Genomic DNA, 144179 nt, shown 5'->3' on the forward strand with positions numbered 1-144179 from the left:
AAGGTACCTGCCAGTTGGGTTATGCTAAATAACCTGCATGGGTATTACCATAAAAATATGAGCTGCAGATATTGGCTTCACACAGTCTGCAGTGAAGACAGACAAAAATAATTCATTCAGCTTCTCCATAATCTCTTATCTTTCTTCTGTATTCCCCGAACTCTGTTGCAACAATCCAGCTACCTCCCAAGCAGATCTTTTGTTTCTCATGTACATAAAGAATTCTGTATCATCCTCTTGATATTATTAACTATATATTCTTCAAAATCCTAGACAGTCCTTATTGTCAGCTTGCATTTACTTTGTCTAAGTTCATGTTCCCTTTTGTTTTTCACATTTGGGTAGGACTTCCATTTCCTGAAGGAAGTTTCTTTTGCTCTAATATCTACCTTGACACTACTTATTAACCATCATGGGATTTTGTGGTACCTTTCCTTAACTGAGGTATGCGCTCAGCTGAGCTACTTCTACTCTGATTTTAAAGAACTCCCAAGCTTTCTTGAATGATTTGATACTGTTGATTCTTTCTTTTAACTTTCTTTTTACTAATCCTCTCATTTTAAAGAATTCATATTGTGAAGTCAAACATGGCTGTGTTTGGACTTTCTTTGCCAGCTTTCTCTTACATATAAATTAAATTTTATAGTACAGGGGCCAGTGTTTCCAGTCAGTTCAGTGGCACTAACATTTGCACTACGTTCTGGATCCCACTGAGGACTATCTCCAGACTGCCTCTTCTTTTGTTAGCTCTCTGACCAGTTGTTCTGCACAGTAATTTAGGCTACCTAGACGTTCTACCACTTGGCTGGAAAATGCATTTATTCTTGAGCTTGGAGATTTTACTTTTTTGGTCTACAATTCCCAGAATCCCCTAGCCACTGGCTAGGGGTTTCTGGGAATTGTCATCAAAATAGCTTTTCTAACACCTACACCCATTATTACAACACTTTGTCCTTTCTGATTTCATTCTCCCTCTGAAGATCTTCTGAACATTTGAGTCAGAGATAAGGCAATATGCCTTCATTGTTGTGGTGCCTAGTACTGTTACCCACAGTTTGCCGCTTTTGAAAATTCTAGTTCATTTGATAGTATGTCCTGTTTGATGCCCTTAGTATGCCCTCCCTCATCTTTCCTATAGAGTTGTACCTAGAGATAATCTTCTCTGTGTTCCACTCCATTCTATCAGGTTCCATTGTGCCCATTGTATCTATGGCCTGTTACAGACAGCCAAAATAAAGCTGCTTCGAGTCACAGTGGAGGTATGGTGTTTCAATGATACATGTGTCCTAAGAGTCCAAAAGCCACGCTCCAGTCCTTAGGGCTGGAGCGTGGCTTTGGGGCGACTTCTGGACTCTTAGGACGCATGCATCATTGAAACACCATATCTCCACTGTGACTCAAAGCAGCTTTATTTTGGCTGTCTGTAACAGGCCTATGTTTTATTTTAAGTCCAAACACTCCAAATCTCCCATCTTGGTTCAGAAGCTTCTAGCATTAATATATAAACACCTCTTCAAAAGCCTCTCACATCTCCATATTTGCCCTGTGGCCCATCAGCCTTTTTGGCAATCAGTCATGTTTTCTTTCAACCTAGCTCTACTGTGGCCAAACAAACAAAAACCCAAAAAACAAAACAAGACCCCTGTATTCCCCCAGGGTGATTTTTCCTCACCAGAAGTTCCCCAGTTCCTGAAAACTTTCACCCACCCTTAGCAAAAGTATAAAAATGGAGTATAAAAAGATGTCTTGAAGTGTAGAGGAAGGCCTGAAGCAGACGGGCGGCTTGGAGCAGTCCCTGGCCACTCCAGCTAGGAGTGCACCCTGAGCAGCATGGGACTGCAGCAACCAAAACTGACCGCTGGCAAGAAGTGCCTTTTTGCTCTCCTTTTGTGGCTGGCTTTGGGCCACCTTAGGCGGCCACAGCACCACCCAATCTGGGGGCATGCATCATCTGAAGACCACATCCCCAGATCAGCCGGAAGCCAGCACTTTCGGCCTGTCTGTTTCGGGCCTGCGTTCAGGACAAATTTAAACATTATTAGAGGTGTTTAAGTGCACATAAACTTGTATTGCACAAATGACACAAAACTGTTGTTAAAAACATACATGTATGATACAGGCACACAGCTCTCTGTCAAGTTTGACTAAGTGTTTTATTTAAATTAGCAGTTTGTGTGATACAAATATTTTAATTAAACATGTAAAACTTCAGTTGCACACACCATGCACTGAATCATAACTAATACTGAGCCTGGAAAAAGTACTTAGAATCATAGAATCGTAGAGTTGGAAGAGACCACATACTTATTTCTTTACAGAACTGCTTATACACCAGAAATGGGATTCAAAACATGTGTCTCTCACCTGGTTTAAATGTATACAAAATTAATTTTGTCATCCTTCCACCCAGCCCTAAGAAACTGAGTAAGTGATTGTTTTTAGGAACAAACTTTGTTTCTGCTTTATTTTTGCTCTATAAATGCAACAATCAAATCAGAAACCCATAAAACTGTATTTGCCTAATGACATTGCCCAAAGATCTAATCTTGTTGCCCTCCTCAGTTTATATTATCAAGTTTTAAAATGATATCTAAAACTTACATTTTTCTTGAGGAGGGGTACATTCCAGCCAAATATCTTGCTCCACCATTTTCTCCTCAGTGGTAGTTCCTGTGGTTTCATCAAAGACATTCACCTCTGTATTTAGTCCAAGTCACTTACACAAACCTAGGACCTGATCTTACACAGTTGGCCCCCGCCTTGTCCTAATTACAATAGTTGTTGTCTTACTGTTTCCCCTCCAGAAAAACCTGTAAAACTGGTCCAGTAACACTTCTAGTATATGTGTCAGAATATGCAATTAAGTAGTAGCTAGTTACATATCCACTCTGTGTACAATCATGCTAGGGAGTAAGGAACTAGTGTTTTACTTGGTCTCTCTCTCTCTCTTTTTGCACATTTTCTATACATTTATCAACAGCACATCAGGCAAGCATTCAAAGGGTGTGACAATTTCCACATCACTGTGTCCTTGGGAGAGTCAGAGCTGTATTGTGATTGATGTATTGGGCTAGGAATGGACAGAGGATTTGAATCCCCATTCAGCCATGCTGCCAGAGAGCCCATATGGTGTAATGGTTTGAGTGTTCGACTACAACTCTGGGAGACCAGTGTTTGTATCCTCACTCGGCCATGGAAACCTTTAGGCAAGTCATATTCTTTCACCCTCAGAAGAAGTCAGCAGCAATCCCCCTCTGAACTAATGTCAAGAAAATGCCATTATAAGGTTGCCTTAGGGCACGTTCCCACTGCGAAAAAAAATTGAATTGCTGATCAGTTTAAATGACCCTCGTTCTCATTTGAAACCGGTTCCTGTCGCAATGTGGTTGATCCCTGTCGCGATAAAGCGAGGCAAACACAACCCCCCACCCCGATTTTTCCAGACACTAGTTTCTGAGCAGTTCATATGAAAAAAATCGATTCTGAAGTATGTTCAATAAGTGAGAATGACAGATTGGAATTGCATCACTCTGAAGGGGAGGGACTAATGGCAGAGGGGTGTTTACCATCCCTCCTCAGTTTTTGGAAGATTTCACACACACACACCAGTGCTGCCTTTTGGTTTGTGGTGTGACCAATGGGAGCTTGTTTTTAAATAAATAAATAAATAAATAAAGAGAAGAATCAATTCATTGATTTTGCAACTACTTGCAAAGGCAAGTAGTTGCTGAAACAACAAATTGATTCTTCAACCAATTTATTTAAAAAAAATCAACATGCTGTGCCTTACTTTACTCTTCCTCCTCTTCCTCCTCCTTGAAATGTGCCGCACAGCGTCTTCCTCGTCCTCCTCTTCCCCCCATGTCTTCCTTGCCTTCTTCCTCCCCTTCATGCCGTCCTCATCCTCCTCTTCCCCCCACCTCCCCTCGCACCATCCTCATCTTCCTCTTCCCCATGCCTTCATTGCCTTCCTTTACCTCCCCCTCGTGCCATCCTCATCCTCCTCTTTCCCCCATGCCATGCCATGCCTTCCTCTTCCTCCCCCTCGTGCTGTCCTCATCTTCCTCTTCCTCATGCCTTCCTTGCCTTCCTCTACCTCCCCCTCATGCCATCCTCCCCCTCCTCTTCCCCCATGCCTTGCCTTCCTCCCCCTCATCCCATCCTCATCCTCTTCTTCCCCCATGCCTTGCCATGCCATGCCTTCCTTGCCTTCCTCTTCCTCCCCTTCATGCCATCCTCAATCTCCTCTTCCTCCCCATGCCATGTCATGCCTTGCCTTGCCTTCCTCTTCCTTCCCCTCGCTGCACTGCCCCGTCCTCGTCCTCCTCTTCCTCCTCCTCCTCCGCCCCCCTGCACAGGCTTGTCAAAAGGCCCAGTGCCTGCCAGTACCCTCCCCCCCACCCAGAGTCCGGGCTGCCACTTATGTCACAATGATTGACATGCATTTTGAAGTGGCACAACTAGTGGGGACCATGCCAAAAAAGAGGCAATTACATGGGGCTAATGAAAAGATCTGCTTTCATAGTAGGAATGGCAAACCTTTTGGAATTGATTACCAACATTGAGCGAAGGCAAATCACAAATCAGTTTAAAGTGGGAATGAGCCCTTAGAGTTGCCATAAGCCAGAAATAACTTAAAGGCAAACTTTTTTCCCCTTCAGTTTGATGATGATAGGAGGAAAATGTAGACACATAAACTTTCAGAAACTGCAGAGGTGTAACTTTGTTTGGTCTCCTGCCAGTCTCCCCAGAGAAGATTATCACACCAGGGCCAATTCAGCAATAATAGCGGTAATGAAAACAAAAAGCAACAGTAGCACAATAGCTCTCAATAATTTCACACACTTTTGCTTTCGTGTGATTCAGAAAACTTAAAAGCCAAAGAATAGCGCGATTGCTTTTTGCACATACCCATGAATGAATCATTAGTACATTGGCACTTATCATTTTGCACATGCGTCCTTGCCTCCTGCAGTCCCTTTAAACCTTGCTTCCTGCACTCCCTTTGAAGTTTAAAGATCCTGGGTTGCTTGCTTATGACAGTTCTTTTTAAAATGTTCTAAACGTATTGTAAACGTGCTGCCTCTCAAAAATCAGCTTCACAAAAATTGTGTTTTTCTTTTACCTTAACAACCTCCACCTTCATTCCCCCCACCTTTATTCCTCCCCCCAGCCAAATGGGAGGGAAGGGACAGGAATCAAGGCAGTGACAGAAAATAAATAAAAGGAAAGACTGCAACTAAAAGGGACATTGGAGTTTATCACACGGGAGGAATTTCTCTTAATTTCAAATGAAAAGAAAGTGGGGCTAGTTCAGCGAATTTACGTGAACTTGAATTGCATTTGACCTGACTTCCCATTGCCCGAAAATAGCTTGCCATTGCCCGAAATTGCATGTGGTATCTATCACGCAATAATGTGAAACCCCATGATTGTGCTCAGACTGACTTCCCATTGCCCGAAATTGCGTGTGGTAATCTATCACTCAATAACGTTAAACCTCATGATTGCGTTCGGATTGCCATTGGATTATAATAATAATAATAATTTGTTTTATTTATATACCGCTATTCCAAAGATCATAGCGGTGAACAGCAAGTAAGCTAATTAGCAAGTAAGCTAATATACTTTCAATTATACTTTCAATTTCCCTTGTCTGATAAAACTCAAAAGTAACAAATTGTAACACTGCAACAACGATGATGTATAAAAGTCAAAGTGAACAGTCCCTTTAAAGCCTAAAGATCCCGGCTTGCTTCCCACAGTCCCTTTAAATTTTAAAGATCCCAGGTTGCTTCCCCAATAGTGTGAATGAAACACGATTAGCTTTCATACACTGCCAATTGTGTTTCAATCATGCTATTGAAAAGCCATTCATGGGAATTCACTGTGAACGGTTTGTTGCTTGAGCACTGCTGGTTATTCCAGAAGTCCTGACTGAGTGTCACATCATCTGATTCCATGTGGTCACATTCCCCCAGTGATAATCTGAGTTTTCCACAAAGCCAGTTTCTGGATTGTCAGGTTTCTCCCTTAAAAATATGGTTCTATTAGTGTGTTGGATAGACTGGAAACCTATGTGTATTTCAAAGTACACAGACAGATGCACATCCAGCTAAGGAGAAAAGGTTGGGAGCGATTTCCTTGAGTGCTCCAATTGAGAGTCTACCTCCTGGACTTTGCACTGTTCTGCAAGACAGCCTCCCTGGGCCAGCAGGCAGCTCAGATGAATGAAGCTTGTTCTGATCAAATGATGTTATTTCCCCACATTTTAGAACATATGGACATCCAAAAAAGCAATGATAATATCGACCCAGGGGGATATAAGTTTGCCAAAATGACATGGGTTTTTGTCATGGCTTTGATCATAATGATCTTGCCTGAAGTAGATTCCAAAGTTTCCTTACTATAGTATATTCCTATTTCTAGAATCTAGAAACAGCAGGAGACAGCTTGCAGCATTTTAGACACCATGTTTATTGAACATCTTTTATCATAGCAGTCATAGGCATCCAGAAACGGGCAGAGAGAAGCAATCCTTATTTGATATGCCATAATCTTTGTACTTTGCCCATCAGTTTACTAGGGCGGGATACATACCGCCATATAGTACGTATAGGATACGTACTAGGGTTAGGAAGGGGCGGTGCTTCCGCACCCCCCTAACCCTAGTACGTATCCTATACGTACAAGATGGCGGCGCCCCTTCCACATGGGCCCCGCCATCTTTACGTATCGGACGCTGAGCGTCCGTACGTGTCGCAGCCTTTATGACGTAGCGAGTGCGCCCCTGGCGCCTCGCTACGTCACAAACGCGACTGAAAAAGAAGCTCCATTTTGGAGCTTCTTTTTCGGTCCGCGCGGGAGCCGCGCCGTCTGAAGGCTCTGGCTCCCCCACGGACCTACCGGCGGCGGCGGCAGACCGCCGCAAAGCGGCGGTTTGTACCCCGCCTAGCTTTCATGTAGAAACCAAAATATGAGGTAAAATGTGGAGCCAAACATTAATCTGGACCTTTGTTTTTTAATCAAGTAGATGCCTTCCACAAAATGTCAGTAGATTTTTAAAAAGACTCTTTTATGACAACCCCACGGTACACTCCAATCTTGTTCAGTTTCTAGCTTGGTATTTCTAGTACTCAAAGTAAAAATCAAATCTGTTCTCTAACTATCAAGACTTTTTTCTATATGCAGCATGTACGTTTGGATGCCTATGACTGCTATGATAAAAGATGTTCAATAAACATGGTGTTAACATAAAAATTATTTTATGTTAGCGGATGTGAAAAGTGGCTGAAAACAGCATGAAAAGTACAATGAAAATTTTACATACCTATAGAATCTCCAGTTGTGATCACACAAGACAATTTCTGCTCTGTGTTTGAAAGACCCACACTGTTACTCTTCTACAGAGTGTTTGCTTCTGTTTGCAGAATGAGGGAAATCGTTCCAGAACTTGCCTGGCAAGTCTTGTGAAGTTGTCGATATTATAAGGATGGTGATGCAGGAAATACCCAAAACATTCTTATGTGCTGTGCTCATCTCTGTTTTCCACTTTCTTCCTTTTATTTTTTAAAGAAACCTTCCACATGCCACATAAACCTTAACTGAAGTTTCTGCGATTACTTCATTACTGGTGTCAAATTCCAAGTTCTAAGGATTCTCCACTTGTCTGTAGCTTCTGAATGTGACACTAAGGCCCCATTCATACTGGTCTAAAAGACCTGGAAGGAACTGGGCTGATCCGGATGCCCCTCCCCTGAATCGCTCCGTTAGCAAGTGCCCACTACAAATTTGAAATCGAATGCATTTTGACCTGCAAATTAGAAATCGAATGCATTCTGTGTCTGCAGGCGAGGTGGCTGCTGCCAATCAAGCTATCGTCATGGTGACGTTTGCAGGGCATCGGGGAAAGTGTCCTCCCTTTTTAAAGAGCCAGGCACAGGGGTTTCAGCGGCTGAAGCAGGGAGAGAGATGCCTCTCTCTCTCTCTCTCTCTCTCTTTTTATAAACCTGTGGGCTTTGGGGTCAGATCTGCCCCTGTCCCAGGCAAAGGATGGGATTGCCATGCATTTTTTTTATGCTTTTAAAAGCAACATTAGCTTTCCCTTTGCTTCCCTTGCTGTATCTGCTCAAGAAGACAAACCATGCGCATATTTGCTCCAAAAAGATTGTTAAAAATGTAACATTGATTGTTTGCAACATTTGTAGCTTCCCCCTCTGCAGAAGGCAAGGAGATCCAAGGATATAAAGTGCAAGCCCAGCTCCATCTGCCTCTGGAATACAAACATAATGTATTCAATGCGCATATTTGCTCCCAAAAAATGGTTAAAAATGTAACATTGATTGTTTGCAACATTTGTAGCTTCCCCCTCTGCAGAAGGCAAGGAGATCCAAGGATATAAAGTGCAAGCCCAGCTCCATCTGCCTCTGGAATACAAACATAATGTATTCAATGCGCATATTTGCTCCCAAAAAATTGTTAAAAATGTAACATTGATTGTTTGCAACATTTGTAGCTTCCCCCTCTGCAGAAGGCAAGGAGATCCAAGGATATAAACTGCAAGCCCAGCTCCATCTGCCTCTGGAATACAAACATAATGTATTCAATGCGCATATTTGCTCCAAAAAAATTGTTTGAATTTGAAAAGGGGGGGGGGTTTGCCTGACATGAGCTCCGTTCGTGACCTGAATTTTTTCCTCCTGCAAGGGAAGGAATGCCCAGCGACAGAGGGCTTTGGGCAGGGGATGCAGGAAAAAGAGGCTCCTAAAGAATGCCTTCCCTTGCTCTCTTCTTCCCAGGGCTCGTTCCTCCTCCCCCTCCCCTCCGATGAGGGGAGGAAATGCCTTGCCCTTTGCCCACCCTCTGACCTAAATCCCTCCCTCAATTTGCCTCGATCGTGATCGAGGCCAAGTTCTCATTCCCAGGACCCGGGGTTTTCCAAAAGAAACGGTATTTGCGCCGATTTCAAAAACACCGCGCTAGGGGCCATTTACCACGGAACGGGTGTGCAAGCCCCGGATTCGCTTGTGTGAGATTCGGGGTGAGTAGGAACTTCACGTGATTGAATCGGTTTCAGAACCGATTTTTTTTGTAATGTGAATGGGCCCTAAGGATCATGTGAGCACACACAAACAAGCAAAACACAGAGGTGTTTTGTAATAGCACAGTTATGCGTGTGAATTAAATTAACATGAAACGCTACAGCTTTACCCCTTCACCCACAACCATAAAAATTCCTGTGGATATCCTCAAGTGTGCACCATCATTCATTTAACAAAATCATTAGAATAATCTCATTCATGATCTCTCTAGATATCTGAATGTAGGGCCCTTATATAGGGCCCTTTCACACTGGACAGTTTAACACTTTGACAGCACTATGACTTCAAAATCATGAGATTTGTAGTTGGTTAAGGGTACTTAGAATTTTTTTGTCTTATCTGACTACAAACCCAGGGTTCCATAGGAGGCACTCTGACTACTTGAAACATCTGAAAAGAGAATTCTTACAGAGGACTCCCTCAAAATGAAATGGTGTATATTAGTGTACAATATAAGAGAACTGTTATAGTCATAGGGCCCAAACAGACAGGCCAAAATAAAGCTGCTTTGGGTCACTTTGGAGGTATGATGTTTAAATGATGCATGCATCCTAAGAAGCTGGAAGCTGCGCCAAAGTCACACTCCAGTCCTAAGAATTGGAGTGCTGCTTCGGCGCAGCTTCTGGTCTCTTAAGATGGGTGTGTCCTTTAAACAGCATACCTCCAAAGTGACTTGAAGCAGCTTTATTTTGGCCTCTGTGTTTGGGCCCATAGTTAAAAGTGTTGGATGAGGAACAAGGAGATCCAGATCCAGTTCTTTACACAGCTATGAAACCTATTGGGTGAGCTTTAGCCTGTTACCATCTATCCTCCCTCAATCTACAAAGGATAAAGTGAAGCCAGCCAGCTCCGGTCTGAAAACAAAACACAGAATCCCTGATCAGCGATAACACTGGAATTTCCCTTGAAAATTCTGGGGATGTGTATCTCATCAGATATAGCCAGGAATCTGTATTCTGCTCTCAGCTATCGCTTCTAGGAGCCAAATGAGTCCCAATAGGGATTCCATCAACCCATATCAGTGAGTGCTTTGGAGAATGAAGCTGGAATGCCAGCTGAGAATACTTCCATCTCACCGTGGGAAAGTAGCAAAAAGACCAAAACTGAGTTCTCAGCGAAAGTACCAGATGAAAAATCTCTACCTGGAACCCAGTAACATTGAGGGACATAGTGCCACTTTGTCTGTAGAAGACTGTGAGTAGAGGGAGACCAATTCCCTACCCCAATTTTAGTTTCTCGCCCTTGCACCTCAGACACTTAGCTGGATGAAGGGGCTAGAATCATTTTTTCTCACCTCGGTCCAGCAAGGTTCTTCTTGAGAATTAGTAGGTGATACAAAAATGGGGATTCTCTTAACATTCTGACTGGGTTCATCGCCATATAGTTCATCCCTGCCTTAATTTTCCTTCTAAGTTCATAGACTGGATTTTAGTAATACGTGGAGCACCTTTAATCCAACTCCTAGCAAATAATTTCTGTTTAAAGCTTAATTCAGCTTTGATGTGGCACACAGCAGGGATATCTGTTGACCTCAATGCTCTTTGCATAGCCTCGGAATTACTGGTGTGTGCAAATGGGGTTAGCACTGTTGCAGAGAAAGCTGAATGGTACTGAAGGCATGAAATCTAAAGTTAGTCATAGTCTGAAGACTGAATATGGGAGGAAGTTGAACACATTAAAATTAAATTCTTCTAGGATTAAGTGGTGTGGTGGCTTCATGTTGAACCTAGGGCATTCCCTAGGGCTGCTACAATTCAGAAGTACATTTATGAATAGTAACCCATTTTTTTCCTTGATCCCAACATGTCTACCATTATCAACCAGACATGGTTGAAACAGCTGAAGACATACTAATGCCTACATTACAAAGACACCCACGTTTTATATATTACCCAAATTTTGCAGCTTTCCCAGGCAAGATCAATATTTTTATTGATCTCTTCTTTCAGGGTCTGTTAATGAAATTACTCTTAAGGTAGTCAAATTTTGTATTCTAGCTGGGAGATTTGTAATTCAATCAGTGATAGCAGGCTCCACTAGGTTCTTATGGGAGACATTTATATTTCTGTTATTGCATGTTTGAATTTTCCTTGACTTGTAATCTGTACCTGTTTTTTGTTTTGTGCTTGCTTGTTTCCTAACTATGAGGGCTAGTCCATTGACCTAATAAAGTAATATAAGTAATACCCCATTTAAAAAAAATCATTGGTTACCAGATTTCACTTAATTTTTAAATCAAAACCACCAGAGCATGAAAAACAATTTCTTTGTGTTACAGCTCCTAGGTAGAAAAGAGAAGCACACGCAAATTATTTTGAATAACCACCAAGCTGAAAGATAATTGCAAAAAAGTAAACAGCATCCATGCTTTACATGCAGCTAACCTAGAAGGGGGGTTACCTCTGGGAATAAACTCCCAACCTCAGTATAAAATCTTCCTACAGTATTTGTAGCAGTCCATTGTTAAATTGCTAAATTTGATATTCTGCAAGTGTGACAAAAAGCAAAGAAAGAGAGGCGGGTTACAGACCGCCAAAAAATACGTAGTGACTACGTATTAGGGTTAGGAAGGTGCAGTGCTTCCGCACCCCCCTAACCCTAATACGTAGTCACTACGTATTTTTTGGCGACGGCCGTTCCAGACGGCCGCTGCCATGTTTACGTCTTGGACGCATAGCGTCCAGACGTGTCGCGGCACCTATGACGTCGCGAGTGCGCCAGCTGCGTCATGGCTGTGCCGCAGAAAGAAGCTCTATTTTGGAGCTTCTTTTTTGCTCCGTAACGGAGCTGCGCGGTTTGGCTGCAGCGGCTCCCTTACGGAGCAAACAGCGGCGGCGGCAGATCGCCGCAAAGCGGCGGTTTATAACCCGCCTAAAAAGCTTCCATGATCTAAAACTGTTATTTCTTCAAACCATTGCCTATTTCTTTATTTTGTTTTACCCCAGGAGTCCTTGGGACAATCTGAGGGTAAACTATGAACCATCACAGCACCTTCAGAACCCTAGTTTGAATACCTCCTTTGCTGTTTTTATTATATAAAGTGATAAAGAGTTGTCCCACTCTAAACTTGGAACACTATTTTGTAACCTCTATGTTGTCCTAAAAATGGAATTTGATTTTTTCCTTATAAAAATTCAAATTTATTTTCTTCTCCTAGGTTTAAGAGAAGAAATAGTACAAAAATAGCTTTTGTATGCACCATACAAATAGTGTAAAAATAGCTTTTTGTATGCACCTTTTTTTGTATGCACTTTTTGTATCACTCCTTTGCACCAAGGAGTGATATTTCAGAGGAAAGATCTGGAAAAACTGTCTCTGAATATTCTTTGCCCAAGAAAACCCTATGGTATTCATGGGGTCACTATAAGTCAACAGGTGACTTGAAGGCACACACAAGGAGCAAGAAGAAGTTCTCTTTATAGAGAACGTTTGCCATCTAGTGGCACAATGAGGCATGTCTCTCCTTTAAGAGAAAACATTGGTCTCCACTGTCTCTAGAAGTTGTGGTATTTGTTGTTGTCCTTGTTTTCTAACTAACCATGTGATGTTTGTTGTCTCTATTTTCTAGCAATTCTACACACCATCTGCAACACTGCATTCCCATTTTTGAGTGGGTTTCTTTCCAATTCCATGATAGGGCAAAAGAAAAAAAGTCTCATTTTCTCTTTTCCTCCACACCGCCTCAACGTTATAGTGCATAAGGAAAGTATATGAAGAAGAAAGATCTTGGTTCAGTTTGCCCAGTTAATACAATGGCTTAGCAGCTCTTAAGAGCTGGCAGAAGTTCAGGTGAGAAAGACAACTAGAGAGTCAGTAATGTAGTTGTTTTAGTGTTGGGCCCTTATCACATGTGGGGGTTTGCAGCTCAGATCTGCAGTCACTCCTGTTCTAGCAAAGCGAAGCATGATGTTTTTTCACACCAGATCCGGAGTCACTCCTGTCTAGCAATGCGAATTCATGTTAAAACGTGATGTTTTACCACACATGGTTGCCTTACCGCTGCCCTTCCAAATCGAGGGGGAAGCGGAGTCAGTTCTATTCCAAGCAAGTCACGTAATGCGGATCAAGCAAAGCGGGGTGAGTGCACATTGTATTACCACACTGGAGGGTTCAACGATTTGAATCGGCACCCTTGCGCATGCTCAGTGGGGCTCTGGACGCTGTCCTCCTTCCCTGCCCCCTCCTTAGCTGTTATCCTTCATTGAGGTGTAGGAGCACTCAGGGGATGATGGGACGGGTGGCAGGGGTCACTGGGGCCAGGATCGGGATGCAGAAGCACTCGGGGAATGATGGGATTTGTGGCAGGGGGTCACTGGGGCCAGGATTGGGATGCAGGCGCACTCAGGGGATGATGGGATTTGTGGCAGGGGCTCACCGGGGCCAGGATCAGGATGCAGGAGCACTCAGGGGATGATGGGATAGGTTGCAGGGTGGCAGAGATGATGAAATGGCATGAAGGAGGAGGAGAGGAATGAAGGAGCAGGACGCAGGTGGAGCCAGGGTTCAGATGCAGGAGAAGGCAGGGGATGATGGGATAGGTCACAAGGGGTCACTGGAGCCAGGGTTCGGATGCAGGAGATGGCAGAGGATGATGAGATAAGTCACAGGGGGTCACTGGAGTCAGGGTTCGGATGCAGAAGAAGGCAGGGGATGATGGGATAGGTCGCAGGGGGTCACTGGAGCCAGGGTTTGGATGCAGGAGAAGGCAGAGGATGATGGGATAAGTCACAGGGGGTCACTGGAGTCAGGGTTCGGATGCAGGAGAAGGCAGGGGATGATGGGATAGGTCGCAGGGGGTCACTGGAGCCAGGGTTTGGATGCAGGAGAAGGCAGAGGATGATGGGATAGGTCCCAGGGGGGTCACTGGAGCTAGGGTTCGGATGCAGGAGAAGGCAGGGAATGATGGGATGGGTGGCAAGATGGCAGAGAGGTCGAGATGACATGAAGGAGGAGGAGGGGGATGGAGGAGCAGGACGCAGGGGGCCAAGGGGGGTGACATCGGAGTGATCTTCCACACCAGACCAATTCAGAGTGAAATGAAAGTGAGCTTGAAAGCAAATTCCCTTTTTTCCCGATTTTACCAAAATGAGGGGTCACTTTGGAATCACTGCGGAAGCGCCACAGAAGGGGCGCCCATAGAAAGGAACACATTCACGTTATGATCTGAGCTGCAAAAATCCCCAAAAAACTCAGTGTGATAAATCTCTTGGATGACTCTAGAGTGGGGATTTGAACCCTGGGTTCAAATCCCCACTCATCTATGGAAAGCCACTGGGTGACTTTGGGCAAGTCACTCTCTCTCAGCCTCAGAAGAGGCAAAACAACCTTTCTCTAAACAAATCTTCCCAAGAAAATCCTGTGATAGGTTTGTCCTGGTGCTGCCATAAATTGGAACAACTTGAAGGCACACACAAAAAAACAAGGCAGCTGCAACATACCAGTGGCTACTCTATTGCCCATTCTAGCTTGTGAGGAGGGCAGTGGCACTGTGCCTGCACACTAATCAGCCTTGAAGCTGGCCAGTTGCTGTGTGAGAAAATGGGGAAGCATTCGCATAAGGGACTACTGGAGATCTAATAAAACACTCTGCAAAGTACATCATCTGATGTTTTCAGGAAGTGCAGCAGTATAATACCAAGACAATTCCTGTATTTATTTAGAATATTCTAAGGCATACCAGCCTACACATAGGGAAAAAAATGAATTTGGAGGTATGTATTTCCTGGGAATTGAAGGATAGAACCAAAATATGATCCCAAGTGTGGTAAACTCTTTTCTTTTGAAAGTTAGGCTAATACTTGCTTTTTATATGATTGTCCAGTTATCAACCAAATTAAAGGAAGTTAGTTATTTAACATTTATGATGAGAGAGATACGGCTTTTCCTATCCTGGTTCTGTGCTTTCAAGTAATTTCAGACTTATGGCCTCCTTGAGGGTTTTTATACTAACTGGATAAATGCATGTTCTGGTCACATAGCCCTATGTGACCAATGCAACAAAGTTTTTGCAGCCTCAAGAACCTGGCTCCTATGATACTATCTGTTCAGTGGCAAAGTGTTAAAATTCCTTTCAGACAGACAAAAAATGCTTGCTTAAAGGGATATTGCGTGTGGCAATGAATTATTTTCTTCCGATTTCTAAAGATGTTCTTTTGATGGGATTTCGCTACTCTAGGAAACAGGTATGACCCTCCCAGTGTTGCGGGACTGCAACTCTCTGCATTTTTTACCAGCTAGGCCTTCTGGAAGTTGCAGCCTAGGAATATCTGGAAGGCAGGACATTGCCCACCAGTGCCCAAATGTGCTTGGTACGTGTATGGTTTAAGTGCTTTTATCTTTTTAATTGCAATCTATTTTAAATTATCTATTTTAATATATATGATCTATTTTAATATTGCAATTGTTTAATTCCATATTAATTGTCACTTTTGTATGTTTTTAATTATACTGTGGTTTTAGACTGTAAGCTGATTTGGGTCCAAATTCTGGGAGAAAAGTGGGATACAAATCATCATCATCATTGGTATGAACTTTAACCACAAGCTTCTTCCACTTCAGTTTCCTCGTTCTTGTACACCCCAAGGCCAAACAATGGAATTGCTGGTGCTTCAGCATGAACTGAAACGTGCTGAAAGTTCTGTGGAAGACTGAAAGATAACAGCATCACAACAGAATGTGCTGTAATACAGCTCATCATCCCTGGTGATGATTACATCAAGGTAGGCAGAGAATATGAGTTCATATTAATCAAGGAGGTCCTGCAGGAGTTATGTACATTACACAAAGAGTTTTGAATGGCACTATTGCATCAGGAATTGACACTGCAGACAATCAGAGGTAATGTGTTTAGTTTGGTTTTCTGGTCTAAGATGGGATAGGAAACTACAACTCTGATTTGTGGATTTGGTTGATTTTATGGAGAAAATCCTTTAAAAAACAACATCACAACATTGAGAATTTGAAGCTAAGGTGGTATATGCAGTTAGGAGAGGCTGAATTTTCAGCCGAATGAATTCATTTTCATGTTAATAGTGTATAAGCCATTTAGACCTATGATTTTAACATGCAAATATAGTTCTATACTTCTGTCTTTCTGAGAAACTGAACTGCTTTTGCTTCAGCTTCATAGAAGTATGGCTGGTGAAAACATGAGTCAGGGCCTTCTTATTCACTGCGCCTAGACTTTGGAACTTCCTCCCTAGGGAGGCTAAAATGGTCCCTTCCTCTTGTTCTTCTGTTGGCAGATGAGGCTTTTTTTATTTAGACTGTTAGAAGTGAAGACTTTTAAGGAAAGAACTTGTAAAAGAGTGCTGTATTGTTTAACAAGCTGTGTGACATTTTTTCAGGTGTACATTTTAAATTATTTTAATATTGTAAATAGTTTAATTCTATTAATAAATACAAGTAAATATTTTAATATTTACTTTTGTTATGCTTTTATACTATAAACATTTGAATTTGTAAAATACCTTGAGTCCCAATCTGGTGGAAGAGTTGATTATTAAATACATCAATTGATGATGGTGAGGGTGATGATAATTAAGCCTCTTGCATTCTGCTACTACAGTATACCCATGCCACTGTCTTTCCTAACCTTGTACCACCCAAGTCACCTTTGCTTCCCCAGCAACTCCATATGAAAACCAGTGTTTGGCATTTAATGTGATGTGGTCTTCAATACTACCATCCTGCAGTGCAATAGTTTTAGTCCTATATTGAAGAAATTACCTGTAAAGAGTCACAGGAGGTGATCCAACTGGAATTGATATGGCATACGATTACAGATTGTTCACTAACATTTAATATTTTACTAGCAATATTGCACAAGGCTTTCAGTGTTTACAGGTGTGCAAGATGAACTGTGTGAAGTGGAAACAATATGCTGATATGTCATCCTGACTTTTGTTCTTTTGCAGATGTTGAAGATATGATACTGTCCTTCATCACTGCAAGTAGCTGAGATCCCACTGACAAGGTATCTGGAAGGGAGGACTGTTTTGTCGGGTGATTCATGAGATATATTCCAAAGTTAGTCTGAAAAATAAACAAAGAGCAATTTGTAAGTCTATAAGAACAAGTACTGAATAGATTTTTCACCAGTAACTTGGAATGCCTCTGGTTAGTAATGCAGAGGTTAGCAATAACTTAGTGATAACTTAGAGCCAGCATGGTGTAGTGGTTTTAGCATTGCACTACGACTCTGGAGAACAGGTATCAAATCCCAATTTGGTCATAGAAACCCACTGCGTGACCTTGGGAAAGTCACATGCTCTCAGCCTCAGGGAAAGGCAATGTCAAACCTCCTCTGAACAAATCTTGCCAAGAAAATCCCATGACGGTTTTGCCTTAAGGTCAGTATAAGTCGGAAATGACTCAAAGACACACAACAACAACAAAGTAATAGCTTGCAATGTTCCCAACTGCTCTAGTTTAAACCAACAGCCATACTCTGTTAGCTTGCTTCTCATTTTCTCGGCTGTTTAAAAAAAAAAATAGTCTCATTCTGCCCTCTTTATTTGGCATGGATTCCACGTTTTATTTTTATTTTATTTTTTAAAAAGCAGCCAGCTTAGACCAATGAGACACTGGGCCTGAACGGGCAGGCCAAAATAAAGCTGCTTCGGGTTACTTTGGAGGTATGCTGTTTAAACAACATACACATTTTAAGAAGCCAGAAGGACTGGAGCGTGGCTTTGGCATGGCTTCCGGCATTTTAGGACGTGTGTGTCATTTAAACAGCACACTTCCAAAGTGACTCAAGGCAGTTTTATTTTGGTCTGTTTGTTCAGGCCCATAATCTTCCATTCAGTCAGTTCTTCAGACTGAAATAAAACATAGGTGTGGTACACACGGCGCTAAAGCGCCGTGCTGGCACCGTACTAGGGTTAAGGGACCGCGCAACAACCACACGGTCCCTAAACCTAGTATGGTGCGGTGCCGTAACAATGGCGGCACCCCATGTATGCAGGCGCCGTCATTGTGACGTGAGGGACGCATAGTGTCTGCATATCACACCACGTCTGTGATGTCACGAGTATGCCATTGGCGCACTTGCGATGTCTACCCGCTTTTTGCGGGTTCTTTTTCCTCTGTGGAGAAGCTGCGCGGTTTGGCGGCTGCGGCTTTCCTGCAGAGGAAAAACAGGCGCTGGCAGGCCTCCCTTTTTGGGAGGTCTGTACCACGCCATAAAGAGGAATTTAAGCTGGAGTCTGATTTATTGTCTAAGTAATTGAGAGTAATGTGATGTTTAGTGGATATGTTAAAGCAGCTGACAAACCTCATGTGGAACTGTTACAAAAAATAATAGAGATTCCAAACTAACCATCTACACTGAGCTCTTACATTTAACTATATTACTAAAGGTATATAGAAATTTATAAATAGACACTGGTATATAATAGAGAATATACCAGGTTGCAAGGAGAAACCATTGATTTTATAGAAAAGAACAAGAAATATCAAGGATATAATCATGCATGCTGAGTTCAATAATTTGAATCAATCAATAGACAATAAGGTAATGGATATGTCAAAATTGATAAGTCAGTACTACTATAATGTAATATCGCTTAACATGGTTTACTGTGTAATAATATGCTATGTATATTTTTTCTTCTTTTTCTGTTAAAACTAATAAAAATAATTTAAAAAAATTGATAAGTCACCATTATTGTGGGCATTGTTTATATTGTACGTATACCATTAAAATGACAGAATTTGTAAATTGTAAAGTCCAACAATGATATAAACTAATCCTTTACTACATGTAATAGTAAAAGTCAATCAGTGATACCTTTATTGGCCAACGGAAATTCACAATATACTTGTTGCAAGCTTTTGAAGCTCCATGGGCTTCTTCATCAGGCAAGAAGTTACAAACCAAACAGGAGAAAAAAAACCAATTGGAAATGTTAATCAAATGCTGCATGTTGTTTCAGTCCTTTGAAAATCTCCCTATTGCCACATGGCCAGAAGATATCCTCCCCAGCATACCATTTTTACTAAGGATTGAAACAACATGCAGGCATCTGACTAACATCTTCAGTTGTTGTTTTTCCCCCTCCTGTTTGGTTTGTAGCATCTTGCCTGATGAAGAAGCCCATGGAGCTTCAAAAGCTTGCAACAAGTATATTGTGAATTTCAGTTGGTCAATAAAGGTATCACTGATGGATTTTTTAACATTTGTTAAATGGCCAGCACAGCTACCTCTGCATGTTTGATTCCCTCGGGAAAAGGCGGAATATAAATAAATTATACTATATGTGGGTAGGACATCAAGACCTCTTAAATGAACAATAGGGGCACATCTCTCTAGTTGGAAAAACAGAAGACTGAGGGCCCCTCTAGTTTCTCATTTTGAAGAAATAGATCATTTTGTATTAGGTTTTCATTTCTGGGTAACAGAAAAGGTTTCATTTCTGGGTAACTGGAAAAAAGAGTTGGAATGGCTTCTATAACTGAAATCTCTGGTTCCATTAAGTCTTAATGAGGATCTGGATTTGCAATCCCTAACATAAAATCATTGTAGAATAATTATACTATCATAATGGGCTGAGAAATTGCTCCAACAGATTGTTTCAGGTGTCCTTGTGACTGATTTCAGCAGATATCATTGGTTCTGCCTTGCAATGGTTTGCTGGCAGATTAGCTACTCTGCTGCTCCTGTTTTCTTTCATCAGATAGGAATAATAGAAGAAGCAATGTTTGTGTGTATGTGTGTGTATGAGGAGGGGGGGCACCTAAAGCTATGTGGGCAAGACATCTCTTTAGTGAAGGAGAGGATGGAGTATCTGGGGTCAATTCTTGGAAAGACTCTTTTGCCTTGGAGCAGCTCTTGTAGTTACAATCTCTCCATTTCCCCATCCGTGCCAGTCTCCAGTCTAGGGTATGTGGCCTTCCTTACACACACACCACCTATAGCCCTCTCCTCCCCAATGAAGAAGGATTGAGAATCCTTCCTTGCCAAAGAGAAGCTTCTCCCTTTGCACCTGGTCACCTTGGGAGAAACAAGCAAGTATCTGGCTGAGCAGCAACCAAGAGGCTTCTCAGTGAGAGGCTTCTCATTTGTGGTTCAGTCAGCTTCTGGGTTGCTGCTCCCAGGATGAGCAGGTGCAAAATGATTGAGATTGGTTATTTTAATTTTGTAGTAGAACAGTAGACCTAATATCAAGAAACACACACACACACACACACACACACACACACACACACACACACATATATATATATAGAGAGAGAGGAGACACAGATTTAGGGGGGGGGGGGAGAAACTAGGGTAGTAGCCAGAAAAAGTTTGGGACCACTGCCTTAAGGTCACCATAAGTCGGGAAGGACTTGAAGACACACAACAACAACGTAGCAGCTAAAATGCAGTATCTTCACATCCAAGAAACATATTCAGGAAACATACTTATACCCCTGAATATATTTCCTGGATGTAGAGATACCACATTTTAGTCACTACAGGGAATCCTTAAGAGAGAGTCAATAGAGTGGGATTTTACTATTTACTGTTTTGAGTTTCTACCTTTAACAAAGATAAAACATTTAAAAAAACATAATGGGACTACATTTGCATGTTTTACCAAAATAGCACTTAATTTTTTTCCTGTTTTGTGGATTTTGCATATTATCTGTTTTGCTATATGACCAACATGGCTACCTCTGAATATGCAATTTGCTACCAGAAAATCAAATGACCATTCCAGCTTCCTCACTTGCATAGTACATTTGAAAGCAATTCTGAGAAACAAAAGTGAGTATTCAGTGATGCATTTAAAGAAAAGGAGGTTGGAGTTCATGTTCTGAATCATAAATAATTCAAAAGAAACTAGTAAAAGCTCTGCTTAAACCTTTCTTTTAAAACTGCATACCTCAGGATATTGTGCAGAAGAAAACCTGCAGTGCTTTATTAGCAAAGCTAATGATATCACAGATTGCTGCTTAATGAGCTTGCAGGGAAGGATGAAGTGATGTTATAGGTTTCCCATAAGTGCAATGAAGAGACTCTAGATTTGTTCTTGCAGAGAGTTGTGGGTGACTCAGCCCAGGAAAACCTTAATCATGGCCATTGCTCATCTAATTCAAATAATATTAATGACAGCCAACAATGTCTGAATATAAATTGTACTGCTCCAGTTTTCAGTCTACTGTTCATTGCTGCTGGGAGACAAGAGTTCATTTCCTTCAGTTTCTTCCTCTTTTTTCTTGTTGGCTTGGCAACTTGAGAAATGATCAGTGAGTTAAGAAACAAATAACCTTTCCAGATTATTACATTTTTCAAATGAATGATGTAGGGAAGGTTCAGTAGAACTCAGGACTTCTTCTGAACCAGACTCAAGTGTAGCTGGAAACCAGTGCAAGGTAGTATAGATTAACTCTCTGGGGCTGGATCGGTGTTAAATTGTGGCTTGTGTCTTCTTCAAATTTTAAAAAATATATAGGGGACCATCTTGACCATGGGACATGAAGCATGTCTATTAAAAAACTAATCATGCCCACATGGAAAGGAAAGAACATTTTTATTTCTTTCATACACTTTCCAAAACATTCTAAAACCAAAGCAGAATGTTGTGCTGTGAACCTGGTACCTTTGTCCATTGTCTTTGGTTGTTAGCATTTAAAAATTAGTTAAAAGAAAAGATATAAAGAGAGGAAAACTACACACCATTAAAAGCTCATTGCAAATTCCTGAAAGCATCTTGGAAATTAAAATTTCTCTTGGCAGTGGAAAGCAAGCAAGAAGGAACCCATCCTAGCTTCCTTGGGATAAAGGGAGTTCCAGACTGTGAGAGCAAGCACTGAGAATGTCTTCTCCTTTGTCAAATGAGACAGGAACGTAGTGGGACTGACAGAAGTGCCTCCCACCAAGATTATAGAGCTGCAACAGGTTCATATAACGACATACAGTCCATCAGATATGATGGACCCAAGCCATATAGGTCAAATTAGGAGGGGTAGCTAATACCCCAGAGGACAGGATCAAAATTCAAAATGACCCTAATAGGATAGAAAGCTGAGTCTAAACTAACAAAATGACATCCCTTGTGAAAGAGAGCTAGGTGTTCCTAGTAGACCATAAGTTAAACATGAGCCAACAGTGTGATGCTGCAGCTAAAAGACCCAATAAAATTCTAGGCTGCATCAATAGAAGTGTAGTGACTAGATCAAGGAAATAATAATGCCACTTTATTGTGCTTTGGTTAGACTTCACCTGGAATACTATGTCCAGTTCTGGGCACCACAGTTCAAAAAGGATGTCGACAAGCTGGAGCATGTCTGGAGGAGGGTGAAAGGTCTGGAAACCATGCCCTATGAGAAGAGGTTTAGGGAGCTGGGCATATTTAGCCTGGAGGTGATATGATAGCCCTGATTAAGGATGTTGTACTGAAGATGAAGCAAATTTGTTTTCTACTGCTCAGGAGAATAGGACCTGGAGCAACGGATTCAAACTACAGGAAAAGAAATGCCATCTCAACACTAAAAAGAAATTACAGACAATAAGAGGTGTTCGACAGTGGAATATTCTGCTTTGGAGTATGTGCAACCTGCCTCTTCGGAAGTTTTTAAACAGAGGCTAGATGGCTACCCGTTAGAGGTGATTTCACTGGGAGTTCCTGCATGGCAGGGGTTGGACTAGATGGCTCTTGAGGTCTTTTCCAACTCTATGATTCTAACCAGCACTATGAAGGTTGTGTCTTGCAACCTAACCCTTGCAATTCTGCAATCTGCAGGTCTAACAAAAATCAAGAAGCAAAAATACAAGAGAACTGAATGTTTACTAAAGAACCAACTGTACTATGTAAAATTTATTGGCTCTTTATTATTGTCACTTATTCAATTAATTAATTGCTTAATTCTAATGAAATATTTATGTCGAAATTCTAACAAAAGTCAATAACTTAAGTCTACAAGTAAATTAAGGAGCCACTTTTCATAATGCAATTTCCAAATTTATTTATAACATAATTGATTTCAGTTGCATTGAGCCACAAGTATTTAACAAGGGGTATTTTTATACACACACACACACACACACAGAGAGCCCAGTATGACACAGTGGTTTAAGTGTTGGACTGCAACCCCGGAGACTGGGGTTTGATTCCTTGCTAAACTATGAAAGTCACTAGGCAAGTCAAATCCTTTCAGCCTCAATGGAAAGGCAATGGCAAACTTCCTCAGAATAAATCTTTCCAAGAAAACCCCATGATATGTTCACCTTTGGGTTGCCATAAGTAAAAAAAAAATGAAGATACAACAACATTTTTAAACAATAATTTTTATACTGACCTTTCTATCTCTAGTTGCAGCAAGGCCCTGAAGAAATTCCTTGTTTCGTTCTCCAGTTTGTTGATCAATGCAGATAACCAAACATCTGTGACATGGACCCATAACCTGAAATTTGCACAGAAAAGCCTCTGGAATCATTACATAGCAAGAAGTACAGACCTACTTTCTCTCCTGTCATCCCATTCTGATTTCTTTCACTCATCTTTGTCTCATCAGTTTATCTGTCTGCCTTCCTTGTTCTTTCTTGCTTGCTATCATTCTAGGTTGTTCACTGAACCTGCCAATTTCCCCACTGTTTGGGACACCCTCACCCAATGGGTAACAGCATTTCTAAAAGGGAGAGACTTAGCTTCCATCTTCAGAAGGTAGCTGCCATCTTATCTGAGATAGGGCCATCTACCATGGATGGAAGCAGTGAGCAGCTCTATAAAAAAAGTACTACTGCTGCCTGCACAGGTGTGATGTGTTAGAGGGCCTGGGAGGCTGTAGTTACTAGCATCCACCCACCCCACAACAATCCTGAGGCCAAGGATGAGATAAATAGTTGTCAGTTGGAGAATGCGTATCATATCCTTGAATGGCTGTGCCATACCATGTCAATTCCACCACTTGAATGGTTAGTTTGTACACAACAGTAATACAAATTTATGATTGGTACACTGCCCCTTAACAATTTTTCTGTAGGATCAGCTATCCTTCCCCTTCCCCTTCTCCTCCTCCTCCTACTTCATCTTTCTCTGTCTCGACCCTTTCAGGAAATGGACTTTTAATTGTCCCAGCATGTTTTACAACATTAAACGATAGTCATTTTGTACCTTGTAATGAAGAGAACCAATGGTAATCTCTTCCCATAGGTCTTCTTCAAATGGCTCATTTGTGCTGATAACAATATTTGCACGGAAGCGATGGATGAGTTCCTGCAGGATAGGTGATTCACCTAGCCTGTTCCACAGAAGTAAAGAAGAAAATATTATGAACTAACATTAACCAACATGACTTATTTACTTGTGATTTCAAGCTTCTCAGTGCAGTCTAGACAGAATTAAATTATATTTAAAAGGCCATTCTATCATTCAGCTGAGGAATGTATTTGGGCATTAGCTATTGCTTGATTCTAGAGATGTGCTGCTTACTTGGATGAGGTTTGAAGTCCAAGAGAATAGGGTCCTTTCTAGCTGGTTTAGGTGCTTCCCAAGGTGAAATATCTTTCTTGCTAAAATGGTGAAAGGTCTGGAAACCATGCCCTAATGAGGAACGACTTAGGGGGCTGGGGATGTTTAGCCTGGAGAAGAGAAGGTTAAGAGGTGATATGACAGCCCTGTTTAAATATTTGAAGGGATGTCATATTGATGAGGGTACAAGCTTGTTTTCTGCGGCTCCAGAGACTAGGACCCGGAGCAATGGATGCAAGCTCCAGGAAAAGAGATTCCACCTCAACATTAGGAGGAACTTCCTGACAGTAAGGGCTGTTCGACAGTGGAACAAACTCCCTTGGAGTGTAGTGTAGTCACCCTCCTTGGAGGTCTTTAAACAGAGGCTAGATGGCCATCTGTTGGGGATGCTTTGATTTAGATTTCCTGCATGGCAGGGGGTTGGACTGTATGGCCCTTGCAGTCTCTTCCAATTCTACGATTCTATGATTCTATGATAGAATCCCAGTTGGACAAGGAAAGGGGGAAATGGAGAGGGAGTAGAGATGATGCCTGACAGATCAACCATCTAATTCTAAGGATGTTTTATGACCATCTCTCCAACCATTGGTGGGGGAGCTTAACTTTTGAAGAGCATTTCCTTCTTTCTAATGCTGTCATAGATCGCTGTTTTTCAAGTCGCATTAAATTAATTTTTAAACTCATTCCATAGTCCCTCTATATATTCTTCCAATGGGGTGGTGGTGGTGGTGGTGGTGGTGGTGGTAGTGGATTGTGGACACTTCTGCCATGTGTGCCATTTTCATACAAATGGCATCAAAAGCATGGAAGAGAAGGGTAAGCAATTAATTCTGGAAGTCTTCAAAAAGCAGCTAGACAGCTACCTGCTGGGGATGCTCTAGCTGGATTTCCTGCACTGAGTGGGTGGATGGACATCATGGCTTCAGGATGGTTTCCAACTTGATGACTCTATTATTCCAGTTCTTCCCTCTCCTGCCAAAGATACTGGAGTGCTATATTTCTAAATAAGTCATTGCATCTATCCTTGTAAATTTTGCAAGTTTATTACATGCTGCCTGTCATTTTCAGGATAATAACCCACAATAAACCTACAGATACTCTTGATGGTAGGCTGCAGACTGTTCAGAGACCAATTGACACCTCATTCCAGGTGTGTGCATGTGTATGTGTGCGTGTGTGCATTTGTCTGATGACCTCAGCGGCTTGAGAATGTTAACATTGGTCCAAAACACACTGCAGAAATAATCCAGTTTGAGACCACTTTAATTGCCCTGGATCAGTGCTATGGAATCCTAGGAATTGTGGTTTATTGTGGCACCAGAGTTCTCTGACAGAAAAGGCTAAATATCTCACAAAACTACAGTTCCCAGAATTCCCTAGCAGTGAGCCACAGCAGTTAAAGTGCAGTCAATCTGGATTATTTCTGCAGTGTGTTTTGAACCCTTATTTCATTTTCTACATCATGTAGTTTCCTGAAAATACTCTGTATCCTAGTCAATCCTGACCATTCTTTGAGGAAATCATGACCTGTTGAATTATTTATTATTTTATTTCTTCATTTATTTAATTTATGCACATCCTTACAACAACAGTTTGCAACAAGGTTAAACAAGATACAGTGGTACCCCGGGATACGAATGCGCCGCCTTACGAAATTTCCTGGTTACGAAAAAAATCCATTGAAAAAAACAGTTCCGGGTTACGAAGGTTATTCCGGGTTACGAAGAAAATTTTTGGTGCTTTTCGGCGCGATTTCGCACGAAATCGCGGCTTTCGCTATTAGCGCCTATGGGCTTTTCGGCTAGCGAAAGTTTCCGGGTTACGAAAGCGGCGGCGGAACGAATTAATTTCGTAACCCGGGGTACCACTGTATAGCTAAAACCCCAATGATAAAAAGTGTTAAAACAAATAAATTAGTTATCCTATTAAAATCACTAATTTAATGCAGTATAAAATTATTCAAAAGCATAAAATAAGCATAGAAGGACAGCAAACATATACACACTGTTAACAGATCCTTCTGCACAACCAGTCAATCACCTAATCCTCGTTTAAACAGAAAGTTCTTTACCTGCTGATGGAAGGAGAGAAGAGAAGGGGCAGCCTAGCCTGTCTGGGGGGGGGGAATTTCATAGATGTACACTGTATATATGCATGTATAAATCTAGAAATTTTAGTCAAAAAATTGACCCCAAAAACCTGAGTTGACATATCCATGGGTCAATGTATATATGTACATGTATACAAATATATATGTAGGTAAGTACTGTACATTAACTCTTTTTTTTAAAAAAAGAGCCATCCTATCCTCTGAGTAGAGAGGCAAAAGGCGCGAACTTAACCTGTCCAGGGAGTACCTAAAAGAAGCATTGAAACCCTCCCCCCCTACTATCTCATTCATCCAGCCTTTATGGTGAAGAAAAACAATTATGCCTTCCAGAATTTTGCAAGTTCTTTGGCATCATTTCTCTTTGTTTTATTGTTTACTTCCTTTGCCCCTATGTTTTACTCTCGACTTATCCATGGGTCATATCAAAATCCATAATTTTGACTTCAAAACCTGCCCTCAACTCATAAGTGATGTCGACTTATAGTCGAGTATATATGGTACTTTCTATAAATCAGATTTTATTCTCTTTTCTCAGAGGCATTCTAAAATAATAGTTTATGTTAGAAGATTTGATGAATGGACAATAACATTCTGCTATGAAGATCTGAATGACTTAATTCCTAAAGCTTGTCCAAACCAGACAGTAATATTCAAAACAATTTAGTTCCCCTATAGGAAAAAAATACAACAAAAACAGTATGTATAATATGCTTGCGTGTACATATATCTAACAGTCTTTTATATTTATTAGTGAACAATTTAATAACAATAATAAAATATGACAATGGATTAGCTTAATAGGACCAAGTCACAAATAAGGATTAAGTAGTTAAATATGAATAAGTCACCAAGTCTGTTAAATAAATTGAATTTATAGAAATAGAAATAAATGCTTATATGTTAGAAAAACAAATTTGCTATCCATCAGGAAAATTTATATAAATACAGTTTATTTTATTAACAACTATCATAGAAGAAAGAAATAGAAAAATAATGAACAAAAACTACAATAAGTACTACTAATAATAAGTCCATTATTTTAAGAAAACCATCTAAAATAAATTCTTGTTAGCAATTATTATTTATTTTAATTTTTATTTAGTGGGAAGATGACAATTACTGAAACAATCTATTCCACCCACCCCACTCTTTTCCAGCACTTCAAAATTAAAATACTTAATGAGATCAGGAGACAAGTAATAAAAGCATTTTTTTGCAGTGTAACATCTATTTAGTGAAACAGAGATGAATCACAAATAAGAATTAATGCATTTAACTGATTTAATAGGAATATTAACTAGAGAGAAGTCACCAGTTCTATTAAATAATAAAATATGGAAGTTATTTATTAGTCAGTGTTTATGGATTAAGAATGAAAATCTATTTTCCAAAACAACATTCAAACAGAAGATTTGGTCTTATTAATAACTATCAGTAAAAATAAAAATAGGATTTATATAATAAAGGTCCAAAACACAAAGCAGAAATAATCCAGGTTGAGACTGCTTTAACTGCTCAGGCTCAATCTTAGGGAAATCTGGAAACAATAGTTTTGTGAGACTAAAGGAGTTTATCGCATTCAGCTTAGAACGGCCCCTGAGCGTTCTTAAAGGGACCATTCTGGGGACGGGAGGTGGTGATGAACGCTGTATATCGCACAGCGAGAACGCCGCTGCCGAGTGTTCCCCTTCCGTTCCAGGAGCGTTCCCCAGGGCCAATTTTCAGGAACGCTTTCTCATGCGTTCTCAAAAATCGTCCCTCTAGAGCTCCGGTGGCACAATAAACTAAAGTTCCCAGGATTCCATAATCAGGTCCAGAAGGATTTTTAAACATCACTTTATGTTGAAAAAACCTTGACAGGCTTTTTAATTATGGCAGTGATTTTCATTTGTTAATCTGGAAGACAGGAAGAGCAGTTTTAGTTCATAGTATATTTAAGATCTATTAATAATAGCTTGATAACTGTCATGGCTCAATACTATGGAATTCTGGGATTTGTAGTTTTGTGAGATATGTAGCCTACTCTGTCGAAGATCATAACACACTACAAATCCCAGGAGTCTATAGCATTGATCCATGGCAGTTAAAGTGGTGTTAAACTGCATTATTTCTGCAATGCAGATTCGACCTCAGTTATAAATGCATGCAATTTGTCTCCTAGGTAGTTTAAAACAGAAACTATTAAACTTCCTTGTATACTATATTTTCGCATTGATGCTTGATAACATTTGTGATCAGGAAGAAAAGAAAAAGTGTGGGTCTGGAAAATAAGATCACAGCAGTAACAGGATATTTGGACAGAATTTGGACAGGGAGGTGGAAATTGTGTGACTGAGAATCAGAGGTTTATTTCTGGAAAGACTTATTGCATAGTTTGGAAAAGCAACACTAATCTGGAGGCTTGCAAGAGGGGTCTCTCCCTATCCTCCTCCTAGAGCATATACCACAGACTCCAAAAAGGAACCTTGATTATTTGTAACCCCAGATGGAGAACTGAACTAAAGACACAGTTGAATATTTATAGGACTTTTCCTATGAAACCAACAGGGTGGCACATTCTCCTTTAGGGTATCAGGCAGGGATGAAAGAAAGGCTGATCATGTACAACACTTATGCCCAGGGGAAATTGATGCAGGCTATATATAAGAGACCATATGTAAAACAAAGTTGTTACACACTTTTGGATATTTACAGTTTAACTGGTTGCATCCCCAACTGCACAAGAACAATAAAGAAGGTTATCAGTACAGAGATAGGAAAAAGCAATAACAAAATATGGTTTATTTTAAAAAGGGATGTGGTATGATCATTTGATATTTGCAGCCAACACAGTAGCACAAGACTACTTTCTGCAACTGCCAGTTGAATTTCAGCTAGGAAGGAGTCTAAGGGCCAGAACCGACTGCTGCAAAAGGGCGGATTGGAATGGCCCTGAAGCTGGTCGCTCCAGAGCTGCGGCAAACACACATCATGGCCCCAATCTGCCCTAGAGCCGACCCAAATAGTGGAAAAGATCCACTCCTATTTGGGCTTGTAAATGGCTGCCTTAGGGCAACCCCGATGAAGCCCCAAGCTGGTTTCCGCATGCTCTGGTGGCATGTGATGTCTAAACGCCATGCCCCTGGAGCAGCTGGAAGCCACCCACATCTGGTTGACCAGGGCAGCTTCTGGACATCTTTGAGGGGGGGGGGTGCAGCATCTAAAGGCCATGCCCCCAAGCCACACAGAAGCCAGATTTTCAGGCTGGTTTGTTCTGGCCCTAAAGGGGGGGTGGCATTTAACTCACATGGCCAGTCATGTAACCTGGGTGTGTTTTCTGGGGTAGAGGATTTGTGTCTGGAAAACCAGACTAACACTTGCTCTTTTAGCTATTTTTACTACAATTGATCTTTGACTGCAATTTTTGCAGTCAAAATCCATCCATCAGAATCCCTGTGTTTTCTCCCCATGGTTGGGAAAGTAAGGAATCATTTACTCCCCATCCACCAGAGACAATTTCACAGTTCTCCCCAACAGCATGTCTCCAAAACACCAACTGGATTATAAACTAATCTCTGCCAGGCATCCAGCCAGCAATATTGACTCTTTTCCAAGGTCTGATATACAGTAAATGACACTCAATGTTTGAACACTCCTCCTCTTACAGAATGCATATCCATAACTGCAGGATTGACAGGATAACATTTCTTACTTCTTACAAACTAAGAAGTAAGTGTTCATGTGCATGTGAGCAAATGAATGAAATTAAATCTGAACAGAAAGCGCATGAGCTCTCCTCTTGCCTGATAGCTTTCAATTTCCCACCCATCACAACTGGAATGCTAACCACAAGACTTTGATTTGCTAGATCCAAAGACCTCTTTGCCTCTGACATGCCATTTTATGTATACATATGTACTTTATATAAGCCTCACTGGATTCAGGCCATGTCTACATAGGCCAAATGAACCAGTTCCCTTCTGTTCTCATGACATCCTTTTCACACAATGCAGGGCCAAAGCCCAAATTGTATAGGCAATGTCTTCATGACTTGACACCAGTTCTGCACTGACTCAGTGCCGTCCCTCCCATAAACCAGTTTTAAAAGACTGCTGGTTCAAGTCACTCCGTCTGAGGTCAGAACAAGGTGCCCAGCCAAGTGATTGACACTAAACACCCTGTTTTTGACCTGAGAGGGAGTGATTTGTGCTAGCAGTGGCATCCCCAGGTGGCACGATGGGATGCACATGTAGACAGCCACCTGGTGCCCAGGTAACAGAGAATTGAGGCAGCTTCAGGGCCAGAATATTCCAGGAGCAGCTCACTCTATTTTAGCCAGTGTAGACCCACCCTTAGTGGTACTTACTTCTGAGTAGACATGTTTGGGATTAAGATACAGAACCTGTGAAAAGGTATCATTTCAACATCAGGAGAGCTTTTCTCTGAATAATGAATGTGGCACTCTACATTTTAAATTTCACATAGCACTCTTCCTGTAAATGTTAGTCATAACCCTGACTTTATTCAGTAGCCAGAAACAACAAAAAGTGCTTGTTTTCTACCAAAAAAAGTGTACAATAATGCCTTCATTTGTACCTTATAACTCTGGTTCCACATGTTTGAAGCAAAGAGACTTCAATGCTTGTATAAAGTGATTAGTGAGAAAGAACTCTAGACAGCATGCCCGCTCTTTTGCTTCACCCCTCTGTTTCTTTCTTTGATCAATGTACTTAGCCTTTTTGCCTGCAGATGTCACTTCCCCCAAAAAGTTAGTTAGTCTTTTGTCTCCCACAAATGACAGCCAGCTTTAGGGATTCTTCTACTGAAATCCAGGTTTGCTGCCACACTACAGAAATAAAGCAGTTTGACTACATTGTAACTTCCATGGCTCAATGCTATGGAATTCTGGGGGTTGTAGTTTGGTGGGGCATCAGAGCAATCTGACAGGAAAGGCTAAAGAACTCACACATTACAAATCCCAGAATTCCATAGCATTGGGTCATGGCAGTTAAAGTGCATGTAATATTTATTATTACTATTTTATTTATTTATATTCCACCTTTCCCCTGGTATAGGGATCAAGATGGCTAAAATTTTTTAAAACAGTACAAGTTAAAAACAATATAAATCATTAACATGTAGATACAAGATTTAAAACACTGCTTTGTTCCTGCAGTGTAGACACACACACACACACACACACACACACAATCTTCTGTTTTGTATCTCCTTTCCTATCCCTGTACCCTCTCATACTTACACATGTGCTGCCTAGGGATGTAAATTTTCAACTATTTCATTCTGTGAGGACGAATAATTGATTTCCTGAATCAATAATGTTTCAGGAAATTATTGTTTCATTGATATCCTGAAACAATAAATGTAATTTTCCTCTTTTTAAAAACCTTACCTGCATATTTTCTCCTGTTTTCAACCACAAGCTCATATTTCAATGGCTATGTTGCACTCTACCAGGACTAGAGCAGTAGTCCCCAAACTTTCTTCTTGGGCAACAACACTAGCCCTCCCTGGTCTACTGTTAAAAAACAACCAATCTTGGTCGCTGCTTCCTGTGCACCCAGTCACTTGGGGAGCAGCAGCTGAGCAGCAACCAAGAAGCTTTGCACTTGTGCCAGCCTTGTGGGAAAGGATGGTACAAGAAAGAGACTTCTTGGTCAGTGCTTGACTGGCTGCTTGGTCACTGCTACCTCTACACCCATTCAACCTGGGTGCAGCAACCGAGCAGCTGGCTGAGAAGCCTGTCACTTGTGCCAGCCTTGCAGCAAAGGCCAGTAGATGTAAGAGGCCTCTCAGTCACTGTTCAGTCAGCTGCTCAGTTGCTGCTCCCAAGGTGACCAAGTCAAAGGGGGAATCGAGGAATGACTCTTGATCCTTCTTCCTCAAGGGTGGATTGGGGTGTAGTTGGTGTGTGTATTTACAGCTTCAGTTTGCCAACCAAGTCCCAGCAAAGCTCACAAAGCTTAAGCAGGGTCTCAGATTTTGAACGCTGCTTTTGCTGCCATTTCTCCCCTGCCGTGCTCTAACACCTCATTCTGTCCCAAATGGTTCCACTTTGAGCCACAGTGTGTCTGTCCCAGAATGGTTCCACTTCGAGCCACAGAAGCAATGCCCTGTGCCTAAGCCTCATGAGAGTTTCCCAACTCCCACTACTACCAAAAGCTGCAGCTAAGAGGGTGAGCTCATGCAGGGAGGGGAAGAGTAAGGGACATCACCACACAAAGCGATCAATGAGGCTTTGTAGTGCTTTTATGGGATGATGAAAAGAAGTTTCATGCAACCCTCAGCCCCACCATGTTCTAAAAGCTGCTAGTTCCCCTTTGCACACCAATAGTTTAACTGAAGGCCTCCTGCTGCCCCCTTTGTCCCTCACTGCCCCCCTGCATCTTTCCACCACTCCCAGGAGAGGCATACCTCCTACTTGGGGAATCACTGGGCTAGAGGTTTGCATTTTCAAGCATGAAAGCTGGGAATAAACTAGTTAAATAGGCACCAGGTGAGAGGGCTTCCGTCTAAGTAACAGCCTAGATATATATCAACCCTACTTAAAAATGGTACAGCATGCCCACATCAGCCACAGGTTTGCCATCCACGGTTTGAGCTCCTATGAACAGTAAGCCCTGTTTTTTTCAATGGGCGCATATGGTGGTGCAAGCAGGAGCATGCACCCATTGAAAAGAACAGGACTTAAGATACTACATTTTTTGTTATCTGTGGGGGGTGGGGTCCGGAACGGCTCCCCCGCAGATAGCAAGGGTGCACTGTAGTTGCCAAAATTGTACATAAATGGCACTGGTAAATTTGCTTTCTGCCTTAGAGTGACAGGTTTCAGCTTTCTCAATTTCAGTGTCATGGTTGGTCATGAAAAAGACAAAAATACATAACCGGAACATTCAGTTACATAAGAGGAAGCACTCACCTTTCAACAACATGATCTCTCAGTGTTAAAACACTTGTTTTGTTTATCAGGAGGTACTGTGCTTCATTTACTAAGGAGAGTGAGGTAGCCACAGTAGATGCTTCTCCTGAAACATATGCAGTATAAGGTGACAGTAATTAGAAGCAGTGACCATAGCATAAATAATGTTTCCAAATACTTCCTGTGGACAAGATAATGCAGGCCAACAATAACCTGCAAGAGACAGCTAAGAGGTGATATGATAGCCCTGTTTAAGTGTTTGAAGGGGTTTCACATTGAGGATGGAGCAAGCTTGTTTTTTGATGCTCCAGAGACTAGATAATGGAACAACTAAAGGAAAAGAGATTCCACCTCAACATTAGGAGGAACTTCTTGACAGTAAGGGCTATTGGACAGTGGAACACACTCACTGAGAGTGTGGTGGAATCTCCTTCTTTGGAGGTCTTTAAACAGAGGCTGGATGGCCATCTGTCGGGGATGCTTTAATTGTGATTTCCTGCATGGCAGGGGGTTGGATCGGATGGCCCTTGTGGTCCCTTCCAACTCTATGATTTTATAATTCTATGAATTGCTCTGGAGTAGTTCCAAAAACAAGGTCTTTTCCTGCACATGTAGTCTGTTCTAGGATAAATGGCATAGAAATTAATAATACACATACATGCAAAAAACTACAATAAACAGCAGCACGAAAATCCTCATTTTCAACCTTGCAACGTCAGTGAGAATCATCATCAGCAAGAGCTGTACAACAGACTGCCTTGGAAGATGATGGATTGCTCTTTGTCTGAGGCTTTCAAATAGAGATTGGATGACTAGCTTTCAAGGATGTTTTAGCAGAGGATTCCTGCACTGGCATGTGGCTAGAGTAAATGGCCTCTGTGGCTCCTTCCAACTTTGAGTCTATAGTCCCATGCATTTTAATTCAAGCAATAAACAAAATATTGATGATAACAGTGTGAGTAGACGTGATAGGGTAAGAAGCAGCAGCAGCAAACTATATCTTCAGCACTGGGCCTCTAGCCAGGGAAATATGTAGCAACTACATCAATTGAACCATTGATAATCTAAACTATTGTGTATTTATTTTGCAATTTTAGTGCCTCCCTTATAACTGTAGCAGTTTTGATTTTTATTGGACACTGAGCATGTCAGCTGTGTTTAAGTCTACAAATTGACAGCACTAGAGTAGCATCCATTCTCTAGCATCCATGCAAGATATATACCCTTTTCATCTTTCTTATTAGCATTTCTTTTGAAGTCTGTATTCTGCCTGATGAGACGGCATTGCCGGCCAAGAAATTCAGAAAACCAGTCAGCCACTATTCTTCCACAGTCATATGTCTGTACTCTGTAAGGAAAAAAGAAAACAACACTCTGTTTAATTTTGAAAAGTAATGTCAGGTTTGTGGCAAAGGATCAGATATCTGTCATGCCTGCTAATCTGGATCTATTACATCAGCTTTAAACTACAAGTTTGGCGATAATAACAGTGTCCCTGACAGCATTTGAAAGAACTGTTTTGTTAATTACTGATATTATTCAGTACTGTTTAAGTTGTACACATGTGCACAGCCCAAAGCCAGTGGGCCACAAGACCTGCTGTGTGCCTCCTTCCCCATGGGATCTAGCCACTGCAAAGAAAACCACAACACTGTTGTAAAATAATCTGTAGTGCTCTCCTTTGTGCTGCAGCCCCCACCACTTCTATCAGTGATTCCTGTCTTTCCTTTTGCACTCCTGCTGCCTTTCCGGTGCTATTTTTGAATTAGTTTAGGAAACAACAGCAAGTGAACAGCTATGCAAAAGACTTTTTAGTCTAACATTTTGTTTACACAGCGACAACCAGCTATCTATAGGAAGCTAATCAGAAGGGCATAAGAAAACCAGCCTCTATATCCTCTTTTTACATTCTTGGATGATTGGTCTGACTGAGAATATTTGGTTCATGAACATCTGATCTGATAAGAACACAGAAGCATTAGAAGCCCTTGCATGACAAAAGGTTGTTGTTGTTATTTGCAGACCAGGAATGCACATGGCCACTGTACATAGTTCTTCTGTTATTAATCAGCACAACAATCCTGTGAGGTAGATTTGCTGAGATGTTATGGTAGCAATGGCCTACGGCAACATGGTAAATTCCATGATCCAAAAGGGATTTAAACTTGGTTACCTCTGTTCCAATATAATTAATAATTAACTTAATTAATTTGGCAAATTAGATGCATATATTTGAGGGGCTTGAATATTGCAACCTGTCTAGAGAGAGAATGGAAAGGTGATTTAAGTTAAATATATTTCCTACTGCTATATTTTGAAAACTGAGCATTCATTGTCCTTTGCTTTTAGATAGCAGCTATTGATACAAGTTTGGATTTTGGTCTAAAAAATAAGATTATGTTTTTATGGTCATGTTAAAGATTGTTTTGTGCTCTTTCTATAATCCTGAAAGACTAAAGGCACTAACAGAGGAATTTCACTGAAATATATTCTGGCCTTTAATTTTTGAATTCTTGTGCATTCATTTTGGCTTTATCATTTGCTTTTCCAAATAAATTTTAATTTCTAAAATCTCTGTTAAGGTTACTGTTCCAATTAAAAATGAGGAAACAGATTTATGGTAACTAATAGAACTGTGGAATTTTTTCCTACTTGGCATCAGGGATGAAGTTTGTTGAACAGAAGTTTACAATTCTCACATTTCAACAGGAACAAGGTAGACCCAATTAAGAGAAAAGATAAATAAATAAAACTTTGTTCTAACAGTCAAACAATATAGAACAAGTCTTTAACTGGGATAAACTCTTAACAGAAGTAGTAAGAGAGAACCAGTGAAAGAGATTTAATTGAAAGAGAAAGTTGAATGAAATTAAGACCATGAATATTGGGAAAGAACCCCCAAAAGGAGCATTCTTCTCTTCTAGCTTTCCTTGCTTACAGACCTTTGGATGAAGGTAAGGTTGACATGTGCTGGAGGTCTCTCAGAACAGACACAGAAGGACATCTTTTGCCATTGTTTGGTTAGGCACTTTTCTGAATTTCTTTTATTATTTTAAGAAGTAACTTAATAGAACTTTGAGAAAATTATTGGTCTTTATTTTCCTTTCCTATATTTCTGTTTTACATTTTTGCTGTATCTGTTTCTCTTTTGAGATAACTTTTCTTAAATGTTCTTTACAATTTGATGGTGCAACATTTCTTGCTGAACTGTTTCAGAAGAACCTTTACACCGCAAGCTTAGTAGATATTATTATTATTATTAACCTTTATTTATAAAGCGCTGGATATATGTAATATATATAGATGTTTTATATTTTGTTTTAAATACCTTTAGTTTGTTATCCTGCATGTGCTTGTCTCTGAGTACGCTTATGTAGGGTTGGCAGATAAAAGAGATATTAGAACTGAGTTGGGCTAAGCAAATTTATAGAAGGTGTGTTTTGTCAATGATGCTTATCTTTATAAATTGTCCTATCCCTGTAGCTTTCAATTTAAGATATACCTATCAAATATTTCACATATTTGATACACTTTATTTATCTGTTAGTATTCAACAATGTATGTCCAAAACTTTTGCTCTTATGGTCCTGTGGCTGGAACATGTGTTAGGAGATTTTATAGTTTCTTTGCATACATTTAATAGTACCGTACTTTATATTTTTCCCTTTGTTAATATTTTATTTAGTATTTTAATCTTGTTTTATGTTAGTCACCAAACTCCTCAATATCTGACACTTCTGCCAAATACTTTTACTTGTGATAAACCTATATGGGGAAGAGTTTGAAGTCCACATTATTCAGGACTATCTGAAAGTATATCCCAGTTTGAATGTAAAAAATAAAATGTGGTTAATTGAAAACAGAATGAAATGCTTCTAACCATCTTCTTGTGGTTGAACCAGCAAAAAGGGGATAAGAGAGAAAGCACGTGCTCATTCACATAGCTGTAAATAATAGTTTAGTATTACAGTTGAATGAAATTATTGTTTTGCTTCACTCTCTACTCATAAGCACTTCCTTTAGTTTTCACAGACATCAGGTCTGTAGTTGCCTAATACCTGTCCCTTTTCACCTGTGTGAGCAGATTTTGCTCTGACAGACTTCAGTTAGGCTTCCACTCTTTTCTTCTAAGGATACCGAGATAGGATCCATCCCTGTATGGAGAAGCACAGAGAAACATTATTCATGCCCTCATTGCAAAGAATAATCCAACTGTGGAAGACAAGTGTCTGCAAACAAATTCCCACAACGTGCATTGTCCATCCAGCACCACGGGATGCATGTGCACTGCTCCTTGCTGGATTGGGAGTGCAAGATCACTGAATAGATGCACAGTGTTGTTTATACAGAAATCAGCAATCACCTCTTCCAGCAGCTTCAGAAGGAAATAATATCCCTACAAAGAACAGTACCTGTATACTTACATTCCACTTCTGTGAATAAGAATTTTTGCACTGCAGCTTCTATAGTGGTCCCTTGGTATCCAGTAGGGTTTAGTTCCAGGACCCCCCATGGGTACTGAAATCATTCATTCATTCATTCTTCCCTTCCTTAGGTTACCCCCCCATCTTCAACTGGCTGCCTGAGTTTGCATCTGCTTCTTTGCAACATACACTCTTCATCAGCTTGCAAGATCACAAAGCCTTTTTTTTTTATTTTGAGTTTCCTATTGTTCTTATTCTTCTAAACTTCCTTCCTTTACTTAAATTCTAATTCCCCATTCCTATGTGTGATTTACATTCATTTTAATTTTCCTTCTTAATTATCATTTCAATTATCCATTGATAATTGCTATCAAAGATATTGTCTATAGTTTGAGACTCAGACTCTCTCAGCTTTGGAATACGAGGTTTCCCAGAGTTCAGAGCCAAAAGAGCCAAGTATGTGCTCAGTTGTTTGCATACATGCAATGACTATACATTTATGTAATCAGAGACATAATCCATAACATCATGTTTTGCAAAGTGCCTTCAACTCATGGTTTACAAGAAAACCAGATGTAGCTTCAGTGGAACATAACATAAAAACATTGCTAATTATGGAAAAGGAAGGACTAATTATCTCAAGAGGGAGATTGCTGGAGAAGGATGAATGTGTTTCTGGGCATAACTCTAGCCCAAATCCAATTGCTAGTTCCAGCTGTAACTCAGTAATCATCACTTATGTAAATTTCATCAATTCAGTGCACTTACAATAGTAGGGATGACTAACTAGGTCAGGGGTAGGCAACCTTTTTGAGCCGTGGGCCGGGTTGCTGTCCCTCAGGCAACTGGGGGGCCGAAGCCGGGGGTGGAGCTTCAACCCTCCGGGGTGGGGCCACGTGCCAGGGGGTGGAGCTTCCACCCTCTGGGGCGGGGCCACATGCTGGGGGTGGAGCTTCCACCCTCCAGGGCGGGGTCGCGTGCCGGGGGTAGAGCTTCCACCCTCCGGGGCGGGGCCGCATGCCGGGGGTGGAGCTTCCACCCTCCGGGGCGGGGCCGCATGCCGGGGGGTGGAGCTTCCATCCTCCAGGGGCGGGGCCGCGCGCCGGGGATGGGGCTTCCACCCTCCGGGGGCCAGGCCTCCCCATCTTTGCTGGCCCCTGATGGGGTCCCAGGCCCCGTCAGAGACTGGCAAAAAAGCTGGTGGGGGCCGCCAGCGCTGGAGGGCCCCCTGGAGGGCCCCAGCGACGGCACCGGGCCTTCCAGAGGCCCCCTGCTGCCGTCGGAGCCCTCCTGGAGGGCTGCAGCGACTGCAAAGGGCCCCTCAGAGGCCCCCTGCCACTGTCGGAGCCCTCCTGGAGGGCCCCAGTGACGGCAGCGGGCCTCCTAGAGGGCAGCCACCACGGACGCCCGTCGCGGCTTTTCGCCACTCTGGGCGCCGCCATTTTGGGCGGCAAAATGGCGGTGAAGTCTCGCGCAACCTTCCCCGAGGTCGTGCGAGACTTCGCTGCCATTTTCGCGAAAAAATGGCGGCGCCCATAGCCCCAGAGGTTGCTATGGGTGCCGCCATTTTGCCGCCCAAAATGGTGGCGCCCAGAGCGGCGAAAAGCTGTGACGGGCGGTTGCGGCGGCGGCAACAGCAGCCAGGGGCCGGTCGGCAGGCCTCCACGGGCCGCATCCGGGCCGCGGGCCAGAGGTTGCCGACCCCTGAACTAGGTGAATCTTAGGAAGTTGGTATTACAATTATGCCAAGTCAAAAAATAATAGTTTCTGTAGAGCATTACATTTTAGGGCCTGCAGGGGGCCTCCAAATGATATTTAAATAAGGATTTGACAGTGGTTTGTGTAGCCTTGATTCCCAAAGCATATTCACCAATATCCAATTTCAGCTTTTAGTAAGGTTATACCCTCTATTTTTCATATGTTGGGACTAGCACAAATTTTCTGTAGCCACCAAAACTACTGCCTATTAAAAAGACAGCCTTATTACACCTCTGCAATCTGTAATAAAAGGAAAATGTGGACTTTTAAAAACACACTGCTAAGAAGGGAAAATACTGTAATAAAAACATATTGAAAGGAAAAATACAAATGCCTGACTTTAAAAAAATAGATCTTTTAAGAAAATATTCATTGGGTAAGCTCAGTTGCTTGAAATATAAGAAAAGTACTGTAAAATATATTTACAGGCATACACACACTCCCTAAGGTTTAAACATAATGGGAAACAAATCAGCAATAACTGTCCCAGTTATAATTTCCCACCTAAGTATAAAATGATCTGAGGGAATACAAAAGCTCATTTATAGAATAAGAGAAAAATATGATGTTATTGGACATAGTTAATTGAAAATAATCTTACATAGCAAAACAAATTATTTTTGCCATCTGGGTATATATACTTGATTGAAATTTATTTGAGTTTATCAAATAATTTTATATGAATGCTTCAGTAATTAAGAAGAAATTGAGTGAAAGGCACAGCTGGGCAAATTCTCCAAACACACCATGTTTTGCCTTTATGGTTTAACATAACATTTGGCAAAATATTGTTTATCATAGATCCGATCTTGATAAAGCAATGGACAAACTGAGTGGAGAAGCAGATGGGCAAAAATCTGTGCCCAGGGGCCACTCCAGCCCCAATCACTCTGGGACCACAGTGACTGGTTGGCCCACTGCTGAAGTGGGTGGCTGGCAGAATTGGCTTTTGGCAGCTCTTTTTCCAGGCAGCTTCAGGCCACCTTAGCCGGTTTCAGAGCAGCTTCCAGCCACTTCAAGCTAGTTCCAGGTAGCGTGGAATGCTGATGCAGTGCCCAGAGATGATGTCAGTGAAGGACACTGTATGAACAGCTGGTTGCCCAGCAATGTCAGGACCCTACTAATGTGGTAGCAGAGGCTGTTCAAATGGGCAGCCATAAGAAGAGGAGAGGGAAGGGAAGGGGGGCATGATGGAGCAGAGAAGCAAAGAGAAACCTCCAGGGAATGGATTTTATGGGCCTCCATGCACCAAACTCTTTGTTATCCCACAGCTGGCTCTTTCAACTCTATGGGGCAGAAAAAAGCAATCTAGAGAGCCTTTTAACTTGCTTGGTGTTCCAGAGAAGTGAACTGAAATCTGTAGTTTGTGGACAGAAAGTTCAACCACCTAGACATGAAAAAGGCCCAATCCAGACAGGCCTTTGCGGCCCCCCCGTCATATGCTGAGGGTTGGCCGAGGGTGCACCGCCCATACTGGCCTCACCCCTAGCACGTGATGAGGGTGTCAAAATGGAGGCACCCTATACACACAGGCACCGCCATTTTGACATGACAGACGCTTAGTGTCCGCATGTCATGCCACCATAAGGACGTCACGAGTGCGCCATTGGCGCACTGCGATGTGCTCATGACGCCGCAGAAAGAACCTGCTTTTTGTGGGTTCTTTTTGCTGCGCGAGAGAGCTGCGTGGTTTGTCCGCTATGGCTCCCTCGCGCAACAAAACAAGGCACCCACAGACTGCCCTTTTTTGGTGGTCTGTATAGCGCCAAAGAGAAGATTTAGGGTAGCCAGAGTGGAGAAGTCCCACTTCAAACTCCCAAGCCCAATGATCCTGAAAAATTCAGATGCTTCTGAGGCTGATCTCTTGTGTCACCTCGGTTATGCTCTGGCACATGTAACATAAGCTAGGGCCTAATTCTGATACATTGCTCATGCTCTTGCAGGACCTGACCCACCACCACTCTGATGGACCTTGAGCCTTCCAACCCACTGTGGCTTGATTCATCAGTCAGCCTCCAAACCTGGATGGAAGTTATCAACCACAAGGATAAGAAGGAGATCCTAGAGTGGATGTCCCTAATGAAGGATCTTTTGGTCCTCTATGTGTAGCAAATTTCTCGTGTGAAACTGGTCTTGAAGCTGATTGAGCTAGCAGTTGTAACTGGGTGTGTAATATAGCCCTAATCTCATTTTCCAAAAGCCTTTATTTTGGAGAAAAGAATATGGAGAAAGAGTTGATTTACCCATGGAAAAGTTACCTTCTACCACAGCAACTGAAATTCTAAGAAGCATTCTGTCAATATTAGCAATTTGTGATATTATACATGTTACTACAGCCAACCCACAGTAAAAGAATGAAGACTCTTGCTTACCAACCTTCTGCCTTGATGATCATTACATTTTGTTCCAGATTAATCAGTGGTTGTACAAGGCACAATCTTGGCTCTTGCTTTTGAGTAATACAAACACCATTCTGATTTGCAACCATCCAGTTACGGTCATACAACAAGCCTTGATTGCCAACAGGCCACTGTGTAACCTGAAGGGGGAAAAACATGCTACCACACTTAGCCAACAGATGCTGGATATTTAAAACAAACAAAATACCCTGACAAATGTATGTAGTTTTCTACTTGTTACCAGACTAATATACAATACAGTCTTTTATGTTATTCATATGGCAAAATGCTAAAGCCAGAAAAGCTCAAATCACATAAGTAATGGTTCCATTAAAAACCCAGGGATTACAATTTTACAGTGAGTAAACCAGATAATTCTGAAAGATTTTCTATATATGTTTAATCTGAAATCATTTTGCCCATTTTTAAAATCCAAAGCAGCTACTGGTCACTTCAGACTGACTAGAAGGTACAGATTGAGTATCCCTTATCAAAAATGCTTAGGATCAGAAGTGTTCTGGATTTCAGATTTATTTATTTTGGATTTTGGAATACCTGTATTTGCATTTACAAAATAAGACATAATGAAGCTGGAGTGACTGAGGATCTGTGAAATGGCAGGAATCCCAACAGCACTTGGCACAAATCCATGCCTCCTGCCATTTCACAGATCCTTGCGTTTCTCTCTAGCCTTGCAAATATAATACAGTACGTAGCTCAAAAAGTTTTGGATTTTGGAATTCCAGATAAGAGATACTCAACCTCTATTAAACTTTGCCCTGCCTGAGGAGAATAGCAGCATAAGCAGGATCAAATCTGAATGAATTTTAGTGTAATGAGTAAATATTGAAAGGATGGCCCTCATTTACGCTCAAAGCATCTATAGCTGTTTTGGTGAGAACAGTAGAGAGCAAAACATAGCATAGACTTTGTCAGAGAGAGCTGGGGGGTGGGGGAACCCTTCCTAATCATTGTGGTCTGAAAGGAAAATATGGAATCAGAGATAGTGACAGATACTGCCCTTCAGAATCCCTAAACTTGTAAATAGACAGACATCAGTTTTACATACATTACGCCCTATCCATATGGGGATCAGTTCCGGACACCACCACCCCACCCCACCTGCAAACAGCGAAAAGCGCAGGACTTTAAGTCCCGTTCTTTTCAATGGGCATGTGCGGCTGCTTTTGGTGCCATGTACATGCATGCTCATTAAAAAAGCCGGGGTTTGCCGTCTGTGGAAGCTTAAACCGCAGATGGCAAGCCTACGGTTGGTGCTGGTGTGCTGTCTTCATTCATCCCTCATTCTTTACACAAACCACCACCATCTATATTTCAGATGCACACACTAATAACTTTTTCAATATGCCAGTTCCCTGCCATGTGTAGTAACTGTTTCTATCAGAAATAACATAATTGGTGGTTGTGTGTGTGTAATATGGATTTACTAGCTGGGTTTATGTAGTACTATTTTTCTTGTTAATTGTTAATTTTTGGAAGCTAAATTTTGAGGAAAACCCTCTCATCAAATTAGGCCATTTGCTTACTTTTTAGTTTACTTTAAAAAAAAGGGTCTAGAAAGCAACAAGCAATGTAACAAGTAAACCAATGCACCTTGTAACATTCGTGGCAAGATATTGCTTTGGGACAGGGTGCTTTACAATAGGGGACATTATTGACTTTTTAAAAATAACTGGAAAAACCTTCTCCCTCTTCCTTGCAATTTGAACAGAATCTTGTCTTTCCAAGAACTGATTTATATATGTACGGCTGGTGCAGCGTATGTTGGGAAGTTTCCCTTTCTAGTCCTTTTCCTCCTGCACATATTCAAAAATATAATCTGGGAAGTTTTATGCAATTTTTAATGGAATTAATGTACTATGTATCATCTAATATTTTATAGGTTTTTTAAAAGCATGCTGCCATGAGTTTATATTTATAGGTAGAAATGGGATATAAATTATTCAAATAAAAAACAAAGAGGTGGATCCAATTTAAGCTGTACTCAAAACAGAGAAACTGAAATCAATGGTACTTCAGCTTGTTTAATGATTAATGTAAGTGCCAGTGAATTTAACTGGTTTTAAGTATGACTTGACTTTGACCAACTCAGTACTAATACCAATTAGAAAATTCATAGGGAGGATTGTATGCAATTTACTATGTATGTAATCCTCCCATAATTAATTCCGTATATAAGCATGTTTTATGTTTATTTTGTGAAAAATAACACAGACACACACACTAATACCAATACTAATAATAATTTTATAAATAAATAATAATAAAATTTCTTTTCCACCTCTTCTCAAGTGTCAAGGCGGGGTACAACATGTTATAATACAAAACACAATTAAAAACACATAAACCCACAGTTAAAATACAATACTATAAAACCATTGAAATACACTCATAAGAGCCACATAAACAAATTAAAAAGTCACAATTTAACATTTACTGCCCTGCCGGAAGAGATATGTCTTTAATGCTGTTTTAAATGCAGCCAGCATTTTCAGCTGTCATCTCTTCCATCAGGTCATTCCACAGTTCCATAGTGGCAAGCAGACAAAAAGGTCTTCTGGGAAACCATTGCCAGTTTAATCCTGGCCATTTAGAGAAACATTTCCCAGAGGACCTCAGTACAGGAGAAGGTCAGCCTGTAGCTAACCTGGACCCAAACCATGTAGGGCTTTAAAGGTAATAACCAACACTTTTTACTTTGCCTGGAAACTAATTGGCAGGCAATGGAGGGCTTTTAAGACTGGTGTAATCTGATCATTCCTGGATGTCTGAATGCCATATTCTAAACCAATTTGAGTTTATGGATTTGGCACAAAGGTAGCCTAATGTACAGCACACTGCCGAAGTCCAGCCCTGAGGTTACCAGCATGTGCACTACCATCTTTAGGCATTCAGATCCTAGGAAGGGGCACAGTTGGCATATCAGCCTAAGCTGATAACAGGCATCCTGACCTTCGCATCTATCTGAGCTGCCATTTGGAGGAACGGATCAAGGAGCACTCCCAAACTGTGCACACAGAACAGTTCAGAACAGGCACACTTCCAGGCTCAGATTAGGACCCTTGATAGTTAGCATCTCTATCTTAGCATCCAGTGAGATTTGTGAGTGTCTTCAAAGGCAAACACATTTATTATGGCAGGAGGTTCTATGAACCTGTGACAGTTTATGATAAAATAGATTCATTAATTTATAAATTCCTCACAAACCTCTTTCTTGTTTTTGCTACAAGAGATTGCCATGGTTTCCAATTTACCTCTGCTTTTCTCGGTGCTTTGAAAATATCATAAGAACACCCCTTGGCAATGAGGCTACAAGTTCATGTGCTACTGTTCATAAGGGCATTCCCATGTGGAAATACATTTCCTCTCAGAATGGCACTGTGTGGATATCACTTGAAGGGAAAGTCTGCTTTCTCACCCTAAATCAAATTCAACTTTATTTCAGCCAACAGCAAAATGTATATAAAACATGTAAAACATTTAAAACACGTGAACTTGTTAAAATAAAACTATAAAATAGATGTTCATAACATGCTCATGGTATGTGCATTTATGTATATACAAAAACACTCTTAGATATATTGAATGATACTAAACCATAAAACACAAGCCCAAGGTGGATATTTGTTTGGCTATACAAAATGCAAAAAACAAGACTGTTCATTTAGTTTGACACATGATCTTACGTATTTTAACAGCAGAAAAAAGAAACTTAGTCACTGTTTCCGTTTTGCTTTTCTTAGAATCATTTAACAGGTACTCCATGTACCAGCTGTTTGGTCTACCCGGGAATTTGAGCAGGAGGGGAAAAATTAATCTTGACCTCTCATCTTTATAGAAAGTACAAAAGAATAGAACGTGTTCTAAAGACTCAACAGAGCCTTCACCACAAGGGCAAACCCGTTCATGATAGGGGATTCCCTTGAAGCGACCCTCTAGCACCGCTGAGGGAATTACATTAAATCTAGCTTTAGAGAACATGGCTCGATACTTTGAAATAGTCAGATTTTGCAAATAAAATGCCTCCCTCTCAGAATTGAACTGTAGCCCTAAACTAATGGGAGAGCAGGTAGTACGGGCAGAGGATAAGGAATATTGAATATCCATGTCTTTTAAACGACGTGTCATAATCTGCTGGGCTCTCGATAGATCTTGTGTAATAAGAAAGTTACTTGAGAAGCCCACTCTCAGCAATTTCTCCTGGATACTTTTAGACCAGAGGGTAGTATAGCTATCTTTTCTTACAAGTTGCAAAAATCCTGAATCAGGGCCCGCATAAAAAAGTTTCAACCAGTACTTTAGGGCCCACGTCCAAGCAGTGCATTCCACTGAATGACAACCCGCTTCGAGAACTTTCTCACCCTAAACATTATAATGTAAGTACAGAGTCCCTGGCACAGTGCAGCAATGAGATTTTTCCATTTAAAGTGTGTGCTCCCTAATGTGTTCCCTGATTTTATGGTGCCATGGCATTTGATGAAGGGATTGCTTCATGGAAAACTCATGCAGATTGCAGAATTCAATTTTTCATACTTTTAAAACAAAATGTTGTTACAATACATACATATTGTCTGAAAGTGTTTGATTCAACAGTGGCCTTGCTACTGCATGCAATTTTGAATGGGAAATATGCCACTTCCCAAGGTTGTAAATTCAGGACTGAACTTATTATATTTATAATCAAGAAAATAATGTCACAGTCTTGCTCATCTTTCTCATTAGTTTTACTTTCAACTACAAACAACTAAAAAACCTGTATTAAACAGAAAATATTCTAAAATCAGGTGACGTATCAATGCTGTTGACTACAATTTTCAATGAAATGCAAGGACTGTGCTCCAGACTCGGTTTTCATAAAAGAAAGTTTAATACTGTAATGTCAACAGTCATAAACACTGGACAGAAAAATTAGTTCTACTTCAGTGTGTAGCCCACCCATGTATTTCATCATACCTCATTCAAAAAAAGAAAAAATATATATAGACAAGGTAACTTATTAACTTTGAAAAAGAAAAGCAATTAAAATCTTCAAAGCATGAACTTTCAAAAAATGCCACAACAAATGTCATATTTTTGTTGCAAATGTATTTTTAATTATAACATTTCTTTGTAATGCAAATATGCTTCCTTTCAATTATAGCATATTCAAGGTTTTCTTCCACTGCTGCATGCCCATCACTGCCTGCAGCCCACATCATGCAAAAGTGTACAAGCATGCTAATTAGTGATTTAATATTTAGAGTACATAAACTTATACAAGGTGGAGGAGTGGTTGGAATATGTGGCTTTAAAGAGGGACATAGATGTAGAAAGACATAAAGAAAGCCTGCAGTTTACTGAAGTCACCTTGCCCTTTGACCTTCCCACATTTTGTTGTGTTACAACCTGGAATTGAAATGGATTTAAAACAAGAGGCTCACCATTGGAGAGGTACAAAGTATTTTCATACTAAAGAGAAATTTGCTACTACTATTTCGACTGGGGCAATATCCTGTCAAAAGGGGCAGAAGTGCTCTAATAAGGAGTTTGGTAAAATATAAGCTTGCAAAGTGGTAAAAGAACTTTTGCCTACATCTTTAGTTATGTTTTATGTTTTACGTGTTTAGTGTATTTTGTTTGGTTTGTGTGTATTTTATTATATATGCAATAAAATTGGATTTAAAATGATGAAAAAGCCAGTGGAGCTTTGAAAGCTTGAATGATATATTTTGTTTGAACGCATACATTGAAAACGACATCTTCCATGTTTCTTCCACTTCAATGGCCAGATCATACGTCAAAGGCGTTTTTCTTCTTTTTATTGGCTGGTTCCAAGCCAAAAGAAATTGATTTAGACTGTGGTCCAGAAATGTGTAACATGGGTCCTACATAGTCCACAGGTGGGGTTTATAGGAACTGAATGCAATAAATAAATAAATAAATAAATAAATAAAGTTGTTTTCTCCCTTTGATATATCTTTTTTTTTTATTTCTTTTTTTGCATGTTACAGTGAATTTTAAGGGAAAATGCCAACCTTTTCAAGTGTTCCTTTTTTCATTCCATTAATTAGATTCTCAGACGGCTAACTGACTCACAGAAGGGTAAGATCCATTGCTTTAGCCTATATTTGGAGTTAGTCTACATGTAAGAGTACTATGTGATAGTTAATTGTATTCTCTTTCCTGCACAAATTTCACCCTCCCTCTATCAAAAATGTTTAGCCATCTGAATGCATGTGAAGGAGACCGATTGCCACACATGTGATAATCTACATTTCTGCAAATTTCTGCAATACACTGGTAAAAACCGCAAAGCCTTTTCCCATTGAGTTTAATTAGTTTTTCGAGGGAGCTGGATGCAAAAAGTCCAACCTCCTGAAAAATTGCGTGAGGCCAGATAAAATTCTATACAACTGAATGGAGGAGTATTTTAAATGTGTAGAGTAGCCCCTGGTTAATTTTATTTTGTCTAGCATAATAATCTGATATTAGAAGCATTATTTCTTCATCTAAATAAAGGTCAAATATATTTTAAAAAATTAAAAATGAAGTAATATCCCCTCCTTGCATAGCCATACAAGAATATAATATGCCAAATCACCAGCTGTATGGTGCCTTCTAACCCATAATGATATGTTTCTTCCCCCAAAATGACGCCTCAATTCCCTTTCTGTAATTCGTTAATATTTCACTAATTCATTCAGTAACTATCAGTAAGCTATTCACTTCATTATCAGTGTAATGCCCTGAAACTATTAAAATACCTATCAAAGACATGATAACAATTAATAACAGGCAACATATTTTAATGAGAACTAGGACGGTCCAAGAAATAATCCAGTTTGACACCACTTTAACTGCCATGGCTCAATGCTGTGGAATTCTGGGAACTGTAGTTGTGGCAGAGAAGGCTAAATGTCTCACAAAATGACAGTTAACAGAACTCCATAACATTGATCCATGGCATTTAAAGCAATGTCAAACTGGATTATTTCAGCACCCAATGATAATATGGACTTTTCTTCCCAGTGCTGAACAAAGGGAGGGGATAAATCAAGTCTCTATGTATTCAGGAACTAAGCTGACTTTGACCTTGACAGAAACTTGTGTTCCACTATAGGGTTTTCTTAGGACTCCTAACCACTTGGAAGTGGGCTACGTGCGGTCAACAACATCAACAAAATGACAATATTATTTTTTAAAGTATCATTAAAAACATTTACCTCAAATGCAGCACATGATTTGATGGGGTAGAGATAAATGTTGGTCACAATAATTGGCCTTCTACCACTTGGCAGTGCTTCTATGGAATTCTCCAAAACTTCAGGCATGCTCCTTTCTGGATGTCCCTTAGCAGGCTGTAGACTGACTGGCAAAACCTCTGATGCAGAATTGACACTAAAAAGAGAATCTCCAGGGATCCTTTCACAAGGCAGCTTGTTAGTCCTGTTATCACAAGTGTGGCCATTCTCATTGGGAGATGCTACAAATTCTGAAATGATTTCTCTTGAAGATGTAACTCTAACCATCCGGCAGCCAGCAAGTCTGGTGGTTATAATGAATTTTAGAAAAGCTTGTGCATCTTCAAATGTAGACATATAACCAAAGGAGATTCTCACAGAGCCAGTAGGACATCCATCAATTACATCAATGTCATCTCCACACACATGACCAGCCTGGTTAAATACAAAAATAAAGATATTTATGGTACTACAGCACTTTTAAAATATGACATAGTTTACTGTTTTACAACAATAAGATTCTGGGGTTGTTTGTTTTGTTTTTAAACCTGATAGAATGACTCAAAGATAGAGATGGCAAAGCAATCCTTTCACTTGTTTCAAAAAAAGCCCTATTGTTCTCACCCTCCCACAACTTTAATTGGTCTTTTTTCTTTTCTTTTAGTGTTTTCATTTCTTGGAGCCTACTTATCAGAATGCATCTCTGGAATATATAATATATATTATATTGTTTTTGAGTGTGTATCAGATTTTTAGTGTTAAAAATAAACAAACATTTTTTAAATTTTAAATTCTGTGCTCTGCTTTGAAACAATTAAAATAATAACAAAAGCTTCAAGCAGGTGGGCAACGTGGAGTTGCCTATGGCTGCTCCAGCGGCTCCAGCCACAGTCCCGAGGCTAGCTGCCACCATGGTCCACAATGGACTGCCACCAAGGTGCACTATCTTTGCGCTCCTTTTGCAGCTGGGTTTGGGTCGCCTTAGACAGCTGTGACACACTTTCAACCTGATCTGGGAGTGGACATCATATGAATGCTATGCCTCTGGATTGGCTTGAAGCTGGAGCTTTTGGCCCATCTGTTTACGTCCATAACACAAGTCCTGTTTTACAGAAATAATCACTGGAGAAATTATGGCTACATATGGGGCAGCTGATGCAACCAATGTCAGTGGGATGGTAAAATTGCTCCATGTTTTACCTCTTTCTCCACAGGAACCATCTAAAGTCTGAACCATCTCCTTTCAAGTCTTAGGGGCTCTCCAGACCGCCCCGAAAGGGTGGGCTAGAGGTGCCCAGTTTTCCTCTGGAGGGACGCCACAGCAGCCAAACCACACAGCATCCCTCCGCCCCCAAAAGAACCTGGAAAAAAATGGGTTCTTTGTGGCCTGGACGGACGACGTCATCAGTGCACCATTGGTGCACTATGTCATGTCCACAATGCAAGCGCAGTACCTGGATGTGTGGATGTGGTGCTGCGCTTGCGTCATGGACGTGCACCCCATGTGGGTGGGACCATGCAGTCATGGCGCTGCTGGCATGAACTAGGGTTCCGGAACGTGCAGTTGCTGCATGCTCCAGAACCCTAGAACTGGCACCAGCACGCTGCTTCACAAAGGCATGTACCAGGCCTTAAATCCTTAAAATTTACAGCAGGTTCACCGCTCTAACGACATTGTAGCCACCATTGGCTCTACAGCTTTTAATTTTCTTTGAAGGCAAGGTCCTGTCTGCCAGAATATAACCCTCTCATGTATATGTGATCCAGTCATATGTCTATACAGGAATGCTGTCAGTATCCAGTCCAACTCACAGCTCCTTCACTGTATAATCCTATATGGACATAAATTGGGAGCAAACTGAATTTATAGTGTGATTCAATATCAGGTATGCATGCAGGGTGGACAAAAATTATATTCCATTTTTTTAAAAAAAATTAAAATTTGATTTAAAAAAAGAATCACATTTATTTAATGTATAAACACATGGTTTCTCTTAAAGAGTAATAAAGGTAATATTTAATAATCTGAATAGCAGTATTTTAGCGCTACATTCAATCTCCAGACTCAATCACTGCTTCTAGCAGATACATTGATATTGAGTTAAATCAGCTTTTTCTGTGTGAATACAGCAGCAGTAATTTCTCAAATATAATCATTTGCATTCTTCCCACCGGAGAGAAACATTTCATTTTCAATTGATAAAAATAAACAACTGTAATCTGCCCAGAAAAACCATATCTTACTTCAACCTGCCAGTCACAGGTGTTTCATTTCTTGTTTGTTGCTGTGGTTTTTGCTGGGCTGGGGCAGTCTGGACTAAGGCAAAATGAACCAAAAATTCGTACAACTGGAGCGTTACTGAGCTGTTCGAAAGAGTTCATGTGGGTTCAAAGTGGCAAAGGCTCCAGAGTCATGCATATCATGGCCACCCCAATGTTGCTGCTTTCAGTTTACCTCACTGTGGCAAGATCTGAGGTGGAATTCCACTATTCAGTTGAACATGAGGATATGCCATTGAGTGTTCTACTCATATTTAACCAAACACAAGTAGAACGCCTGTTCTAATCTCAGTTGTCAATGCAGGATAGTCTGTAACTAAGGTTTTGGGCCCAGGTGTGCATGGGGATCTTGGGGAAGCACTCACCCAAATCCAGTCCCTTTTGGAGTGGGTGAATAAAGCTTTGCAAAATGACAAAACTCTCCAGCAGTCATATTGTGATACTTTCTGGTTCAGAAATTATCTTTGCTAGTGGTCCTAAGAAATATTAATTTTTAGAATGATTCACTCTATGAGGGATGTCAGAAAACTTGCAAATTACACACAGTTTGGCACTGAGATACAAGGCTCCTTCTAAAGAATGAACCAATGTAAATAATAATAGGTCATTCAATGGGAGCAAGTGAAATGTGGTTCACATAGGGGCAGAAAATCCTAACTCCAAATATGCACTGATGGGTTCTGGGCTGTCAGTGACTGACCAAGAAAGAGACCTTGGGCCTATGATAGGGTAGTTTAAAATGTTGACCCAGTGCACAGCTGCTGTGAAGAAGGCAAATTCCATGTTGAGCATAATTCGAAAAGTAACAGAAAATATATTTGCCATTATTGTAAAACCTTTGTACAAGTCTGTGGTGCAATCACATTTCAAATGCTGTGTACATTTCTGGTAACCACATCTGAAAAAGTATATTGTAGACCTGGAAAAAGGGCAGAAAAGGACTGCCAAAATTACCAAGGTGCTGGAGCAGCTTTCATATGAGAAAAGGTTACAAAATTGGAGATGTTTACCTTGAAAACTGCGAGTAAGGGCAACATGATAGAAGGATATAAAATTGCAAACAGTGTGGAGATACAGAAAGATTTCTCCCCCTCTTACATAATACTAAAGCCTATGATCATCTATTTAAAGAGAACGGTGAGGAACTTAGGATAGATTAAAGGAAGTACCTTCACAGAGCACATAAACTACAGAATTTGCTACCAAAGATGGAGTAATGGCCAATGAAAGACAAATTAATGGACAATAAAACTATCAATGACTACCAGTCTAAACAACTATACAGTACCATTACTTTCAACATCAGAAGCTGTATGTCTTTCAATACTATTTGTTTGGAAACATAAGCAAGAGGTTGCTGTTTTGCCCATACTCTCTTTGTGGGTTACCCATGGGCCTGGGCTTGGGCCTGGGCCTGTGGGAAAGGAATGCTGAACTAGATTGACCTTTGGTCTGATCTGGCATTGCTCTTGTTCATCTTCACCTATATACCCAATTGAAAATTAGCATGGTTTAGCAGTCATATAAGACCCACTGTTTAGCAAATACATGAAGTAGTGTAAATAGGAAAATTGCTGTAAATCAATAATTTAACTTGGCTCTTTTCTCTAGCCAATTTAAATCACGTCTTTCCTACTATCAATTTAAATAACCACTACAAATCAGCTTGATTTAAATTAAGCCACACAGCATGCATAAAATTGTACTGAACAAAAAATAGCAGACAGCAATACCTTTTGGGTTAAAACATGACTGGAAATATGAAGTCGGGAGAGAACATATCCAATAAAACCGTTATGTTCCTGAGATAGTTAGTAAAACGAAGATGAAGTTGTACCTTAAGCATGCTAGCTTGGAGGACTGACAGATCCAATACATACTGACCTGAAGGTTCTTTTTGATGTCATCAGAGCTGATCCCCAAATGCTGCTGACAAGCGCCAGTATTACAAAAACAACCAGTGCGCATGTGGATGTTGTACAGCCCAGCCAACTTGTCTACCTTGTGGATTCAAAAGGGCCAAAGAAAGAAACATTCTCAATGCTGGTTGTATTATCCTCAAACTAGGAATCAAACATTCATTAAGGACTTGCTCTGCTCACACAAAATAAGTAAACCATTTATCAGTTGCATTTTTTTAAAAAGTCCATCCTATGAAATTTAAGCAAAACTCAACTATCACAGTGGCCTGAATCCTACTTTGCTCAGTTAGAGGGGATCCATTAAATCAACAGTTGAATGGTGACTCAACAAGTACATAAATTCCATTGTTTTAATGGGTCTACTCCAGTTGGGATTATTCATGCCAATATTTTAGTATCAGATCATATATCCTAAGGGGATATTTTGACCCTAGGCAATCATTGTGTAGCTGTGATTCTATAACTTTATCACTTAGCCCAAAGCAGTCATCATACTGTAATGGCAAGAGTGATTAGTTCCAATACTGCAGTTTTAATTTTAAAATCCAGTTGTTTTGATAGCGGTGCTTGCTTCAACACTGAAAATAAAAACAGCATTCATTTATTAACAGAAATAAATATAATCATTATTGGATATAAAAATAATCATGTTATTTAAATGATCAGAAAGAATGATACTTTGGCTGGCATACTGTTAGCAACATTAACAGGCATTAACCAAAATATCAGGGATCCCAAATTTTCAATACTTAGGGGAAAAGTAGCACAGTTTAGTGGTTTGAGCATTGAACTAGAACTCTAGAGAACACGGCTATGGAAACCCACTGGATGGCCTTGAGCAAGTCACAATCTCTTAGCCTTAGATGAAGGCAAAGGCAAGGAACAAATCTTCCCAAGAAAACTGCATGATCCGTTCACCTTAAGAGTAGCCATAAGTTGGAAATAACTTGAAGGCACACAACAACAGAATTATAATAATATAATCAGGGCTCTTTGAGTGTTACACTTCCCTTAGCAAGGTCCAATACATCTAAAAGATAAACTACAAATAATTGTTAAAGAAATTACTAAACTATAAAATCACATAATAAAGAACTATAAAATCAATACAAAACCAGCAAGAAAAAACTATTTTTAAAAAATCTGCAGCACAGAACAACCAAAGTAAAACTAGCGACAAAATACAATGCTATGTTCTAAATCACTGTTCTTAAAATGGATAGGAGAACAAGGGGGGGTTTCATCTGGTGTCAAAAATAGAATAATGTACATGGCACTTAAGTATATTACAGAGATGGTGGACACAACTTAAAAGGCTCCCCTTTAGAAGGGAAGCCTAGTGTAATGGGCTCCAACTCCATCTTCTGCTCTTCAGAGCGACGGGCAGGGGCTGAATTCTACCACTAATTCTCTGCATCTGACTCAGTAACCTAGGGGAGGCTACTAAGAGATTTAACTTTTTAAACTTTTAACTTTTTTATTTTCTGATTCTGTAGAGACTTTCATCCTCCTCCTGTGGGAGATAAAAATCCTAAACGTTTATGCATACACACACTGAGCAAATGCACATGACGTGTGTGTGGAAAAGAGGAGAGCTTTTAAGGAAAGCTTTTATTTTAAGCAAATAATCTTGCATTAGCAAAAGGTTATTTCATTACTTTGGCCTGCGTGGCATAATAATTTGAGTGCTGGATTACAATTCCGGAGACCAGGGTTCAATTTACTGCTCAGTCATGAAACCCACTGGGTAATCTTGGGCAAGTCACATGCTCTCAGAGTCAAGAGAAGGCAATGGTCAGAAAGAGCAGAATGATCAGAAACCTCCTCTGAACAGAGGAGGCAAACCTCTTCTGAACAAACCTTGCCAACAAATTCCCATGACAGAGTTGCCTTAGGGTGTCATAAGTCAGAAACCATAAGCCAGAAACCAACAACAACTCCATTACTTAGGAGTAGTGGCAAAGTTATAAAACAGCCTAAGCCATATTTAGCCAAGGTTAGAAAAAAACATAAGCCCTAATGTGACTAGGACCCGGTACATACCTCCCTTTACGGCACCCTTGTCATGTGTGAGGGTTGCCTGGAGGGCGGAGCGCCCACACGCCCCGCAATCCTCGCACCTGACAAGGGCGTAACAATGGCAGCGACCTGTTTACATGGGTGCTGCCATTGTTACGTAAGTGCCACGCAGCATCCGCATGGTGCCGTGTGGCAATTACGTAAAGAGTGCGCACTTGTTACGCCATTGCCTCGGCATCAAAAGAACCCGCTTTCTGTGGGTTCTTTTTCCGCCAGAGGGAAACCACACCATTTGGCAGCTGAGGCTTCCCTCCAGCAGAAAAATATGCACCTCCCTCAGATGTGTTGCCCAGATAATGGGAGAACCCATTATCACACCTAATGAAGGACTTCAGATGATGACCGTAGGGTACAAGTAGGAAGGTGTTAGAGGGAAAGGACCCTTTTCTTATAGCTCAGAAACAGACTGGCATCCAATGCATATTTCAGTGCACTGTCACATTTTGTCATCAGTCCATTATTTTGTGACATACTCACAGAACCACATTTTTGAACAATCTTGGAGGGTGAGGGCCAGAGAACTGGAGAAGATAAAAACTGTCCCTCTGTTCAAAATGGGAGAAAAGAAGATCCAGGAAACTACAAATCAGTCAGCCTGACCTCAATACCAGCAAAACAATATTAGAATGGATTATACAGGAGTCTGTCTGCAAGAATCTTGATGACAATACAGTGATTAGTAGGAGCCAGCATGGGTTTGTCAAAAAGAGCATTCCAAACTAATCTTATATCTTTTTTTAATCAGGCTACTTGTGTAGTAGATGGTGGGAATACTGTGTGTGTCATTTATCTGGATTTCAGCTAAGCATTTGATAAGGTCCCCTATGATATTATTATTAGCAAACTGAGAAAATATGGAATAGATGGAAACACCATCAGAGGGATCCATAATTGGTTGAAAATTCATGCTCAAAGAGTTGTCATCAGTGGCTGTGCTTTAAAATAGAAGGTCTCAAGTGGGGTGCCACAGGAATCTGCCCTGGAGCTGATGCACTTTAATGTTTTCATCAATGATTCCTTACCAGATTTGCAGATGATACAAAACTGGAAGGGATAGCTAATACACTGGAAGAAAGGAACAGAATTCAAAAGGACCAAGATAAACGAGAAAATTGGGCTGGAATGAATAAAACTGAGAGGTTGAAGGAGCTGGACATGTTCGGCTTGGTGAAAAGAAGATTATGGGGTGACAATTGTACTCTTTAAATATCTCAAGGGTTCCCCATCAATGAGGAGGTTCTTTGCTGCCTCAGAAGGTAGAACTAGGTCTAATGGCAGGAAGGTAGATTTTGCTTGAACACTAGAAGGAAGCTTTTGACAGTGAGAATGGTTCGCTAATAGAACCAACTGTCTAGTGAGGTGGTGGGAAAGACATCTCCTTCTCTGGGTGTCTTCTAAAACATGCTGTACACTTGCTGGTAATGCTGTACCTAGAAATCCTGCTCAAGCAAGGGATTGGACATGATGGCCCATAGGGCTCCTTCCAATTCTGTAACTCTATGATTGCAAATTAGCAGTTTAGCTACCTTGATTTGGGCCAAGTGACATTTGCTGACATATTTTCAATTGCAAATCCATGTTGAAATAAATTTGAAGCAACAATGTGTGAGCTCACTGTAATGAATGGTTTCCCTGAGGATGTTACAGCACTGATGCAGGAGACATTAACTGCACACATATTCTTTTGGAACTGCACCCCCCCTCTCAATAAATGCATATTTTATATTTCACAGTACATTTTAAAAGCTTTAAAAGGTTTTGCTGCAAGCATGTGATAACAAAACAACATTCCAATGTTAGCTCTCTTGTAGTTATATAAAACACGATCCAATGCTTTAACCATGGGCACTTGTGCTATGTCATTCCCTGCACAATAGTAAAAATGATCCAAAGTGAAATAATTACTAGAATTTGAACAGAATGCATTGGCAAAATCTCTTTTCTCTTAATCTGGTTTGTATTTCGTAGCCCTAGCCCATCAACTTCTTCCAGTCTCCTAGAGTCTTAATGACTAGATCAATGTTAAAAAATCAATAGTGAGCAATCAGCACAGTAGTTTTGAGACAGCTTTTGGGAACACAGCCAAAAACCCCATTAGGCCCACTATGAATATTTGTCTTAGCCGGAGTCATCACACTTAATGTAATGAATGAACATGTTCTTAAAAGCATTGAAATGGCTAATTCATATTCTTTGACAATCACTGAACAGTATATTCTTCATCAGAAATAAAAAAGTGGGAGAATTAGTCTTGGCTCTTTTCAATATCACCTGAAAGACTCCGGTGATGTAACTCATAAAAGGACAAAAGGATAATTTTTCATAATAGTATTAAAAAGAATATGCCGGCCATGCTAAACACTATTCACAGTGGCCATGTTCAAATTCCAGGAGAACCTTTGCATAGCTGACTTCTGGGGCAGAACTACACTGCAAATCAGACAGCCACTAGAAAAAATTGTTCCATCAAGCATTCTCCTTACAATTTTCTGCAAAGTTTAAGGGCACTCCCCCAGGTTGTCTGCTTGCCCTCTCCTCATATCATTTGCTGATGGGTTTATAGAAACAAGTCTGACAGTTTTGTGGGGAAAGGGGGGAAAGGATGCAATTTTCCTGGCACAGTCCTTCTCAGCCCATGCTATAGGAACCAGTGGCTGTATAACAGGGCAACAGCCTTTTAAGAATTCAGACAATACCTTAGAATGGGATGGAATTAACAGCAGATGGCCTTTACTTTGCCTCAAAGTGCTGGCGCCTTGCTGAGACAACAACCCATAAGCATGTGCCAGATCTCTAGGCAGCATTGCTCTGCCTGGAATGCTGACAGTTTGCCTCTGCCTTTCTTGTCATGACTCATGAATCAGCCCTGGTAATGGATTCCTCTACTTTGGTTAGCTTCCTTTCAGTCACGACAGGACAATTCTTTCTTTTTTGCTTTCCTTTTAACTCCCCTCAGACCTACTGTTTCGCCAATATTTCTGTAAGGGAGGCTGAGAAGAAAAGGCATAATTGCAACGGCCACAAATAGGTGCATGGAAGCGGAAAGTTCCAGGGAGCAAGACATGAGCTTACACAACATGAGAAATGATGCTCTCTCAGCTCTGCAGAAAAAACTATGCCTGTCTCTAGCCTATGTACATTTCACTTTCACAGCCTGTTGCTGGATTATTGCCAAGGCTGTGGCTAAAAGGACAGACAGAAACAATAATAGATGTTTGTCATTAACCAATGGAAATAAGATGTTCAGAAATGCAATAGTAATAGCAAGTGCATTTCTTTACCGCTTATCAGTGCACTTCAGTACTCCCTAAGCAGTTTACAAAGGGTAAGCTAATTGCCCCCAACAAGCTGGATACTCATTTTAGCGACCTCAGAAGGATGCAAACCTGAGTCAAGCTTAAGCCCCCTTGGCTGGGATTGAACTCACAACCTTATGGTTTGTGAGTGAGTGGCTGCAGTACAGGTATTTAACCACTGCGCCACCAGGGCTCCTTCTGCATTGTTTCCTTCATGCAGAAGAAAAACTTAAAATAGTCCAGAGTGCTATTATGTACAGCTATTTAGATGGAAAGCAGTCAAACAATCAGCAAAATGAATGAAACACAAAAGATGAATTGTTAAAATGTACCTGTGAATAACCGATTATCTCTCCATTTTCATCCAATACATTAAAATTAATGATTGGACCCTGGATATCTGGGCTACTGAAATCCGTATCACTGTATATGTGCACAACAGGTGCCCCATTAGCATATCTTAAGGTAGAGAGGACAGTATAGGTGTAGTGAGCCAAAGCAAATGTATGTTGCTTTATGTTCTCCATTCCACCTAAAAAGGGAGAGGAGAATACAATAGTCAGTGTATTGTTTTGTTCTGAAGATGTTCCATGGGAACATAATAAGGATTCATTAAAATCGATTTACTTCATAAACCTTTTGAAGCAGCATTTTTTTTTTAAAAAGATACAGTAATGATTTACCCAACATGTTATCTGGGTATTATTGAAAACTCCATATCACTTGATAAATTCCATTGGTGATAATGCTGAATCTAGGACAGATGTTGCTGGACTGCAAATTCCAGCAGTCTGAACGAGGCTAGCCAACTGTGAAGAATGATGAGATTTGCAGTTCAACACCTAGAGGGCCAAACAGTTCTCACTCCTGATTTAGGAGCACCCTGAAGGTGTTCTTTCACAAGTGGAATCCTATGTAGTACAATGTGAGTACCATTTCTTTCAGAAGCGTAATTCCATGTAGTACAATGTGAACACTGCTTCTTCAGACTCAAGAGCCACTTATCCACCAGCATCTCCATCTTGACAGTTTTCAGCTTCAGTTTATTGACCCTCATCCAGCTCACCACTCAAATCCATGCACTGGTTCAACATCTGTCTCAACTAACTTAGGGGACAAAGAAAATAGAGAATACTGGTGTCCCTGTACTTCACACCTGGAACAAATGTCCCAGTTGCTCTCATAAAATTTAACATCTTCTTAAGATGAGCAGAAAGCTAGACCAAGTAATGCAGCCTTTTGGAACCCAATCTGTATGTTGGACCAGAACTATACTAGGAATGAAAACAATGTTTTAAACTGTTTTTTGAAACATTCAAAAAAAAAATTGGCTCCTCAAATCTGGAAGAATCTTTGCAGTTTGGGCAAAAATCTTTTGCAATTTGGGACTTATTCTGTGTGGAAAATGCACATGTTTCATTGTGCAGTGTCACTTTCTATATAGAGAATGTCACTTTTTGTACAAAAAGAGTCACATGATTGTTTTTGTACAGAGTAAGGGGCTGTACAAACAGCCTGTTCAGGGGTGGTTCTGTGCCACCCCTAGCAGCTACACACCATGTCCCCAACCCGGTGCAAATAGAAGCCACGAAATGTGGCTATTTGTGCCCCAGAAGGGGCGGCATAAGGGCTGCAATGCAACGTTATGATGCCCTTCATGCGCAGTGCTGTTTGGATGCTACACACAATGGATGTCATCATGGTGTGCGCCATCTGGATGGGCACATGCCAAGATGGCACCCAGGGTGTGTGGTAGGGTTTGAGAACATGTGAATGCTCCACCCTACCGCAGCCCTAGTTCACGGTCAGGCTGGTACAAAGTGCTGTTCTGTACCGCCCCTAAGTCCTGAAGCAAAAGAAATTCAATCTCAACATGAAAGAATAGATTTCTTTTAGCAGATTTGCAAATGACACCAAATTAGGAGGGCTAGCTAATATGCCAGTGGACAGGATAGGAATTCAAAATGATCTTAACAGATTAGAAAGCTGGGCCAAAACAAAAGCTAATGCAATTCTAGGCTGCATCAACAGTAGTGTCTAGATCAAGGGAAGTAATAGTACCACTTTATCTTGCTTTGGTCAGGCCTCACCTAGAATATTGCATCAAGTTCGGGGCACCTCAATTCAAAAAGGATGTTGACAAGCTGGAGTGTATCCAGAGAAGGGCAACTAAAATGATGCAAGGTCTGGAAAGAACACCCTATGAGGAGAGGCTTAGGGAGCTGGATATGTTTAGCCTGAAGAAGAGAAGATGATATGATAGCCCTGCTTAAATATTTGAAGGGATGTCATACTGAAGATGGTGTAAGTTTATTTTCAGCAAGTCCAGAGCGGAGTGACCAAACATCCTCCTTTTCCAGGACCCATCCTGCATTTCAATCTTCTGTCCAGCAGGAATTTCAAAATATTCTCTGTTCTGAGTATAACTAAGAAGTGTGAATTTTATCTATATTATTATTGTTAGCTTTTATTTTGCAATGTCCTACATTTTTCTTGAATGTCCTACATTTTGCAATGTCCTGCTCCAGAGAATAGGACTTGGAGCAATAGATCCAAACTAGATCCTGACACTAAGAGCTGTTTGACAGTGGAACACGCTTCCTCAGAGTGTGATGGACTCTCCTTCTTTAGAGGTTTTTAAACAGAGGCTGGATGGCCATCTGTCAGGGGTGCTTTGATTCTGTGCTCCAGCATGACATGGGATTGAACTCGTTGGTCCCCGTGGTCTCTTTCAACTCTATGATTCTATGATCCTATGGCGGGGTACAGACCGCCGCTTTGCGGCGGTCTGCCACCGCCGCCAGTAGGTCCGCGGGGGAGCCGGAGCCTTCAGACGGCCCGACTCCTGCGCGGACCGAAAAAGAAGCTCCAAAATGGAGCTTCTTTTACCGTCGCGTTTGCGACGTAGCGAGGCGCCAGGGGCGCGCTCGCTACGTCACAAGCGGCGCGACGCATACGGACGCTCAGCGTCCGATACGCAAAGATGGCGGCGCCCATGTGGAAGGGGCGCCGCCATCTTGTACGTATAGGATACGTACTAGGGTTAGGGGGGTGCGGAAGCACCGCCCCTTCCTAACCCTAGTACGTATTCTATACGTACTAAATGGCGGTATGTATCCCGCCTATGATTCTGCACTGCAAATAGTTTTTGAGAACTGTACAGTTTTCCTTATCTTTCTCACAGTGAGGCGAAATATGTTAAAACTGTTTATTCCCCCTTGCAAGAATAAGATGTATGAAATCAGCACCTTTACATCTTACCCATCTGATAGAGATAGTCCAGCAAGATACCAATCAATGGCATCAAACACTACTGAGGGACAAAGAATCAACAAGGCACTGTTCAGTCTCTAAACTCAAATTAAAATAAAGTCAGTTTAATTGGTTCTATCCAAGTGTGCCTGGAGTTCCTCAGCATGTGAGGAAACTGACTCAGTGGACATTAACTAGATGATATGGAGAGGGTATGTTCCTTTTTTCAAAATTAACACTGTGACCTCACAGTAACTCTCCTTGCTGCCTTACCATAAAGACAAATTACATTTGGAATTACAAATTTATAGTAAGATCCTCTGGGGATCATTGCAATCAAAAGACGGTGAATAAAGCTTCAAAACATATATATAAAAACATGCAGAATCTGCCTCTCTAGAACCATAATAAGTTTTTCACAGGAAGAAACAAAGTGGGACTTCTTTATTACAACACATACTCTTTTCTCTATAAGATGCTGGCCACTTCCAATGTTGGCATGGAAACAATACTCTTTGGAATTGGCCTCTACTTATTGCCTGATGAAATGAGCAGCTGTGGATGGGAAGAGAAGCATATCATTCCGTTGTTTTTAACAGCTATTTGTCTCCAAAGGCCTGGCATTCTTCTCTAGAACATTTCATCTTCCAAAAGATAGTCAGGGTCTTCATTCACTACAGATGCATGTAGAACACCAAACCCAACACATAACATAAGCTTTGTTTCTTCATTCACGCCTGTATCTGTGATAACACAGTTTAGGAACAGAAGTTGAGGTAGGTCACTAGACATTACTCTCCTGCCATTTTTAAAAAGTATAGCATTTTCTTTGGATCTTAATATATTTCTGACTTAGAAATGAAACATTTAAAAGTTTTTCAGGTGTGCGTATGTGTGTATGTTTAGAAAAGAAATGCTTCATGTTCACCAGTTCTAATAAGGCATGCAATTCTTTTTTTTTAAATCTCTTTTCTTTTTGTGTATCTTCAGCTCAAAACTACAGAAAGAAGAAGCTGAATCCTCTCATTGAGGACTGTATGCCGAGACCGCATGTTAAATGTTTCCAGCATTTATCTTAATGATAAATAATAACTATCTTAACTTTTGGAAGTTCCCCGTCTCATTTCATTGAATAGCCAATTAGCACCCATTTCCTTGTGGTCAAGGCTGTAAAGAATCTTTATTCTCAGTCAACTATAAAGAAGCTTCAAAGGAGATATGTTATTAGTTTTCCTTGCTCGACCACTTGATTTTTGAGACAATCCAGTCCAGATCAAGTGAAGCATTATTATTTGGTTCTATCCCAATGCAACTGGACTGAAAGAGCAATCAGTATACAAAGCCTATGATGAATCAAAGTTACATGATTGTTCAGCTGGAAGGGATAATCACCTTCTAACATACTAAGAAGCACTGTTTCCTTTGTATTAACAAAAGCACAGTTTTTTCACTGCTAACGACAGCTCCAGAACAGATGGGAAAAGACAACCTTCTAATTTTAGAATCCAGAAATTTCAAACTTTCCCTAAAGTCAAATCTTCTTCCTCTTTCAATCCAAGTTATTTCTTCTACTGAAGAAAGCCTGCATGGATGCTTGTGGCTTTTTTAATGTTCAACACAGCACTCTGGAGTTTATCACACGGGAGGAATTTCTCTTAATTTCTAATGAAAAGAAAGTGGGGCCAGAACGCATTCACGTGAATTCGCTACTTCAGCAAATGTACATGAATTCGAATTATGTTCAAACTGACTTCCCATTGCCCGAAAATAGCTTGCCATTGCCCAAAATTGCGTGTGATCACCTCTCACGCAATAACGTGAAACCCCATGATTGCGTTCGGACTGACTTCCCATTGCCCAAAATTGCGTGTGGCAGTCTTCAGCTTTGTGCCATTTGAGTGCTATGCACGGCATGCGTCATCATGGCGTGCGGCATGTGGACAGGCATGCGCCAAGATGGGTGCAGTGAGGGCTCAGCCCTCACTGCATGTACAGGCCAGCACAAAGTCTTCAAGAGCAGTGCAACAGCACTGATATAAGAGGACTGAAAGGGCTTTTCTGTATATTTCTGTATCCTTTAGAAACAAAGGTATTTGGAGCATGAGGCTGTCTTTTACTTTTGCCATCAGATTGTTGACTATCAACAATCTGATGGCAAAAGTAAAAGACACATGGCCTTGTTGGGTCAACTCTCTTCCATTCCCCTAAAAGATATTTTATCTTGTTGTTGTCTGTATCATTCTGGCCTGCCAGGGAGTTCAAAAAGGAACAGTAGTTTTACAGAGACACTTTGCACAAAACAAAAACTCAGTTAAATACAATTAAATGTACGCCTTGCTCTTCTGCTTCAGATGAGAAAACCTAAAAGGTTTAGCAAATTCGTAAGGGGCTGTCTAAACATGTTAAAATTCTAAATCTCAAAGAGAGAAAACCAATTAATAATTTTTTCCACATTCCCAACAGATAGTAACAATGTGCAAAGGATGATCTCTGAGGAGAAACCTTTCCCACCATAATTCAGCTCTCAATAATGGGAACATACTCCTGAGATTCTCTGAGTATCTGTTATCTCAAGAGTATATATTTTTAAGACAGAGAAAGATGGCTCTATCCAGATGGATTCATCAGCACATTCCTGCATTCTCAGCAGTCCTGGGTTCAAGACTGAGTCCCGCAACTGCTTTTGATTTTTAAAAATGGGGGAAATTCAGTTGATCAACCATTGCTGTTCTCGTGTGCCTTCCAGCCATTTCTGACTTATGGTGACCCTAAGATGAAATTATCACAGGGTTTTCATGGCAAAATTTGTTCAGAAAGGGTTTGCATTTGCTTTTGTCTGAGGCTGAGAGAGTGTGACTTGCCTAAGATCACCCAGTGGGATTCAAACTCTGATCTCCCAGTGTTTGAGTCCAACACTCAAACAACTCGGAATTTGAGTCTAACAACTGGGTCACAACTTCCTCATCCTTTATTTAGGGTTTATAATACTTGGGCATTTATTTAGTTTTATTTAAGTTTAAAACAAATTGTTTTAAAAATGTACAACAATATACTCATTTCACAAAAATGACAACAATAAACAATAAACACATTCGTTGAAACATCATTTGTTACTTCCTTGTCTACAACTTTAGGAATTTTATCTTTTCCAATTTTTCTATCAAGGGCTATCTCTCAGTGAAACTATAGTATTTTCTTTAAGGTTACTATGTCAAAACATATTTATATGTAAACTTATATACACATATCACTCTAAGATTGTTTCTGTATACCTTTTCTATTCTTTTCTTTAATCCAAGCTTAATCCCATGGTTTCTATTTCTTCCTATTTCTGGGTTAAGTAGTCTAGAACTTTTTTACAGTCTTTGAGGTATTTTTAGAATGTTCATTTTGTAAGCTTCTGGTCAATTTCTCCATTTCAATTATATGTAGTAACTTCAATACTCAATACTCAATTAATTGATTTTTTTCTTGTTTCCACATTTGGGCATAGACTATTCTGGTGGCTAATACCATATAAAATAAAACTCTTCCCCTTTTTTCCCCACATTTTTCGTCAATCATATTTAACAAAAAAGTTTCCCGTTTAAGTTTTATGTCTACTTGCAAAATTGCATATGTTATATGGCATATTTGTGGCCAAAATTTATTTGCTTTTACACATGCCCTCCACGTGTGGAAAAGTATTCCTTTTTCTTTAGAACATTTCCAACATTAATTATTACAATTTCCATATATCTTACATAATTTTTTCAGGTGCTAAATACCATCTAAAATACATCTTGTAATTCTCTTTTAAGCCTTGACACAAAGTATGTTTTAACCTCTTTTTCTAAGTTAATTCCCATTGACATAAATCGACTGTGTAACCAAAGTTTTGGGACCATTTTAGCATGCTGTCTTTTATGATTTCTTATTCTGTAGATTATTTTCAGAAGGCATTTATATATTTTGGACAATATAGCATTTTTGTTTGATAGTAATATTTCTTATATTTCTCTGTTACCTTTCACTACTTCTCCTTGCTTATTGTCCATTATATATCTTTCTTTGATTTATCTGTATAAGAACCAGTTACACACAAATACTTGGTTTTTTATGAGTATTTTTATACAAGACACTATTTTGAATCTCTTGTGCTGACTTGTGAATATTGATAATGTAAGAAAAAAAGCAGGGAAAGAACCACTTTACATTCCCCCACCTTTCTGTCCCATCTACTTCAACATTTTAAATCTTTGAAATGAAGATGGTTTAATACATTGAAAGAAGCTTTGCATACAAAATGAACTGAAGTGTTTAAGCTTATGACATATGCTTCCATTTAAAGAAACTGCCATCAGCAGGAAAGAAAAATATTGCTCTTTTTGTCTGCAGCACCAGTATTTATTTTCATGTACTGTTTGTGTGAGTGCATCCACCAAGGATTCTAAAACACTTAGCATTTAGGTTCCAAAATTCCATCAGAGACTAAAGGAACATGTGCAAATACACAATCTGTGTTGATTGTCTCCCAATTAATTCAACACGCTCTTCCAACAGTGTTACTTTCCTTTGTATTTCAAGGGCAGAAGTGGTTGCCCTTCATTTCTTGTAATCCTTTCTGTCACACAGTTGGGGTACATCTCTTCCTTCAGAGGTTGTGGGATTTCTGTTCCCATCAGTCCTAGCCAATATAAGGCTTAACAGACAGGCCAAAATAAAGCTGCTTCAGGTCACTTTTGAGGTATGCTGTTTAAATGATGCATGGTAAGAGGCCGGAAGCCACACCAAAGCCACAGTCCAGTCCTAAAGATTGGAGTGCAACTTTGGCACAGCTTCCAGCCTCTTAGGACTCATGCGTCATTTAAACAGCATAGCTCCAAAGTGACCCGAAACAGCTTTATTTTGACCTGTCTTTTGGGGCCAATAGTCAATGTTGAGAATAGGAACACTGCCTGTTACACCACATACACACAGAAACACAGAGAAAAGAACTGTTGCGCTCAGAGACCTATAGTTCTTGGATACAAAAGAGTGCATTCATGTTATACTTCAGCTTCAGTTTATTATTTTATTGCTCCTTCCTTGTCTATAGCTACAAACAGACGGCCTTTGCACTGACAGTGTAATATGAGTAATTGGGTAGCCATGAATGCTTAGCCATGAATATCCTGCAAACCTAACCTGGGTCAAGGGTTAAATTTGCTACAAACTTTACAACAACCTTCCTACAGAAATCACTTTGAATGTTAAGTCTATAACCACCAAAAACTGAGAAAATTACTTCTCTAAATTTGTTCCCTGTAAATGTTGTGGGAAATTTGATATTTGTCACAGTGACTTAAAAATTCATTTTTAGACTTCATAGTCAGAATACCATCTTTAACTCAAAGGCGTTAACATATATTTACGTTTTGACAACTCTCACTCTAGGTGACATAGATACAAGCTAACATATGGGGATCTTTAAAAACTGAAATGAAACCCTTCAGGTAAAAGTGATTAAAAAAAAAAGTAGTCTGTACCAACTGTTGGTTAAAGAGTATCCACAGTGACCCAAAATCTGTTTAAGGCATCCAAAACAATCCAATTTCACCTTCTAAGGAAATGGGACAGATCATCATATAACTGTCCAAATTACAGCATGACATCAGGACACACTGGTACATAATCCAACACATACCAGGCTGTCAGGACAAGCCTCTGTTTTCATTTAAAGGAAGAGGAAACATGAGGGGCAGGTAACTTAAAATGGCACAAGCAGATATCTTATGGGATTCCTTTGTGGATGTTTCATCAAATACATTTCAGACAAATAATCCAAAAAAACCCAAAAAACTTTACAGATTGCCACAAGCATAAAAGGTATCTTTTGCATCACTTTGATACCTGCAACAGCATTTTTGTCACTATATTTTATACTATTCAGGACAGGGAACTGTCCAATTAAAAAGATTGTATGTACAGCGCTGTGTAAATTTACAGCGCTTTATAAATAAAGGTTAATAATAATAATAATAAAATGTAAAAACAATACTATTTGATAAAACAAGGCCTCTCAAAAAATGAACAGGGGGACATCTGTACAACATAAGGACTGATCAATTCGTTGTTTTTGCAAGAGATCTACAATTCATGCTGTTACAACTAAGGATGATAAAGTTTTTTAAAGAAATGGAATAAAATGGATTTTGAAATTAAAAACTTTGACCCAATTAGGGCTTAACAAAATAACAGAGTTTTTTCTGTTCCTATTTTGAGAGGGGGGGGGGGGGAGAGAATCAGCATTTCCTTTTCTCCTAGACAGTTATAGGTGACCTTGAGTGCTTCAGCAACATCAAATCTATTGCTTTCTATTTACATGTTTTCAGCCACCTCTAAGTTGTATTGGAGATTGTTTATCAGAAATTACTGCAGGTTCTTTCCTTTAGAATATATAGGCTGCAACGCAATTAATAATTATCTCTATGATTCTATATTTTACAGTGCATACACACACACACACACACACACACACCCTATATTAATCGACCATTAGTCAAAAATTTTATGCCCCCAAAATTGACCCTAAAATCCTGGGTTGACAAACATGTGGGCCAATATGATTAGAAAGGTCTTGATAGAAGCTGTGCCCCAATGCCCTACTCTCTGTGCCTCAGCAGTGATTTATCAAAGAGCTGCCCAGGAAGGAAATGTGTGTGAAAGAGGGGATTCCCTTCGCAATCTAATGTTAAAACCATCTTATCTCACTCTGGACCTCTCCTGCCCACCAAACCCCATTTCCCTCCCCTTCTCAGTTCAATTTTAAAACCTTCTCTCTCCATCTTCCTCCTCCTCCCTCTCTGTCTACCAAATGCCCTCATTTCCCTCCAGTTCCTGCCCTTCTCAATTTGATCTTAAAACCTTCTCCTCCACCACCTGGGAAATGGTGTTAGATGGTCAGGAGAGGTCCAGAGAAGGAGAAGGAGGGAAGTAGTGTTTTCCTCTTTAGATCCTTTATTACCTGTCCCTAAGTTTTACTCTGGACTTATTAGTTTCCAGGCACAGTACAAGGTATTGGTAATAACCTTTAAAGCCCTACCTGGCTTGGGTCCAGCCTACTTGCGGGAACGCCTTCCTCCTTATAACCCGCATGCTTAGGTCCTCTGGGAAAAATCTGCTACAACCTAATAATAATAATAATAATTTGTTTTATTTATATACCGCTATTCCAAAGATCATAGCGGTGAACAGCAAGTAAGTTAATTAGCAAGTAAGCTAATTTGCCCCCAACAGTATGGGTACTCATTTTAGCGACCTCGGAAGGATGCAAGCCTGTATCGAGCTTGGGCCCTTTTGCTGGTCTTGAACTCGCAACCTTGTGGTTTTGAGTGAATGGCTGCAGTACAAGACTAGGTTGACTATGGTTACCCAGAGGAACTTGTCATTGGCCACCCCTAATTTATGGAACGGCCTGTCGGAAGAGATCTGACATATTACTAACCTTGACAGCTTTAAAAAGGCTATCAAGATGGATCTCTTTCAATGGGCCTTTCCTGATTGACTGTTTTGTGCCTAATGATCTAGATTGTCCCAGTAATACCCCATGATGCCCTGCCTTGTTTTGTTTTAACGACTGTATGGATTTTAATGATGTTATTGTATTATTAGTTTCAGTTATAATTAAGTACATGGATTTGTTTAGTATGAGGGGATACAGGGGTTTATTTTTATGTTATTTGGTTGTATTGTGGTTATTATGTTATATGTTTTATCTACGTAAGCCACCTCGATCCTTTGAAAGAGGCTGAATAAAAATAACTTATTATTATTATTATTATTATTATTATTATTATTATTATGTTATTATTATCCACAAGTCATACAAAATCCATTATTTTGGCCCTAAAACCTTCCCTCACCTTCCCTTATACATGAGATTGACTTGTACGTGAGTATATAAAGTATATAATTTTTGTAACCCCCCTAAAGGTCTTGAAATATTACCAGGTCGAAACACACCAAGGTTTTTTTTTTAAGCAATAAAGCACTAAGTCACCCCATGTCAAGATGTGTCTCCTTCTTTCTCAGCTCACACTGGAGGACATTGAAAATGTTTGGTCCTTAGTGGCAGTAGGGTGGGATGAATCCAGGCACCCCATTCATCAGGTTAAAATAGAGGCTCCAATACTGGGAGCAAGGAGAAAAGAGCATGTCTGAATTAGTTGTCCCCTGGGCAGCCAATGCTAGTGAGTTCCCACTAGCATTATCTTTAGGGAAGCAGATCCACAGAATGATCTGTATTTAGAAATGCAGTTCTACAACCAGATTGTCCTTTTTTTTAATTGAGGTGGATAAGTAGTGAATATGTAATATCTTCCTGGTGTACTGGAATGAGGATGGGGAGAAATCTGTTTGATTTATATACCAATGCACTGAAACAGTTATCCTTTGGAATTCACCCATCTCCAATTTTTGTGATATAGTTCTTTAATTTTTTTTAAAAAATGTACCAAATTTCATATATTAGATAAAGCATGCACAATTCACTAATACAGTAACCAAAGTTTTGGGACCATTTTAGCATGCTGTCTTTTATGATTTCTTATTCTGTAGATATTTCAGAAGACATTTATATATTTTGGACAATATAGCATTTTTGTTTGATAGTAATATTTCTTCTATTTCTCTGTTACCTTTCACTACTTCTCCTTGCTTATTGTCCATTATATATCTTTCTTTGATTTATCTGTATAAGAACCAGTTACACACAAATACTTGGTTTTTTATGAGTATTTTTATACAAGACACTATTTTGAATCTCTTGTGCTGACTTGTGAATATTGATAATGTAAGAAAAAAAATGCAGCTGATAAGTGATGATAATGACAGCCTTATGTCTTCCATGAATTTGCCCAATTCCCTGTTAAACTTAATCAAGTTGTAGCCGTAAGTCCATGTGATATCAAATTCGACAGTTTAAGAATGTGCTGTGTGACTCTAATGAATTTCTCATTCTGCTTTTTGATTGGATAACTCTGGAATCTGGTATTATGACACACAGAGAAAACCTCTCCCTATCCACTTTCTCTGCACAAGTGATAATTTTACGCACCTCAGTTATATCTCCCTTATGCAGCTTTTTTAAAATCTAAAAATCACAAACATTATACAGAAATTTCTCCAGCCATGCAGCTTTATATGGTTTTCTGCACCTTCTCCAGCAATATAATATCCTTTTTGAGGTAAGATCACCAGAACTGTACACACAGCTTCACATAAACATCTTAAACACTAGCATAACTATTATAACTCAGTTCTTGTAGTTATAGCCCACTGCATCAAATGCATCCTTTCCATAATTTCGATTGTGTACAAATGCACATGGTTGGAGATGTGGTTGTAGACAATGGGATCAGAGGAAATTAAATCCAGAACACCATTATTAACATTGGCCACAATTATATAAACACCTTGGCACTATATAATCCAGTTGGAACCTGTTGTGGGATAAGAATTTGTTGCTCAAATTCAAATCTCTTGTGATGGACTGGAATTTCATAATGTCATAAAGCATATGTTCAGTAAACAGCCTTATCATCGTAGCTACATGGAAATGAAGGCCTGTCAGATGACACCTCCACTTTCTTCCAATTTATTTGATTCTTGTTTGCTTTTAGCTAGTAATAAGAAAACTACTGCTAGTTTCTGAGATATGCATTCAGTATAAATTATTTCCTCTTTTACAGGTCAAAAATCTCAAACAGCATATTTCATCTAGTGAAGAATTTTATTACAATATATGCAGTCATTAATAGAAGCTGTCAAACAGACTTCATGACATATTTCATGCATTTGTGGCAGAGTAATGCAGAAGCTGACTTAATCCCATGGTGACTTCAAAAGGATTTAATATATCTAGTGTTTATGATTAGTGCCATTTAATCTAGAGCTCTTGAATAAGAAGTTTCACAAAATATGCAAATTTTCTTTTTCTTTAATGAGGTCCCTCTGGAATTAGCATATCATTTCTGCGTTACAGAAAAGGAATGGATCAAGCCAGCAGAGAAACTAAACAGTTTGCAAATGAAATAATCTTTGCTTTAATACTGTACCAATCACATTAAAAATATATTCATTCTGGTAAGAAAATACCATTGCTTGAATGTTTATGAACCAGAAAATGTGTTCTATCACCAAAGGAAAGATTGCATTATATTGCTGAAATGTTGCATCAAAACAAAAAAGATCAATACAGAATGTGAGTAAAGCTGAAACTGAAAATTCCCACCTGTAAAGCCTACAGAGGAAAGGAACGATTTGTTCAGAAACAGAATGTTTGCACTGAGGCATTCATACAATCTATGAAAGAACTGCATGGATTTCACCAAATTAAAAGTTTACAGCACCAAGATAAAAGCGTGTCCTACAATTATACATTAAAATCCTATTGCTTAAAAAAAATGGCACCCATATAGCTAATTACCTGACACTTGACATCCAGGATCTACCTGATGAAGTCTAAAAATGCACAGATTTGAAATCAATCTGATAAAAGAATCTACAGAGACAGTGTATTAAATATTGTTGAAGTTCGACATATTTATCTTTTTACTTCAAATTGTCATATTCACTGTCAAATTGTAGTGAAAACTATTGAAGGAATTTATCCAGGCTTGTTGACTAAGGCCTGAAACACACGGGCAAAATGGCGTGACTTCAGGCTACGTTGGAGGCATGGCGTTTTGATGATGCACACTCTGAACATGGCCTGAAGCTGCACCGAGGCCACGCCAACAAAAAAGAACTGAGCCAAGAAGGAACAGATAGAATCCGCTTCTTCCGGCAGCCTGCTTTAGGACCGCTGCAGCAGCCTGGGCACATGCAGGCCACGTGGGGGAGAAAAGGGCCTGGGCTGATGGGCTCCAACAAATATGGCCCTTGTTGTCCTTAACATATTTTGCCTTATGAAGCACCTATGTCTTTGTGCATTCCTAGAGGATTTTCCTGTGAGTTGACTCATGTTCTCAACTCCGACTTTCCCAATTTGGTTTCAGCCGATGCTAGTTATTTTCACCCTTATCATTCCATGGGAAATAGATCGGTCCATAGGGATTACCCATAATAGCTCAATGGAACCTATAAATGTTCAGGGGCAGGTTATGTCTGAAAAACCATTGCTGAAGGGGATAAGCAACTGTGAAAATATCGCTTAAGGCCCTTGGTCTATGAAGCCATTATTGTAAAACTGCATGCTGGACAACATGGATTCTTGGTCAGATAGAGCTTTCTTTTTAGATTCTAGCACACAGCCTACATAGCCACAGCTCTTTTTTACCACAAAAAATAAAATCACCCTTTCAAAACTACCATTATTCTGTTTCTTGTATCTCATGAAGTGACCTATAGACTTAAGTCAGTTTTCAGACATATAGCTGTACCAAGTCTGTTTCAGTGTAAAAAAAGAAAGGAAGGGAAGAAAAGGTGTCTTGGGGCACTATGAAGACTATACTCAAATAAAATGGTTATTTTGGGGGTCCACTTCATCAGTTGAAGAAGGGAGGGTTATAGCTCACTTCATTAGATGCAAGAAATAGAGTAGGCTATAGGCCACAAAACTCTGTGTGTGTGTGCGCACACGCATGTGTACACACATGTGCATGCATATCTTCAAGCTGCCTTTTGACCTATGGTGACCCGATGAACAAAGATCCTTGTAATGAAAAGCACTACATGACTCCTTTTTTTCCTTTGCCCTAAGTGAAAATGGTTTAACCACTTGAGGGCAGCAATGCAGAGCTCATCTACATATTAACCAATTCCATAAAACGTCTTCTAAAAAGATTACTTTAACTATCCTGGCTTCACACATACAGTCTGCCCTCCATATTCACAGATTCCTTATCCACAGATTTGAACATCCACAGCTTGAAAGTATTTTTAAAATATGTAAATTCTGAAAAGCAAACCTACATTTCACAGTTTTATATAAGAGACACCATTTTATAATGCCATTTTATTTAATAGGACTTGAGCATCCACAGATTTTGCCATCCATGGGGATCCTGGAACCAAATCACAGTGTATGTCTTCATATAATTAAAACAATGTGGCTTGTGGTGCAATTCACCATCACTTCACCATATTAGATTAATCTACTTCTTTTGTCTTTGCCCATCAGATCATCAAAGTACCAAACTCAACTAGAATGTCAGTGCCATTAAGTATTACAAGCTTATTCCTATGCATATGCATATAGGATCACGGCTTTAAATTACTGTTCAAAAATTGCTCAAAAACTTAGTAATTTAATTGCTTGAAATTCTAATTACAGAGCTCTTTAAATGCTTGGATCATCAGAAACTGCAATGGAAAAATTCTGGCCATTTCAAACCGGCTCCTATATAGAAAATAAAGCTGGAATTCTATATACTACCTATGTGAGAGAAGGTATTATTGAACACAGTGAGTTATTTTGGGGTAATTAAGGGTTGCACATTTCAATATCAGAAACTAGGGGGCCATTCAGACTACCTTTTACCCCGGATCAGAATCCAGATTAACCACGGGAAGTTCATATTCGCCCCGAATCTCCCACAAGCGAATCCGAGGCTTGCACACCTATTGAGGGCCAAATGCCCCTTAGCGTGGGTCTTTTGAAAGCGGAGTAAAAGCTGTATCTTTTGGAAAAAAAACAGGTCCGTCAAATATGAACTTGTCACCGATCATGATCGGGTCAAATTCAGGGGAGGGATTTAGGGCAGAGGGAGGGCAGAGGTAAGAACATTCCTCCCCTTCATCAGAGAATGAGGAGGAGAAGGAAGGAGCTGGAGGAAGGATGGAAACAGTGATCGGGGATAACTGAGCAAGAGGAGGAGGAGGAAGGAGCCAGAGGAAGGATGGAAAGGGCAATCGGGGATAACTGAGCAAGAGGAGATGGAGGAAGGAGCTGGAGGAAGGATGGAAAGGGCGATTGGGGGTAATGGAGCAAGAGGAGAAGGAGGAAGGAGCCAGAGGAAAGATGGAAAGGGCGATCGGGGGTAACGGAGCAAGAGGAGGAGGAGGAAGGAGCCTTGAAAGGGTGCCAAGGGAAATCAGGGTAACGGAGCAGGAACAGGAGGAGAAGGGAAGAGCCTTGGAGAAAGGGTGCCAAGAGACGGAGGAGGAGAAGGAGGAGGAAGGAGCTGGGGGAAAGAAGGGGGTCATGAAGGGCAATCAGGGTAACGGAGCAGGAGGAGGAGAAGGAAGGAGCAGGAAGAAGGGTCAAGTTCAGGGGAGGGAATTAGGTTGGAGGGAGGGCACAGAACGGAACAAGCTTCCCTCTTGCACCAGGCAGCTTTTTCTCTCTCTTTTTATTTTTGACAGACTATGCACATGCTTTTTGTTACAGGTAGGTACATATACAGATAGAATGCGTGTCTGCTTGTGCTACTTTCCCTTTCATTTCCTTGCTCCCAGCATGGCATTTGCAATAGGCTTTTTTTTTTCTAAAGTATTTTTTATATGTGAATGCTACAATGCGAATGTTACAAATGTTCCTCTTTCAATTTGGCAAACTGATACAGAATGCTTTTGCTACTGTCTGTAAGGAATTCTGGGGTGGCTGAGGGAAAGAAAAGGATGCAGAGATGCCATTTGGGGTGAGGAATTTATTATTATTATTATTGTATGTGTATGAGGCATTCTGGGGTCGCAAGGAGGGAGGATGCAGAGATTGCATTAGATTGCATTTTGGGGTTGAAAACAGAGGCAGGGGAAGATCTGTAGTGGCCCAAATACACACAACACACACACACACCTGGAGATTTTAAATCTGACAAAATATGCGCTGCCTGGGTTTTTTTTGTTAAAAAGGAGGGGGGAAGCAGACTTCCGTTTGCCCAATTGCTGTAGGAAACGCCACCTTGACGAAAGCGGAACTGAATTTGATTGACAGCAAAGGCGCCTTCCTTTTAAACCGGTTTCGAAAATGAGAACACTCTGCAAGAGCTGCAATGGCATTCAGGGTTAAATTACCCTGATTGAGGTAAATTATTAGTGGGCACTTGCTTCCAGAGGGATTCGGGGGCAGGGGGACTGAATCTGCCCAGTTCCATCCAGCGCAAATAGCTCAGTGGGAATGGGGCCAATAATTAAGGCTGCAAACTACAACATTAGTAGGTAGAAAATGTTTTCCCAAGTATCAAACCATGTGACCCAGCCTGTGAGGAAGGCAAAGGCAAACCCCTTCTGAACAAGTCTTGCCAAGAAAATCCTGTGATAGGTTGCCTTAGGTTCACATAAGTTGGAAATGACTGGAAGGCACAAAACATCAACAGCATCTAAGTGTAGGGAAAGGGACATTCTAGTGAAACAAGATCAATTTTAAAAGTAGAGATAATATGATGAGTTATCTTACCTGTTATAGCAAAAAGCAGTGAGCCTTTCTCTGCCAGCTCATTGAAGGATATGAATTCAACTGCTGTGGATTTAAATTTCTTTTCTTTTTTCCCATTAAGGCTCTACAAGTCTAACTGGCCCTCTGTTCTCATGGTGGATCCGTTTCATATCCCCCATGCAAAAACGGGGGCTCGCACATATCCAAGCCCCATAGGCTTTAATGGGGCACATGCCTGTGAGCGCGCACAGGGAATGCACCGTAGAGGCGCGCCCCACTGGAAACAACAGAGGTCACTCCTCTGTGAGTGTTCAACCACAGATCCCATATCCATGTGTTAAGAGGGGCGACTGTACTTTAAAACCTTGTTTATGTCATTATACCCAAGGCTGTAACTCAGGGCTTTTATCCAGAAAATCAACAGGCCTTCTTTATACAAATACAGTACATCAGTGCTGCTGCTCATAATTAAATAAAAGGAGTATGCATAGCATACTGACCTGTAAGTCTTTCCAAGACATCAAATCCATGCTTCAGTGCAATAATATCAAGAAAAGAAATTGTACCATCCTCAAACCTATATGAATCAAGAAAAGGGAGAAATAATAGTGCAATTAATTTTTTTTGCTGTTGTTCATATATAAGATAAACATGACTAAACATTATTTAGCAGAAATTACCAACATTTGTTATTAATAATAAATTAACATTGGCCTAGTTTCAACAATAGAATGGTTTCTCAAAGCAACTAGAATTCCTGAAGTTCCAACATACAGCCCTTCCTCCCAAATATAATGTCACAATAAACTAGGGAGTACTGTTCATACTGCTCTTCCTGCCTTTCCCTGCCAGATTGCTCCCAGGGAAAGGCAGCGATCTGGCTGGGAAAGAGGCAAAGAGCCAGTTAAAGGGACAGGAGTTTGGGGAAAAAAACAGTGTGTGCCCCTGCTCCTCTTCCCCTGACCATCCCTCCCTTTAGCTGGTTTCTGAGTGGGGGGGGGTATTCATGGTTTCTCCACATTTGCAGGGATCTTGTTGCCCTAACCCCTGCAAATGTAGAGGGAGAACTGCACTCCTAAAGAAGAAATGGAACTTACAACAGGAATATTGGGCAGGATCCACACTTAGTCAAAAAAGCGGACCCATTGATTCCCTTATTCTTCATCAAGATGGGGAAATTAACTGAAGGCTTCTTTATACAAAGAACAACAAAGATGATGCACATTAAATCCCAAATGTAAGTGGAAAGTGTTCAGCCCTAGCATTCTTCATAATATCTTACTTTACAGAGAGGATTCATTTTCTTTCCAAGAGCATTTAGTTCTGTGAGCCTCTACCAGATACAAGTTTCCCACCTCTCATATGAGGGAGAACTAGTCAGAGTGGAAAACTAAGGAAAAGCCAGTAGTGACAACACCTGAGTATGATCCAATTTCTGACCTCTTTTTACTGACGCCTAGTCTAAGTATACCTTCCTTTCAGAAACTGTATAACCATGTTTGCTACCTGCATGCTCCATCTCGCTGGTGGACTGATGGCCTCAGACTGCTTCCTGCCAGGACCAGGAAGTACCCAGCCAGGAACACCTGTTCCCTTTTGGAAGGGGATAATGGTTGGGTGCCTGCTGCAGTGAGCCCACCATTGACAGGGTCGAACCAAAGGGGGGGTTGCCCCTTTGGAGGAGCTGCTTTAGGGGGAGCAAGAGCCAGTCCAGCTTTGGAGGGTATATTTTAATATATTTTAATGTAATTAATTTAGCTGTAATCTGATGTTAACTGTAATTTGATTAATTTAACTGTATTTAGTTAAGGAAAGGGTATGAATTTTTAGTTGTGTATATGTTATGTAATTGTTTATGTAATTGTTTATGCATTTTTGTAAACTGCTTTGATCTGGCGGTATATAAATAAAATTTATTATTATTATTATTATTATTATTATTATTATTAGTTCTATAGAATGCTATAGAATGCGGGGATAGAAGGTTATTCTTGGGGTTCCGGTGTTTCACCCAGGGGAACCTGAGGAGGAGGTCTGGAGAGGGATCACCCCCTCAACTGCTAACATACTCAGTTGCTCCCTTCTTTTGCAGCTCTCAAGAAGACAACAATAGAGTAGAATTAAATAAAGTGGCCCATTTTACAATCCAGTGTTTTGTCTCTGGTCCCATTATTTCCCATCTTGACCAGCAAAAGACTTGGAACAATTACCGTGGTGAAATAAAGTGCAAAAGCAGGGGTACAGCAGAATATTAAGAAAACAAAAATAATGACCATACATGATCTACACAACTTAAAAGTAGATGAGAAAGATATCAAAATAGTTTAAAGTTTTATTAAGACTGTAGTCAAGAAATCAGAAGAAGACTAAGGCCTGTTACAGACTGCCAAAATAAAGCTGCTTTGGGTCTCTTTGGAGTTATGCTATTTTTCCTTTCTATATGGTAATTTTATCTATTCCTCTTTTAATTGTTACTATCTTAGAATGTACGCCTTGGGCAGGCTTTTATTTACTCCTAATTTTACCGACTTTGTACAGCGCTGCGTATAATTACAGCGCTATAGAAATAAAGTTTAATAATAATAATAATAATAATAATAATAATAAATGATGTATGGGTCCTAAGAGTCCAGAGGTCGCGTCAAAGCCACACTCCATTCCTAAGCACCGGAGTGCAGCTTTTGGTGCAGCTTCCGGATTCTTAGGATGCATGCATCATTTAAATAGCATACCTCCAAAGAGACCTGAAGCAGCTTTATTTTGGCAGTCTGTAACAGGCCCAAGATTTGGTAGGGAAGCCATGAAGGAACAAAATAAGATCCTCAAGTGCAAAGATATATCCTTAAAGTCAAAGACAGACTCAGCCACGCTAGACTATTTCCAGTTTCTTATTTAAGCTGTAAATCTGTAAACTGAATAAAGATGCTGAAGGAGAATTCTATAGATACCATGGACTGCCAAAACGTCAAATAAATGGTTCTGACAGCAAAATCATGCCTGAATTCTCTCTAAAAGCCAAAATGACTAAACTAAGGCTATTGTCCTTCCTCCCTTCCTGAACTTTGAAAACTCACTGGGAAAGGCACAACTCACTTGGAAAACTAGGAAGCAGTAGGAAAAAAAGTAAGACCACATCAAAGATGAATTGACACAACTAAGAAAGCTCTGAGACCCAAAACAGAGGGCCAAATAGACCAGCTTTCCTCTGCTTCGGGGGACATGGTGTTTATACAATGGATGCTCCCAACATGGCTGGAAGCCACTCTGAGGCAGCCTGAAGCCACCAGCAATAGAAGAGAGAAAAAAGCCGCTCCTTGCCAGCAGCTCATTCAGGACCATGGTGAAGGCCTGCTTCAGTCCTGGGCTGTCCAGTAGCTGCGGTCCCAGGACGATCGGGGACTGATTGCAGCTGGAGCAGCCACAGGTCACTCCAAGCCACCAGTCTGCTTCACCCCTGAGTTTACAAGACCTGATCAAAGCTGTTGATGGTTCTCTCATTCATTGAGCCACAATAAAAGTCAAAGCTGATTTGATGGCAAAGAACAACAAAATTACATTATATAGTCAAACAAAGTCTTATAATATATCTGGTGCAAATTTAGGATTTTTAGCATTTTCTCAAAATAATTTTTAGTTTAGTCACCTCACCTCTCATTTACTTCAGGGATCATATTTACAGGTTTTTTTTAAACTACGTCTTACTTCTTTCAAAATGAATTTCATATAGTGAATACACAAAACCAAGACTCTGGGCTTGTGTTATTCAGGCAATGGCTTGGTTCACGTATCAGTTCAGGCATACTTATGATTTCTTATGATGCCCAAATTTAGCAAACTAGCATTGCTTCCAAACAATACTTTACAAGTCTCCATCAAATCATGACTTGGGACTGGTTACAGCTAACTAAATACTTGATTCTAATATTATGGCAAAATGCTGTTAGATAAACCAGGAAGGGGAAGACGGAATAGAAGAGCACAGTCTTTGGGCTCTAAATTTTAAACTATGACTAAACTATAATGCAGAGGAATCGATTCACAATATTTAAACTGATCCAGTCACTATGACTGGAAACCTATGTAACCAGGGAATTAAAGAAAAGCATGTCTGTGGTTTTACCTTTCAGCCATGGATTGTCTTGGTGAATAGAAATCCTCTTCTGCCAAATAGGCAGCTGCGGTTCCTCCTCCAAAATAGTTTTTTTTCAAGCAAGAAGCAACTTCATTCTTTACTATTAGGGCACCTAAACCAGTGGGAAACCCAAATATCTTATAGAATGATACTGGTACAAAGTCTGCTTGGTGAAGACTTAAGTCTAATGGAGCAGTGCTAACATAAGATGCTGCATCCAAGAGTACAAACCATTTCCCCTGAACCTTAACGGGGCACAGTTCCCCAGATTTTATCTTTTGTATCCAGGCAAGGGGATATTTAGTGCCTGAGAAATTACTCTGAGCAGGAAAACAGAAGAGGTGAGGTGTTCTATTGCTCTTCTCCTCAGCTACCATGTCATTTGTCCCTGACAACATTTCCTTTGGTTTCACTGGAATGAACAAGACATTCATTGCAGTAGTAATTCCTCTCATGCCCACCACAGACGTGTGGCTATCAGTGAGGTAGCAAAACCGGCTGCCAGGATCCTGCAAGGTTTCAGGCATCCAAGGAAAAGTCTCTGCAACCAGCTTGAGTGCAGTTGTGCTGCCTGAAGTGAAAATAACAGTATAGTCTTCCACAGTTGTATTGAAGTGCTGTAATATCCTGCAAAAGAATGAGGGAAACACAGCAACTTTTAAGAGGTATTTGAAAAGTACTAAAATACTTTTCTTGGCTGATGTGTCTGATTCTAGCATCTAAACCAAAATTTATGCAGACAAGATATGTGGCTACATTCTGTTTTCCATTATTGAAGTTCAAAGGTATGCATCATATTGTTTATGAAGTTGAAATTTTAAAATATAATTTAATTAAACACATGAACAAAATAATTAATTCTGGGAATTATTTGCTGTTGTTTGTGTTTATATGGAGGGAAAATGTTAACGCACCCATAGATGAGAGATCCACTATCTCATCTGAATGAACACTGCCTAACTATTACTGAAGAGTGGGTTACAACTGCATAAAAGTAGATAATTAATTAGATGAACTACAAGAAATTCCTAAGCAAGTATGAGTAACTGAGTCATCAAAGCTTCAGATATGCTTTTAAGTAGATGCACTGAACACAGTGAAGTGCTCTTGTTTCATTCATTTGTACAGTCTCCATTTAGTGACCTTTGAAAAGGACAAATCAATACTGAAAAGGTACCATATCAGATGTTTCTTACTGTGCATTAAAGGTCATAGGAGACTGTTGTGTGTGTTAGCAGTTTCAACACTGTTGTTTTGAGGAAGACATTGCTAACAATTGAAGGTAAAAAATCAGGACATTTCGATAAAATCTGAATAATCTCAGCATCACCAATGAGTGCTAAATAAATAAAGCACTGATACAATACACATTTCCCATACATTATCAATAAATTCTGTTTCTGTGACTAAATATGCTTCCTTGGAAAATTCTATTCAAATCAATGGAATTTATTTACTTCCAAGAGAGAGAGAGAGAAAGAAAATATTTGAGATTGGGACAAGATTGTTCCTAACTGGAGCCAAGTGGTATACTATAAAAAAGAAATAAGGGGTGAAACAGACCGCCCCTGAGAAAACCCCACGCTGTGACCCCAATCTGCCTTTTTGCCAGCCCAAAAATAAGTGGGGAATTGCCACTCATTTTTGTGTTGGCAAAAAGCCGGCTTTTCTACCCTGCTGCAGTCAAAAGCTGGTTTTCAAGCGCTCCGGTTAAACGCCATGCTGCCGGAGTGGCCAAAAGCTGGCCCATGTGCGGGCAGCCAGGCTGGCATTTGTAGTTTTTTGGCTATGTGGCCATGTTCTAGAAGAGTTTATTATTGATGTTTCACCAGCATCTGTGGCTGGCATCTTCAGAGAATGCTGGCATGGAAGAGAGCAAATATAATATAATATAATATAATATAATATAATATAATATAATATAATATACTTTTATGACTGGCATCCGTGTCAGGAATAAACTCTTCTAGAACATGACCACATAGCATGAAAAACCCACAAAAAACTATGGATGCCAGCCATGAAAGCCTTCGACTTCACATTGGAAATCTATACGGGGAGAAACAATTCCAAGACACCTGGAAAATTCTAGACCAGGAAAGCACATCTATTCTGCTTACTAACTTTCCTCCTATCACCCCTCTCTACCCAGGGTCACACAGTATATATAAACTCTCTTCCATGCCAGTATTCTCTGAAGATGCCAGCCACAGATGCTGGCTAAATGTCAGGAATAAACTCTTCTAGAACATGGCCACATAGCCCAAAAAACCCACAAAAAACTTTGGGAGACCCTTCACATGTCAGCAAGAACTATACAAGACTTTGGCCTGTTACAGACTGCCAAAATAAAGCTGCTTCGGGTCTCTTTGGAGGTATGCTGTTTAAATGTATGCATCCTAAGAATCTGGAAGCTGCACCAAAGCTGCACTCCAGTGCTTAGGAATGGAGTGTGGCTTTGGCGTGACCTCCGGACTCTTAGGACCCATGCATCATTTAAATAGCATACCTCCAAAAAGACCCGAAGCAGCTTTATTTTGGCAGTCTGTAACAAGCCTATGATTTCTTTCAGCTAAAGATATATTGAGACTTGTCATTTCTAGAAATGATGAACAGATCAAGTGCAATATAGTTAATACAAGAGATTTATGAAATAAACTGAAATGTCCAAATATAAACATGAAGCACAACAGACATGACTAAAATGAAGTTTGTTGTACCTGTATCGAACATGTTCAATGGTGTCATATGTCAGTTTGCTACTGATGTTCTTGCTGTGAGGGTTACCTAGGAAGTAAAAAGGCCTCAGTGCTTTATAAAAAAATAGATGTAATCTTTGAAACAAAGCACTGTCCCCTAAAATAGTTTAACTGAACACAGCATTCATTTTACACCTTACTGCAGTGCTGTGAAAGTCTTAGCAGTTTATCAAAGAAATCCTTTAACTAGCCATGAATTAAAGTGAAGCTCCCACAAAATACATATAGTGGAGTCTCCTCACCACCATGAAGTATTTCTCATATCTTGCTGCTGAAGGCATTCTCTCTGGCTTTTCATTTTAATGAGACCAGCAGGCCAATTCACCACATAGGTCCAAATCATTTTAGAATGACCCAATCTGATCTGGCCCCTGATCAGGCAAATCCAACCTGGATCTGTTCCAAGTCATAGCCATTCCGTTTGGGATTTGAATAAAGTGATTGCACAGAGCTTTGTCTATTGTTATTGGAAGCAACTCTGTAGGGTTTCAAATAGGATCTTTTCTTTCTCTGGCTGGAGACACCAAGAATTGATCCTCAGGTCTTCTGCTTTCAAAGCATCTGCTCTGCCACTGAGCTGTCTGTTGTTCCCTAGTTGATACTGTGTTACAGTACCACAATAAATTATTTCATTACAATAACTTTCCAAAGGGAAGGTAGTTCTCTTAAAGGATGCCAATATGAGAAGGCAGGGATCTTTCTATAAGCCATCCCTAACGTAGGTTTGGAATCTTTTTTGTTAGGGAAGGAAAATAAGGTACTAATGTAAGGGTGGCAACTTTTGTCCTTCCAGGGATTGTAAGACTGTAACCACCATCCTCCTCTGCAACACAGGCTGGGAGTGATGGAAGTTGCAGCTCAATAAAATCTGGAGTGTCATTAATTAACCGTTCCTTCTCTAATAACTTTGTGCACCCCTACTTGTTAGGCTGCCTGGCTATTCTTAACTCAAATGCAGCCAACCTGATTTTGCACATGACTTCCTCATGTTTCCCATTCTAGATGTGGATTAGGATCGATGTGGTATTTATTTTATTTTAGTTTAATGATCTCAAGACCTTATGACAGCATGCAGAGCCAACTAAGCTGTTCATGGTCATTTTGCCTTAATTTGTCTTAGCTGATTTGCAAAAAAATGTACCATTTTTGTCAGCCAAGATATAGCTCATTTACACAAGTTCATCATTTGAGAGTTGCAGTACCAAGTCATAACTTGTTTGATCTGTAATGGCACAACAGATATTTGTATCATCGCAAACTCAGCATTTTAAAAGGAGATGGTAGAAATGGATTCCATGGAAACATCAGCTTTAAGTGGCCACATCACACATGTGCATGTTTAGATTAGCCCTTAATAGTAGTGATTGGTAACTGGCCATTCATGTATTTAATGTGGCCCAATCAGGTGTTCGGATTTCTCCCCTGAGTGACAAAATAACATTTTTACTCAATTACATTTCCGTGTATAAGGTGAAATAAGAAAGCAGCACTTCATCTTCTTCATAATTTTCCATTTTCAAAAAACAGATTAAAATTAAGCTACAAAATTTTGAAGCAAGAGATTGTACCACCAAACAATGGGCTAGGGGTGTAATTTTGAACATTTCTCACTGCAAAAACACCTAGGGCTTGTTCCCACTATGAAATACAGCGAATTGCCGATCGGTGTAAATGACCCTCGTTCCCATTTGAAACCGGTCCCTGTCGCAATGTGATCAAATCCTGTCGTGATCGAGGTAAAGACAAAAAACTGTTTGTCCAGAGAGTAGTTTCAAAGTGGTTCTTTTCAGAAGAATCAATTCTGAAGCAAGTACAATAAGTGGAAACGACGGATCAGAATCGATTCATTCTGGAGGGGAGGGACTAGTGGCAGAAGGGTGTTTACCATCCCTTCTCAGTTTTTAGCAGATTCACCTTCCTCCCGTCTCAGCACTGCCTTTGAACTTTTAAAAAATAAATAAATTGATAGACTATTCGATTGATTGATATGTGTGTGTGTGTGTGTGTGTGTGTGTGTGTGTGTGTGTACACACACACCTTGGGCAATCCAAGGGTGGCAGGGGTCTGGGAGCCACACTTGGATTGCCTGATCCCAGGTGCCTGGGTCAGATCTCCGGGGGTCTCACTCCCCCTGCCACCCTTGGATCCCTGATCCCAGGGTGGCAAGGGCTTGGGAGGGACCTCCGGGAGTATCCCTCCCTCCTGCCACCCTTGGATCAGGAGGGACCCGCTTATGTCACTGATGATGCACAGATGATTAACATGCATTTTGAAGCGGTGCAAACTAGTGGAGATGACAATCACACCAAAAAAAGTGATTACAAGGGGATAATGAAAAGATCTGCTTTCATAATGGTAACAAGGGACCTTTTGGAATTGATTAACCAACATGGAGCAAATGCGAATCACACTCCAATTTCAATGTAAGTGGGAATGCGCCCCTGGTGAATAATAATACATTTGTGTCTTTGACTTTTGCTGATTTGATTATTCACAGATTTTATTAATATGTTCCCTCTAAGAATATCTACATCCTCCATCGCAACTCTATGGTCAACTTTAACCAAAAGTCACACTGAAAGACCTAGAAATTCCTAGAGAGAACACTCCACTAGGCATTTGAGGCTCCAGCTCAATTCTGTGCTCAATGATTGGAAGATGTTGACCACAAAGTTGCACTGGAAAACCTAGAGATTCCAAGAGAGGTGTTCTCTTAGGTAAAAACATAGAACTTTTGTTATCTGTGGTTTTTCCACATTCATGGGTGTGCTGTGCCCCTAACCCCAACTAATGTGGAGGGACAAGTATACATTGTTAAACCAGCAGATCTGAAAAACAAATGGTTCAGTCCTGCCTGCTTCCTCCTATTTTCTCTGTGCAGATACCTTTTATTTAATGTAGAAGAGTGTTCAGAACTGTGATTCCACATAATGGGATTCTCTTTTTCTACCTTGGAAATCTATCAACCCATTCCTCTGTATGGGTCAATCAATTCTCAGTCATAACTCTTCTCTTAGTAGCTGTAGCTGTCCTGTTAGCACACAACTTCGGTTCCTTTGCTAATACATTGGAATACACTGCATTCATAAAAGGAACAACTCTGTTATACTCTCTTCTGCATGTTCTAAAAGATAAGGCTAGCTTAAAATGTGCAGCTAACAGGACAGCGAGTTGGTGGGCCTAGACAGTCTTGGTTCCTCGGTACCTACTCAATGCTAAATTTGGCATCTGTGTGTGTGTGTTTAAATAAATTCAAGTACTAGAGCATTTTTAACTTCTGTCATTGCAAAATGAGGTGGAGAAATGATCTAGACTTCTTGATTTCTGCTTACCATAAACATTTTCACTAAGGTCATCAGTGAAGGCTTTCAGCAAACTCTGTGGAAAGACAGCAGTGCCTGCATGGTCAAGATAAGTAATTCCTGCAATAGAAAAAATGAAAACGTATTACATACTGAATTATTAGGGTTGTCACACTCTAGTTCCAAAAATCTGGTAGCCTAGTTTTCATTTTGTATAGATTGTTTTCTAATTATGCAAATCACATGGTAGCTTGATAAAGAGCAAAGTAACCCCTCCACTGATTTCCCACTCCATATCATGAGTCACACTGGCTAGAAACACTGAAAGGCAGAAGTGGCTCATTTCTCAAAAAACAATTGCACACAATGATTCCTGTATGCATATTTTATCTGTATTTGACTATTGTCATTATTTTTAATAGAAGCTGGAAATCAGACTAGTTCATGGTGAAAACAGGCACTATGTGGTCTAGCTAAAATCTGGGTCCAAACCCAGCAAACCAAGCAAAACACATTCAAGCTTTAAGAAATTTCAGAGAACAGAGTGCAAAACATGTAATGTAAACCAAGGGTCCTCAAGGTGGTGATCTATGGACTGGTGTCAGACTGCAAGCCATTGTCTGCCTGTCCACAGTGAGTTTCCAAGAAAGAAAGAAGCAGTTGTAGCCAATGGGCAAAAATATGGTATCAGATCCTGACACATTAGAAAAACAATACCAGTCACCACATCAGATAACCAAGAAAAATGTAAATAATATAAAAACAAAGTTAAAAAGCAGGACTACCCTGGATGTCATGCAATGTATTTAGAAATAGCTAGATTCTCAAACGGATTTTTTTTAGTTGCTGTAAGTCCCAAGTGACTAAGCTCTGTATACTTGGGCCCCACTCTGATTTCAAGACTGAAAGCCAAAACATTTAATAATGTTAGCCCTATCTATCACTGATATCTGATCCCAGATATTTTGAGAACATTCACACAGGCATGACATGACAAATGTGTACGTTTACACATCAAGTACATTTTACGTACAAAAATCCAAGCAGATGATATAATGCTGCAGAGGTGTAGCATTTCTCTCTTTCTTAAACATATTTTTTCTTTTCCTGGTGAATGAAACTACTAAAATATTTTACTGTACCTGCCTAGATATCATGTTCCAAAAACAATGTTTAGAGATAACTACTTTAGGAGCCCTGGTGACACAGTGGTTAAATACTGGCACAGCAACAACTCACAGGTTCAATCATGCAGGACTCCAGAGTCCACTCAGCCTTTTGTAGGTTGGTAAAATGAATACCCAGCTTGTTGGGGGCAATTGGCTTACACATTGTAAACGGATTAGGGAGTGCTAGTTCACTGATAAACGGTATAGATATGTACTTGCTATTGCTATTAATCACATTACTGCATGGATGTGGAGAAGAATGGTTTCTTCATACCATCAAATGGTTTTATGCCAATCTTTGATTAGAGTTCTGAATTTTCTACCAATGGAGAGGATCTCCACCTCTACAGCTGATCGACTTCACAGAAAAAGAGTGAAGGCTGTGGAACATCAGGCAGCAACACTTGGCAGAAGCATGCAGAGAAGTAGATAGAGAGGCAGTGCATTGCTCTTCAGATGCTTCTCGCTCCTTGAATCAGGGCAGCAAGCAGAGAGCACCAGTCAATTTAAGCCTGTTAAAGTTTCACTAATGAAAAGATATAGTACTGATAGTGAAATGACAACTAATTTGAGGAGAGGATACTTTTCAACTGATGATATTCAATGACGCAGCACATGGAAGCAAGAGGTGATGAGAGGATGCATTACTAGCGGCCCAGAAATCCCCCTGATAATCTCCCTAATCCCTATGAAGGCATTTAGTGAAGCCTTATACAGGCTGACAATGGAAACCTCTATCTCATGTTTCCATACATCCTTCAACTCATATTTCCATAGTTGCCTACCTAAGCCGCTTCAGGAGGGAAAAAAGACCAAGAACTGGTTCTGCCAGAGGATTAAGCATTCATTTTTCCTGCCCTTCAAACTAGCTACTGGGATTCTTCTGTCTCTATCCAGTATCACATGGTGCTTGCTCTTAAATTGCTTCACCAGGTTGTCACTTCTTTAATGCCCTGGCAATTTACCCTTGCTTATTTGTTCACTACTGTGAATGAAGATAGTAATCCTGGGATCTGCCCCTACCTCACAGAAGTCTTAGACCACTCTAAATTTTCTATGGTAACTCAGGGCTGAAGCAGACAGGCCAAAGGCCACTCTTGCCCCGATTGTATGGGGATCACAGCCACCACACGGCCCACTCTCAAAGCAGGCTGCTGCCATGATCCCTAACTGGCCACCAGCAGGAGCAGTTTTTGCCACTCCTTTTGCCAGCGGCTACAGGCTGCCTTTGGCAGCCTCCTCACAACTTCCGGCTGCGTTGGGGGCATGCATCATCTAGCCACACACCCCAAAGGGGCCAGAAGCTGCCTTATTTGGCCCATCTGTTTCTGGCCTCAGACTGCCTGCCTGCCTGCCATTTCAGGGCAATGTTGTTTGTTGCATTAGACAGGCAGTATGCAATCTGCATTTCTCCAGGCTTCTCATGCAGTTTTTCAAATCCCGTGTTTGAAAAACTTTGTAAGAAGACCAGAGAAGCATAGATTGCATACAGATCACATACTGCCTTACTATGGGGAAGTGGAGTAAAATACATCTTGACTTTTAAATCGCGTGTGTATCCCGTGGACGAATTGCTGTACGATAATCTGTGAAGAAAGCTCAGGCAAATATTTGTCTTCAGCCTGCTATGTTTTTAGGACATAAAACTTTAGATAATCTAGAAATGTCAATTACTTCAGTATCTAACCTAATGTAATATTCCTGAAGTCACCTGTTAATAATTAATACTTTTCTGACTAAACTGCAAACTAAAAGCAAATTCCTTAAGATCAAGTCACAGCTATTTTACGCAAGCATATATGGAGTGCAATCTTAACTGCTTTGCTGCACATTTGTTAACCAACTTAGTTATTTTTCTTCTTTTTTTAATAGACCAATCTAGCACATTGGATAAACTACACTACTGGCTTAAAGTGCACTTCTGCTCCAATATAGGCAGTTGGGGTAAGTGGCAGTAGACCCAGAAGCATCCACATAAATTTATTCTGAGTTGTCTATTTTGACCCCACAAATTATTTAATAAATCATTTGCAACAATAACTCAACCAGATTTCCAATTAATTCTGGCATGGGGGAGGCAAAAGTGAATGCATATACTTTTGAGGTTCTAATTTAACAGCTGATTATTCCAAGAGCCATTTTCAGGAGGGGGGACGGACACTATCTTTAAATAAATCAGTGCCTGTTTCAACTGATCTCCATCCAAGAGAATCAATTGAGAGAAAGCTGATATTACAAAGGCAAAATAAACAAACAAACAAAAAACCGTGGAAGAACATTTCAATCTTCCTGGGCACAAAATCATTGCTTCCAAGACCCTCAGGAACAGGATTGGAGATGTCTCATCCACAGGGTCGCCATGGGTTGAGATTGACTCAAGGATGGATAACAACAAGGAATACTACATATATTAGTAAACAAGTTCTTATTATGTCTGCAAATGTAATAAAACATTATCAGAAAAGTCTCTTACTTCTAAGTAACAAACCTTTGGGTAAGCTAAATGGATTGCACTGACACCTCAAGGCTAAGAAGATAGCTGCTTGACAAACCTGTATAGTCTTACACAACCCTTTGAAGGTTTACAGCCAGTGTCACAATTTGCATCCCATTACACTCTGATCACACCTCTACATTTATGTAACTATGCTTAAACACCTCTTGCTTCAGTATGGCACTTCACCAATGAATCTGAAGAAATGGATTGAAATTTATGAAAGCCTAAGCTAAAATCAATCATATACTTTTAAAGCCCTAATAGGTTTCCTTTCCTACTCCTTTTATTCAAAGGTTAAGTGTACATAGCACACGATGAAATTATTTCAGACATGGTCTAAGCATCTGGCCTTCTGGCAGCTTTCTCCCTATTTATCAGAATAAGGGGAGCCCTCTGGATGCTAGTGGAATGCAATTCCCATCAGTCTTGGCAACATAGCCAATGATGGGTATTGCAAACTTACAATATCTAGAGGGCTGCCCCTTGTCCACCACTGCCTTATCATAGAGAAAGAGTCCTCATAGCCATAACCTGAGCCCTGGTGACCATTCCTTCAGGATTCTCCTGATGTCCTCTCCCTGCCAGAGCAAGAAAGGGCATTCCTACAAGTGGTCTTACTATCAGCAGCCTGTTCTTCTCTCAGGCCTTCTGGAGGAAAGTAAACCTTTAAAGGCACCAGATCTAAGTTGGGCAGGTAGGTAGAAACAGGCTGCTAATCTTTCTCCCCACAATGCAGCTCTGAATGAACAGGTGTTGCTATACTAAAATACAAGCATTTTGCAATGGCAGCTTGAAATCAAATCTGTTTCAGACCTACAAGTACAGACTCACTGATTTATTACTTGCACAAAATAGCAATGTACATAATCATTATCTTTACCATGTGTAAAGGCATTACATATATTGATTAGACGTTGAGTACAAAGTGCACCAGAATGCATTATTTTTAAAAGAACCTTTATAGATAATTGCTACCTTGAAATGTTAATTCTTGTTTTCAAGCATGTCTACTAAATGAGGGGCATCAAGCCTCACAGTAATGACACTTCCGAGAACTGTCAGTTCTCAACAGACCTGAAGCACATGAACAGCATTCGCTTTGATACATAATACAGCTTTCTTTGAAAGTAAAGGAGTGTGAAAACGACCCTTTGAGGCATGAAACCAAAAGAAAAAAGGTTCCTACATTATCAGCCTCTATTGCTTACAAATAGCCATTGCACTACTAATTTGGCACTAGGAATGTGGTAGTAACAATGTGATCAATGAAGTCTACAAATGTACCAAATTTCAACTGATCCAATAAAAAAAAGATTACCATAGATACAGCAAATCAAAAACAGGCGACACATTTGCATTTTTATGGGAAAGGCATACTATATTGTTCTGAGAAAGAACTATTTCTGACAAATGTATTCAGGCTTCTTAAGAATGGATAAAGATCTGGTGAAGTTTGGAGTAGCAGTTCAAACATTTTAAGGGTTTCCTTCCCCATTCAAGCCTGTGAAGTGGGGCTGAGTGTGGGGAGACAGCAAGACAGCTATTTTGGCAGCTGGAGCCAAGGGGTGACATTTATCCACATAAAAATGAAAATGCCATACTCTGCATGTCTGCTCAGATGTAAGCGTTAAGTCAAAGTGCTTACTGCAAGGCCTTTAGACACAGACACATTGCAGCCTAAAGCAAATTAACCCAGTACATGTCCACAAATCAGGTGGTGCAGGTAAAGGAAGACACAGCAAAATACAAAAGCAGTTTTAGAGCTACATCAACAACCCATTGACATTTTTTAAAAAAACAGTGAAGGGTTAGGTCCTATGTGCCAAAATGGAACAGAAGATTCATCTTTTCTTAAAATGAAAGAAACAGGACTAAAATTAAAGAGTTGGCAGCTCTCAGGATATTCCACATGACTTGATGTCCTAGGATATCAGACAAAAATCAGGGAGAAATAGGAACAAACAAACATATTTTGAAAATTAACATTAACTGACATGAATTAGTAAACCAATGAGGGAAGGGTGCAGAACTAAATAAAAAAGGAAAGTGTTCATAAACCACCACTTCTGAAATCTAGAAAATTTTGCAAATCTGGTTTAGGTTCAGACCGACATGTTTACAACATTTCAGCTTTTTAAGGTCAACTATTTCTGGGAAGAGAAAGACTTCTGTCTGAAGAGGTTTTACAAATCTTCTCTTTCAGGGATTGTCAAAAATAGATGATTATAGATGGTCGATGTAATGACATAAAGCACATTTGTTGTTAACTGCTGTCAAGCTGACTTTATGGCAACCCTATGAATGCGAGACCTCCAAGTCACCCTGTCATCAATAGCTCTGTTCAGGTCTTACAGACTCAGGACAATGGTTTCTTTGATTGAGTCTATCCATCCGGAATGTGGTCTTCCTCTTTTCTTACATCCTTCTATGCATTATGGTCTTTTCTAGTGGGTCATATCTTCTCACAATATGGCCAAAGTACAACAGCTTCAGTTTAATCATCTTGGCTTCTAGGGAGAGTTCAGGCTTGATTTGCTCTAGGACCCATTTATTTGTCTTTTTAGCAGTCTGGTATCTGCAGAACTCACCTCCAGCATGGCATCTCAAATGAGTTGATTTTCTTCCTATCAATTTTATTCACTGCTTAGCTTTCTCAGCCATACATAGAGGTGGGAAATACGTTAGCATGGGCAATGCTAACTTTAGTATTCAATTATATATCTTTACACTTCAGGACCTATTTATTTTCTTCATAGCTGGCCTTCCAAGTCCTACTCTTCTGATTTCTTGACCGCAACGTCCACTCTGAAACATGATTGAACCAAGGTATAGGAAATCTAGAACTATCTTGATGCCTTCATAATCTACTTTAAAGTTATGTAAATCATCCGTAGCCATTATTTTTGTTTTCTGAATGTTCTGTTGTAAACCTCCTTTAGTACCTCTTCCCTTGAATTTCTTCAGTAATCGTTCCAAGTCTTTAATATTTTCTATTAGTTGTATGGTGTCATCTGCATATCTTAAATTATTTCTGTTCCTTCATCCTTCATCAGAGTCTAATCCTAATTTGTGTACGATATATTTGGCATGTAAATTAAACAGATAAGGTGACAAATGCAACCTTGCCTGACCTCCTTGCATTTTGGAAACCATTCCATTTCTCTGTATTCTGTCCTGATAGCAATCTCTTGTCCTGACCACAAGTTATGCATCAGGACAATCAGCTGTTATGGCACATGTATGTCTTTAAGAATGATCCATAGCTTTTCATGATCTACACAATCAAAGGCTTTTCTATCATTTATATAGCACAGGCTAATTTGCTTTTGAAATGCTTTGGTACATGCCATTATCCAACATATGTTTGCAATATGATCCCTGGTGCCTCTTCCATTCCTGAACTCAGCTTGGATAGCTGGCCTTGCTTGCTCTATATATGTTAAAAGTCTTTGTTGCAGAATTTTGAGCAACACTTTGCTGGCATGGGAAATTAATACAAACGTCTTGTGGTTACTGCAATCCCTAGTGTTCCCTTGGAAATTAGGAAATATATTGAACATTTCCAATCCGTGGTCCATTGTTTTGTTTTCCATATTTTTGACAGATTTTGGTTAAAACTAGAGTAGATTCTGTCTCTGGGGATTGCAGCAGCTCTGGTATCCCAAATACTCTGAGTGCAACTTCCACTTCACTTTTTAAAATTGAAGGTTCATCTGCACATGGTTCTTCTTGAACAAACCAGTCATCCTTTCATTTCTTCTATATAGTTCTTCAGTGTATTGTCTCTATCTTTTTATTTCTTCTGTGTAATGGAATATGTTTCTCTGATAGTCATAGAGCATCCCCATTCTTGGTTTAAATTTCCCTTTGATTTCTCAGATTTTGTGGAAGATCTTTTGTTCTTCCCTTTTTGTTGTTGTCTTCAATTTCTCTGCATTGATTATTATAATACGTCTTGTCACTGGACATAAGTCATTAAACAATTGAATTCAGGTTTCTGTCTCCATTTCTGTCACCTATTATTTTTGCTTCTCATCTGTTCTTAACTGCTTGAAGAGTTTCCTCTGTCATCAATTGAGGTTTCTTTTTCTTTTTGGCTACAGATACTGTCTTTTTGCATTCCCTCCTAATAACTTCCCTGGCTTCAGTCCAATGTTCATTGGGTTCCCATTCAATTAAGCCTAACATTGCAAATCTGTTTTTCACATTATCTTTAAATTCTATGGAGATGTTCTTCTGCTTGTACTTAACACTGCTGTTTTTATTTTGAAGAGAGGAGACAAAGGGCATATAAGCACTCTTCCTCTCACTGAAACTTCAGCCACACACGCCATGAAACCCACTGGAACTGCTCTCACATTAAAACCACGTCCTGAATTTTAGCACTTTTTGGAGGAGGTGAAAAGCAGGCAAGTGTATAAGCAAGACAACTGGTTGCTTATACTGCACCCCTCTTTATCACATGGCCCACAGTGGTGTCTAGAGAGCGTTTGGGAACTGTATCCAGCTTGAGGGCTGAATTCCAATTTTGAAAAAGTTTTGGGACCATTTTGTAGAGGTCAGTGTGGCTCTAAGGCAAAGTAGCTTTTAGTTTTTCTACCCTAACACAGAAGAGTGTACTTTGTTGCTGCTGCTGCTGTTGTTTGAAACAACTGAACACCCTCAAAACCCATTTCTCAACACTGGAGCACGAAGAATTCTAGGTAAAGCAATGTAACCCAAAGGAAGATATTTTTTTGAAATGTAAAAGTGTCCCTAGTCTAAAGTAAGCCAAGAGGCTGTCCTTTATAAGGCAATAAGTTACCAGTTCCAGAAGCAAAGAACCAAAGGAACTGAGGGGATAAGCACACACCCTGTAACAGTTTCAACAGAATTTAAGCAATGAGGAGTAAATCTTCAGTCTGAAATGCAGAGATACATAACCAGAATACTCCCCTTCTTTCATTTCAAAAATTAACAGCCAAAGGCAGTGAGCAACCAGAAATACATAGCAGCAGGTCAAATTACTTTCAGGCTTTCAGAAGTCTGGTGGGAGGGGAGCATGTAGTGATCCAAATCCTAAAAAGACCCAAGGAATGTTCAAAGACAAGGGGACAGCCCTAATGAAACCACCCGGATGGGTACATGGAGGCTTTGCAGGCTAAATCAGACCCCTCTCTGGGCTGCATTAAGCTTGCAAACTAGAAGTTTGCCTCTCACAGTCTAGAGGTACAAACCACTGCCTGCCTGCTTGGCTTCTCTCTCCCACCTACCAGCACTCTGCAACACAGAAAGTTGTTTATTGCAAGTGCAGGCACCTCCCTTCAGCAGCTCACCTGCTCAATTCCACCATCTCTGGGTGACTGGATGGTAACCTATTTAATCAGCCACACCATCACCCAGTGACAGAAGGTTGCTCAGCAGACAAGGATGATGACTGCTTTTTGATGGAGCATAGGGTTGCCATATCCCGCCCCCCGGCGGGACAATCCCGGTTTGGGCGGTGCCATCCCGGTCCCGGTCCGGTTTGGCGCCCAAACCGGGACGGCCCCGCCCACCGCGGCCACCTCCGCCGCCGCGGCGGCTCCAAGGCCTTTCTGAGGCCTGGGAGGGCTCTCCGCGGTTGGAGCTCCAGCCGCGGAGACGCTCCCTCCCGGGCCCCAGCGAGGCCAGGGAGGAGGAGGAGGAGGCGGCCGCTTCCCACCGCGGCGATCACCGCGATGAGGGGCGGCCTCCGCCTCCTTCCCGGCCTGGGAGCCGGCTGAGGCTTGCTCCCAGACCGAGAGGAGGAGGCGGCCGCTTCCCACCGCGGCAATCACCGCGATGAGGGGCGGCCTCCGCCTCCTTCCCGGCCTGGGAGCAGGCCGAGGCTTCCTCCCAGGCCAGGAAGGAGGGGGAGGCCATTTGCCACCGCGGCGATCGCCGCGATGACAGGCGGTCCTGGCCCTCCTTCCCGGCCTCTATGGAGGCTTGGGCCTCCACAGAGGCCGGGAAAGCGAGTGGGAGCCGCCCGCGATCCCCGCGATCGCGGGCACTCTCCTCCCTCCTTCCCGGCCTCTATGGAGGCCCAAGCCTCCACAGAGGCCGGGAAAGGGAGTGGGGGCCGCCCGCGATCGCGGCGATCGCGGCGATCGCGGCGATCGCGGGCGCTCTCCTCCCTCCTTCCCGGCCCCTATGGAGGCCCAAGCCTCCACAGAGGCTGGGAAAGGGAGTGGGGGCCGCCCGCGATCGCCGCGATCGCGGGCGCTCTCCTCCCTCCTTCCCGGCCTCTATGGAGGCTTGGGCCTCCACAGAGGCCGGGAAAGCGAGTGGGGGCCGCCCGCGATCGCGGCGATCGCGGGCACTCTCCTTCCACCTTCCCGGCCTCTATGGAGGCTTGGGCCTCCACAGAGGCCGGGAAAGCAAGTGGGGGCTGCCCGCGATCGCCGCGATCGCGGGCGCTCTCCTCCCTCCTTCCCGGCCTCTATGGAGGCTTGGGCCTCCACAGAGGCCGGGAAAGCGAGTGGGGGCTGCCCGCGATCGCCGCGATCGCGGGTGCTCTCCTCCCTCCTTCCCGGCCTCTATGGAGGCCCAAGCCTTCACAGAGGCCGGGAAAGGGAGTGGGGGCTGCCCGCGATCGCCGCGATCGCGGTGATCGCGGGCGCTCTCCTCCCTCCTTCCCGGCCCCTATGGAGGCCCAAGCCTCCACAGAGGCTGGGAAAGGGAGTGGGGGCCGCCCGCGATCGCCGCGATCGCGGGCGCTCTCCTCCCTCCTTCCCGGCCTCTATGGAGGCTTGGGCCTCCACAGAGGCCGGGAAAGCGAGTGGGGGCCGCCCGCGATCACGGCGATCGCGGGCACTCTCCTTCCTCCTTCCCGGCCTCTATGGAGGCTTGGGCCTCCACAGAGGCCGGGAAAGCAAGTGGGGGCTGCCCGCGATCGCCGCGATCGCGGGCGCTCTCCTCCCTCCTTCCCGGCCTCTATGGAGGCTTGGGCCTCCACAGAGGCCGGGAAAGCGAGTGGGGGCTGCCCGCGATCGCCGCGATCGCGGGCGCTCTCCTCCCTCCTTCCCGGCCTCTATGGAGGCCCAAGCCTTCACAGAGGCCGGGAAAGGGAGTGGGGGCTGCCCGCGATCGCGGCGATCGCGGTGATCGCGGGCGCTCTCCTCCCTCCTTCCCGGCCCCTATGGAGGCCCAAGCCTCCACAGAGGCTGGGAAAGGGAGTGGGGGCTGCCCGCGATCGCCGCGATCGCGGGCGCTCTCCTCCCTCCTTCCCGGCCTCTATGGAGGCTTGGGCCTCCACAGAGGCCGGGGAAAGCGAGTGGGGGCTGCCCGCGATCGCCGCAATCGCGGCGATCGCGGGCACTCTCCTCCCTCCTTCCTGGCCTCTATGGAGGCTTGGGCCTCCACAGAGGCCGGGAAAGTGAGTGGGGGCTGCCCGCGATCGCCGCGATCGCGGGCGCTCTCCTCCCTCCTTCCCGGCCTCTATGGAGGCTTGGGCCTCCACAGAGGCCGGGAAAGCGAGTGGGGGCTGCCCGCGATCGCCGCGATCGCGGGCGCTCTCCTCCCTCCTTCCCGGCCTCTATGGAGGCTTGGGCCTCCACAGAGGCCGGGAAAGCGAGTGGGGGCTGCCCGCGATCGCCGCGATCGCGGGCGCTGTCCTCCCTCCTTCCCGGCCTCTATGGAGGCTTGGGCCTCCACAGAGGCCGGGAAAGCGAGTGGGGGCCGCCCGCGATCGCGGCGATCGCGGGTGCTCTCCTTCCACCTTCCCGGCCTCTATGGAGGCTTGGGCCTCCACAGAGGCCGGGAAAGCGAGTGGGGGCTGCCCGCGATCGCCGCGATCGCGGGCGCTCTCCTCCCTCCTTCCCGGCCTCTATGGAGGCTTGGGCCTCCACAGAGGCCGGGAAAGCGAGTGGGGGCTGCCCGCGATCGCCGCGATCGCGGGCGCTCTCCTCCCTCCTTCCCGGCCTCTATGGAGGCTTGGGCCTCCACAGAGGCCGGGAAAGCGAGTGGGGGCTGCCCGCGATCGCCGCGATCGCGGGCGCTCTCCTCCCTCCTTCCCGGCCTCTATGGAGGCTTGGGCCTCCACAGAGGCCGGGAAAGCGAGTGGGGGCTGCCCGCGATCGCCGCGATCACGGGCGCTCTCCTTCCTCCTTCCCGGCCCCTATGGAGGCCCAAGCCTTCACAGAGGCCGGGAAAGGGAGTGGGGGCCGGGAGGAGGCTGCTTCCCACAGCGGTGATCGCCGCGATGAGGAGCAGCCCTTGCATCCTTCCCGGCCTGAGAGGAGGCCGAGGCTTCCTCCCAAGGCAGGAAGGAGGAGGAGGACAAGGTTTTAAAATGTAGGACCTTTAAAAAAAATGGTCCTACATTTTTAAGCCTTGTCCTACATTTGTCCCGGTTCGGAGCTCCTCATTTATGGCAACCCTAATGGAGCAGCTTCCCTTGGCTCCTTTGAGGTAGCTATGCCCAATTCATTGTGCTGAATCCCCCAGAGATATAGGATAGTGAGACACCAGGAGGGCACAAAAGCTCAGAGACAGTAACATTCATCACACTTGCCCAGTTCTGGCTGCCCAGCAATCATGGCATGACAGCAGTGACTCCTCCCTCCCTCCACTTCTCTAGGCGCCATGCTTTGGGGACCAGGCATGGAGGAATGGAAGCCAGAGATGGCAGCTGTTCCTTGTCCCCTTCTCATGCTCTCCAGCACTGAGTCCAATAAACTGAACCCTTCCAGCCTGAGAGGACCATGAGCAGGAGCTTCCTTTTGGCAGCAAAGATTGGGCGACTGAGGGCTGTCACTCTCCCCAATTGATCCCCTGCCTTTTTAACGTTCTACCAGGCAGAGTGTACCTGTTTGTACATCTTATCTCTTTCTGTTGGGCTTTGCAGGGCAAAAGGGACGAACATGGTCTGCTCTGCCTACTCTGCCCTCTCTCACTGGGTGGCAAGGGGCAGGGAAGGCAAACCATCTCAGAAAGGCAGCAACCACCACGACCATTGCCTGCTGATCCTCCTACCTCACTGTGCTAGTGAGCAGTGTGGAAGACTGTGCTAGCTGGACTCATTACCAACCACAATACCACCCAGAAAGTGGGTGCATGGGAGAGGGAGAGAAGGAAGTGGTTGCTCCTTCAAGGACTAGCCCTTAGTGCCTAGGAACAGAAAGCCAAGCAAGCAAGGACCTTGGGGTTCACTATCTCTCTATGCAGCCTTGTAGGTCTACTCCTCCCGGTGCTTTGGTACAGAGAGGGTGAGTGGAGAGAAAAGCTGTCTCTACATTGGAGAAATAATCTGGTTTGACACCACTAGGGCAGCATCCATACTGGGGAAATAATCTGATTTGACACCACTAGAGCAGCATCCAAGAATCAACCCAGTTTGACACAAACAAACAAACAGCTTCATTTATATACTGCTTCATATTGAACAAACAGTGTCTGAGCAATTTACAACTCTAAACTAAGATACCACTACGGCAGCATCCACACTGGAGAAATAATCTAGTTTGACACCACAAGGGGGGCATCCACACTGGAGAAATAATCTAGTTTGACACCACAAGGGGGGCACCCACACTGGAGAAATAATTCGGTTTGACACCACTAGGGCAGCATCCACACTGGAGAAATAATCCAGTTTGATACCACAAAGGTGGCATCCACACTGGAGAAATGATCCAGTTTGACACCACTGGGGCAGCACCCACACTGGAGAAATCCGGTTTGACACTACTAGGGAAGCATCCACACTGGAGAAATAGTCCAGTTTGAGACCACTAGGCCGGCATCCACATTGGAGAAGTAATCCAGGACCTTACCACACGGGGGCTTTTTGAGCGTCAGTTCGCATTGGCCAATGCGTATTCACGTTATATAGCATTGGAGTTCCACACCTGTGAGCTCTGAATACGCATTGACCAATGCGATATAACGTGAATACGCTTTGGCCAATGCGTATTCACGGCTGGGTTCCGAACTGAAGGCAGCCAGCTCCTCTGTTTTCCAAGTACGCTAAATTAGGGGATCGGCTGGATCCACACTGATGGCCAGTGCAGAACCCCTGCTGCTTTGGCTGGTGTGTACATCCAATCCGCTGGTTCTCTTGAAGACCACCGGTTACAAATCTCCCATGATGCTGCGCTGGAATTTCCCCCTTCTCCTTCTGGTGGCCCTTTCCCCTTTTAGCACAACCGCTGGGGCTGGGAGCATTATTTCCACTGAACGAGATAAAGCAGAAACCTTTTGTGTCCGGGGAGGGAGGAATGTATATGTATATATGTGTGTGTGTGTGTGTACACACACACACACAAAGATGTGTGTGCAAGCATATACATGCAGCATTACACTTTCAGCTGCTCCACAGTTTGTGTGTGTGTGTGTGTGTGTGTGTCTATATGCGTGTGTGTATATGTATGTGTGTCTATATATATATATATATATATATATATATATATACATATACACACACACACACAAAGATGTGTGTGTAAGCATATACATGCAGCATTACACTTTCAGCTGCTCCATAGTGTGTGTGTGTATATATATATATACACACACACACACACACACACACATATATATAAACACTCAAGCAGACAGATGTGTGTGTACACATATAAATAAGGCATCACACTTTTGGCTGTGGCACAGTGTGTTTTTGTATATATATATGTGTGTTTGTGTGTGTGTGTGTGTGTATATATATATATATTATTAACCTTTATTTATAAAGCGCTGTAAATTTACACAGCACTGTACATACAATCTTTTTAATTGGACGGTTCCCTGCCCTCAGGCTTACAATCTAAAAAGACACATACATACATACATACATACATATTATATATATATAAACTCATCCCAATCCCAAGGGAAAGGTAGGTACATTGCCATGGGTGGGTGATCCAGTATTCCTGAATGGCAATGTACTGACCGCATGATTTCACTGAGTGGATCCTTGGCAATGGCCATCCAGGGAAATATATTCCTGCATATATATATATATATATATATATATATATATATATAGCGTGTGTGTATATGTATATGTGTGTATGTGTGTGTGTATATATATATATGTATATATACACACACAAACATGTGTGTTCAAGCATATACATGCAGCATTACACTTTCAGCTGCTCCACAGTTTGTGTGTGTGTGTATATATATATATATATATGTGTGTGTGTGTGTGTGTGTATATGTATATGTATGTGTGTGTATACACACACACACACACACACACACACACACAGATGTGTGTGCAAGCATATACATGCAGCATTACACTTTCGGCTGCTCCACAGTACATATATATATATATATATATATATAAAAAACTCTCATACAGACAAATGTGTGTTTACACATAGAAAAGGCATCACACTTTTGGTTATACCACTATGTGTATATATATATATATAAGTATGTATGTATGTATTTGTGTGTGTGCATATATATATACACACACACACACACACACACACACACGGAGCATACCCCTTTCGTAAGTGGCTAAAGGCAGCAATTCTCGCGATATTCCGCGCTAAACAGTGACCTCATTCTTCACCCCCGGAAGTTAAAAATGTTGCGCCCCGTTCAGAGCCCCACAGAGCATGCGCAAAGCTGCTGATGCGCTTTGGCGAACACACATTGTATTGGGCTGGTGTGGTCATCCAATCTGCACTGGCCGATGCGCAAGACCTCGATCCGGAAGGCCGCCCAGGTGTGGATGAATGTTGCGATATGACGTGAATACGAATCGGCAAAGCGTATTCAGAGAGCGCGAGTGTGAATGAATGATGCGTTATAACGCGAATACGCATCGGCCAATTCGAACAGACGCTCAAAAAGCCCCCGTGTGGTAAGATCCCCAGTTTGACACCACAAGGGGGGCATCCACACTAGAAAAATAGTCCAGTTTGACACCACTAGGACAACATCCACACTAGAGAAATAATCCGGTTTTACACCACTAGGGTGGCACCCACACTGGAGAAATAATCTGGTTTGAAACCACTAGGGTGGCATCCACACTGGAGAAATAATCTGGTTTGAAACCACTAGGGTGGCATCCACACTGGAGAAATAATCTGGTTTGAAACCACTAGGGTGGCATCCACACTGGAGAAATAATCTGGTTTGAAACTACTAGGGTGGCATCCACACTGGAGAAATAATCTGGTTTGAAACCACTAGGGTGGCATCCACACTGGAAAAATAATCTGGTTTGAAACCACTAGGGTGGCATCCACACTGGAGAAATAATCCGGTTTGACATCACTAGGGTGGCATCCACACTGGAGAAACAACCCAGTTTGACACCACTAGGGCAGCATCCACACTGGAGAAATAATTTAGTTTGACACCACTAGGGCAGCATCCACACTGGGGAAATAATCCAGTTTGACACCTCTGGTATCTTCTTTCTCTGAAGATGCCAGCCACAGATGCAGGCAAAACATCAGAAACAAACTCTTCCAGAATGTGGCCACATAGCCCAACCCCCCCCCCCCCACACACACACAAAAGCTAAAATTTGACACTGCTTAAAGGGCTATGGCTGATGGCTAGGGAATTCTGGGCATAGAAGTTCGTTGAGGCACCTCTGGTGCTTCAACGAACTCCCATGCCCAGAATTCCCTAGCCATGAGCCATGGCCCTTCAAGCAGTGTCAAACCGGATTATTCTTCCAGTGTGGATAGGCTCTTGAACTGCCATGGCTCAATGTGATCGGAACTGTAGTTGGGTGGGGTGGGGTAAAAAAGAGATCCTGCCAGGGAGGGGGGCTTGGGAGAGATAGTTCTGACAGAGGTCAGCCTGGGTCTCCTTTTCCACCCCATTCTGCCAGAACTCTCTCCCAAGCTCCCTTCCTTGGCAGGACCTCTTTCCTAGAAAAGCAAAGCGCTGACCTTTCCCCATATCGAATCATAGAATCCTAGAGTCGGAAGAGACCCCAAGGGCCATCCAGTCCAACCCCCTGCCATGCAGGAACTCTCAGTCAAAGCATACCCGACAGATGGCCATCCAGCCTCTGTTTAAAGACCTCCAAGGAGGGAGATCCCACTACAGACCTTTCCACTGTGGAACAGCCCTTACTCTCAGGAAGTTCCTCCTAATGTTGAGCTGGAATCTCTTTTCCTGTAGTTTGCATCCATTGCGCCGGGTCCTAGTCTCTGGAGCAGCAGAAAACAAGTTTGCTCCCTCCTCAATATGACATCCCTTCAAGTATTTAAACAGGGCTATCATATCACTCCTTGACCTTTCCAGGCTAAACCACAATTCAGAACTTTACATAACTTTATTCCTAGTTAGTCAGGAGGCTCCTCAGGCAGCCCAGAAAAGAAGATCAACAGCTGAGAGGAGGAAGGGTGCCCACATTCCCAGTCCAGCCCAATGTTTTGGTCCCCCCTTCCTCTCTCTGTGTCTCTCTTCCTTCACTAACTTCTTACCAGCCCCCTCCCCTTCAGCTCGAGTTGGGGGTTACCTCCCAGCCTGGCGCACTCCCTCTGCTGCAGCCCCTGAGGGCTCTCCTTGCCATAGCCATAGGCAGCCCCTGGGGGGAGCCCCCTTTGGAAAGCCTGGAAAGAGAGCAGCTCCAGCCAAGGCTCCATAGGGCTCCCCTGGGAAAAACAGGCGAAGGACAAACCAGCAGAGCAGGAAGGGTTATTATGGAGGAGGGAAAGGAGGAGGGACAGAGGCGGCTCCCCTGGCTCCTCCTGCCATGGCCCTGGGCCAAAGGGAGGGAGGCCCTGCCTTGGGTCTGTTTCAAGGCACTTGCTCCAGCAGCCAGCCTCACTCCTGCTATCTTTGGAGGGAACGTCCTGTGCTGGGAGGAAAGCAAAACGACCCTCCCTCAACATTGGGAAAGTTGGAAGGAGCAACACTGGAGAGGCCAACCCAAAAGCTTGGGAAGTTCTTTTCCCAAAGTAACTTCATAGACTCATGTTGTAGTCCGCCTTGATTCCAATGGGAAAAGATAGAATATAAATAAAATTATTATTATTATTATTATTATTATTAGAGTTGGAAGGGACCCCAAGGGCCATCCAGTCCAACCCCATTCTGCCATGCAGGAACTCTCAACCAAAGCATCCCTGACAGAGGGGCCCTCCAGCCTCTGTTTCAAGGCTTCCAAAGACCCCACCACCCTCTGAGGGAGCGTGTTAGGTTGTTGAACAGCTCTTCCTGTCAGAAAGGTCTTCCAAACATTGAGGTGGCATTTCATTTCCCGTAGTTTGAATCGCAGAAAGCTACAGAATGCACTCAAAGACATGGGGGTGCTGCTACATCTGATCATAGAATTATAAAATCCTAGAGTTGGAAGAGACCCCAAAGGCAATCCAGTTCAACCCCCCCCCCCTGCCATGCAGGAACTCTTACTCAAAGATTCTTTGAGTGTAGTGGAGTCTCCTTCCTTGGAGGTCTTTAAACAAAAGCCCTTATCAGATGAGTCTGGAACTGGGGGTCTTCAGCACTGGGCGGTTCGAATTCACGTTATTTCGCACAATACCATCATACCTGGGAGCCGCTCCGAATTGGCATGATTCAAATTGGCCAATACACATTCGCGCGAAGTGCATTCAGTGCAGAATGTTTTGTCACACCGGTGCTCAACATGAGGATTGGCTGATTCGTATCGGCCCCCTCGCACATGCTCAGTGGTGCCCTGCATGGGTTGCGACCTTAAACGCTTCCGGGGTGAAAGGGGAGGTCACGTCATGACAGCCCGGTAAACAGCTGGAGAGCCAGCTCATGCACATTAACAATCGCGATACAACGTGCCCTCTCTACATTCCTCTCTGTTTCCTCTCTACATTCCTGCTTGGTTTTAATGTTACCATGACCTTCCCTTGCAACAAATTAGCAATGCCCGGTTGTACGTGTGTGTGTGTGAGTGTGTGAATATGTATTCTGGGGGGGGGGGGGGAGGACCAGTTCCAGCGGCTGTCAAAGAGGCTGGATGGCCATCTAAGTAAATGGGGATGCTTTTTTCCTCCTCCTCCTCCCGGCTTGGGAGCCAGCATAAGCTGCATCCCAAGAAGGGAACAGGCGCGGGGCCGCTAGAATCGCGGCGATCGCCGCCGTTCCAGTGGCCCCCGCGCCTCTTCCCTTCTTGGGATGCAGCCTATGCTGGCTCCCAAGCCGGGAGGAGGAGGAGGAGGCGGCTGCCGGAACCACGATTCCAGCGGCCCCCCGCGCCTCTTCCCTTCTTGGGATGCAGCTTATGCTGGCTCCCAAGCCGGGAGGAGGAGGAGGAGGCCGCTGGAACCGCCCCCCCCCCCCCCCGCTTCCCTGGAACCGGCAAGAGGAAAGACCCACCGGAAGTTAAAATTGGAATCTGGGGGTCTTGTGATGGAATTCAGGATTGGGTAGTCACACCAGAGCCATTCGCACTGAGATCGAACAGAGCCCCAATCCAGGATATTGCCAATCCCCTTATCAGCGCACTGGCCAACACGCTCCAAAAAGAGGAGCCAGTACGCATTCAGTTCGGCATCTCGCGCATTCACGTGAGTTCGGATTGGGCCATTCGAATGCTGGTATGATGGTATTGTGCGAAATAACGTGAATTCGAACCGCCCAGTGCTGAAGACCCCCAGTTCCAGACTCATCTGATAAGGGCTAGAGACTGGATGGCCATCTGTCAATGGGGATGCGTTGATTGAGAGTTCCTGCATGGCAGAATGGGTTTGGACTGGATGGCCCTTGGTCATCCAGCATCTGTTTAAAGACCTCCAAGGAAGGAGACTCTGAAGAAGTGTGTTCCACTGTCAAACAGCCTTTAATGTCAGGAAGTTCCTCCTAATGTTGAGGTGGAATCTCTTTTCCTGGAGCTTGCATCCATTGCTCTGGGTTCTGTTCTCTGGAGCAGCAGAAAACAAGTTAGCTCCCTCCTCAATATGACATCCCTTCAAGTATTTAAACAGTGCTATCACTTCTTAACCTTCTCTTCTCCAGGCTAAACATCCCCAGCTCCCTAAGTCATTCTTCATAAGGCATGGTTTCAAGACCCTTCTCCATTTTATTCACTCTTCTTTAGACACGCTCCAGTTTCTCCACATCTTTTTTAAATTGTGGTGCCCAGAACTGGACACAGTATTCCAGGTGGGGCCTGACCAAAGCAGAATACAGTGGCACACTATAGTCTGATAGTCCTGATGAGGAATCTGTACCAAGGACAAGAGGCCCATCACAACAGTGGTTCCCAATAGGCAAAGGGGTCAGGCAAGGCTGCATCCTACCACCTTACTTGTTGAATCTATATGCTGAAAACGTCATAAGGAAAGCAGAATTAGAATCAGAAAAAGGAGGTGTGAAGATAAAAGGAAGCAACATTAACACCGGAAGATATGGGGACGACACCATAATATTAGCAGAAGACATTCAGGAATTGGAATAGTTAATAAAGAAGGTCAGAGATGAAAGTGCAAAGGCAGGTCTGATGCAGAACATAAAGAAAACAAAAATAATGACCACAGACTCAAGGGAAGCTAACAACAGCAAAAGTTTGATTCCATTGCGCTGGGTCCTATTCTCTGGAGCAGAAGAAAAGAAGCTTGCTCCATCTTCAACATGTCACCCCTTCAAATACTTAAACAGGGCTGTCATATCACCCCTTAACATTCTCTTCTCCAAGCAAAACAGATACCAAGCTCCCTAGGTCTTTCCTCATAGGGCATGATTTCAAGACCCTTCACCAATTTAGTCACCCTCTTTTGGACACGCACCAGTATCTCAACGGCCTTTTTGAATTGTGGTGCCCAGAACCGGACACAGGATTCAAGTGATGAATTTGTTACATAATTTGTTATGTAACCTATAGCTGTCCCCCACTCCACTCCATACAATACTTTTCAAAACTTATCCAGGATGTTACTTTGCACCTTTGGGTTTTTTTTTTATTACTTTAAAAATAAAGACTTTTAAGAGCAATAAAACAATGTCATAGCACTTGATAAAGCCGCCTTCAGTCCCTGTACCAGGAGGAAGGCAGGAAATAAATAAATGGTATTATTATTATTATTATTATTATTATTATTATTATTATTATTTCATCTTGGAGCATCTCTAGCAATGCCCTTAAACGTTTGTTTAAAAAGTAGCTTAAAAAGAAATTACCTCACATCAGCTTCATCTACATTGCAGAAAAAATCCAGATTGACACCACTTTAACTGCCATGGTTTAATGCTAGAGAATCCTGGAAATTGAGGGGAGGTTGTGGCACCTGAGTGCTCTGATAGGGAAAGCTAAATGTCTCACAAAGCTACAATTACCAGATTTCCATAACCTTCAGCCATGGCAGGTAAAGTAGTATCAACCTGAATTATTTCTGCAGTGCGGATGCAGCCGCTTCAGAGAGCTCTGGTGCCCCAACAAACTAAAAAGCCCATGATTCCATAGCATTGGCAGTTAAATGGATATCAGTCTGGATTATTTCTGCAGTGCAGATGCACTGCTTCCTAACTTCCATTCACTAACAACAACACATGAAGGTTAGCTAGAGCAGTTGAAGGTTAGCTAGAAAGGAGGTATTGGGTAACTCAAAACCATACCTCTTTGGACCTATGGACTCTTCTAATATTAGGTCTTCACAAAGGTGCATTGTCAGTTCATTCTGACAAATGACATGTCACATTCACCTCATGTTTCATACTGCCAAATATTTAGATAGTATCTAGTTATTGGTTAACTAGTTGATGTAAATTCCTGGCTATGACCTGAGATTAATATGTTTGTTTCATTTCTTTGCTTGGCATTTCTAACATTAGATTTCCAAAAAGTAGTATACTGCACATGATCTCAGGTCATTTCTGCGTTCTCTTCCTTTAAGTTCCCTACTGTCTTTTGACTAACTTAATCATGGTACGCTTTCAGCACTATTCCCTTCTTGAAATAGTTCACCCATTTATGTCAAAAGTTAAAAAAAATAATAACAGTGAAAACAGAAGCATGAGTCAAACAGACAGGATTTTAAAAATCAGAATAATTCAACCTTAATACAAGAGTAAATCTAACTCGCATTTCCATATTCCATTTAATATCCTCTAAAAGATATGAAAAACAATAATGACAAGTTTCTACAGTTTGTTACTAATACTTTTCATACAGTGCAAGTTAAAAGTGCCAAAATATTAATGATCAAGTAAGAACACAAAGGTTTGGGTGTGAAGTAAATAGAATAAGAACAACAAAAGCAAAACTGACTCCCTGTTTTCTCTAACTTAATTTCTCATCACCTGCAAACTGCATGTGGACCTAGTATGTGCATCCAGTGATGCACTAGGATTTCTTAGGAGACACTGAAGGGTTTCTTAGAAGATGAATGGAGATCAGTGGTTCTTGAAGGCAGAAGATGAGAAATATACTGACTTAATCCAAATGTGGCCAAATACAGATAGTCCATCAATAATTCTCAAGATGGGGGCTTCAAAAAATACAACCTTTTAAATTCTGTATGCTGATTCCAGAAAAATATGTATTCTCCAGTATTTTGATCCTCATAATTTCTTTACCACGCAAAATATTCTTCATTTGTCTGATTGCTCAATAGAAATCACAACATGAATCCTGCCCCAGTTTATTGCCTCCATCAGGGTTGCCACTAAAAACAACAACAACAACAACAACAACAAAACAGTGTATTGAGGCTTAAAGGGAAAATCATATGGGGAGGCTAGGTGCATATAGGGGCTCTGTGCCAGATTGGATCTTCATGCTCTTATTTGTTAGTAAAATGGTAAAGTTCAGCTGACTGCTATACATTTAATAGAAGGAGCTGTTTAACCGTAGATATCTGATTCAATGCAGATTCCAAAAGTGTCTCTTGAGTCGTTCAAGGCTCCCTGCTGACATTACTATTCATGTTGGAGCTCCAATGTCTCAGGCTACCACACCTATGCAAAAACATATGGGTTCCATTTTAAGCATCACTGTTTTTAATAGAAAAAGCGAAAAATGGATTTCTGGTGGTGCAGTGGTTAAATGTCAGTACTGCAGCCACAAGGTTGTAAGGGCTCCCAGGGCCACTCAGCCTGCCATCCATCCGTAGATCAGTAAAATGAGTTCCCAGCTTGTTGGGGGCAATTGGCTTGCACATTGTAAACCACTTAGGGAGTGCTAGTTCACTGATAAGCGGTATAGAAATATACTTGCTATTGCTATTGTTATAGCTATTTGTAATATTAAGAATAATTATCTGGGAACCAGAAGAACTATGGAGAAAGGCCAAGGACATAGTCAAAGAGGAATGCAAAAAGATGCTAGATGTGGCCAAAGAGAGTGAGAGAAGAAAAAATTGATGACAGATGATATGGTTCAAGCTATAAAAGAAAGAAGAGAAGTAAAAGAAAAGGGTGACAGGAACATAACCAGGACATTGAATGTAGCTATCCAATGAATAGTGCAAATAGATAAAGAGAATTATTATAATAATCAAGGCAGACAAATAGAATAAACAACAAAACAGGAAGAACAAGTGACCTCTTCCATAAGATCCAGGAAATTAAAGAATAATTGCATTAATTTCTCACACATGCATAATCATGCTTAAAATTCTGTGGCTGAAACTCCTAACACACATGGAGGGAGAAATTCCCGAGGTGCAAGCTGGGCTAGGAAAGGAAGAGGCACTAGGGACTACATTGCAAACATGATGCACTCCAGACAGGAGTTTAAATACTTTTTGTTATACTGTTAGTACACCATGCATACCGCACGCTGCATTTGAGATCTCTATATTTTGGACCGAGCACGTTCTTTAAAAGTCAGCATGGCTTTTGGAACATCAAGTGGATTTCCTGTGAGAAAGGAGTTAAGAGCCAAGGCCATGTGTACAACCCAGCTAATGCTATAACCAAAGCTAAATGGGTATGTTGATGACTTCCTCACTTCCTCCCTTTCCTTTTACATCAAGAGGTCTCATTGCACCTAAGCAGTAAGCTTACATTTTCCACCTACTCCCTGCCATGTTCCCAGCCATCTTCCCTCTCCCATCACCTCATCCAATCCCTACTTTTGTAACTCTAAATTTAAAATGATTGGTCAGTCTGGAGTCCCATTGTCAATTCCTGGGAAGAACATCAGGTCTTTGTTAGCATGCAGGGTAGCACACCCCTTAAGATTAGGATCTCAGAATTAAATATTAGTCCCAAAACCTAGCCTCCTTGCACACAATTGGCTCCCAGTCTGTATTCCATATACACAGAGGATTCCTCCACTAACTGTGACTCCCTCAGACCCCAGTCTGAGCCACTCTTGTTTTCCATGGTCTATTCTTTGGACAGATAATTATCACCCCTCTACAGCCCTCAAACTCTGCTACCCAAATTCCATAATTCCATTTCAGTTCGCTCTGAATGCAGTGTCTCTGAACTATTATTGTGCATTCGATTGCACTCTTGCATATTTTTAAATAAAACATTCTTAATTCACCCCAATGTGTAGTCCTCCTCAATGAATACTGATATACACCGATGCCAATATTCCTAAAGTTACCAAACCTTTTGCAAAGCCTAAGCTAATTTCCCCAACATTTAAAGTGAAGTTGACAGTTTGTAGGGACCCCCACTCCCCTCACTTTTCTTTGGGTAGCAATGCATAGCAATTTCTCCATAAGAATTATGTGAAAATAAACGAGTAAACTACATTTTAATTTTTTATTGCCCTTGAAGACCAGAAAGGGAGGGGGACAGCAAATTAGTACCTTCTCAATAGAAAAACCTCTTCTCCCACCTCCATTGCTTCTTCCTATATAGCTCAAACTGATTTACATCTGTTTTAAGTTTTAAAAACATACAGTACCAATATGCAATAAGTACTCTTGGTTTCACAGCAGAGATACCATACAATTCCTATAAGCTTTTTTTTTTTAATGTGTTATGTTTTAAAAGAAGGAGATAAGTGTTTCATATTTGAAGCTGGCAAAAGGACCATTATCTGATGCTAAAACACGGAGGCATTTTCTTAAATGCAAAGCACTCTTGAATATTCTCATGCAGCTTTTAAAATGTTTAAGTTATGGTTCCAGCCTTAAAAACAGTTAATCTTTCACTTACAAATACAATTTGTGAGATAACCATAAAATTAGTTTTTACGAAATAGGGAAAGATTTCAAAATTACATCAAACACACTCCATTGCCACAAGCACAGTACTTAAGGGCTGAGTGGGTTCTGAATATTGTTTTAAACACTGACATGAATTATTAGAACGCTTATATATCTTTAAAATAATGTTGGGATTTCTGTGGACATTCAGAATAAAAAATAAATAAGTGGCAACTAGTTTTTAAAAATATTTTATTGTCCCCAAAGACCAAATGGGAGAGAAGCAGCAAATGTGTCTCACTCACTCTAAAGCAGCTTCAAATAATGTATTCAGGTGTTGATTTCAAAGTGCCAACCAGAATGGGGCAGAGTGATGAAGTTTGAACAGACCAGTGAAATCTGCTTCTAGAGTGGGTTATTTTCAAAGAAACAGCATAAAAAGAAGGAGCCCAGAGTAGTTTCCTTGCCTCTCCTTCCTTATTGGACAAAAGTAGAGGTTGAAAACTACTTGGGTGAGTATTGAGGGGAATACAGCAGTGCTACTACTGCTAGTAGGTGATGGTGATGGTGATGATGATGATGATGTGCTGGTGCTAGTGGTCGAGTGTTGCTGGGGGTCTTGCTGCTGTTGTTGGTTTTCTGCTGGATAGAATCTGCTGCAGGGGTGCTCCTGCTCTTGGAGTGCTGCACCCCAGGGTTGGTGGATAATATTTCAGAGGCCCGTTACAGACTGCCAAAATAAAGCTGCTTCGGGTCTCTTTGGAGGTATGCTGTTTAAATGATGCATGCATCCTAAGAATCTGGAAGCTGCACTAAAGCTGCACTCCAGTGCTTAGGAATGGAGTATGGCTTTGGCACGACCTCCGGACTCTTAGGACCCATGCATCATTTAAACAGCATGCCTCCAAAGAGACCCGAAGCAGCTTTATTTTGGCAGTCTGTAACAGGCCAGAATGAAGTAGACAGTTGGACTAAAATACCTTCTGGTTTTTTTTAATGTTAGTTGGAATTGAAATTAAAAAAAATTAAGATGGATGTTTTTCAAAGCTTTTCAGTTTGAAAGTCCAAGTAGCGTAATCTTAATTTTTTAAAAACTGGATATCCATTATGGTTTTTTAAAGGCCTATCTACATGCTTGTTTTCCTGTGCTGTTTGGGAGCATGCTACCAAGAAGCACACACATACAGTACTCTGCAGCTACAGATCTCTCACCTCCTCCATCTTATAGCCTCTCCTTTGCCACAAAATTAGCAACTGTTAGTGATTCCCAAACTTTGGCCATCCTGGTGTTTTGGGCCCGACACAGATGGGCACAAAGTGCCGGCCTGTGGGCGGAGTCACAGCGGAGTGTCTGCACACTGGATGCCGTGACCGTGCCCCCTTCATGCCATGATGCCACGCACCATTCTAGACGGTGCACAGCATTATGGCATGGCCTTGGCGCTCATCTAAACGTAGTTCCAAAACGGCATCACAAAGCCGCATTGCTGCAGTGATGATACCCTTTAGAGGGCACAAGAAGGAGCTGCATTTTGCTACTCCTTTTTGCGCCCTCCGGAGGCTGGATCAGGGCCTCTAGTAAAGGCATGGCTGCATGCCGCCCCTTAAGGCTTCAACTTCCAGCAATCTTAGCCAGATTGGCCAAAGGTTAGCAATTCTGGGGATTGAAGTCCAAAATATCTGGAGGATTTTTGGGATCCCCCTTTCATCTCCAGAAGAATTAGTTGACCTGACTAGTGAATATTTTGAGGGGGAAAACTCCAATAGTCCTTCTATCAGGCAAAATGCAGGAGAATAATAATAATACTGGAACTCCCCAAAGGAGGAGGTATAACATGCTTAATAGGGAGGGGGCTGAGTTCATTGGATAATATCAGTGTGTGCTAATCAGCTCAGGAAATAAGGCATGTCGTAATCTTTCGACATGTGTGATAGGAGTTGTTATATAGTTTTTTGTGGGTTTTTCGGGCTATGTGGCCATGTTCTAGAAGAGAAGAAAAAACTGACATAAAACAATGGATGCTGGCTATGAAAGCCTTCGACTTCACATTGGAGTTGTTATAGTTTGCTGAGGTCACTTTGTTTTATTCACAGGAAGATATGGAACAAGCCATTTCAATATTTCCAAAACCATGAAAGAAAATGTAGGTATGTAATAGGAGGAGGGGGTAAAACACTTGCTATAACATTAGGAAATAAAATGCTACAAAATATATGTGCAAATTTTAGTAACACAATTGTTTTTCAACCTTCAGATCTTATCTTCAAAAAAGAAGGTTGGTGAGAAAGTGAGTATAGAGATACAGGTAAAAATTGAAGGGAAGTACACTTCACAGATGATGGGGGTCAGGAATCCACAAAGAAGAAAAAAGATGCTCCGCCAAAACCCAGGATCAGTAGGCCCAAGGTGCATGTTATGGGGAGACACAATTGATGCTGATGTCAATTTACCAGTAGCATAGGCCTAAATCCAATTGTTAGTTCTAACTTAAAGTAGATCCAAGATCAATGCTTAATCATTGTTTCAGTTTATCTGATCTGTTTGAGACTAACATTAGGCCATAGCAATCCTGAGTCTCACATCTGCCATACTGCCTGCAGCTTGGGGCAGGTGAAGAAACACTGATATGACAACATCATGTTTTATCTCTTTTAAACACAGGCATACTTTCGTTAATGGAGCAGGTGTGTTCTTGGATATAAAATTTTAGTACCAGAGACGGAAATAATATGGAACAAATAGCGATAGGTTCCTACACCACAAAAAAGAAGATCGTGTCAACATGGTTCAACAAACTTTTTGTTCAAAACTAACAATATTCACATATGAAATTAAACAACCAGGTGAGGTAAGCATGGTATAAGTAAGGATAAGCATTTTGAACTTTCTAGAGACCATTTAAAAGTTCTTCCAAAATAAAATCTTACCACAAATGCTATATGGAGCACTAGTGTGTGTGTTTAGTGATCTTGTGGCTCTAGAATCTGCCCAAATAATTTTTTGAGACGCATTCTCAACCTTCCAAGATGTGTGCCAAATGCATTTTTATGGTTAGAGTTTGGTCAAATTCTACCGAGTCTCAGATCTGGATAAACAAGTTAAAGTTTTGGTTTAAAATGTTATTTATCTCTAAAGGCCTGGCCTCCATGTCAAATGGATACATTTTGGTAAAGGTTGGGGGGGGGGGGATAACTTTTCAGACTAGAAGTCTCACAAAATGTAGGTCTTGCTGTGGATTATACAAAAGCTAAAGAAAATATACACCAGCATATCTGGGATACCGAGTTGCAAAAATAATATAAGTGCAGCTTCTATTTGTCTAGCTTTTAAAGACATGATGTGGGCTCTTCTTTGTGCTGATTATCTGATCAACCTAACTATTTCAAAATACAGGAAAACAGTCACTCTGGCTAAATTCAATGTACTTCCATCTGCAGTATTGAAGGGAAGATATAATAAGGTGCCATATTGTGGACACTTATGTCCTTGTGAGGCAGAGAAAGTAGAAACTGTGGGACATGTTTTATTGTATTGTTCTTTCTACTATGACCTTTGACACCACTTTATAATTCAATTTTACAAAGTATACCAGGGAGATTTAATGTGTTTCACATTGATTGCCTTTTGGCTGATCAGTTTCCTGAAATTACAGCCAAGGTAGCTAGCTTTTGTGTGGCAGCAATAGCTCTTTGGCACAGAATGCTGTCCTAGTATTAAAGGTATTACTGTTTTATGTTGGCTTTCTATCACTGTAATACAGATTTTAAAAAAATATTTAATACTGTTTCTAACTCTGTATTTAATATTGTATTTAATATTATATTTTAATGCCTTGGGTTTTATCTATTCTGTTTTAACACACATACCCTGCCTTTAACTGATCATCAACCAAAAGAAATATCTGTAAATGTATAGCCAGATTTATAGGTCGCTGCTTCTTTAACATGCTGGGCATAGCTGGTGAGGTAGGCTTATCTGCTTTCCTCTTTTCTTGCTGTTTTGCTGTTCGCAGTAAGGAATTCAGTAAGGAATTCTGGAGATCATGTTGCCAGTTACCTTGCCTATTGTAGGCAAGAACACACATTCACAGCAGGATTGGCAAGAGGAAAATCCCATTTTAATCCACTCAAGCTTTATTGCATTGTTTACTGTATACATGGTGCAGTAACCCAAAACCAAATGTCTGGGTTTCTCCAGCCTTCCTTTTGTCACCCTCCCAATGCCAATGTTGCTAAAAACCAACCAACCAAACAACAACAAAAAACCTACTATGGTTTTTTGTGGTTTTTTCAGACTATGTGTTCTGGAAAAATTTATTGCTGGTGTTTCAACTGCATCTGTGGCTGGCATCTTCAGAGAATGGTGGCATGGAGGTGCACTACTACTACCACTACTGCCACAGTGCTCTCGCCCCATATGCAGGCACAATATACTCAGCTTCAAGCTTACGCTGAAACTGCGCAACAATGAAACTAATGCCATTTGTGCCCATGGCACATGCACCACTCCACATGCACTCACCCCATTGTTTGCAATGGGGCATGAGCATACGCGGAATTCCCCTTACGCCGGGAGGATCCAGAATAGATCCCCCGCGTAAGGGAAGGTTCCACTGTACTGTTAGCTGCACAGAGGACAAAGAGGAAAAGAGAAGATGGCTATGAAAGTAAATTACTTAGTATATAACTGAGGAGATTCAGAGGAAGATACAACTCACTAGTGTCTGCACACATCTCCCTACAGTGGTGCCTGGTCCTGAGAAGTTCTTGCTTCTGATACAAAAATTAAGAATGTGGGAATACTTCTATGAATTACAGAAATGAAACGAACCATAACATGATATAGGTATAGAGCACTGATTATTGTTTCATCAGATTGGTTTTCTCCAAGATCTGTGTACAGCTCACCAGCTCTGTAGCTAGAGGGATTTTAGCACCATTTTTGGAGAAATGTTTCTAATCCACTCTGAGCCCATTGGTTAATAAGGCAGATAAATGCGTTGTTGTTTGTGCCTTCAAGTTGTTTCTGATTTATAGCAACCTTTAAGATGAACCTGTCATGGGGTTTTCTTGGCGAGTTTCTTCAGAGAAGGTTTGCCATTACCATCCCCTGAGGCTAAGAGTGTGTGACTTGCCAAAGGTCACCCACTGGGTTTTCATGGCCAAGCTGGGATTTGAACCCTGATCTCTAGAGTCAGTCCAACACTCAAACCACTACGCTACATTAGCTCACATATTACTTAATGATAAAATAATAACAGCATCTGCTTTTTGAATAGGGTTCGGAGTTCTTGTATCCTGAACTGTGGGTTGTAAAGGAAGTTGGCTGCTGTTGTCACTGATTTCTTTTGGTGTCTCATCTGTGTTTTCCTCTTCCTCTCCTTGGCAACCCTAAAGCAAACCTATCATGGGGTTTGCTTTCCTCCGAAGCTGAGAGAGTATGAATTGCTCAAGGTCACCCAGTGGATTTAAATAGCTGAGCAGGGAAATACAATTAACAAATAACATTTTTGGTCAAATTGGTCTAGCAACTGCTTTTATTGATGAGGTTCATTTGTTGCTTTTTTAAAAAGGGTACCATTTCAAAACACAGAACATGAACTAACATGTGTGAACATTTTGCCCCTCTGTTTCAGCTGAATGGCGCTCCAATAGATTCTATTTCTTTTTGCACAGATCACCAAACATTCTTGAAAGGTAGAAAAGGTAGGACTTTGGAGTCTGATAAAATAGTGGCCCCCTTCTGACAGGAGTGAGAAATGGGAAGAAGACCAGAACATACCATCATGGAATGTCTCTGGAAGGACCCTTAAAATAATAATAATAATAATAATAATAATAATAATAATAATACCAGGAGAAATAGGGAGTGTTTGTAATAAGATTGCTATAAATCAACAGGTGACACACAAATTGAAAAAGCATTTCAAATGAGAAAACAGATGAGCAGCAGCTAACAGGGAGCAGAGAATTCCCAAATATAAAGTGTGTGTGAATTAAATGATACAAGCCAAAACAAAAACAAATAAACAAAAAAATCCACCTTTCCTGAATCCTCCACATAGTCAGGTGCAGAGAATTTTCTGGACAAAGGTTGGAACTAAGTTGTAAGACAAATAGCGCACTCATTTCTGTAGAACACCCACCATACAAGTGGTGAATATTGACAGTCATCATTTCCTGGGGGTCTTCAGTGTCAGTATATAATCCCATCTGAACGTCACTTTTCAACATATTTTGTACATTCACTGTCATGTTTATGTTCTGAAGTTTACATCAAAACCAAAGCAAGTCTATAGATTCCCCTTTGCTGGATGTATTTAATAGATTGGATAACCATCTGACAGCAATGTACCTTCCTCCTGCAAAGGGAGAGGATTGTGCTAGCCAAGATTTATTCAGAGGAGGTGAAGGGGCAAAACAGACCAGCAGTAAGAGCCGGCTTCCCGGCAGCATGGGGCATAGCATTCAGACAGCACATGCCCCCAGGCTGTCGGGAAGCCGCACAACTGACTGCACATGCAGTGGCTTCATGGTTTTTCTGCGGCGTGACATTTACACTTGTCACACTGCAGAAATTCTGAAAAGCCACTGCTGGCGTGGCAGAGCTGGCTTTCTCCTGCTCAAAAAGGAGCAGCTTTCTGCCTCTTCTTTTTGAGCTGGGAAAATGCTGGATCGGGGCTGTGGCATGCAGTTGTCACAGTCCCGATCTGGCAATCAAAGGGGCAGCCAGAAGCCTCTCCTTCAGGGCTGTCTGTTTTGCACCTGAGTCTGAGAGTTTATGACATGCCCAAGATCACTTAACGAATTTCCATGGTTCAGTGGGATTTCTAATCGAGGTCTCTCTGATCTGCACTGCAGAAATAATGCAGTTTGACACTGCTTTGACTGTCATGGCTCAATCTTATGAAATCCTGGGATTTGTAGTTTGTTATAGCACCAGAGCTCTGACAGAGAAGGATAAATGTCTCACAAAACTACAAGTCCCAGAATTCCCTAGCATTGAGCCATGGCGGTTAAAGTGGTGTCAAACTGCATTATGTCTTCAGTTCAGGTAATCCTCAGTCCAACACTCAAATCACTGTACCATGCTGGCTCCATCTGTGATTCATTAACAGTCGAGAAGAATTTTCCAAGCCTTCTGGAGTTACTTCTCTCAAAGGAAATCTATTGGTAAACAATTAAGAATGAATGTAACCCTTTGAGAGCAAAGTTCTGTATTTGGTTTCTCTAAATGCTAGACATTTATTTAAATGGTAGATATTTGAAAAAGGCAATTGAGAAGGACTGTCTTCAGATACTATCTGGATCTCAGAAGAATACTGTAAAACTGGAGAAGGTTTAATAAAACTATTGAAAATGGGTGCTTACAAAAAGCATCAGAGCTTTCTTTCATCTGTGATAAGGGAACTGAAAAGGAATTTATAAACAGCATCCAGTAACAGTTAGAGATTTTCCAAGGTCTAGTATGGAATTTAGAGGATATTCTGGAGACAGAAGTGGACTGTCATCTAAATCAGTGCTAGTAAATGTGGTGGTCCATGAACCAGTGGTAATCTATGAGTTACTATCTATTGGTTCACAAAGAAAAGGGGCTGAAGCAGACAGGCCAAAAGGAGTGGCCAGAGGCCACTATTAACCTGGGACCTCAGCAGCCACACCATCCACTCTCAAAGCGAACCGTCACTGTGGTCCTAAATGGGCCACCAGCAGGAGTGGCTTTCTGCCACTCCTTTTGCTGGTGGCTTTGGGCCACCTTAGGCAGCCTCGGACCAGCTTCCAGCCATTTTGGGAGGGGTGTCATTTGAGCGCCACACCCCCAAAGCAGCCAGAAGGTGCTTTATTTGGTCTGTCTGTTTCGGGCATTTGTTAGTTAATGGACACTACTATGATGCTGGTTCCTGGGACATGGGGAGAATTCATGAGTGAGTTCATGCAAACCTGGAATGTGGTGGAGCCTGGGCCCAGAGCAATGGATTCAAGCTACAGGAAAAAAGATTCCACCTAATTTTAGCAAGAACTTCCTGACAATAAGAGCAGTTTGACAGTGGAATATGCTGCCTTGGAATGTGGTAGAATCTTCTCTTTGTATTCTTCCATGGCAGGGGTTTGGACTGGATGGCCCTTGCGCTCTCTTCCAACTCTATGATTCTTTCCTCCACCAGTCGCTCAAATATGACAGTTTAAGAAGCACTTCTCTAAATTCACAATATGGTGCACACACCTTCCCCTTATGTTCCTCCATCCCCTATCTCCCCCCCACATGAATGAGTGAGAAAATGAATGCACACACCTTTCCTCTTTGCACTCCCCCATCCCATCCCCTTCTTCCCTGCCCACCTGTCAGGAAGTGTGCGCAAGTGAGCAAGGGAACATGCCCACAACTGGTCCAGCCAACCCACCATTTTGATTTATTTTGTTAAAAGTGATATAGGACAGCAGTAAATACAATAATCAATTAATAATCAAATATGCAAATGCTTAACTGGCAAATGGGGAGAGACAACTGGAAAGACTTTGTCCATCAGAATTTTTTCCAGCATGTTGTTCCAGCTTTTTGTTGATGATTTCTGAATCTTGAATTCTGTGCAAAGATCAGTTTTTCTCACATATCCCATGTTGCATCCCGAGTGCTAGCATTTAATCACATACTGGTGAAATCACACCATGTTTTTATATATAGATGATTTTTTTTATTAAGATTTCCAAATGCAATAAAAATTACAAATATTTAAACAGAGAAACAAGTAAATCAAAGAAAAAAGAAAAACAGAAAAAGCAAATAAGATGTCACAAATATATGGTGGAGAGAATCTGGATAAAAATTAAAGGGGAGGGAAACAACAGGGATGTTATTGTGGGAGTCTACTACAGACCCCAAAGTCAGATTGACGAATTGGATGATGCCTTTCTAGAACAGATGAGCACACACTCAGAAAGGAGAGATGTAGTAGTGATGGGTGACTTCAACTATCCTGATATGTGCTGGAAGTCAAACTCAGCCAAATCCTCAAGGTCTAGCAAATTCCTCACTTGCCTGGAAGACTATTTCATGGTCCAAAAGGTGGAAGAGGCAACAAAGGGATCAGCTTTTTTTTTATCTGATCCTATCCAACAAGGATGACCTAGTTAATGGGGTGCAAGTGGTGGGATCCTTAGGTGGAAGTGATCATGTTCTCCTGGAGTTTGTTATACAATGGAAAGGAGAAGCCAGGCATAGTCAGACACACATTCTAGACTTTAGGAAAACTGATTTTAATAAACTTAGAGAAATACTGGGGGTCAGGAATACTAAAAGAGAAGGGAGTTCAAGATGGGTGGGAGTTTCTCAAAAGGGAGAGATACTGAAGGCACAATTTCAAATAGTTCCAATGAGGAAGAAAAATGGGAGATGTCTCAAGAAACCAGGATGGATGACTAAGGAACTTTCAACGGAGCTAAGTTTTAAACAGAACATGTATAAGAAATGGAAAAATGGGGAAAGGGGAAATCACCAAAGAGGAATTAAAACAAATAGTGAACACGTCAGAAAAGCTAAAGCACAGAATGGACTCAGGCTTGCTAGAGAGGTTAAGAACAACAAAAAGGGCTTTGGGGGGTATGTCCGAAGCAAAAGGAAGAAGGAAATGGTAGGGCCATTGCATGGAGAAGATGGCAAAATGCTAACAGAAGACAGAGAAAAGGCAGAATTACTCAAAATCTTCTTTGCCTCAGTGTTCTCAGAAAAGGAAAAGAATGCTCAATGGAGCAGAGGACAGAATAGGGGAATTCCAGCACAGAATAAGTAAAGAGATAGTACAGGAATATCTTGTTAATCTAAATGAATTTAAGTCTCCAGAACCAGATGAACTACATCCAAGGGTATTAAAAGAACTGGCAAATGTAATATCAGAGCCATTGGCAATAATCTTTGAAAACTCCTGGAGAACAGGAGAAGTCCCCACAGACTGGAGGAGGGCAAACGTTGTCCCCATCTTCAAAAAGGGAAAAACAGAAGATCACAACGATGATCGTCCAGTTAGTCTGACATCAATACCAGGAAAGATTCTAGAGCAGATCATTAAACAGAGAGTCTGTGAACATCTAGAAGGCGATGCCATAATCACAAAAAGTCAACACGGGTTTCAGAGAAAGAACTCATGCCAGACAAATCTAATCTCTTTTTTTTATAAAATTACCAGCTTGTTAGATGAAGGGAATGCTGTGGATATAGTCTTGATTTCAATAAGGCTTTTGACAGGGTTCCCCATGACATTCTTACAAACAAGTTAGTGAAATGTGGGCTAGACAAGGTAATTGTTACATGGATTTGTAACTGGTTGGCCGGCTGAACCCAAAGGGTGCTCAACAATGGCTCCTTTTCATCCTGGAGAGAAGTGACCAGTGGGGTCCCACAGGGCTCTGTCCTGCGGCCAGTGCTATTCAATATCTTTATCAATGACTTGGATGACAGAATTGGGGGTATACTGATGACATCAAATTAGGAGTAGCAGCTAATATCTCATTTTGTTCTCTTTCTGAGTTCTCAACTAAGAATACACACACATGGACCAATGGGCCCATGCTCCCTCTGGTCTTATGTCATCCGGTATGGAAGATGCAAGCCATAAGCCACATGCCAAAATTGACCTGTTCAGATGCTGATCTGGTGGTTCTGGATTGATCCCAGCCCATAGGGCCCTTAGTGTGGGTCAGACACTCTGCCGCAGAATTTTGTGGAAACTCCATGGTGACAGCTGGCACACCGTATAGCCCTGCATGCCCCATGCCTGCCACCACCGTCACACAGAATACCCCTGCCACAGCCTGCTATCCTGTGTGTATGCTTAGGCCCACAGTGACTCTTAAAATTCTCATCAACCTTTACCTTGTTATGGTATAAATGTCCATGCCAACCAAATCTCAAATCAAAACCTTCCATTTGGAATAATCTTGGATTTTTTAAAGTAGTCCTTGTGCTGGCCAAATGGCCATAATAAAGTTGTTGTTATTATTATTATTATTATTATTATTAAAGTAGTCCTATTTTTCATGCAAACCAAGCAATAAGCAGCATAGGATAACTTCAAATCTGGCAGGCCTAATATCTTGCAATAGCTTGAAACTTATTCTCAAGGCTGGAGCAAATGGCCAAGAAAAAGTGGCTCAAGCCTGGATTTTCCGAAAGTGGATCAAAATCCCACTGTTCTCATGGCCTGCTCCCAAGGTGGGCTAAACTCCCACAGATGTCCGAACCACTTGGCATCAAGCCCATTGGCCCATGTGTCTGTATTCTTAGTTGAAAGAGTTCAAAATGAGATTTTATTCCATGTTGCCCTTGTAGACCTCACCACATGAAGCTTTTTAAACCTATTTGAAAAATAAGTGGTTGACATGTAGTGAATTATTTGTATCACAAAATGGGCAATATAGAATAAAAATAAGGGAAGGTCATTCATTTCATTGGTTTTCTTCTGCACAGTTTTTCCCCCTTTGGTCTCCCTATCATACATGCACATCATTACACTAATACACCGCCTGCAACCTCCAATTATCTCCCTCTTCCTGCCCAGATGCCATTCATTAGACACTCACCCATATGATCGGTCACAAAGTCACACTTGCCATGCACCATTTGTACAGTGAGTAGGTGCATCAGTCTGCCCAGTGATACCTTGGCAAAGCACAGTCATGGACGCTCCCCGCATACCCCTTCACCCCATATTCCCCTGTTGGACTATCTGGTTTGTGTATGTTGTAATTACATTCATTGCATTATTGACAACCTGCCCTGTTTGACGTACTTTCGCGTTTTTGCTTTGCTGCAGACCCATACTGGTGCTAGGCTGTTTATATGCCAGTGCGATGATGTGAATTTTCTGTTAGAGTTGGAGTATCACAGTTACTTTTTGCTTCGGTTTTTAACCCTGGAGAGTAGCTTCATTTCACTTTCCACCCAATTTTGCCTCATATGTAATCTAAACAGCTAGGCTTCAAAGCAATTTGAAGGTGCTTTATTTGGCCAGTGTGGATGACTCCTCAGTTTCTTGACCTGCCATGTGAAAATAACATACCGTATTTTCCGGCGTATAAGACGACTGGGCATATAAGACGACCCCCAACATTTCCAATTAAAATATAGAGTTTGGGATGTACTCACCGTATAAAACTACCCCTCTTCCAATGCACATCAAATAAAAATTAAAAAAATCAGATTTGATTTCAATATGGTAATTTAAATTCAAATGCTTATGACATGCAGGTACTTAGCAGGAAACCTTGCTGTATACAAAGCCTGCTTGGATTGGTCAGTTCTCCCTGCTTGCCCAGTGCTCCCTGTCTCCAACACTATCAGAGTGATAGCTGCTTTCATACGATCGCTTCATATGGCGGGGATGCGGACGCGGCCGTTTTTGAGCTCCCCCCACTATATGCGGCGACCGCAGATTCCCCAGTCCAGCTCAGAAGTTTCAGCACCTGCCCTATAATATGACACCTGGCGTATAAGACGACCCCCGACTTTTGAGAAGATTTTCCTGGGTTAAAAAGTAGTCTTATACGCCAGAACATACAGTAATGTAAATTTCAGTCCCTTTGACCACATCCTTTTCTGTTTCTCCATCTGAATATTATATCCAACGTTCTTTGCCCATTTTATCTTTCACTTGTTTTTCTTCCATATCAAACCTGAATAATTTATACATTTTACTAGTCTCATGTTCATCATCTGTACATAGCTGCAGTTCAAACTCTGATTAGTCTTGTTCAAAACCGTAACTCAGGGGTAGGCAACCTTTTTGACCCGGGGGCCGGGTTGCTGTCCCTCAGACAACTGGGGGGCCGAAGCCAAAAAATACATAATTAAATAATTTTTTAAAAAATTATATAAATAAATAAACCGGGACAAATGTAGGGCAAAATTTTCAAATGGAGGACACTTTTTTAAAAAAAATGGAAGACATGCGAAAAAATTTGCTGATTTTTAAAAAAATGTTAATATAAATGCATGTTTCTGAGGCTTCTATAGACAATTGCCCCCCCTCGCCCCCGCTTGCCCCCCTTCCCTGCCTCCTCCTGATAGGCCAAAGGCCCCTTGCCCTCACACGAGAGGCCAAAGGCCCCAGCGGCAATCGGCAGCAGGACCGGGCTGGGGCCGGTCCCAAGGCCTCGCCGGGCCGCATCTGGCCCGCGGGCCATAGGTTGCCTACCCCTGCCGTAACTCTTTTCATCCATCTTAAATCTTTCAAATAACTGTAAATACATGTACCACTGAAAGCCATAGCTTTCTGCAAGTAGTTGCTCATTTGATTTAGTTTTATATTATTCTTCACAGTTCTCCAAAAGGTCTTAATATGGGCTTTCTTTGCCTGCTGTTTTGTTTAATGTGATTTTACCTGTGCTTCTGCTTGTACAAGTTGTGATTTCACACAGATATGAACAAGTGATGCAACACTTCGATACACAGTGATGTGATCCAGGATTTTCATTTGGTATTTTTTCTGCTTTTACCAGCAACTTCTTTAGAGCAGGTAGTTGACAGAAAGCAACAACAGGGGGCTTATTACAGGTTGAGTCTTCCTTATCTGAAATGCTTGGGATCAGAAGTGTTTTAGACTTTATGTATTTATTTGGATTTTGGAATATCTGTGTGTGTATTGAGATATCTTGGAGATGGGACCCAAGTCTAAAGATGATATTCATTTATGTTTCATATAAGCCTTATAAACATAGCCTGAAGGTAATTTTATAAATCATATTTTAATAATTTTCTGTGTGAAATGGTTTGTGTACACTGAAACATCAGAAAGCGAAGGTGTCACTATCTCAGCCACCCATGTAGATAATTTTGGATTTTGGAATATTTTGGATTCTGGAATTCCAAATAAGGGATATTCAACCTGTAATAGCAAATTTAGCTATCAAGTTTTCTTTGACTGCCAAGTGATAAGTAAAAACTGATGTGTAGAAATCAACCATATCATTGTCTCCATATTTATTGTCTCTTTTTTGCAGAGAAACATTCTCTAGAAGCCCAATGGATGCTGTGCTCAGTGATGAGAGATGGATATTCTCTTCAAGCAGTTAGCATTTTTCTTCCTGGGCTCTTTGTTGGTAGATAGTGTTATTGTCACCAATATATTTAATCCTGAGTGTCACACTATTGCTATATATGATGTCATTTTTAATATGTTTGAGATGGCATATGAGCATCATTTGTTTTTAAAACAGATTTGTAACACTTGTGTTATATCTGATGGTTAAAATAAAAAATAAATAAAATAAAATTTTTATTTTTATACCGCACCTTCCAAAGATCAGGGCAGTTTACAGTAGGATAAAAACAATACAGGTAAACAACATACATTAATATAAAAATACATACAGTGAAATAAAAATAAACTAAAAGCCCCGTTAGCCGATCCTCTTGCTCTTAAAGAGGAAGGGAGGTCTGTTAGGACTTTACTCGGTGAATGCAGACTGAAATAGAAAGGTTTTTAGGTCCTTTCTAAATTGGGCCAGGGAGGTGGCCGAGCGGAGCTCTGTGGGCAGCGTGTTCCAAAGGGCCGGGGCGGCGATGGAAAAGTCCTCCTCATGGTGGAGGTGAGCCTAGCCCCTGGTACCCTAAGTAATTGCTGCCCAGATGTTCTGAGGGTGCGGGACGGAATATACGGGGAGAGGTGGTTCTTCAGGTACCCCGGGCCCAAGCCATTTAGGGCTTTATAGGTAATCACCAACACCTTATATTGTGCCCGGAAGCGAATGGGTAGCCAATGGAGGTCTTTTAACACCGGTGTTATATGGCTGGCCCTGGAAGTACCAGTGACCAGCCTGGCTGGTCACATCCAGGAATGATATATATGAGTCTTCAGTGGTGCTGTAACAGATGAATTAGGATGAACAGAGTTGGTGCTGTTTGTAAGAATTTCAAACATTTTCTGCACTGGGAGGAGGCCATTAAGTGCTTTTCTGAGGATGCTTTGCTATAGTTTACCCATAATTAACATACAATGGAACCATCTATCTGCTCATTACTGTGCCTTCCATTTGAAGGCAATTTTTTTTTATTAAAAGTAAAATTATTGCACATGAGGACCAATGTACTGTAGATAATGTAGTGATAACTTCTACACAAGGTGTTTTGTGTTTCAGGAAGTCAGTAAGAGCCTGAATGCCATTATTAAAAGGTATGTTGGTATAAGTGATAGAACATCAAGTGTTCAGACTGAATGTTTCAACACTGAATGCATGTTGTTTGTTCAAACTTTCTATTTTTACTAACATTCACAAGTATATTTAAAATGTAATGTATATATATATTTCATACCAGAAGCTGTAGTTGTAGATCAATGTATTGTGAGATTCTCGTTGTGACTGTATTGTTATCAGAAATAGATGAGAGGCCCTGGATTGCTGGGTTTATGAATTTTAGATGACATAAAAACCTATTAAGAGATAGTTTGGGGTTGATGAGAAGATCAGCTGTTTCCATATCATGTCAGTTCTTCTTTTAAAAATATTGTACATTTTTGTGATATGCTTGTTGTGATTTTTCATGATGTGTTTACCAATAATCTTGTAAATTTTTACATCACTGATTTGTCTAACACCTACAGAGAGGTGGTCAGAAATTTTAATACATATTTCCATACATATTGAATGCATACATAATACATAACACATATTGCTGGCCCTTCATCTGCAGGTTAAATAATATCTGTTCTCATCTGCCAATTTCTCAGTGTGTTTCTTTCTTTCTCCCTGTGTCTTTCTCCCTCTCTCCCTCCCTGTGGACTTTTTAATTTTTATTTTATTATTTTATACCCTGCCTTCCCCCAATACAGGACTTAAGGCAACTTATGATATAAAGATCAATTAAAAATCAGTGAAATAAGCTTTAATTATAAAACTAAACACTGGTGTGTTACAGATCGCCGCTTTGCGGCAGCCTGCCGGCGCTGCTAGTTGCTCCGCGCGGGAGCCTCAGCAGCCAAACCGTGCGGCTCCCGCGCAGAGCAAAAAAGAAGCCCCCAAATGGAGCTTCTTCCTGCGGCGCAGTTATGACACCGCGAGGCGCCAATGGCGCACTCACAACATCATAAGCGCCGCGTGACGTGCAGACGCACAGCTTCTGCTACGTCAATATGGCGGCGGCCGTGTGGAATGGCCGCTGCCATATTGTATGTATTCAGTACGTACTAGGGTTAGGGAGGTGCGGAAGCACCGTCCCTTCCTAACCCTAGGTACGTACTGAATACGTACAATATGGCGGTTTGTAACCCGCCATAGAGTTTAAATTAATTCAAAAACATTTTAAATATTAAAAAATAACTGGAAAAGATGGAGTATATAAAACACCTCCCATTATAAGACTCTTCCATGTCAGGCAATTAGAAGACAAAAACCTTCCTGAGTAAAAAAGTCTTTGCCTACCAATGGAAGGAAAGCAGAGGGGGTCAGCATAGCATTCCATGGTGGGGAGCTACACAGCAAGGAAGCAGCTACTAAGAGAGTAATTTCTTGTGTCCTCACCAATGTTCATGTGAGAGTAAAGGAACTGAGAGAAAGCCTTTCCTCAAAGTTTACCAAACCTGGGCAGGCTGCTCAGGAGAGACACGATAATATCAGATACTCTGAATTAAGTTGTATAAGACTTTATAGATAATAAAAAGAACTTTGGAAATGGAAATGGACAAGTACCTGGTTGTTCTTATTAGTTGTTATAAAAGGAGTAACAATAAGTATTTTCATATTTGTGGTAGCCTTTATTCTGTGCAACTCTGAACAGTTGCTTGCTATTGCTACAGATGCCTTATTTAGTGCCTGAACATGACAGGCCAAGATAAAGCTGCTTCAGGCCCCTTTGGAGGTATGCTGTTTAAATGGCACACTCATCCTAAGAGGGCAGAAGCTACGCCAAAGCTGCTTAGGACTGGAGCATGGCTTTGGCGCAGCTTCCAGCCTCCTAGGATGCATGCATCATTTAAACTGCATACCCCCCCAAAGTGACCCGAAGCAGCTTTATTTTGGCCTGTCTGTTGAAGCCCTTGCTATATATAATCATGTATAAGTCTAAAGATTTTAGTCAAAAAATTGACCCAAAATACCTGAGTTGATTTATCCATGGGTTAGTCTAAGTACTGTACTTTAACTCTTATTTTTTTAAAAGAAGAATCATCCACTGGTGAAAGGCAATCTGTCCTGGAAGCACTGACCCAACCCCCCTCTACTCTCTCATCCATTTACTGTGAGCACAAACAGTAATGCCAGCTGGAATTTTGTAAATTGTTTGGCACCGTTTTCCTTTGCTTTACCCTCTAGATCCTTTGTTACATGCCCCTAAGTTTTACCCTCAACTTAACCATGGGTCATATGAAAATCCATAATTTTGGGCCCAAAAACTGCCCTTGACTTATACATGAGGTCGACTTATAGTCGAGTATATATTATAGTTTAAATGCACTTTATAGAATGGAATCATACAGTTGGAAGAGACCACAAGGGCCATCCAGTTCAACCCCTGCCGTGCAGGAACTCACAATCAAAACACTTTGTGTTGCTTATTAACATATGCCATTAATTATTTGAGGGATTATAATTAGATCTCACTGTATTTAAGTCTAGATTTAGGAATGGTTGGAGGACCCAATCAAATCAATGATACTTAAACTAGCCATGGGTACATTAAATTTCACTGATTTCAACGGAACCACTTTAAAAATGACAAAATCTGGATCGCCTCTAATTTCTCTTTAGATGTTTGTTTCAAAATAATCTAGATTTACATTATACTGAAATCATTTTATTGAAAGAATTTGAGCTTCCATAACCAAATGCCTGTTTCATCAGATATTAGTGTGAAACTAGATTACGATTCAGAGAAACCAATTCTATATTATTGTGTTGTTGTTGGTTTTTTTGTAAAGGGGTGTCTATATAACATCTTTCCTTTAAATGGTTCCCAACATGACCTAGAACATTTCATAAAAGCATCAGCTGTTATAAGAAAACAATAATGATGAAATAACATATGGGGAGGGGTGTACTTAATGCTGCAGTATTATACACTCTTATCTGGCTGTAAGTCCTACTGAATTATATTGGATTTTCTTTTCAGCATACATGTACAGGATTGTACATCTGTACATAAGCTAATAGGCAGTAAACCAAAGTTACAGACCAACCTAGTAGAGGAAAAAAATGGGGACTAAGAGCAAGCACTAGAATCATAGAATCGTAGAGTTGGAAGAGACCGCAAGGGCCATCCAGTCCAACCCCCTGCTATGCAGGAAATGTAAATCAAAGCATCTCCGACAGATGGCCATCCTGTCAGCAACTCATCTGAGCCCTTTAGCCAATGCTGGCATACGGCAGAGTAAACTGGCAAATTCAGAAATGTGGTTCTCAGTCCTCAGTTGAGATAACAGCAGCTGGATGTCTTCCAGGAACTGAAGAAATGCAGGAACCCCCGAGGACTCTCAGCAACCAATGCCAGGCTTCAGCTGATAAACGACCAGACAAGCCAAGTCTCCTGAAGTGCTTTATTTACAGTGCTATAATACAGATCACAAACGAATACCAACTCTCCAGATCACAAACGAATACCAACAACCCACAAGCAATTACTGGAAGCCCTTGAGTTTATATAGCCTTCAGACCATGCAGTCTCCCAAACACAATCACTTCCTGTCCCACACTCTAAAGCGTCCTCCTGTGCAATCCAGACACGTATTTCATCATCCAAGTTTAGTGCACGCAGGCACCAGAGTGTCCTTGAGCCTATGAGCATCAGCTGTGTATGATCAGCCTTGTCCTTCCCAGTGCTGGATGCTCATGGTCAGACACACACACATCTAAGCATTTCCCAGTGTGCTAACTTTAACCCTTTGACACATCCAGCCTCTGCTTAAAGACCTCCAAAGAGGGAGACTCCACTACACTCCGAGGGAGTTTGTTCCACTGTCAAACAGCCCTTACTGTCAGGAAGTTCCTCGTAATGTTGAGGTGGAATCTCTTTTCCTGTAGTTTGCATCCATTGTTCTGGGTCCTGTTCTCTGGAGCAGCAGAAAACAAGCTTGCTTCCTCCTCAATATGACATCCCTTCAAGTATTTAAACAGAGCTATCATATCACCTCATAACCTTCTCTTCTCCAGGCTAAACATCCCCAGCTCCCTAAGTTGTTCCTCATAGGGCATGGTTTCCAGACCTTTCACCATTTTGGTCGCCCTCATTTAGACATGCTCCAGTGTCTCAACATCCTTTTTGAATTGTGGTGCCCAGAACTGGACACAGTGTTCCAGGTGGGACCTGACCAAAGCAGAATAGCTTGGCACTATCACTTCCCTTGATCTAGACACTTTACTTCTATTGATGCAGCCTAACATAGCATTGGCCTTTTTAGCTGTCTCATCACACTGTTGACTCATGTTCAACTTGTGGTCTACTTGGACTCCTAGATCCCTTTCACACATAGTCTCCTTAAGCCAGGTGCCCCCCACCCCCCAACCTATATCTATGCATTTCGTTTTTCTGCCCTTACATTTTTCTGTATTGAATTTCATTTTGTTAGCTTTGGCCCAGCTTTCCAGTTTATTCAGGTCATTTTGAATTTTGATCTTGTCCTCTGGGATGTTAGCTACTCCTCCTAATTTGGTGTTATCTGCAAATTTGATAAGTATGCTTCTATAATGAAGGCAGCAACAATTAGCTAGGTAATCACAACATCTGAACTCTTCCTAGAAGCTAAGATGACTAAACTGAGGCTGTCATACTTTGGCCACATCATGAGAAGACATAACTCACTAGAAAAAAAAATAATGCTAGGTAAGGTCAAGGGAAGTAGGGAAAGAGGAGGACTGCATTCCAGATGGATAGACTCAGTCAAGGAAGCCATGGCCTTGAACTGCAAGACCTAAGCAGGGCTGCTGCTTACTGTGTGACTTGGAGGTCTCTCATTCATGGGGTCGCTATAAGTCAAAGTTGACTTGAAGGCAGTTAACAACAACAACAACACAACTACATGGAACATATTTTGCTTCACCTCTGGGTGTTGACAATGAAAAGCGTCAAACAGATCTTCATTAGGAGACTATGCTTTTTGCTGACAGCAGAGGGTTACCTTACCTCTGTGGGTAAGTATATCTTACAGAAGGACCTGCAGGAATGATCTCAGCTGCAAGACAAATGACTATCTCCATTGCCAGACAATGGGAATCATGTGAGAACAACAGGCAGCCTTACTCAGCCCTGGAAATATCCTTGTTTGAGCAATCCTTGCAATCAGTTTTCTTCAGTCTTTCAAGGTACAGTTGACTATATCATTTATTATATTCCAGAAATTCAGGATATCAGATCAAATGTATTTTTATTTTCATAATGTGAGAAGAAACAAAAGTCCCTATTTTGCCATCTCATGTTCCACAGAACTACATTAAAATGAGATACTAAAGGGTTGGTATATGCAGCACAGCCAGATTATTCTATTTTCCAAGGCTATTGCTCTTAAAAGATTTCACCTAAATCTTTTATGTTTGACTTCATAAAAAATTCAGAAATAGAGTTTCCTACAATTAAGCAGCTCTCTGCACTTTTATAATGGAATGCATTTTTAAACCCATTGGATGTAGCATTCCATAATTGAAGTTGACATGTGACAGCCTTTACTTCTGCACAGGAATCTATGTGAATATGCCTACCAAAATCATTGCTGAGTGTTCAAGAACAGCTGACTGCTTATTGGGACCTTTCAGTCAGGTGCTTTTCTTACCAGAATATAGCCAGAGTACTGGAAATGATTGGGTATTTATAGCACACAGAAGCTCAGGTTAGTGAAAAAGAAAATTGTGGGAAATTATTTTCCGGTTATCCTTACATTAGCAGAAGCACTCGAAGAAAACTTATTGTATGGAGGACTATATTCTTTCATAAAAGGAGAATCTGCTTTGGTAGTTGCCATTGGTGGTGTTGAAGAGCTGCCAGGTAGCGTTGAGCCCTAGAAATAAATAAGAACTGGACAGACTCACACCAAATGTCACCATGGCAAATGTCCTATTTATAAGAGACACTGACCAAATGACAAAAAGAAATGCCCAAGTAGTGCAGCAAGTCAGCTTCCCACACTGTTGCCTGAAAATCTGACTATAAGAGTAGTTAATGGAACTAGCCATAATCTAGAAGTTTTGATCCGTTACGCAAATGTTAAAAGATAATAGTTGTATAAGTTCCAAACCCGATCTTTTCAAGTGTGCTTGACATGCCTACTGACTGAATCAGAAAGATTTCTTTCTTGCAATGTGCTGGGTGTCAGATGCCAAAGATAGGAAGGCTTTGTTGTTGAGAGAACTTGTCTGCTCCTCAGTTTCAGTTTGCAAAATAGGATGGAAAGAGGGTCCACAGAACCCCAGGTTATGATATCAAAATACTGGTCACTAGAGAAACAAGGGCCTCTATTACAGTATATCTTGTTAAAGGCTGGTGGATAGGGATTCATGTTCTACCTCAGGACAAGACTGAGAGGGGAAGGGGGGGGAAGAAGCTGGTTGCTTTCACGGCTAGTAGCAAGGCTCTGTGGAGTGTCAAGGGGCAGACTTTTCAGGACATGCAGATGGGATGGGATCTGCTGCCACAGAATTTGAGGTCTACTGATGCCTAAGATGCTACCTAACAGAATTTGCATTAGAGGCAAAAAGAGTGATGAATCCCATGGGGAGAGCCAATGTGGGAGTTAGGCTCATGGATGGACAGTAATAACACTGGTATAGAAATGTGGGTGAAACTGGTTGTGACCTTTATTGGCTACAGTTTTACAACAGGTTTTGGCTTTGCATGTGGCTGGATCATGTCACTGGGTAGCCTGGCTGCCAATGCATTCTCTGCACCAGTGGTTCTCAAATTGTGAGGTGAAACCTGGGCAGGGAGCATGAAAGTTGCTCAAGGGGAATGTAAGACTTGGGGGCCTTGGTCCCTCCTCCTCCACTTCCGAAACTTTTTCTGTCCTGGAGGAGAAGAGAAAGGGAAGTAGGGCACTTGGAGCATCTGCCTGAGGCAGGAGGAGAAGGAGGTAGAAGGAGCAGGACGGGAGCTATTTCCTTATAAAAAGTTAAAATAAGAATATAGATGAATGTGTAAATGAAAACATGCACACTAAACAAACAAAATATTTTATCCATATACTATATTGTGGGGCACAACGTCTATATATAGGAGATAACAAAGGTAAAAAAATCTGAGAACCACTGCTCTATGCTCCAGTCTGACTGCTGAAGGAGCACTATGGGGAGTGATAGGAGTAACAAACTTACTGAGGCATGTTCCTCTTCCTGCATTTGGGTATGGGGTAGAAATATTGGTCTCTGGTTAAACTGGATTAGGGTTTCAATAATGCCAAATTCTAGACATGGTCTTAACTGGCCTGGATTCCAAGTTTACTTTCTTTAAAACAACAACAACAACAACAACAACAGTCAAGCCCTTGTAGAACTAGATATGGAGCAAAATGCGTAGTTGCTACTCTGTCCAGTTGTTTTGTTGGAAACAGGCCTACCGCTGTACTTCCATGCATTCAGTCAATGAATGAAATCTCACACTTCTGACAAATCTTTTTGAAATAATTATAAACCTGACCCATCTTCTTCCAAATCCATTTCCCAAATCCATGGATCAACGCTATTTTAAAGGAAAGCCTGGATTTAAGGGGAAAGTCTAGCTGACAGCTGTTTTGCACAGCTCTTTCCAAAGATTGCACAAAAAGCGATGGTGTAATTAGAGTGAAAGTAGGAAGTATAAAACAGGGATAAGGGTTTCTAGTACCAAAATACAATTACAAGTAGTTACTGCCATGAAGGCTGTTATTTTTCCTGACTTGTATCTGCATAATTTGACATAGCAATAGTATGCATTTTTACTGGACTACCAAAGAGGGAAAATTAAACTCCATTATGAGAGGGGCAGCTAGGGTTTTCCACTGCCTAATGTGGGAGGGAAAAGGCCACTTTTCATTATCACCATATTCTCTCCACCTGACATTTCTTCCATCTTTCATTACTGCCCCTTTGACCTCTGGCCCAACTTTGCCTTGTCATGCAAATCCTTGATGTTAACTTTTTAAATTTTATTTGAGTATTTATACCCTGTTCATTGACTACAAAGGCTCTCAAAGCTACTGACAAATTGTTAATTTCAAAGTTCTATGCCCTCAGGTTTAAAGTCTAAATAACACAGGACATACAAGGAAAAGGGAATAGCAATGGGGAAGGAGCTTAAGTCCAGCAGATACTACTGATTCTTAGTGGCCCTGGGCAGTGGCAGTTGGGATGTAGAGAAATCCTTTCATCTGCTTCTGGGCCTAGGCATGATGGAGCTGTGTCTTGCCTCTTCTTTTCTTTGCAGCAGAGCACCACCACAATCTCCACCTGCCAATCTGCTCTTTATTTAAAGCAGACCCAGCAGATTCCTGCAGTCACTGAGTCTTTATAGAGCAAGCAGGCAAGAGAATGAGGTGAGACAATGGGTGCCAGGGAGGGAAGCATGGCATAGGTAGAAAATGAGGTAAGCTAAGAAGAAGGAAGGAAATGTGGAGGTGTGGTGGTGAGTGCAAGGGAAGTGAAGTTCATCAGCATGAGATGAATAAGGAGAAAGAGGAGGAGAGAAGGAAGAAAGGAAGAGTGAAAGGTGCAAGCAGTGCAGGGGTTAAACTTGGGGGCTGAGAGGTGTAGCCCATACCGAGTGACAACCAGAATGAAGATGAACACCTGGTGGGCTAGTCACCCGTCATCCATCTCGCCCCATCTGCCCCCACCCTTTCGCCAGGGTACCTTTGCAGAAAGGGGGGGAGAGGAGAGTTGTGGAATGGGGGGAGGCACTGCAGAGCCTTGCCTCATGTCCTGGATTGCTGCCAGCAATCTCTGACTTGTGCTGATAACCAAGCCTTCAACCAACATGTGCAAGCAAAACAAACCTTGTGGAGAAGCAGTCTAAGAGCAGGCCGAGGAAGCAAGCTGATGTCAGGGTTCCAGAAAGTCAAGCGTACCGAAAGACAACCCGAAGTCAGGAAGCCAGAAAGCAGCGTGGTCAAAACAGTCCAAGGTCACAATAGCCAAGAGATAACAGAGGTCCGGTCCGAGGTCAAGATAACAAGGTAGCAAGGTAACAAGATGTCAGGAGCTAGAGCGACAGCAATCACACCAAGGGCTCATGCAATAAACTCTAGCAACAAACTCAAGCCTCTCTCCCACTTAAATCAGGGAAGCTCTCCCTCGAGCCACCTGAGGCTGGTTTGCCGATTGTCTTTCTGCAATCCTCCTGGATCTGCGCCTGCAAGCACTCTCGGCCCTTCTCTCTTGATAAGAAGGCACTTGCAGGCACGCCTCATCTCCCGAATCACTACTAGGCTGTGGCACCATAGAAGGCCTTTCCTCAGCACTAGGACCTGGTTGGACCTCCTGCTCTGGGGCTGGGGAAGCACAGCTGGGACCTGGCAGAACAGAACTAACACCTGGCGTAGCCTCAATCAGCCCTTGCTCTGGAGGAGGCTCATCCTCCTCCTCATCCTCCGAGAGCTCATCTTGGTTGGCCATGACACCTCATCCTCTATTCCCCCCTCTACCCTGACTTTCCTTCCCTCCTGCTGCCTTGCCCTGCCCACACAGTGGCCCAGCAAGTTCTGGACCTTTCTGGGGGTGTCCTGGCAAGCAAGGAGGGAAGGGAGGGTGGGGCAATCTGCCATTGCTGCTACCCCCTAGCAGCCCTGAAGGGAGAGACAGGATGGAGAGGGAGTAGTGTACTGGGAGAGCATGAGAAATAAGTATGAGAAATAAGTGACGCATTGTGAAAGCATGAGATTAGACAAGGGAGATGAAGGAAGGGAAGGGCGAGTGCAAAAAGCAAGGGAGGGGACCATGAGTTGAAGTAAGATGCAATGAGGGAAATTTGATAGTACAAAATGAAAGAAAGAGCATGGGAAGTGCAGTGCTGGCAGTGATATATTCAAATATTTTAATTCAAGTCGAGTCTGATGTCTCTACATCAAGTCTCCAATTGAGTCTCAAGTCCTTGCAAGATACTTTCAAATCAAGTTGCAAGTCAAGTCTCAAGTCTGAGAGACAACTTTAATAGGAAAAAGAGGTGGGGTGATGGTGTGTGTGTATTGGGGGGAGGTTCAGTAACTAGAAAATCAAGAAAATCTGCACAAAGTTAGGTTAAAAAATTCTTGGAAGGGAACAGCAAACTTGTTAGGCAATGGGCTTTCAAAGCTTTAGAAGGCTTCTCTGATGTGCATCAGGGACAGGCTGGCTGCTGAGTAGACCTCAACCCCCACCATTGCCTAACACATTTGCTGTTTCTGGCTGAAATGAGGCCAGCAAGTCAATTGCTAAAAATATATAAGTCTCAAGTCAAGTTGAGTCAGTGCATCATTTATTGCTGGGTCAAGTCCAAGTAGAGTCATTGAAGTGACTTGACCCAAGTTTACATTACTGAGTGGTGATGGCCCCAGAGAGGAGGTACAGTAGTGGGATGAAGTGAAGCAAGAGACAAGGGGGGGATGAAGCTCAGTAACACAGCAGCAGATATCCTCCAGAAACAGAAGTGTGGTGCAGTTCATAACTCATGGTGCTATATTGAGAAGAAGGGGGGAAGATGATGTTAAGGGAGAAATAGGTGTGTCACACTGGATTGGCCAATGGTATAAAAATGGCAGCACTGCCAAATTTATATTATTTATTTCATCCATAATAATTGGTTGGAGAGATTTAGCAGTGTGTGTGTGTCTGAACTTTTAAGGAAAAATATCAAAAATAAATTAGATTAAGAGGAATCTAAACCATCCATAAATATTAATGATGCAAATAAATTAAGAATTATGGCATCATATCTGGAAACAGTAGAGAAACATCTACTATTAATTGAGTACATTTTATTTTTAGGGGGGAAATAGGCAATTTGAAAAGGATAAAGTATTCCTTTTTATTTTTCCTGTAAACATTTTTTTTTAAGAAATTGAAAAAGCTAAGGAAATATATCCATTGCTTCTAGTCCTACTGCACTCAAAATTTGCTCATGAAGTTAGAGAACAGCAATACAGAGGACAGAATGGAAACAAAAGGATTGTATAGAATTAGATATATTTGTAAAAACAAAGCCTCTCTGGGTTTAGCAAAATTAAAGGTAAAGCTACAAGAAAAGCAAATTGGATTCATCATTAATGTGATGATGTTATCTTGCTATGAATCCCATATTGACAGTTATTACCAGGAATATGATGCAATCTGAATGTATTTTATTAAAATATATGATTAATATAAAATGATTAATATCTAAAAATCTATCTATATCTTATTGAAATAGACACAAATATACCAAATAGATGTAAAATAATACTGGAGCATGTATTGTGCGAACAACAGAATAAAATGTAAGGATAAATTATGATTGACACAAAGAAAACCCTATCAGCATTTCTCATGGAGAATTCCTTAAAATCACTGCAGGAATTATACCAGTGTGACTGGCAAGGGTAACAAATACAAATAATACAAAAATGTTGGAGAGACTGTAGTCAACAAGGGTTATATATCCATATCTACCAGTAATGTCCTGTTGAAAAACAGTCTGTAAAATATTGGTAGTAATGGCGCATTTTGTACATCATTCTACACATGACTTACCAGCATTGGTGCTTATTAACAGCTTGGGAGGAACAAAATGTAGAAGTGATGTCAAAGGAATTAATAGCGTTCATAGTGATGACATCTTGCAGAAGAACAGCTGGAAAACTGCAGAGTGTCTAACACTGCACCCTTGATGCATGTGGCAATACTCACCACAGTCCCCAACCAGGCTCTCCTCGGGAGCAAATCAAAACACTGATGCATCTGCTTTAATTAGCTAATTAGCTGACGGCAAAGATGAAATAACTTTTTAATGCAAGGTTCTGAAGTTTACTTTATTTATATACGAATGAGGGAGCCTTTTCTCAAATTATGGAAAGGAGACGAAACAGAAACTGTTCCTACAAAAACAGTGTCGGTAGGAAATCTCCCAGTTGCCCATACATTCTATTTACATGTCCATATAGAAAGTAAAGGATGAAAATAGGTTAAATCAATTTACCTTCTGTCAGCAATCAGTAATAACCATTACTTTCATTTCATATTCTTCTATTTTTGCGGGGGGCAGGCAGGGAGGTTGTTCTTTCTATTAATTTTTTCCCTCCCTGACCCCAGGGGAAACATGTGGCTTCCATGTCATTAAGGTGATGAATCCATTCTGGATTTTAGTCTAAATATTAAAGGAGTTATTTAAAGTGGAGAATCTATTTTGAAGCTAAGGTTTGGCAACCTGGATAGCTCCTTTAAAGTTCAGATGAAAATCTGGGGCAGTGCACAAACCCACTGATATGGGAACTACTGCCCCACTCACATATTAGGAAAATTACTTATCCGTAATGAAGTCAGTGCAAATGAGAGAGAAAGAGAGTAAGTGAGTGAGTGTAGCTGGCCAGTGCCTACCTTCCTTGAAAGAGAGGTTTACACCCAGTGTGTTTTCTCAAGTCATGTAACACCAGGAATAGTTTGCCTCTTCTGCTGAGCCAAGCAAAAAGTCCACTTTATTTCCCAGGCTGAGATGGGTCCTCCAACTAAAAGTTAATGGGTATGAGTGAAGATGATAGTTAATGATGTGCCTAGAGATCTATATTTCCTTCAAGTTGGTCCCTGTGACAAAAGAAGAGAGGTGTCAATGGATATAAGTTAGCCACCTGCCCATGGCTTGGATCCTCATGAATCCTGTTGTTCTATTTTGCTATCATGGTCACCACCCCAGTTTTGAAGAACTGGGCATAAAATTCCATGGCAAAAATGACTCAGTAGAGAACTCTTGTGAATTGATACCTGGTGATAGTAAGCACACCCACATGTGTGAGGAACATGCTCAGATTCTTTTGTTGAAGGGCCACTAAAAGCTTGTGCAATCCAAAGGAAAGGCTCTGATGTAATGTTGGCCCCTTTCCCAGCCTGCACTGTCAGTGAGCATCAGATGTAGATATGAATCTTTCCTTTGCAAAAGCTGACATTCTGTCATTCCATTGTCCAAGAATAACAGCTGATTTGGAATACTACCACTGAGCCCTAGTGTCTGGAAGCAAGCCAAGGAAAAGCTCTCCTGAACTTGACAGTCTTCAAGAGGGAACAGCAGACTAGGTTAAAAACCAAGCTGGATAATAATTTGAATGCTTTAGATCTCTTGGGATCTAGTTCAGCACCAGTCTTCAGTCACATTGAACCTAGAATGAGCTGCAAGGATCTAGATATGTACTGGGAAAGCAAATAGTAGCCAGATGTGTAGTTTTGGCCCTAGGCATATGCCCTGTTCACCTCTGAGGGATAAACGGTATAGGAGGACCATACAAAGTGATCAGGTCAAGACTAGGTGCTGAAGTCTGACTGATAGCTAAAAAGACACAAGTTGACTCAGCTTCCACTAGGAGTGAATGATATGCAACTATGAAAACTACTTTCAATGTGGTTCTGAAGAGTACCTGCTTCTGGTACCAGGGATCAACTTTTCCTCCTGAAAGCACGAGGAGAGATATATTGTTATATATCTCTATACCATTGCTAATTTAACCTCTGGAAAACATCATATTTAGGAGATGCTAAAATATCCCCCCCCCCCCATCCTCAACACCTTCTCCTAATCAATATACAGTCGGCCCTTCTTATACACGGATTTTTTATATACGGATTCAAGCATCCACAGTTTGAAAATGTTCAAAAAAAGTATAAATTTCAAATATCAAATCTTTATTATTCCATTTTTTATAAGGGACACCATTTTGCTATGTCATTATATTTAATGGGACTTGAGCATCCATGGATTTTGTTATCCTCGGGGGAATCTTGGAACCAAACCCCAGCGTATAACAAGGACCCACTGTACACAACTCCATCTGGTCGCATTAGTAGCAAACCTTCCTATTTATTCATTTATTTATTTAACACTGACAATTTAATTTTCAATCAAATTCAAAAAAGATATTATTATACCAATACATATCCAACTAAATAATCATACTATAATGGCTAATAACCATAACCACAGATCATTACATTGTTATTATTACATTATTACCTTGTTACATTGTCAGGTTTTTTTTTTATTGCTCAAAAAGTCCATAAATGGTTTCCGATTTTATAAAAAATATATCATTATACCTTGTTAGTTTGGCCATTCAGCAGCCTTAACAATCCATTCTTTCATCATGAAGAAAAGTAGGACAAAAAAAAATCAAAGATACTCATAAGACAGACGGGAGGAAGGGATTTTAGTTTACATGTTTAATTTACATGTTTAGTGTTTACAATGTCATTTTATTTCTCTTAAAGATTTTTTTTTTAAAAAACCCCAAAACAATCCATTATTCCATCATAGGCGCTTCAGACTGTTTCCTATTTTGGGCAAACAATGTTATTGCTTCTGTTATCATGTAATGAAGACATAATCCATGTTTACTGTCCAATTCTTTAGCAATAATGGCCAGCAGGAACATTGCAAAATCTACCTTTTAGATTTTAGACCAATTACTTTTTACTTTCTTACAAGTCCACCACATATAAAAAAGGAACCCTCCTTATCTTGACATCTCCTGCATTGGTTCGAAACATTGCCTCAAAACATGCTTGGACATTATTCCTTAGTTGTATTTTTTGGCAAAAAAACCCACTCTTATTTTCATTGCAAGAAATATGTTTTCTCAATCTGGTTGCTGAAATAGTGGTATAACCATAGTTTAGTGATGTAATAGGTCTATAATCCTTTATTAATGTCTCATCTGTATCTTCTTTACGAATCACTGTAATATCGGCATTTTTCCAAGTCTGGAATCCATTCTTTTTCTTGTAAATCACTACACATCATTTTAAGTTGAAGAAGCTCATATGGCTACTTCTAAAAAATCCCTCCCTGGGCCCTCTGGACTTCAATAAATATAGACCAGTTTCAAATCCCCCTTTTCTGCTCAAGGTGATTAAGAGGACAGTTGCCTTCCAACTCCAGGCCTGAGCATGTCCCTGCTGGTGCTTATGGACCTTTCAGCAGAATTCAGGATCATTGACAATGGTATTCCTCTGGAATGCCTGAGGGATTTGTGCTTCAGTGGTTCCAGTCCTATCTCTTGGGCAGGTTCCAGATAGTGGGGATTTTAAATTTATTTAGTAGCAGTAGTCTTGGTTTTATCTTTGATTCTTCTCTGTCGTGTATCCCTCAAATCCAGACCACAGCCAAGGCTTGTAGATTCTTTTTATACAACATTGCCAAAATCCGACCATATCTCTCTGCCTCTACTGCCAAGATTCTGGTCCATGCCCTAGTGGTCTCACGACTTGATTACTGTAACATCCTCCTGGCTGGGCTTCCTCTTTCTCACCTCCGTCCTTTAATTTCTGTCCAGCATTCAACTGCACGCATTATCACATCCACCCACCGCTCTGACCACATCTCTCCTTTGTAGGCATCCCTTCACTGGCTCCCCCTCCCTTTCCGCATTCAGTATAAGCTCCTGCTGTCGACATTTAAAGCCCTCCATGGACTGGCCCCTCCTTACTTATCAGACCTGATTTCTCCTCACCTTCCCACTAGGGCCCTCCGTTCTGGTAGTCAAGGTCTGCTGTCCCAGCCCAGGATTTCCTCTGCCCCATCTCAGATTCACCCCTTTTCACTCGCTGCCCCTCACTCCAGAAAACTTCTTCCCTCGCGAGCAAGAGCCATCACTTCTTTAACCAGCTTCAAAACGGAGTTGAAGACCATCCTGTTCAGAGAAGCGTTCCCAGGCATTGCATAATTGTCACTTGCTATTTGATGATCTTTTGTTGCCTGTTTTATTGAACCATTTCCTGTATTGGTATGTATTATATATATATATATTATCCTACTAGAGAGGCAGGCTAGCTCCAACAGGCCTCCCTGGTAGAAGATCAACCATTCATTAAGAAGCCAAGTTCTCCCTCCAGTCCATCTGCCTTGGTCCAGGCCTCGGAGGTAGAGAAGACTGCTGGACCTCATCCCCTTCCCCACCACCACTCCCTTCTCTTTTTGTGTTGTGTCTTTTTAGATTGTAAGCCTGAGGACAGGGAACTGTCTAATTAAAAAGATTGTATGTACAGCGCTGTGTAAATTTACAGCGCTTTATAAATAAAGGTTAATAGTAGTAGTAGTAGTAGTAGTAGTAGTAGTATTTAAAAACTACAGATAATCCATTTGGATCTGGAGCTTTTCCAGCTTCAAGCTTTTTAATTGCTTTAGCAAGCTCCATAGTTGTCACTGATACAAACTTTGCTTTTGTTCCCAATCATAGTTTATCCAATTGAAGTTTTGCATATCTGACATTTTCTTGTGGCCCATCACAGTCCCCTGTAGTATCCCTGTCCACTTTAGCTCACTCAGTCCAAATACTGCAATGTTTATATGTTCCATTTCTTGTTTTACTGTATCTAATATATCTATAATCAAGCTTCTCACATCACATTCCATGTTCCTATCTTATGTGTGGTGCAGCTTCAGACTTTCCTTTCAGCTCTGAGCATGCCAACAGCAGAATGTTCTTTTGGCTTGAGTCCAGATGCATCATTAGCCACAGCACAACTTGTAATTGTACTCTGTTTTTCTCCAGTACCTCGCTGAGTGCCTTCCAACCTGGGGCTATCTCTTGTTTCATTTTGGATTGTCTCATCATAGGATTTCATGGTAAAAGACATTTAAAATGGGTTTACTGTGCCTCCTTCTGTGCAGTACTAACAAGTGATAGCTATGGTTCCACTACTGCTGATGCCCAGTAGCTTTTTGGCACATTTAGGCGGGGTACAAACCGCTGCTTTGCGGCGGTCTGCCGCCGCCGCCAGTAGATCCGCGGGGGAGCTGGAGCCTCCAGACGGCGCGGCTCCCGTGCGGAGCGAAAAAGAAGCTCCAAAATGGAGCTTCTTCTTGAGTCGCGTTTGCGACGTAGCGAGGCGCCAGGGGCGCACTCGCTACGTCACAACCCCCGCGACACGTACGGACGCTCAGCGTCCGATACGTAAAGATGGCGGCGCCCCTGTGGAAGGGGCACCGCCATCTTGTACGTATTCTATACGTACTAGGGTTAGGGGGGTGCGGAAGCACCGCCCCTTCCTAACCCTAGTACGTATAGAAGACGTACTATATGGCGGTTTGTATCCCGCCAAAGTCTGTCACCTCAGCAAAATCTGTCTGGCATAGGAGACCCAACCAGAAACACTGCTGTCATAACCTCTTGCCTCATAGGAGCATGCAGTCCCACCACCACCAAAACGTAGTGCCATGGTGGGGTTTGAATAATTAAGAATGGGAAAAATAATTTGCCTCCTCCTTGCGAGTTAGAGAAAAAATAGTAATCTGCTTTGGGTCCCAATTTAGAAGAAAGGTGGGATATAATTTTTTTAAACAATTAATAACAACTTGCTTGCTAATGTTGACCCACCTCCTCCAAGTAACAGTACCTAAGTACTTGGACAAACTGAATTGCACCCAAAAAGATTACATAGTCCGTGAGTGAATTCAAATTTTCCCCCCCTAATTTCATCTTTTGTGTTACTAATTCCACAGTTTGCTTTTTTTTCCCCCCACTAATGTCTTTGCCTTTCAGTTTGAGAGGGGGAAAGTCATTCATATTCTGCAGCCATTAACAAATTCGTGTCACTTGGAGGAGCTTGTGGCAAGATACACAAGCCTTTTAATGTCTGAATGC

The 144179-nt window shown here is 41.5% G+C and overlaps 1 protein-coding gene across 1 annotated transcript; it reads right to left on the reverse strand.

The window, feature by feature from the left end:
- Positions 1–16899: 16899 nt before the first annotated feature.
- On the reverse strand, positions 16900–104035 carry MOCOS (molybdenum cofactor sulfurase). Its single transcript, XM_089532380.1, has 15 exons — positions 103887–104035; positions 86801–86890; positions 83430–83496; positions 80698–81336; positions 77078–77154; positions 59320–59519; positions 53575–53691; positions 49393–49845; positions 42147–42309; positions 37661–37742; positions 34812–34936; positions 33589–33694; positions 24206–24332; positions 23391–23495; positions 16900–17135 (listed from the first exon to the last, which is right to left on the reverse strand). Exons 1-15 carry the CDS (start codon positions 104011–104013, stop codon positions 16992–16994), a joined length of 2622 nt encoding a protein of 873 aa, XP_089388506.1. The 5' UTR covers positions 104014–104035; the 3' UTR covers positions 16900–16991.
- Positions 104036–144179: the final 40144 nt, after the last annotated feature.

The sequence above is a fragment of the Sceloporus occidentalis genome, unplaced genomic scaffold (assembly GCF_023333645.1).
Source record: "Sceloporus occidentalis isolate IW3139 unplaced genomic scaffold, rSceOcc1.0.p SCAF_7, whole genome shotgun sequence".
Lineage (NCBI taxonomy): Eukaryota > Metazoa > Chordata > Lepidosauria > Squamata > Phrynosomatidae > Sceloporus > Sceloporus occidentalis.

Coding starts and splice junctions, on each gene's coding strand:
- MOCOS (XM_089532380.1), bottom strand. CDS start 104,013: ATGGAGCCTTGGCTGGAGCTGCTCTCTTTCCAGGCTTTCCAAAGGGGG. Junction 49,846..53,574: donor ACATCAAAAAGAACCTTCAG/GTCAGTATGTAT, acceptor GTATTTAACCAG/GCTGGTCATGTGTGTGGAGA. Junction 24,333..33,588: donor AGAGATCATGTTGTTGAAAG/GTGAGTGCTTCC, acceptor TCTGTGGAACAG/GCTAGGTGAATCACCTATCC.